A 121,896-nucleotide genomic window follows, 5' to 3' on the forward strand; every position below is an offset into this window, starting at 1 on the left:
GGAAACATAAAAAGGTGACACGATGGGCCAGCGCCATCGGGGAATAGTCTCAGAGGGGTGGTCACGTTAGCCTGCAGCTTCACAGAAACACAAGCAGCCCCGCGGCATCCTGACACCTAACAATGCGATGTATTAGGTAATGAACTTTTGTGGGTAAGACCCATTTCACCTGGTCCTAGACTATACGGGCTCTCATGGGATTCCAAGCTCTCGGGCCACATTGACTTCACTGCAGTTCAGGATCTGGCCCCATTTAGCCACCATGAGGTCCAACTAACTAGCTCCAAAGCACAGCAGCGGTCAGATTCCAAACTTCCCCTGCCCTCCCAGGGAAAAATACCCTGGGGTGCATTTAACCCGGACATGCATTTTCCTTTCATTCCATGTAGCCTCCATACCTTTTCCTGGGGCTGAGTAGTGCCAGGGCCCTGTGTTTTCCTTTTGGATGCTATTCCCAAGCAGAGTTCCCATGCTGCTGAGCACAGCCACACATACCAGTAAAACCAAAGGAAAAGGGAAGGGGTAACTCTAATCACAACCCAGAATCTAAACTTCTACCTAATCTTGGCTGTCCTTAGGGCCTCCCTGGAGGGGACCTCCCCCGTCCTGGGCCCTCGGTCCTTCTGCAACAGAGAAAAGAGGACACGCTGCCACCTCCTTATGCTCTTGGACTGCATATGCATTTGGGAATGGTAGAAAGATTCCCATTGGTGGGAGCCTGTGTGCAGACAAGGTACAAGCAGCTTCCAGCATTGTCACTGCAACCAGATGACCCAATGGCGGTGCCAGCACCTCATCTGCACCAACAGTACCCAGCTGACATACCTCAGAGTGACTTGGTGATACCTACGTGGCACTTTGCCCAGTGGCCCAAGCACAACAGTAAGAATTCCCCGGAGGAGCCCTCAAGGCCTAAGCACAGTCTTACCATCTGCCGTGCCATTACGGGTGGCACGGACGCTACAAGAGTCACGCGAGGTTTATAGGGTTAAAGACAGTAACGTTCTAGACGGGATGACACCCAGGGATCTCAGCACAGAACTTGGAATGAAGGGCAGCAAAATGACCGGCACACAGTGGCTTCGGCGCTCCTCGGCACACCAGCAGACTTCACCACGAGCGCTAGCCCCAACGTCCTAAGCCCTTAGCGAAGGTGGGGCAGATTGCAATACTTCAATTGCTTAATCCATGGTTTCCCAAACTGGGGGGGGCGTGAAGAAAGGCCATGGGGGGGGACACAACGCAACCCAGGAACCTCCCCCCACAACCCCATCATTTTTCCCACCCAAAGAAAAAGCTGGCCCTTGCTTCTGGCTCTCAGCCCCTGCCATTTCACAAGCGCAAACCAGTGCAGCCGCTGTGAAAAGCAGGCAGCTGGCAAAGGCCACATGGAGCTACCTGCCTCCTGCAACGGTGAGTGAGTGTGAGTTGGGGGGAGGAGGAGGATAGGGTTAGATGAGGGGCTGGTGGTGCCTGGCTTTTGGGGGTTGGCGGGGAGCCCACAGGCAGGTGGCTCACAGGCAGCTGGGGTGGCTGGCCCATGGCAAAGAGGTGGGGGGGGCCAGGGTGAGGGTTTCCTCAAAAAAAATTAAAAGGTGGGGGCATGATGCTGGAAAGTTTGGGAATCACCGGCTTAAATCGCTGCCTAGTTATATGGGTTACAACACAGCACCCTCTGCCCCCGTAACCAGGGAGCAAAACAGAAGACCAGGCTCTCCAGGACAGAGGGACACTTCTCCAGGTTATCCTGATCTCCTGAAAGCCCACACCCTATGCTCCCTGCCTGGGGGTTACCTGAGTCCTTGCTCATACGCAACCTCCTGCTGACCTGCTGCCTTTTACAGGGGCCGTAAACACAGGAAAATGTGGCTCGAGTGAGCACCGAGGCCAGCTGCTTCGTATTAGAAGGGCACTGATGTAACAGCAGCTGCAGCAGTCAGTGCAAGCGGTGACATGACAGGGCCTGTTCGGATTGCGACTTGAAAGGCAGGAGTTTCCATAAACAGGACCTGACAAAATCCTGTCCAGGTGGGCCCCTTCTTCCTCATCTCTGCTCCCGGCCTGCCAGGAACTCACACCTGCTAATCTCAGTGACCCACCCACAAGATCTCACTCCCATCAGCCCTGTAGGAGCCAGTCTAGCTACAACGGCATAAAGCCACAGTCTACCGCCTTGTTCGTTATCCGCCCAGTGCCCACAGCAGGAGCAAGACCCCCTCCTGGAAGTCGAAGGCAGGAAGATGCCCGGGATCTGAGAATACAGCTGTCATCTCCAGAGATGGAAACAGGGAAATTAAGTCTAACAGCCTCCACAGAGTGGCTCTCAAGTGGAGTTCCGCACATTACCACCAGCTGACCCAGGAGTCTCTTCTGTGACAGCAAGTGAAATGAGGCAGCACCATCATCCTACATAGCTCCAGCACTGCTGTGCCCCGTCAGAGCTCCCCCAGGCGATGCGTGGTAATCCTCTCCGGCAGTGCCCACAAACTGCCAGGTGCTTCCCAAGCCTGACACAGAGCTCACAACGTAACAAACAAGGCACTGGGTAAAGGAGCCCTGGGTAGAATTAATGAGATACCGTGGAGATCTTACCTGGGGAATTGTCCACCTTTTGGGCCTAATGCAAAGCCAATCACATCACTGCAAGGTCTCCCATTGAATTTCATGAGCTTGAGATCAGCAACTTAAAATCTCAATGATGGCAGCAAACCAAGGGGTTTTAAACAGAGGTGGGAAAAGTACCCAAAAAGTTACCTGAGTAAAATTCAAAAACAAGAAGTCCTGTGGCACCTTACAGATGAACAGAAATTTTGGAGCATGAGCTTTCATGGGCAAAGACCCGCTTCGTCAGATGTGTGAATGGGGATGAAGCGGGACTTTGCCCATTCAAACTTATGCTCCAAAATTTCTGTTCGTCTATAAGGTGCCACAGGACTTCTTGTTGTTTTTGAAGACACAGATTAACATGGCTACTTCTCTGATACTTGGGTAAAATTGCAGCTGCTTTCACTTCCACATAGTTGAGTACAATCAAGATGCAGCATGTGTATGTGTCTACAGTTTTACTCAAGGGCTGTGTCTACACTAAGACAAAACTTCAAAATGCCCATGCTAATGGCCATATCAAAGAATACTAACGAGGCACTGAACTGAATATTCAGCACCTCATTAGCATTAGTACACTTCTGGCAGCGGTGCTTCGAAAGTGACCCTTTCGAACACGCGTGGCTTGGCGTGGCTATACGGGAGTCCTTTTCAGAAGGACCCCACACATTTCAAAACCCTCTTATTCCTTTCGAAAAGGACCCCCGTGGAGCCACGCACGTTCGAAACACCACTGCCAGAAGGCTCCTAATGCTAATGAGGCACTGAATATTTAATTTAGTGCTTCATTAGCATTCTTCAATATGGCCATTTCGAAGTTTTGTCTTAGTGTGGACACAGGCAAGTAGTTTTCCAGAGGGACACTGGTGACTTGTACTTCAATACATCACACCTACCCAAACCAGGTGTACTTTTACTCAAGTAACTTTTTGGGTACTTTTTCCATCGCTGGTTTTCAAACCACACTTTTACAGTCGCAGAGGCGCGGCCCTGTTCATCTGTAACTTCACAAACAAGCACCTTAGAGACGAAAAAATTGATTGGGTCCTGAGCTTCTGCAAGACACAGGCTGCGCCTACCCTAGCTCCCTACTTCGAAGGGAGCCTGGTAGGTAGGGTGTCAGGAGATTATTAATGAAGTGCTGCACTGCATATGCAGCACTTCATTAAGCCAATTCTCCCCCGTGGCAACTTCCAAGCGTTAAACCCGCCAGTACTTTGAAGTCCCTTTGTGATTGGGCAGCAAAATGGCAAATGAAATTTAATGTGGGTAAGTGTAAGGTAATGCACATTGGAAAAAATAAGCCAAATTACACATACAACATGATGGGGTCAAATTTAGCTACGACAGATCAGGAAAGGGATCTTGGAGTTATAGTGGATAGTTCTCTGAAGACATCCACGCAGTGTGCAGCGGCAGTTAGTAAAGCAAATAGGATGTTAGGAATTATTAAAAAAGGGATAGATAATAAGACAAAAGATATCATACTTCCCCTATATAAAACTATGGTACACCCACATCTTGAGTACTGTGTGCAGATGTGGTCTCCTCACCTCAAAAAAGATATATTGGCATTAGAAAAGGTACAGAAAAGGGCGACTAAGATGATTACGGGTTTGGAACGCGTCCCATATGGGGAGAGGCTAGAGAGACTGGGACTTTTCAGTCTGGAAGAGGTGATTGAGGGGTGATATGATAGAGGTATATAAAATCATGAATGGTGTGGAGAAAGTGAACATAGAAAAATTATTTACCTTTTCCCATAAAAGAACTAGGGGACACCAAATGAAATTCATGGGTAGTAGGTTCAAAACTAATAAAAGGAAATTTTTCTTCACACAGCGCACAGTCAACCTGTGGAACTCCTTGCCGGAGGAGGCTGTGAAGGGCAGGACTCTATTAGGGTTTAAAAAAGAGCTCGATAAATTTTTGCAGGTTAGGTCCATAAATGGCTATTAGCTGGGGTAAAGTATGGTGCCCTAGCCTTCAGTACAAGGGCAGGAGATGGATGGCAGGAGATAAATCACTTGATCATTGTCTTCTGTTCTCCTTCTCTGGGGTACCTGGCATTGGCCACTGTCGGCAGACGGGATACTGGGCTGGATGGACCTTTGGTCTGACCCAGTATGGCCATTCTTATGTTCCTTAATAATCTCCTGACAGCCTACTTACCATGCTCCCTTGAAGGAGGGAGCTAGTGTAGACACAGCCACAGTGAAAGCTCAGGACCTCATACATTTGCTGGTCTCTAAGATGCCACAGGACTGCCTTTCTTACCATTAAAGCGAGGGGAGAAGAAAAAGGCGATGGTGTCAGGCACTGGTGCTTCCCACCAGCCCTTGGCTCGTAGGAGGGCCTGGCCTAGTCCCAGCTCTGGTGGGGTTAGAAAGAGTCATGTCAGGGCTTTGGAGCTTGTACGTATGTGCCCTGTGGATACCCGTATGCGTCTAACCGGGCCCGTGTCTACACAAGGTGCTCCTGCTATGGACACAGCTATGCTGCCAAGGCGATGCCTTACCCCAGAGTAAGAGAAACCTCCCCCCAGCAGTGAAACGAGCTGTACTAGGAAAAGGGGGACTTTGCGGGTCAAGTTTCGTTGGTCAGGGGTCAAATCCCATCTGAGCCCTGACCAAGGCTGGCTGAAGCCTGCAGAGCAGAGGCTAAGGGTAATACATGTGCGTCCATTCCCAGCACACTGAAGGAGCAGGATCAACCTGGGGGCCACAACCACGCCCCCTGCAACCCTGGCAAAGCAGAGCGTCCTGTGACAAGGAACAGAGAACCCTCATCTTTTGGACTGGGAGTTCTTTGGGGCAGAGATTGGCACTGCCAAGGGTGTGTGCACAATGACGGTTCCTGGCATTTCTGTTACAAGGGTGGAAGGGATAGCTCAGTGCTTTGAGCATTGGCCTGCTAAACCCCCCAGGGTTTAAGTTCAATCCCTGAGGGGGTGATTTAGGGATCTGGGGCAAATAAATTTAACAAAATGTCAGGGATGGGGATAGGCCCTGCTGTGAGTGCAGGGAACTGGACTCCATCACCTTTCTAGGTCCCTTCCAGCTCTATGAGACGTGTATGTCGCCGTATCACCAAAAAAGCCCCAGGTCCGAGCCTTATTGTGATGGGCACTGAACAAGCATAATACAGTGTGGGAGCCCTTCCTGCACTGCTATACTAACTGACTGTTGAAATCCAGCTGGGCTGTACTAGGAGCACAGGAAGCAGTAACCAGAGAACACGAAATGTTTACCCCACTGGCAGCATATTGCAGATCGAGGAGCAAATCTGCCCCCTTACCTCCATACTATCCCCCCCAAATCACAGGGGACAAGCCAAAATGCATCTCCTGCTGGAGCCCAGCTCCCCACACTACTGGGCTGGACTCTTAGAGGCAAGGAGAAAATCCACCCGGCTTCTTGTTCCAAGGCTGGGCCTTGCTGTAACCAGACACACAGACCCTCCCCACTGCACCTGGAGTCTGGGAGTGGACACTCCTGGCTCTCAGCTCCAGCGTCCGGAGGCAGCTTGAGCCTTTTCACTGCTGGCCTCCTGCATCGCAGCAGCTGCAACCCCTCTGCCCACCTCCAGCCCTTTCCACTGTCCTTGGCTCCTCCCCCACAATCCAGGGCCTCTCTTCTCCTTCTGGAACCTAAGGCCCTCCCTGTCCACCAGCCGCCAGCTCCCCGGCTATGGTCCACCCCCACCCCCACAGTAAAGGCTCCTCACCTGAGATCTAGAAGCCAAAGCAGCCCCCTCCCTCCATGTTGTGCAGCTGGGCACAGAGCTGCTGCAGTGACTGCAGGCCCAGCTCCCACTGTGCAGCTCCTCTGTGTGCACAAACACGTCAATCAGTCGCAGGAGCCGGGCCAAGCAGAGAGCAGCACAGGACTGAGCCTGCCCACACGCAGCCAGCCCAGCACTCCCATGAGTGGCAGTGGCAGCCTCCTGTGCCCGCCAGGGCAAGTGCCCAGCCTGCTCCACTACCCTTGGGAACGAACCTCTTCCCCCCCAAGCCGTGTCACCACTAATCAATGGATGGGGAAACTGAGGCACAGAGCAGGGAAGTGACTCAGTCCCACTCAGGCAAATACGCTGTGCTCGGGCCAGAAGTGGAACCAGGCATCCTGGCTTCCAGTACACCCAGTTTAATATCACAGACGCTTCCTCCACCCTCAGCTCCTGCAGGTTACCCCCTCCTGTCACTGTCCCATGGATGTACCCCAGACTCAGAGGGTTATCCCCTCTCTGCTCCTCTGTGTGTGCCCCACTCCCATGTATGCCCCCCCACCCGAGGGTCAGTCCCTCCACCACCACTCCCATACCTCCCTCTCCAGCCCCAGGGTCACGACCCCGCCCCCCGCTCCCACGTGTCCCCCTCCAGCCCCAGGGTCACACGTCCCCCCCACTCCCACGTGTCCCCCTCCAGCCCTACGGTCACAAACCCCTCCCGGCTCCCACGTGTCCCCCTCCAGCCCTAGGGTCACAAACCCCCCCCCGGCTCCCACGTGTCCCCCTCCAGCCCCAGGGTCACAACGCCCCCCCCCGCTCCCACGTGTCCCCCTCCAGCCCCAGGGTCACAACGCCCCCCCCCGCTCCCACGTGTCCCCCTCCAGCCCCAGGGTCACAACGCCCCCCCCCGCTCCCACGTGTCCCCCTCCAGCCCCAGGGTCACAACGCCCCCCCCCCGCTCCCACGTGTCCCCCTCCAGCCCCAGGGTCACAACGCCCCCCCCCCCCCGCTCCCACGTGTCCCCCTCCAGCCCCAGGGTCACAACGCCACCCCCCGCTCCCACGTGTCCCCCTCCAGCCCCAGGGTCACAACGCCCCCCCCCCCGCTCCCACGTGTCCCCCCTGTGTGGGCCCCCCCGGCCTTGTCCCCCTGCCGCTCACCGGCCCATTCCAGCGACACGTTCACCCGCCGACGAGCGCAGAGGCCCCCGCCTGCGCCTTTAAGAGCCCCATGGGCCGCCCCAGCGTCGGGGCCCGGGCTGGCTGGGCCGCAGCGAGCGGCGCTTCCGCTCGGCTCTGCGGGCAGCCCGGGAAGGGGCGGAGCGAGGCGGGACGAGTGCGGCTAGGGGCGGGGCTTACCTCCCCCGCCGGTGTGTGCAAGCAGGGGGCGGGGCTTACACGCTCACACACGGCCGCGCGCCCCGGGCTTTGGGCGCGCACACAGGTGGGTGTGCCGGTGCCAGATTTAGGGAGGCTTGCACAGTGTGCAATGATCACAGGGCTTACACACGCACCCCCAGCTGAGGGTGTCAGAGGCAGGGGGTACATATGCGGGGTACGTACATGCACACTCCCGCAACAGGCCCTAGACAGAGCAGCGAATACCTCCCTCCACATCCCAGTGCTGCCGAGTGTGCAGACACTGTAGGGCAGACACATTGCTGAGTGTGCCAGAGCCAGCAGGATTTGCACACCAACACCAAACACCTGCACCTGGCCTGCCAGGGGGAGAAGGCATCATAGCTATGCCAACCCAGGCCACGTCCCCCAGAGCATGGCAGTAGCAGAGGCCTTTAACCCCTCAGGACTTCCACACCCCTAGTGCGTGTGTACATCAGTCAGCCGGACAGGGGAGCATTGACATACACTGGACAAGTGTGACTGACACAGCCCACCCCAGAGAAGTTGCTCTGAACCCTCACCCAACTGGAAACAATAAACCAACTCAGCCACCCCGCTTGTCCCCACTTCTGTTCCACCACGCAACCCCCATTCTTACTGCTGAGGTCTCATATTCCCACCCCAGGAGGGAGAGAAGTAGCATTTCCCCATTTTACAAATCAAGTAAGTGAGAGGCTCCATGAGGTCACCTCAGGCGGGTTCCTAAGAGCAGCGCGTCTCATCCACGCGGTTAGATTGCCTTTCAGAACAAATACGCCAAATCTGCAGGCTTGGGGCTTCTGACAGATATTGCTGTCCTAACCACAGAATCGTACTTCGGGCCTCTCTGAAGCAACTGCGAGGCCCTCAGCGTGATTGAAATTGTTGAAATGATTTGTATTGGAAACCAGTGTATTCAGATACGAATGTGCGTGTTGTATTAATACCTGTCGTACTGTTCATGCAGTAAACGCTTTCGTAACCAGCATGCTGTCACCCAGAGCTCTCAAATAGCCAGTGTTTTAACCATAAGTATATTTAGTCACATTTGCCCTGAGTACAATATAGTGAAAGTCAATACAAAGAAATACAGCAAATGCAGTAGGTTTACAGTGTGCGGTACTACTGTTGTTAATAAATAAAGTACTCTGCATACATTTGTGTGTTTCTTAATACAGTCAACCCTCAATATAATGGACGAATGGGAGGTAAGATTCTCCATGGTGGAAACCATCTTATATAGAAGCCATTTCACATTTCTTATTTCTGCACATACACGAGAGCTTGAACTTTTCCACACCTGTTTGGGAACGGCAGGGAGGATGAGCTCTATGGAACGCGGTAATGAACTGTTTGGATCTGGGGCTCCTGCTCCCTGTCACCTGTTCCTCCTTGCTGATAACAGTTTTCTCTCTGAAGATGATTTATGTTTCTCTAACTAATTGCCTCTGGCACTGGGCTTGTTTGTGGAAGGGTATAAAATGCTAGAGTTAGCTGCATCAAGCAGCAGTGCTGGACCTGGTTTTACTAGTGTCCAGTCTGGTTCATCTGTTGCCTTATTGAATTCAATAAAGCTGTTTGTTAGCTGCCTAACCACAGAGAAGTCTTGTGCTTCAACACCGCTATTATCTGTAATATGCGAGGGTTTACCTGCCCACTCACCCTGCCAGGCTCCCCCAGCCCCAGCCCCAGCCCCAGCCCCACCCAAAAACCTGCCACTCACTGGAGGAGCTGCTGGTTCCTGCCGCGTTGCTGGAGCAGCCCCACCATGCAGCCGGAGCTGCCTCACCACATGCAGCTGAAAGCGCCCCACCGCGTGGCCAGAGCCACTTTGCTGCACGCAGCTGGAGGAGCCACTGCACAGCCTGGAGGAGCTGCCACTGGAGCCACCATGTACGTATGGTGGCTCCGGAGGAGGAGGTGGCGGCTCCTCCAGGCTGTGCTAGTGGTAAATCCTTTAACTTTTTTTTGCAGGGGGAGATGATTTTACAGACCCCAGATGACTTTGGGAACAATAGAGGGACTTCCGTTGTTCCCAAAAGTTTGCTAAATCAGGGTCAGTAAAATCATGGGTTTACTGTACAGTATCTAATCTTGTTTTTCTTTAGCATTATGCATTGGTAGGTATACCTCTCTATTATCTGCAATATTTGACTATCTGGCAACCTCCTGGTCCCGGGACTGCTGGACATGAAAGAGTGTACTGATGGGAACTGTCCTTTCAGAGTAAAGTCCGGCAGTTGATTGATGGATACTTGAAAACACCTGGCATCGATTGCCAGTGTATCCAGAGAGGGGAAGATCCAGTCCCTGCTTGTGAGCTCCCAAGTGCTTAGAACTCAGTTGAATAAATTGAACTTTGAGAAGGTAAGACTAATTCCTGAAGTAGTAACCTCAGCAATGACTAGCCTGCATCTCTCAGGGCATTGCTGATGGACTACACAGCAGAGTTTTCCTTTTACTGAGAGCTGAAGCTGACTATGTCAGTTACATCAGGGCGAGCAAACTTTTTATGTTGGGCCCCACTTTTCACCTCTGCAATTTGCAGGGCACCCTCCACCCCAATCTGTCTAACGTCACCCAAACCGATGGAAATTTTGGTTGTGTTCATTAAAAAAAATCTTTCGGCGCATGTGAGAAAATAAGTCTGTAGAACGTAAAACGTTATGAATCAGTTTATAAATGTGAATATGCAGACATAAAACAGTAACAGATTTCAACACTTAATGAGACAGAGAAGCCAAAGACCCAGCAGCCAATCATGCTGTGTGTCCCCCTTACAAAATTTCATGACCCACCCCCAGAGGACTGCCCCCCCCCACTTTGTGCACCCCTGAGTTAGATCCAGGTGTCTGATCTTTCCATGGTAGCCACCTGCCTTAGCTCTCGTTCCACGTTGAAGAGAGGATTGGCTAATTGTTAGAGCTGTGGGAGGGCTGTGTCTAATGACTGGAGCAGCTGCATGGAAGTCCTTCTTGGAAGGGATGGTTGCAGTTCTGCATTGTAGTTTGCCTGACTGAGGGAGCTATTGTTGGGGGATAAGTCAGGACATAAGAAGCTAGATTTTTGTAGTGTTAGGGCTGTGGAATGGGCCCTCCCCGTTTCCTGAAGGCTGCCAGATGGGTGTTCTCCACATTCTGGGTGCAGAAAGGAGACTGGGAATCTGCCCCTTACAAGCACACTTTTCCTAGCTAAGAAGTAGGCATTAGCAAAGAAACTCTACAGCAAACAAGCAGCGGAGCATGCTGGGAAAGCAGAGGTACCTGGTGCCCTTCAAATACAGTGTGTGGAGAGTAACTAGAAGTATGGGGGATAGAGGGAACAGTGAGAACAAGGAAATTACAGCTGGAAGAGATTTGCTCTTTTGACCTGTTAGGTGCGGCCCTGGGGATGGCTCTCGGATGTGCTGACTGTTGTGGGGTGTATGCTAGGAGGAATGGAGGTGGAAATCAGGAATTCCGGATTCCTTTCCTGGTTGTGGGAGTGGAGCGTGATCTGCTGATTAGAGTGGGGAAAACCTGAGATCCTGAGAAATGTTGCCCATACAATGAAGGCAACTTTTTGGTCTTGTTAACTTTTGCTCTGAATATCAAATCAAACAATGGGAACTTCACTGGAACCCCTTCCTCCTCCAGGCCTGGTGCTCCTGTGAGAACCTCCCTGTCTGCCTCCAGACTCACCTCTGATTGTCTAGCTATGGAGCGAGATCTTCCTTTAAGCCAGATATGAGCCATTCTTTTTCTCCAGAGAGACCTGCTTTCTAAGGGCTTGGTATGTCCTACTTTAGTCCAAGAATTCAAGGCTTGTGGACAGGGTTCCCTCTAATTTTTCCCATCCATTGGCAGAATAAATTTTACGTGGACTGAGGCATGTGTGGGATGCGCGCCTGTAATAGAAACACACCTTGTCGGCTGTGGGTGGCTGTGGGCGCTCTGCTAATGTGCCGGGTGGCACCTGAATCTCCCTGGACAGTGCCCCAGTGCTCAGTGTACAAGGAACACTGTTCGTGGCCCAAAGAGTTGGGCTCACTGAAACTGATTCAGTGTGGTGAATGGCCTGCTTTAGAGAGACAAGGACAAGGACTTAATCCCTTCTCTCTGCACCCCTGCCTGTGTTGTAGGTACAGGGGGCAGCTCCCTGGGCTGTCCTGATGCTTGGACAGTGCCTGAGTTATGCAAAGTGCTTTGCTGAATCTGCTGCTCTGATTAGACCTGCAGATTGTAATAGCCGTTGGTGACTTTGATGGAATCAGCAAGCTCTGCAGCTTGGGAGATGTCATTGAGCTGGAGGGTCTGGGAAGGGGGATCATCTCTGTGCCCCAGAGGTCTGATGTGCTGGGACTGGTTCAGGTTGGAGGTAAACCCTGTGAAAGCCCAGATTCTAGCTTCCCAGTGGAATTGAGCAGGTGTTTAGGCTGGGGGGCTCATATGGACTGGGTGGGAAGTGGAAATCATAGAATTCTAGGGCTGGAAGGGACCTCAGGAGGTCACCTAGTCCAGCAAATAGTCCCGGGTCCCTTCTCCTGGTTTTTGATCTTGGGTCTAGGCTGGGGACCCAATTTGCTCTAGGTCAAGCAGTCCTGTTCTACAGCTGGTGTGTAAGGGATGCAAGCTCACTCCCTCTATCCTCTGAGCTGTGCCCCCAGCAGTCTCAGAACATCTGTGTGGTCCTTGGAGCAGGAGGTCTTTGTACTATGTTCTCCTGAGCTGTTCCTCCCAGCTGTGAATGAAACCCAAAGATTAGTTCTGGATTTGAAATCTCAAGGTGTATGTCTCAGGCCTCTGCCCCGCCCCCAACACACACACACTGTGAAATGTTCCTACTTCATGTGATGCACAACCAAGAGAGAGCAGGAAAACATCCCAGCTTAAAGATGGCTTGTTCTGTGCTCCTAGCCAGGAAGTATAGCATGAGGCTGGGTCTTGTGACCCCCTGCTAACAGCTAAACCCTCCAGGACTCTTTCAGAGGGATCTGACTCAGGGGCACCCTGTATACCTTAAACCTTGATAACTGGTACAGGTTGAATGTCTCTGATCCGAAACGCTCTCATCTGGCAACATCTGTTATCCGGAATGATTTTAGTTAGCCAGAGAACCACTTATCAGGGGTGTGGTCAAGTTTTCTGTGGTGCCCTAAAGTTTGTTTACAGCCACCAGGCCTGGCTCTCAGTGTCCTGTGCTGTTATTTAGCTGTAATTTACGCCAAATGTCTTCTAAGAGCCCAGTAAGCAGTGGAAGTATTGGTAATGTGCTAGACAGTATTGACTTCCTTTGGTTCAGCCAATCCTCTCTTTCAGCACCAGTAAGGTCCCAAGGGTGCTGGACTAGAGCGGTTCAACCTGTAAAGATCTCTCTTGTCCTCCCATCCTAGTTTCTCTTCTTACTAGTGTGCATTAAAAATATCAGCATCTATCTGCCCTCCAAGGTTCCCTGTAACTGACACCATGCAAGGCATGATGATCATGAAGGGGGTTTTCCCAGGTGAGGATCATCCATTTCACTGCGGGTGTGCTGACTCCTGTGATTTCCCCAGATGCGGAAAACTCGACTGCATAATCTGTGGCAGTGGGGGACTATGGTCGTGTTTTCCCCTGGAGAAAACGACTGACACCATGCGTTACCTGCTGTCTTGCCACTTAATACTTTCTAATACATTTTAGGAGGCAGTTTGTATGTAATGTAAAGGTGCCTTGTGCACATTGCGGCTCTGGGAGCACACACAGTGACGGCTTTTGAGCTAGTGAGCCACACTGGTCTCTGGCGTTGCTCCATTAATATAGCTTTGGTGAAATCTGGGCTAAATTTGGCACATGCCTGCCTGGTGCATGTTTCTGTAGGAAGTGAAGGACCCAGGAAACTGGTTGGATATCCAGTTCAGAGTTGCATTATTTAGTGATGACAGCAGATGGTGCTCAAAACCATTTTAAAATCAGGCTTGATGTACTGATGCTTTCAACAGCTGCATCTTTAAAACAAAAAGCGGTAAGTAGCACTTTAAAGACTAGCAAAATAATTTCTTAGGTGAGCTTTCATGGGACAGACCCACTTCTTCAGACGATAGCCATCCCAGAACAGACTCGATATTTAAGGCACAGAGAACCAAAACCAGTAATCAAGGAGGACAAATCAGAAAGAAATGATCAAGGTGAGCAAATCAGAGAGTGGAGGGTTTTGTGGGGGGGAAGGTCAAGAATTAGATTAAGCCAAATATGCAGACAAGCCCCTATAGTGACTCAGAAAATTCCCATCCCAGTTCAAACCATGTGTTAATGTGCCAAATTTGAATATAAAAGACAGCTTGGCTGTTTCCCTTTGAATAGTGGTGTGAATTTTTTTTTTTCAGTAACACACGTACTCTTAAATCATTAACAGAATGGCCCATTCCATTAAAATGTTGACTAACTGATTTGTGGATCTGGAGTGTTTTGATGTCTGTTTTGTGCCCATTAACCCTTTGTCTAAGGGAGTTAGAAGTCTGTCCAATATACAAAGCATCTGGGCATTGTTGGCACATGATGGCATATATTATGTTAGTTGAGGAGCATGAGAAAGTGCCCGTGATTCTGTGAATAACCTGGTTAGGTCCAGTGATGGTATTTCCAGAGAAGATATGTGGACAAAGCTGGCAGCGGGCTTTGTTGCAGGGAAAGGTTCCAGGACTGCTATTCCTGGAGTACAGACTGTGGCTGTTCATGAGAATCCTCATAAGGTTGGGAGGTTGTCTGTAGGAGAGAACAGGCCTGTCACCCAGGGCCTTCTGGAGTGTGGCATCCTGATTAAGGATAGGTTGTACGTCTTTAATAATGCGTTGCAGTGGTTTGAGTTGGGGGCTGTAGGTGATGAACAGTGGTGTTCTGTCCTTGGCTTTTTTGGGCCAATCTTGGAGTAGCTGGTCTCTGGGTATTCGTCTGGCCCTGTCGATTTGTTTTTTTACTTCTCCTGGTGGGTAATTCAGGTTTATGAATATTTGGTAAAGTTCTTGTATGTTTTGGTCTCTGTCAATTGGATCAGAGCAAATGTGATTGTATCTAAGAGCTTGACTGTAAACAATGGATCTAGTCACATGTGCAGGATGGAAGCTAGACGGTGTAGATAAGTATAGCGATCAGTGGGTTTTCGGTACAGTGTGGTACTGATCAGGCCATCCTTGATTAGTACTGTAGTGTCCAGGAAATGTATCTCTTGTGTGGAGTAATTGAGGCATAAGTTGATGGTGAGGTGTAGATTGTTAAAGTCTCTGTGGAATTCTTCTAGAGTCTCTATACTGTGGGTCCAAATCATAAAGATGTCATCAATGTAGCTTAAGTAGAGGAGGGTAATAGGGGATGAGAGCTGAGGAATCTTTGTTGCACGTCAGCCATAAATATATTAGCATATTGTGGGGCCATGCGGGTGCCCATAGCAGTTCCACTAATCTAGAGGTATAAATTGTCCCCAAATCAGAAATAATTGTGTGTAAGAACAAAGTTACCACTATTCAAAGGAAAACAGCTGAGCTGTCTTTTATATTCAAATTCGGCACCTTAACATGTGGTTTGAACCAGGATGGGAATTTTCTAAGTCACTATAGGGGCTCGTCTGCATACTCGGCTTAATCTAATTCTTGACCTTCCCCCCGACCCCTCCACTCTCTGATTTGCTCACCTTGATCATTTTTTTCTGATTTGTCCTCCTTGATTACTGGTTTTGGTTCTCTGTGCCTTAAATATTGAGTCTGTTCTGGTCTGGCTATGGTCTGAAGAAGTGGGTCTGTCCCACGAAAGCTCAACTAATAAATTATTTTGCTAGTCTTTAAAGTGCTACTTGACTGCTTTTTGTTTTGATAGTATATAGACTAGCACGGCTCCCTCTCTGTTATTATTCAACATGCATCTTTAAAGTGCTACTTGACTGCTTTTTTGTCCTGCCTGGGTAGGTTTTTCAATACTGGGTTATGAGCTTGCTTGGTTTATTTAAGAGCCAGATTTAACGCCTTTCCCTAGGACTTGTGCATAGTTTAAGTTCATCACCAAATAAATAATTTTGTTAGTCTTTAAAGTGCTACATGACTGCTGTATTGTTTTGTTAGAATACAGACTAACACAGTGACCTGTCTTTTATACCTCAGCATGGTTCACTGTCCTGTGTAGTGCCACTTAGACCACTTACACAGAGAAAGTACAAGTCTCCTCTATAGCCTTAGCTGAGCACCAGCAGGCTTTCAGTGCTAACTGTAGAGGCTCATGCACTAAGCTGCAGAGGTCCCAGGTTCCAGTCGGCCTGGGGGTGGTTGTAGAGGCTTTCTCCATAGTGCCCTGTGAGGTGGAGAAACCACCCACCTAGGAATGAGGAGGCTCTTATCAGTCCCTTACCTCCCTGTGGAAGCTGCCAGCAAAGGGGACAACTCATGCCTGCTGTGATGGATAGGTTTCCATAAAGCAACATCAGAAGCTGGACTGAGATGCTCCAAACTTGCTTCATGTAGGTCACTGAAGGGCAGCAAGAAGAACTGTCAGATGCTACCAAGCTGAGTGATTGAAAATTAGGGTCTTGCATCCTGTCCAAACTCTTAACACATTTACTTTGCCGTTCTGTAACGCCTTCTCTAAGAGGGGTCTAATTTTCTTTCCATTCTTCAATTAAAAAACCCTCATGACACGCCATGTGTGGCAGGAAGTTATTATCCCCATCATATACATGGGAAAACCGAGGCACAGAAGCTAACGTGTCCACACTCTCGCAGTGATGGCTGAGCCTGGAAACTTGTGCGTCCCAATTCCGTAGTAACAGAGAAGTGCTAGACACTGCTTCTTCTAGGTATACGAGTACTTTGTATATTGAGGAGCATTATGCAACGGATGTAGGGCAACCATATCTCCCTGTCCCAAACACAGGACAGGGAGATATGAGGGCAGGGGCGGCTTCTCCTGACTCCACCAAGCCCTGGGGAGTCAGAAAGGGAGCCGCAGCCACTGGCCCTCCCTGGCAGCTCCAGGGAAGTGTCAGGGACGTGGCAGCCACCCATGCTCCCCCGTTTCCCTGGCCTGCGCAGCTGCTGGCAGAAAATGTCAGTAGGGGAGGGCCCAAATATGGGACAGTTAGTCCCTTTAAAAAAATAAGAAGGGATGCCTTTTTGGCATCCCACATACGGGATTGTCCCGCCTAATACAAGACAGATGGTCACTTTATACAGATGACTTACAAGTGCAACATGTGTTTAAAAAATTAAAGCACTACACTTTACCACCACAGCTTCTGTTATCAGCTGGCAGGCTTAATAGCATTTTCACAATGCCCCTTTTCTATTTTTATAAAGATAATATTTTCTTAAAAGTAAGGTCTAGTCTTGATTCAAGCGGCGTATAAAGCAGCGTGCAAGGGTACGATCTGACTTTGGTGAACAGTGGGGTAAATACAACGCTGCTGCTGTTTTCTGCTTATAGAGGGGCTCAGAAAAGGAGTGATAATCTGGCGCTTTTTGCTATCGTTCCGTCCCTGGAGGAAAAGACCTTGCTGACAGTCTCATTTTTTCTGCTGAGTCATTCTGCCTGCTCACGGCCTGTAGCCTTGAAAGCAAACCAAGTATTTCCCCCCGCTTGATTTCCAGCTGGGTGATCTCTTCCACTTCAGTGGTGTTTCTAAAGGCGTAAGGCAGGGCAGAATTTGTCTCTTTGTTCCATTTGCCTTTCTCTGTAACTCGAGTTTTGTGAGGTGGAGAAAGCTGCATCTGAGCTGCAAATGCTGTATGCTCACTTCCAGCCTGATGGAAACAAAGATGGCTAAATTCGAAATCCCTCTGTGGAAATATTGAGCATTAAGCTTCAGAACTGGTAGTAAGCAGTTTGTACGGTGTGAATCCCGGCCTGGCTTTGCCCTGCTTGGAGCACGTCCAGGCCCAACGCTTGCATTCCAACCACGGCTAATGCGGGTGGAGCGGCACTGGGGGTTGCGCAGCAGGGCAGGGGCCACCAACTCTTGGCATGGGTGCCAAGAGCGGCATGCGAAGCGATTGTCATTGGCACGCGAGGTGGGAACTCGGCCCCACTCCTCCTCCCCCATGCATCCTGAAGCCTGCTCAAAGCCAGTGGATTAACAAAAGACCAGCTAATGCCACCAACCACCATCTAAACGGTAAAGCTCTGCATCTTAAATTCATTAATAGGGCGACCATATCTCCCTGTCCCAAGTACGGTGGGGAGGGGCAGCTCCTCCCAGCTCCACCAAGCCCCAGGGAGCCAGGAAGAAGGCAGCAGCTGCCGGTGATCCCCAGGAGCCCCAGGGAAGCCGCAGCCCCCAGTGCTCCCCGAGCCCTGGGGAAGTGGCAGCTGCACACGTTTCCCCTGCTTCCTGGAGGCTCAGGGAAGTGACTCCTGCCAGCAGCTGAGCCTGCGCAGCTGCTGGCAGAACAGGTCAAGTGTGGGGGACGGCCCAGATACAGGACAATGAGACCCTTTTAAAAAATAAGTTGGGATGCCTTTTTGGCGTCCCAAATACAGGACTGTCCTGCTTAATACGGGACGGATGGTCACCTTTATTAATTAAGCAAGCAAGCTGTTGTAAGTAGGACTATTAGTGACTTTAAAAAGTATCAGTGACACCTTGACCATACATAGAGGTCAAAAGGTCAAATTTCAGCACTCCGCCTTGTAAAGGTTGCTGACCCCTGCCATAGGGGGAGATTTGCTGTGAAATGGTCAATGTGGCCAGGGGCTGGACTTTCAAAAAGTGCATGGTGCCAACGGATGGCCAGATTTCAAAGCACGATGTGCTGAACTCATCTGAAAATCTGGCCTTTACGTTGTCTTCGACAGTATATGCACCGGCACAATGGCATCCTTTTTAAATAAGCTTACATGGGGCTAATCTGCTATCCTCTGTGAAGGGCAGGGTTCTGACAGTGTCAGCAGCAGGTGCAAATGGGAGTATTTCAGAAACTTCTGTCTTGTCAAAATTGTTGCAAGGCTATTAACATTTCAGAGGTTTTGTGTCAGCTGCACACATTTTGGGGAGGAGGGATAGCTCAGTGGTTTGAGCATTAGCCTGCTAAACCCAGGGTTGTGAGCTCAGTCTTTGAGGGGGCCATTTAGGGATTGGGGCAAATAGATGCCAGGGATGGTGCTTGGTCCTGCCAAGAGAGCAGGGGACTAGATGATCTTCCAAGGTCCTTTCCAGCATCTGATTTGTAATTTAAACACCTCCAGCAAAGTTCCACCAGGTTAACTTAAGAAGAATTTAAAACTGATTTAAAATGGAGGGTGGATGTGTAATTCACACACCTGTTGGGTGTGGTTCATTGTTGCTGTTAGGTCTAGTCTGTGCTGGAAAGGGTTTGTACACCAACTGGGTAAGTAGAGGTGCAGAAGAAAAGGGGGTTACAGTGGATGAGAGGCCAGATATGGGTCAACAGTGTGCCCTTGTAGCCAAGAGGGCTAACAGTATATTGGGGTGTACAAGGAGGAGCACTGCCAGCAGATATAGAGATGTGATTATTTCCATCTGTTTGGTACTGGTGAAGCCACATCTGGAGTATTGCATACAGTTCTGGGCCTCTCAGTACAGAACAGATGTGGATAAATTGGAGAGAGTGTAGTGCAGTGCATCCAAAATGATTAGGGTCTGGAGCACATGACCTACCAGGAGAAACTTTGGGATTTGGATTTATTTATGTTGTAGTAGTAGTAGGCATCCTTCAGTCTGCATAGACTATGGATCGCGCCCTTTAAAGTTTCAATTGAGGACTTCATTTACAGCGTCTATTGTGACCATAAAGACCCACACGAGAGTGACAGTCCTTGCTGCATCTCTTGCAGATGTGGTGGGTGTCTGGCAAGTCCTTAGTGTGCTTTCTGTGCGCTCGCTTCTCCTCTGCTAGCTGTCTGATCCTCATCTCGCCCTTCTGAAGGCCCTTGTGTAACCCCTGCCTCCATCTGCTGCGGTCGTCTGCTAGTTCTTCCCAGTTGTCCAGCTCGATGTCTACCTCTCTGAGGTCTCTCTTGCAGACATCTTTGTAGTGCAACTGGGGGCGTCTGGGAGGTCTTTTGCCAGAGGCTAGCTCACCATACAGGATGTCTTTTGAAATCCTTCCATCATTCATCCTGTGGACGTGGCCAAGCCATCGTAGTCGACGCTGCCTGAGGAGGGTGTGCATGGTTGGGATTCCAGCTTGCTTGAGGACGGCGGTGTTGGTCACTCTGTCCTTCCATGATATTCCAAGGATGCGCCTGAGGCAGCGCAAGTGGAAGACGTTCAGCCTCTTTTCCTGGCGGGCATACAGGGTCCAAGTCTCGCTGCCATAAAGGAGGGTGCTGAGGATGCAGGCTCTGTAGACTTGCATTTTGGTGTGAGTGTACAGCTTGCTGTTATTCCACACTCTCTTGCTGAGTCTGGACAGAAGATTTATTAATGCCAGATGCCTGCCAGAAGGGCCGGGTTCAACTCTCGTGGGGTTTTCCTGTCAAGGATACAACCATCCGGCTCGAGCCCCCACCCAGTGGCCTGGGACCATTTCACCCCTGTGCTGGGTGCGTAAGGCGGTTCTCCCCCGCTTCGCAAGCACAGAGTCTGAGATAGAAATGGCTTGTTTAATGACCATAACCTACCCCAAGGTTACAGTGACAGATGCAGTATATCTAAGCAAAGAAGAGACAAAACCCCTTCACCCAGATACCATCCCCATATGCAGTAGAACCCAGTCTCTTGGTGGGGCTCTTGGCCCTTAACCCCACACACAGTTACAGGGTGTACTTTCTGTGGTGCAGTCCCAACCCCGCAGATACATCCCCAGCTCCTACCGGCCGCCCGCCGTCATCCACCACCGCTCCTACCGGCCGCCCACATCGCTCCCAAGCCCACTGCTTGGGATTGCCCTAAGGCAGAACCCTGTCATTTCAGCTCTGTGTGGCGTCAGCTGCCACTCTGTGATTTCAGCTCCTGGTATGTCTCATATGGGGTTTCACAAACACCCTACTATCCAGCTTTATCTTTCAACAGGTGGGGAGGATTAGTCAAATCAGGCTTATAGCTATATGGCCAAGGCATAGGCAGGACCCTTGGACTCAGCAAACTAGCTCAACCAATGCCCCTCACCTTCTCTCTTACAATGCTTTAAACCAGGGAGCCCTGTGTAATCAATGTCTTGTACAGCTATGGCGACTGCCCTGTCCCCTACAACAACCCAGAGCATTGGTGAGATCTCACAACTCCCGCATTAAGTGTCAGCTTAAATTGTGATTTTACAACTACATGTTTACAATAGACCAAATCTCATGGCTTACTTGCTACCCATTAGGCTTTGCCTGAAAAGGTATCACACATGCACACCTTTGCATCTCATGCAAATGATCTAACTGCTCCACAAGATAGGCTGTCCTCCACAGTTACTCAAGATGATCCAGTCATTCCACGAAGACATGAGAGGAACCATCCAATATGACGGCGCATTATCGGATGCTTTCAGAATCAGGAGTGGCATCAAACAAGGATGCGTGCTTGCTCCGATGTTGTTCGGGATCTTCTTCACACTCCTCCTGAAGCATGCCTTTGGATCTTCAACAGAGGGCATCTTGCTGCACACAAGATCTGACAGGAAACTGTTTAACCTTGCAAGGTTGAAAGCTAAGTCTAAGGTGCGAGAAGTCCTCATCAGAGACATGCTGTTCGCAGACGATGCTGCTGTAGTGTCTCACACAGAAGACCAGCTTCAAAAACTACTGGATAAGTTCTCCAAAGTATGCAAGGACTTTGGGCTTACCATCAGCCTAAAGAAGACGAACGTACTCGGTCAGGATGTTGCTGAATCCCCATCAATCAGCATTGACAACTATACGTTAGAGGTCGTCCATGAGTTCTTTTACCTCAGGTCCACCATCACTGACACCCTGTCGTTGGACACTGAGCTAAAAAGGAGGATCGGAAAAGTGGCCACAACTCTGTCCAGACTCAGCAAGAGAGTGTGGAATAACGACAAGCTGTACACTCACACCAAAATGCAAGTCTACAGAGCCTGCATCCTCAGCACCCTCTTTTATGGCAGCGAGACTTGGACCCTGTATGCCTGCCAGGAAAAGAGGCTGAACGTCTTCCACTTGCGCTGCCTCAGGCGCATCCTTGGAATATCATGGAAGGACAGAGTGACCAACACCGCTGTCCTCGAGCAAGCTGGAATCCCAACCGTGCACGCCCTCCTCAGGCAGCGTCGACTACGCTGGCTTGGCCACATCCACAGGATGAATGATGGAAGGATTTCAAAAGACATCCTGTATGGTGAGCTAGCCTCTGGCAAAAGACCTCCCAGACGCCCCCAGTTGCGCTACAAAGATGTCTGCAAGAGAGACCTCAGAGAGGTAGACATCAAGCTGGACAACTGGGAAGAACTAGCAGACGACCGCAGCAGATGGAGGCAGGGGTTACACAAAGGCCTTCAGAAGGGCGAGATGAACATCAGACAGCTAGCAGAGGAGAAGCGAGCACACAGAAAGCACAATAAGGACTTGCCAGACACCCACTACATCTGCAAGAGATGCAGCAAGGACTGTCACTCTCGTGTGGGTCTTCATAGTCACAATAGACACTGTAAATGAAGTCCTCAATTGAAACTTTAAAGGGTGCGATCCATAGTCTATGCAGACTGAAGGATGCCTACTACTGATCTCTGGGAGACACATTCCTCCCAGCCTCAGTATCACACCTGCCGCCCTTTGCATTCTCATGCAGGTGACCTCTGGGAGACACATTCCTCCCAGCCTTCAGCAGCATTGCGTTCCTTCTGCCACATTCCCTACATTTAGTTTGCAGAAGAGAAGAGCGATGGGCAATTTGATAGCAGCCTTCAACTTCCTGAAGGGTCGTTCAAATTTAGGTGGAGAGAGGCTATTCTCAGTAGTGGTGGATGACAGAAGAAGGAGCAATGGTCCAGGTTACAGCGAGGGAGGTCTAGGCTGGATATTAGGAAAAAACTCTTTCACTAGGAAAAACAACGGGAAGTCCTGTTCCACCTTATGGGCTCGTAGGTATACTGGAGCATGAGATTTCATGGGCAGGGACCCACTTCATCAGATGCATCTGACAAGGTGGGTCTTTGCCCATGAGGGTTTGTGCTCCAGTGGATCTGTTGGTCTATGGGGTGCCACAGAACTTCTCATTGTTTTTGCACATACAGACTAACACGGCTACCCCTTGGTTACTATTCCATTAGGAAGGTGGTGAAGCACTGGAATGTGTTACCTAGACAGGTGGCGGAATCTCCCTCCCTAGAGGTTTTTAAGTCCCAGCTTGACAAAACCCTGGCTGGGATGATTTAGTTGGGGTTGGTCCTGCTTTGGGCAGGGGGCTGGACTCAATGACCTCCTGAGGTCCCTTCCAGCCCACGGATTCGATGATTCTATGGAGTGTCTTATAATGGCAAAAGAGCTTGTTGGTGGCATAGTTTATAACGGTTTCTTCAACGAAATATATTTCAGCAGCAAAATTACTTTTGACAATCCAGAGCTCTCTCATTGGGCAACATCTGTAATCTGGCATGATTGTAGCCAGCCAGATGACCACTTGTAGTGGCTGTGGCCAAGTTTCCCACGGTCCCATAAAGTTTGTTTACAGCCATCAGTCCTGGCTGTCAGTTTCTGTGCTGTTACTTAGCTATAATTTCCCCCAGATGTCTTCTAAGAGTCCTATAAGCGGTGAAAGTGTTGGTAACGTGCTAGACAATATTAACTTCCTGTGGTTCAACAAATTCTCTCATGTGGCACCAGTCAGGTCCCGAGGATGCCAAATTAAGAGAGGTTCAACCTGTATAACCTTGTCCATGCTAGGGGTTCTGTCAGAATAGCTCTCAGTTAGAGGTGTACTTTGAGTTTTGGGCTGTGTGCACATGTTCTTGTTTGCGTTTTCCACCTAAACATATCCATGCTCGCAAAATGTTGAAATGAAGACCAAGCCTTGTTTTGGTTTCAACTGGGACTATTTTGGTTTAGCTAAGGTTAGTTAGCAACTGGCTTTAACTAAACCTAAGACTCACCCATCAACTCAAATAAGTATCCAGACAGGTTAAACTAGACTAATGCAAGTTTGCGTGTAAACAAGATACATACTGGGCAGTGTCAGCCTATGACACTTTTTTGTAATCATTTCTTAGCTTTTAAAAAGTGATTACATGGAGAGCTGCATTTAAATAGCCTTTCATCCTGAAGGGTCCCAAAGCATTTTATATACCGTTTTGTATCCATGGATCCCTTCACCTGCTCTATCCCCCACACTGAAATGGTCACTGGAAGGCTGTGAGAAGAAGGCCAGTCAGGGCATGGGTTAAACAGGGCCTGTTTTTCCAATCAGCCTCACCCTGGTTCACCTCCAGCCAGTGTCAGGCCTGGAGGAGCATAAAAGGAGGGAAGCCAGTCCAGTTTGGGGCTGACCAGCCAAGAGGTAGGAATTGGCTCTGAGGCAAGCAGGGCCCCAGCCAGAGCTGCCACCTCGTCAGCTGCTGGAGGGCGGAGCCTCAGAACTCTCCCGCAGGCATAAAGGGGAGCCCCCACCTCCCCAGGGAAACCTTCTCCTGCCGGAGGGAAAATGAGATTCTTGGGGCCACACCCCAAACTTATCCTTCAGCCTCTAGGGTGGGGGCTGAAGACCCCCAGCCTTGGGCCCTGCCACAAGGCCACCCTGCCATCGGTGGGAACCACTCACAGTCACCTCACAAATACACTGTGGCTACGTCTACACGTGCACCCAACTTCGAAATAGCTTATTTCGATGTTGCGACATCGAAATAGGCTATTTCGATGAATAACGTCTACACGTCCTCCAGGGCTGGCAACGTCGATGTTCAACTTCGGCGTTGCTCAGCCCAACATCGAAATAGGCACAGCGAGGGAACGTCTACACGCCAAAGTAGCACACATCGAAATAAGGGAGCCAGGCACAGCTGCAGACAGGGTCACGGGGCGGACTCAACAGCAAGTCGCTCCCTTAAAGGGCCCCTCCCAGACACACTTTCATTAAACAGTGCAAGATACACAGAGCCAACAACTAGTTGCAGACCCTGTATATGCAGCACGGACCCCCAGCTGCAGCAGCAGCAGCCAGAAGCCCTGGGCTAAGGGCTGCTGCCCACGGTGACCACAGAGCCCCACAAGGGCTGGAGAGAGAGCGTCTCTGAACCCCCCAGCTGATGGCCGCCATGGAGGACCCCGCTATTTCGATGTTGCGGGACGCGGATCGTCTACACGTCCCTACTTCGATGTTGAACGTCGAAGTAGGGCGCTATTCCCATCCCCTCATGGGGTTAGCGACTTCGACGTCTCGCCGCCTAACGTCGATTTCAACTTCGAAATAGCGCCCGACGCGTGTAGACGTGACGGGCGCTATTTCGAAGTTAGTGCCGCTACTTCGAAGTAGCGTGCACGTGTAGACGCAGCTTGTGTGTCCACCAGAGAGAGGATCAAGGCTTCCCAAATTAGCCATTGTGAAATTACAGACTAGCTAGCAGGGTCAAGTCTGAGACCCTGATGATTTAGGTTAAGATGAAGAGAATTATGCAGAAATCAATGGTAACTTTTCCTATGGTGCAAACTCTAATAAATCACTGTAATAAATCTTTGCCTTTCTGTAGAACCTGTAGCAAGATCTCAAAGCAGTTTCAAAACATTATTCTGCACATCTTCTCCATGATCACAGTGATCTGCCCTGCTTCATGGATGGGGAATTTGAGACGCACAACCAAACATCCTGATGAATGAGTTCCTCTAACTTCTAGAGTGAAGCATGGTGGCTTTTTAACAGCTCACAGCCAGGCCTGTTGAGGGGCAAAGGGGGCAGTTGCCCCCAGGCCGAACATTTAAAATGGGGCTTGGAGATTAAAACACCGCTGCAGCTCCTAAGGAGAGGGAAGGAATTTCTATCCGTGGCCCCTTGGGAGCTGGGCTCCTTTGCCAAAGGTCCCAGAGTGGCTGTCATCCCCACTGCACACTGCAATACTAGTTCCAGTTCCAGAAGAAAATAACGATGACAAAACCCTAAAAATCCCATATGTGGTTTAAAACTCAGGGGAAATTTAGGCAGACCAGACTTGCCCGAGTGGGAATTTGGTGAGAGCACCAGAGGTAACAGCCATAGATATAGAGAGAAAGCTGTGCTAATCTATATACTATCAAAACCAAAAAGCAGTAAAGTAGCACTCTAAAGACTAACAAAATAATTTATTAGGTGTGCTTTCGTGGGTCTGTCCCACAAAAGTTCACCTAATAAATTATTTTGTTAGTCTTTAAAGTGCTATGTGACTGCTTTTTGGTTTTGATAGCCATAGATATGGTTGCAGTACATGTTCTTCTTGGCCCTTCAGTGACAAGTGGTTCTGAACTTATTTTCATGTCTCATGAAAGACAGCACACTAAGCAGCGCAACATCCCTAATGGCACATAGTGGCAATGTCTCAGTGTCTGGGCAGAAGAAACTGTTCACAGAATGGAGGTGTTTCCTAGAAGTCTTCCACACAAGTCTTCCAGCCCTACTTATCTTTCAAGACCTGACCATCGCGGTAAGAATGATTTCTCTTCTGGTCCCAAGATACACTTTAGGAGAAGGAACAGAGAGAAAGCCGTGCTAGTCTATACACTATCAAAACAAAAAAGCAGTAAAGTAGCACTTAAAAGACTAACAAAATAATTTATTAGGTGAGCTTCCGTGGGACAGACCCACTTCTTCAGACCATAGCCATACCAGAACAGGCTCAATATTTAAGGCACAGAGAACCAAAAATAGTAATCAAGGTTGACAAATCAGAAAAAAAAATTACCATGGTGAGCAAATCAGAGAGTAGAGGGGCAGCGGGGGGAGTCAAGAATTAGTATAAGATTAATACTTGGCTTAATCTAATTCTTGCCCCCCCACCTGCCCTTCTACTCTCTGATTTGCTCACTTTGATAATTTTTTTTCTGATTTGTCAACCTTGATTACTATTTTTGGTTCTGTGTGCCTTAAATATTGAGTCTGTTCTGGTCTGGCTATAGTCTGAAGAAGTGGGTCTGTCCCACGAAAGCTCACCTAATAAATTATTTTGTTAGTCTTTTAAGTGCTACTTGACTGCTTTTTTGTTTTTTTAGGAGAAGGAATGCGATCTGCTCCTATCAAAGTGAATTGCCAAACTAGAGTTGACTTCACTATTTCATTTCCCTGAGTGAAGAGACTAATGCTGAGCAGGGGCAGATGGAGAGGGATGAAAACATTCGTAGTTATTCTAGTGGAAACTTCCCTTTCCCCATTTTTAAAGAGAAGAATGTTCTCCATCTTTGACATGCCAGAAGTCGTCTGGTCACTCATTCCTCTGAAAGTTGCCCAATTGTATTTCTGCTTTCCAGTGGCTGCAGAGCTGAGCTTTCTTGATTGGGACTCAATAAGACTTGCAGAGGGGTTCAGAAATACATGTTTATCCTCCCCTGCAAAAACATGTAGTAGAGTATCCTTAACCGCATTATGTGAACCTCCCAAGATCAAGAGGAGGAAAGACATAATCATACCTGCTGTGGGGTAAGAGAAAAGACGGATCTTTGGACCCTGGCCTTGTATTTCTTGACTGGTGGAAGCAGAACACCTTCCAGGTCTCCCTCCAGCCCTGACCTCTGCCAGTATCACCTCTGACGGGCCAAGATCCTAATCATACTATGCATTATTCTGACAACATTCTTTGTTCAGAACCTTTAACAGATGCCTAGATGAAGCAGGAATGAAGGCTTGAGATTTGGCTGGACAATAGACAGGGCATGACACAGAGAGCAAAACGAATAATTGTTTAAAACAAAAAGCAGTCAAGTAGCACTTTAAAGACTAGCTAAATAGTTTATTAGGTGAGCTTTCGTGGGACAGACCCACTTCTTCAGACCATAGCCAGACCAGAACAGACTCAATATTTAAGACACAGAGAACCAGAAACAGTAAGCAAGGAGAACAAATCAGAAAAAGATAATCAAGGTGAGCAAATCAGAGAGTGGAGGGGTGGGGGGGGAAGGTCATAATAATTGTTTGTGTAACTAGGCATAAAACGAGCAGAGACAGTATAACCTGGGGTATGAAAGCAGCAATTAGGACTTATCTTGAATTATAGACCCATAACGCACTGAACAGGGGCCTGGGAGTCTGCTCCCCAGTTGAGGAAGAAATAACAGTGCAGCCTCCTTGAATGTCAACCTAAGTTCAGGAAAAGATCTAACACAGGGGTGGCCAACATGTGGCTTGCGCGCCAGAATCTGGCTTGCAAAGCTTTTTCTTGTGGCAGTGGCACCATTTTACCCCCTTGAGCCACAGTGAGTGTGGGATGTAGTCACGCTGGGGCAGGGGTCAGCAACCTGCAGCTCCAGAGCCACATGCAGTCCTTTAAGGAGCTGGCTGCAGCTCTGAACACTGCTGTCACCGCTGACTCCTTTTGCGGCTCTCTGCCCTGCTGCGGCTGAAGTAACGGAACTAAAATCAATTGGTTTAATGGCCTGCAGGGAGATAGGAAGGGGCAGGTGGCTGGGGGAGGAACAGTGGGGGTTGGGAAGGGGCAGATGGCGGAGGCTGGGGGGTAGGAGGGGAGGATGGCTGGGAGGACTGGGGGGTTGGGAAGGGGCAGGTAAATGACATTGGGGTAGGAGGGGCAGGTGACTAGGGGAGGGGCTGTGGGGGGACAGGGTGGCAGACAGCTGAGGGTGGGGGTAGGAGGTGAGGGTTGGGGGGATGGGAAGGGGCAGGTAGCTGAGGTTGGGGGTAGGAAGTGAGGGCTGGGGGAGAGGTTGTGGGGGTAGGAGGGGGCAGGTGGCTCAGGGAGAAGCAGGTAGCTGAGGTTGGGGGTAGGAAGTGAGGGGTGGGGGTAGGAGGGGGCAGGTCGCTGGGGAGGGGCTGTGGGGGACAGGGAGGGGCAGGTAGCTGAGGTTGCTGGTAGGAAGTGAGGGCTGGGGGAGAGGTTGTGTGGGTAGGAGGGGGCAGGTGGCTCAGGGAGGGGCAGGTAGCTGAGGTTGGGGGTAGGAAGTGAGGGCTGGGGGAGAGGTTGTGGGGGTAGGAGGGGGCAGGTCGCTGGGGAGGGGCTGTGGGGGACAGGGAGGGGCAGGTAGCTGAGGTTGGGGGTAGGAAGTGAGGGCTGGGGGAGAGGTTGTGGGGGTAGGAGGGGGCAGGTGGCTCAGGGAGGAGCAGGTAGCTGAGGTTGGGGGTAGGAAGTGAGGGGTGGGGGTAGGAGGGGGCAGGTCGCTGGGGAGGGGCTGTGGGGGACAGGGAGGAGCAGGTAGCTGAGGTTGGGGGTAGGAAGTGAGGGGTGGGGGTAGGAGGGGGCAGGTCGCTGGGGAGGGGCTGTGGGGGACAGGGAGGAGCAGGTAGCTGAGGTTGGGGGTAGGAAGTGAGGGCTGGGGGAGAGGTTGTGTGGGTAGGAGGGGGCAGGTGGCTCAGGGAGGGGCAGGTAGCTGAGGTTGGGGGTAGGAAGTGAGGGCTGGGGGAGAGGTTGTGTGGGTAGGAGGGGGCAGGTGGCTCAGGGAGGGGCAGGTAGCTGAGGTTGGGGGTAGGAAGTGAGGGCTGGGGGAGAGGTTGTGGGGGTAGGAGGGGGCAGGTCGCTGGGGAGGGGCTGTGGGGGACAGGGAGGGGCAGGTAGCTGAGGTTGGGGGTAGGAAGTGAGGGCTGGGGGAGAGGTTGTGTGGGTAGGAGGGGGCAGGTGGCTCAGGGAGGGGCAGGTAGCTGAGGTTGGGGGTAGGAAGTGAGGGGTGGGGGTAGGAGGGGGCAGGTCGCTGGGGAGGGGCTGTGGGGGACAGGGAGGGGCAGGTAGCTGAGGTTGGGGGTAGGAAGTGAGGGCTGGGGGAGAGGTTGTGTGGGTAGGAGGGGGCAGGTGGCTCAGGGAGGGGCGGGTGGGAGCAGGTGGCAGAGGTTGACGGGTGGGCGGGGCTCTGGGGGGGCGGGGCGGCGAAGGCAGCTGTGGGGGCGGGGCACGTGCTAAGTCACTGGCCGCTCGCCCTCTGTTGGGTAACAAGGGGCGGGGTTGTTACCGAGGGCCGCCCCTCTGGCCCCGCCCCCCCAGCCCAGGCCCGTCCTCCAGGACGCGACGCTCCGCCCCCTCCCTTCTTGGGGCGCGCGTTCCCTCCGGAGCCGGCCGGCGCTGGCGGGCCTCGCGCATGCCCTTTGAGACAGGTGGGAGGGCTGGTGGCGACTTCGAGTTGGCGCATGCGCAGAGGGGAGGAGGCCGCTTAGTAGCGTGTACGGCCGCTGTCCGCCTGCGCGCGCGCGCGCGGGCTGCTGCTGCTGCTGCTCCTCCTGCTCCCTCTGGCGGCGCCCCAGGGCCCGGCCGCTCTCCCGGCGAAGGTTCCGGAGCCTGCGCTCGCGCCCGCGGCCCTCGTCTCCGCTCGGGCGCGCGCTCTCCTGTCACTCTCTCCCCCCTCCTCCCGGCTTCGTTGCGCGTCTCCAGCGAGCTCCCCCTGCAGCAGCCGCCGCGGCAGGTAAGCGCCCGGGACTCCCCACCCCAATGCAAACCCCGCCCGGGAGAGCGGGGGCACCTGCGGCCCTCGGGGCAGGGCACAGGTGCATGCGAGGGGGTCCGTGCAATGCATTGCAATGCAAAGGTTTTTGCAGGGAAGGGGGCATTGCATGCAATGCAGCGGCTTTGGGGCTGGGGGTGTGCGTGCGCGCGTGCAGTGCGAGGGTTTTGGATTGGGGGCAGGCAGGCAGGGAGCGTGCAGTGGACTGGCTTTGGGGGAGGACGGGGGCTACCATGCGCTTTCTGCATTACTTGCTTTGCATTCACTGTCGTGAAAAAGAGGGACCCTCCCTGTGCAGAATTCTATATTTTTAAATTTGAACAATACACCTGCCTTTCTACTTGCTGCATATGAGATTCGCGGTCCCTGCTGCCTCCGAAAAAAAAACCCCAGCGCCGCCTATTTTTTAAAAAAAAATATCTATTGCCTCTCTTTCTAGTGGTGGTGCTTTTCTGTTTTACCTGCTTCCTAATCTCTCCCTCCGGTATTCAGTGGAGACTTTGCAATGTAAAATGGGGTAGGGGTAGGGGTGTGTCTCGGCTGGAGCCTGAAGGGTGGGTTTTGTGGCATGAGGTTTTGTGTTAGTGTGTCGGTTGCTTGGGTGTTAAAACTCAGCTGCTCAGTTATTTGGGGATAAACGTGTGTAATGGCTTGGTTTTTTAAACTGAAGAGTGATTTTTTTTCTTCCCTTAAAAGCCAGTTTTTTATTTCATATAATTTGCATGGAATGGTAGAGATGCTTTATTCCCATCCTGCTGCAAGTAGCAACCATAATTGCTGATCTAGGGTTGCAGGTGCATTTTTATCCTTTCCCCTATCCCTTTACACTTTCTCTGCGTTTCTCCCCCCTTCGCCTTTCCCATTCCTGCTGCCAGCTTTGGTTTCCTGTTTGGGAGACTGCTTTTGATTGTGGGGGTGAAGGCAAATGATAGGTTGTCTGTGGGTACTGCAGTAGGTGTGGATCTGGCGAGAGAAAGGGTGGGCTTTTTTCCTTTTCACATCTGAGGTGCCATATTTTGCAGTTCATCATATTGTCAATATTACAGAAAAGATTCTGTCTAAAAATTACCTTTTAGTTCTTAAAATGACATTCTATGCATGGTCACTCCCATTTAATCATAAAATGACAGAAGGAAAGAGCTATTTGGGTCATGTAGTCTGAGTTATGCGGCTTTGTTACAATTATGTGTATTATGTGATCTGTACGTTTGTAATTCTGAAATCTTGGTGTTCTCTGGAGAATGGGGGAAAATATACCTTACCGTCCCCATGTATTTTAAGTATCTTGAGTCACCTTATGTGATGTAATAACGTTAGTGACAGCCATGCTTGGGAACACAATAAAGAAATCCCTTCTAGAGATTGTACTTCTTTCTGCTTTCTTCTGGAGACAGACACATTAGCCTCATTAGGGTTTTCTGCATAATTATTTTGTGTCTGTATAGGCGTTTTCTTTGGAGCTGTCTGAAATAAGTCTTGTAAAAATCTGAGTATGTTACATGGATCTGGTCACGCCCCTGCTCTGGCAGCACATATGGAGGTATAATACAATTCTCATTGATTGGATGAAGACTCTGGTATAGCCTGATAGTTAAGGTGGGTAAAAAAAAAAAAAAAAAAAAAAACCTTTTGTCTGCCAGGCTTTGCATTTTTAGCTTTTAGAAAGGGAATTTCTGTAGCATACTGAAATTGACGTGTCTCCTTTATTACCTATTTAACTTTAACTCTGCAAAATCCTTCTGATCGTTCAGAGTGCACAGAATTAACACTAGACAAGGGCATGATTACTCTTCATTTCCGGACATTGTGCCACACAAGGTGGTTTTCCTTCACCCACTGAGCATCCCCCTGTATTGAATTTTCTGCGCACAAACAGGAAAACCCTTGACTGAGAGAGGCACCAACATTATTGTTGTAGATATGTGTTTCACCTAGTCTGGAACCGGTAAGATGGTTCTGCTTTTAATGAGTTTGGTTGTGATTGTATTCAGCTTCCTAACACAGGGAGTGGGGGAGTGCCTGGGAGGGTTGAGGAGGGAAAAAGCATTTTTTCTAGATACATTAGTTGCATTAAAAATACACTGGTTCTATATTTCCTCTCTAGGAGGGCAGCTGCTGTTGTTCCAAAGGAGTTTTCTCCTTCCATTTTCTTGTAGTAACTCTGTGTGGGGCACAACTCCATTTGCAACCAAGATTCTTCATTCGTTATGAACTGGCTAGGAGCATATGCCATAAGATGGAGCTAAGCTGTCTTTACTCTAGCAATATTTATGGACCACACTTTCATAGGTGTTTTGACTTATCTACCTGTTTCCAGATCTGAACAAGTGGGTCTGCCCCATGAAAGCTCATGACTTAACAAATTATTTTGTTAGTCTTTGAAGTGCTACTTGATTGCTGTATGGTTTTAGGTTAGAGACCAACACGGCTACCTCTCTGTTACTGTGCAGTATGAGTTTGATCGTTAAATGACTGAATGAAAAACTCACTAAAGAGACTTACTTTGTTCCATTTAAAAGGACACTATCAGTTTGAAAAACGAAGCTCAGAATCTTAAGTCCATGTTACTTTTCACTACACAGTGGTACTCCTTGTAGTCATTCTCATGGTGTGTACTGAAAATGGACTTGTCAGTTTCGCTTCTGTTTATGGCCATCTTCATGTTTTTGAATTCTAAGTGTTGCAATAACCATGGGAGGAATGTTAAAAATTCATGGTAACACTTTGTAAAATCTTTACCTCTCCCCATCAAATCTGTATGTAGGGACAAATTTGAGTTGGCAGTTCAATTTTGTGTACGTTACATGGAGTTTTTCTAGATGAACTATGGGACAGATGGGAAGGTAATCCATGCTATTTACAGAAAGAAAGGTTGGGCTTTCATGCTTGTCCTTGGTGGATTAGTGATGCATGAAAGATGGTCTTTGGAAAGAAAGGTACATGTGAAGGTGGCTTTTGCAATTCCTCCTGTACAAGGGTCAATGATTTCTTGTTCCCTAGCTGCAGCATAGGTGGTTTTCACCCTTTTTGAACTGCCTTTGTCATCTTACTCTTAAATTAGTTTAACCTTCAGAGTTTAAATTTAGATGGGACACAATGTTTCTTTGTTGTGTGCTGAGTCCACAATAGGCTGTCCAGATATACAGTGACCATAGCTGACAAAAGTTCCACCTTTCTGTAAGGTATGAATTGTCACGTGGCCAGGCTCCTCAGTTCCCAAGAGGCTGGGGCTGTGTCTACACTAGCCAAAAACTTCGAAATGGCCATGCAAATGGCCATTTTGAAGTTTACTAATGAAGCGCTGAAATACATATTCAGCGCTTCATTAGCATGCGGGTGGCCGCGGCACTTCAAAGTTGACGTGGCTTGCTGCCATGCGGCTCATCCAGACGGGGCTCCTTTTCAAAAGGACCCTGCCTACTTTGAAGTCCCCTTATTCCCATCTGCTCATAGGAATAAGGGGACTTCGAAGTAGCTGGGGTCCTTTCGAAAAGGAGCCCTGTCTGTACGAGCCGTGTGGCGGCGAGCCACGTCAAGTTCGAAGTGCTGCGACCGCCCGCATGCTAATGAGGCGCTGAATATGTATCCCAGCACTTTATTAGTAAACTTCGAAATGGCTATTTGCATGGCCATTTCGAAGTTTTTGGCTAGTATAGACGTAGCCTGGGAGATTTAGAGTTCGTTCTCTTCAGTTAAGGAGTGAAGAGTGGCTTGCACACTGGATATAATATCTATACTAGGAGCAGGGTATCTGATACTAAAGGGCTGCTCCTTCTTTCAGACAAAGGCATAACAAAACTCTGGCTGGAAATTAAAGTTAGATTAGAAACCGTAAGGGCAGCTAATCCTTGGGATAGTTTGTGTTTTGAGGCCCTTTTTAAATCAGTACTGAATGTCATAAAAGAGAACAGTCCTATAGCACCTTAAAGACTAACAATGTTATTTACTGGGGATGAGCTTTCATGGGGAAGAGGCAATTTAGTTCAACCAACAGTTAGTGGGCTGTATGTGGGAATTTCTGGTTGTTAATCTACAGCCTTGACAATGAATGAAGTCAGACGCACCCTTAACATTAATAATACAGAAGCAGGCGTGGTCATTGTCCCCAGAGGATTTACAGCCCAAGACTTTTACCTGTGCTAGAAAAAAACAGAATCCTTAATTCTCAGTGGGTGTAGCACCACTCGCGGTAGCAGGCGTGAAGACTGTTGTGTCAACAGGGCTCTGATATTTATACCACGACATCCTCAAACCTCAATCAGAAGTGGATTAATGAGAGTGATAGGAAAATGATCCTTTCTTTACTGCTTCCATAGAAGTGGAAGGGACCTCAAGAGGTCATTAAGTCCAGCCCTAACAGGGCCTATCACCATCCTGGATGGATTTTTTTTTTTTTTTTTTTCCTAAATCAAACCTGCCCCATACTGTAGAAAGGCCCCTGTCAGGGATTGAGCTCACAACCCTGCATTTACAAGGCCAGTGCGCTAACCACTGAGCTATCCCTCCCGCTTACTACTGTCTTGGAGCAGTTCCCAGTTTCCTTAGCATGGGTGCTGCATAAATGTGCAATATTTGTCATTATCTTGTGGGATTCCCCTAGGAGCCCCAGTTACGGACCAGCCACACTGTTGTTCGTTGTTGTACCAACACAGAATAAAAAGAAGCGCTTACTCTCAAAGCAGTAGTTCTGGTAGCATCATCCCTTTTGGTCATAGACCAAGTTTTTGAGTTAGCAAAGATTAGTTTAAAAAGTGAAGCATGAAATAGCAATCTGGAGAGTAATGACACATGGGAAAAAATAACCCTCCTCTGAATTATTTTAATTTTATTTGCAGGAAATCTTTTGCAGTGGAGAGTTTAAGGATATATCAAAATGTAGTATGGGAAGCCCTCCAGTAATGCAGGGAAGCAAGAATATAGCCAGGTGAAATGCCGTGGGTAGTGATGAAATGTCCTGAACTTTTTGATTTTATGACCAACAGCAATCGCATTTTCTCTATGTTGAAATACATAATAGGGCTCTGGAATCTTGTGGCGGAGCTGCTGGGAATTTGTGTTCGATGCCTCTGTCGACCCAGCCCTGTTTCCATCCCTCCCCAGTTGTGCTGCTAATTTATAACTTATGGGGAGAGGATGAAAGAAGAGGCTTTTGAAGGCTGCCTGAGTCCTGTGCTTTCGTGAAAGCCATGTGTCTCCTGCAAATGCGTTTGGTCCATGTCCCTTTCAGGCTGACTCTTCCCATGGCTAGGACACGAGGTTGGTGGTGGAGAGGATGTTTGTTGCCTGCAATTGTGTTGTCGTGTAGTACCTGCGACTTGCCTTGACCCTCCTGGCTGAGGGCAGTTGGTTGCCGGGATGTGTGAGTGTGTGGCACTCAGCTCTGTGTTGGCTGGATATGCTTTCCTTGTGACTGGGCTTTGTAGATGTTTTCAAGAGGGTGTTCTCAGTCTCTTCTGCCTGCTGGTATGTTACTTGCACTAAATCCACATTATCATTACCCCCAAAGAGAGAACAGCCGGTCTCCTCGCTCAACCCAGGGTACTACCTCCGAGGCCCAAAGCAAAAGAGTTGTGTAGCACTTTAAAGACTAACAAAATTTACTAGGTGATGTGCTTTCATTCGGAGGCTCAGGTTAGTTTCTCTGTCTCCTTAGGTACCTTCTACCTTATTCCATCCCACCTTCTGGCAAATACGTATTGATCAGACCATACTGTTCCCTGTTTGAGTGTGTAAATGCAAGTTTGGCATTTCTACAGTGCTTATGTTCCCAAGCAATTCAACTTCAGCTATTTTTGGATGGGTGATACCCTGGCTTCCACTTCTGCTGTGGCTTTTGGGAAGGGGAAGTGGGTATGGAGCCTCTTGGCTTGTCATGAGGTTTGCTGTCGGGTTAGAAATGAATAAAATAGCTTGCTGCCCTGGAGGCTCCTGTAAGCTGATCCAGGGAACTAGCCTTGTTCCCACTGAGATGAGTTTGGAGCTGGCTTAGGTCAGCTGCTTCTGTCTCTCCTTCCTGCCCTTTGACACATCCCAGTCTTCACTTTGTGTTGACAAAACCAGTTTCACCCATCCTGTTTTTCCTGAGACTGTCCCTTATTTGAGCTGTCTTACGGGCACCCTGACTTATTTAAGCAAATGGGCTAATTGTCCCGTATTTTGTGGGATCCTGTTCTCTGGCACCGGGTGTCTCCTGCTGATAGGGTGCCCTTCCACTGGGTGGCTGCCCCATTCCCTGGCAACCCACAGAGGCAGCCCTCACTGCTGGTGAGCTCTGCCATGGGGAAGCCTCTTCTTTCCCTGGCTCCCCTCTGCTGGGAGGTTGTGGAGCTCCCATCCTCCACTCCCCCTCATCAGGAGGCTGCAGAGCCCCCATCTCAGCTGCCCTCATTGCTGAGGAGCCCTGACATGAACCAGCAGCCCCCCATCCCTGGAGGCCACTGTCCTGCATTTGCCATAAGGTCACCCTGGTCCTAGCTGTCTTGGAAGACTATCATAGTATTCTATGGCTCTTGGCAACCTTGTTTTGTGCTCTGGTTTAACTTGGTGACTTTCATGACTTCAGATGCATTTGGTACTTTGTAGTACCCTAGAGGAGAGCAAATTGCTAAGCTACAGTAATTAAATCCACCCTTAGAAGCCTGGCCTTCCTTGAGGATTGCTGTCTGCTGGTGCAATTAGAAGTGTCATTAGTGGAGTGGGGGAGGAGCTGCTATTTAAAACGTTGTTGAGCTGGGTTATGCGTTGCTGTCGTCACAGGCCTGGTTTGTACTTTCTTCTGAAAGCCTGTATTCGTTGACAGTAACGTTAGAGTAACACATCCTCAGGGGTCTTCCAGCGACACATAACTATGACTATGTTGCCTGATGGCATATAGTGTGCGTGTGTAAGTATGTGTTTGGCGTCCCTATTTGTTACTCTATTGAACGACTGCTAAGAAACACCCAGGGCCAAATATCAGAACAAAATCTCCTTTCATGTACTAATGGCTGAAAATTAGATCACCAGGAATGAGTGAAGTGATTAGAAAAATACGCTTGAGGCCCTTTCCCCTGTTCTTTCTCACCCCTCCCCTGTTTAAATACAATCTGGCGATTGTAGGTTCATCTCTCTCTTGGTCAGAATACATTTATTTGAACATTAGTTTCACAAACTGGTTCCTTGAGTGGGCTCGGCCACAACCCTCAGAGATGTTTGAAGAGCTGTTAGTTCTAGCTGTGACAAAAAACGGGTGCTGGTTTTTTCCCATTGGATCACTAGTGTAATGGGCTTTGCATGACTTCTGTGCTGGACTGTTTTTATCTAATGTATTGTAAGGGTAGGGAGTCCTTGGGGAAGGGCTGCTTGTTTTCATAAATTTGGCACAATACAGTAAACCCCCAAGGTACTCGCAGTGTCTTGGATTAACGCGACTGCCACCCCCGACAGCAGCGGTTTCCTGCTCCTGTCAGTGGTGACAGGAAGAGTCAGGCTGCTGCCCTTGATGGGAGCAATTTCGTGGTCCCGGGAGTGGCAGAGAGCTGTGAACCTGGCGACAGCCTGGCTTCTGGCTCCCTCCCTTTGCAGAGCTGAGAAACTGACCAGGGCAGCAGTCTCGGTCAGTTTCCTGGCTACAAGGAGTGGAGGGGAGAGAGGAGCCAGGCTCCAGCCTGTTCCCTGGCTGGAGCCACCACATTGATCAAGGCTGCTGCCCTGGTCAGCTCCCCAGCTCAGCAAGAGGAGAGAAGCTGAGAGCCAGGCTGCTGCTTGGTTCCAGGTCCCATAAGTGGCAGGGAGACGGGGACCAGGCTGCCCCCTGTTTCCCGGCTCCTGCAAGGCTGGTTCCTGTCTCCCTCTGCTCCCCCCACCTCACAACTTGTGCAAAAATTTGAGTTATGTGGGGGTTGCAGGAATGCAGCCCCCATGTAACTCGAGGGTTTACTGTATGTGTATGTACATGGCGGAGGGGGTGCCTAATGTTGTACCAGATCTCTAATTGCTATTTGTGATATAAAACATACAGACCTAAAGACCATCTGTGTTCCCATGGCTCTGTATGTGGCAGATTTATTTTTTTCACCTGATATAGCCACGTGTTGAAACGTGGACTAATGCAGAGTTTCCCAACCTTTACCCCTTTTTTTAAAAAAAAAAAACAAAGTACTCCCAGCCTTCTCTTATGTACCCCTAAGTGTGTGAGTACCACTGGTTAAGCAATATGGTCCTAAGGTAATCTGAGGTCTTGAAACAAGTGTCGCTCAACCTTTCTAGATGACTGTCCCCTTTCAGGAGTCAGATTTGTTTTGCCTCTCACCAAGCTACATCTCACTTAAAAACTACTTATAAAAATGTGCAAAAATATCACAGGAGACGACTACTGCGAACTTGATGACTCCCTACCTTTTTATTTCCAAATAAATGAATTGGAATAGAAATATCACTACTTCCATTTTCGTGTAAGGCACACGAAGCAATAGAAACAAGTCATTGTCTGAATGAACTTTTAGACTGTACTGACTTTATTAGTGTTTTTTATGTAGCCTGTTTGTAAAGCTAGCAGATATCTAGATGAGTTGATGCACCTCATGGTGTACCCCCAAGGGTACCCATACCCCTAGTCGAGAAGCACTGGGCTAGTGAAAGTATTAAAGCTCTGCAGGTGTATGACACGTTGCCATTCAAAAAGCTTGAGGCTCTTCCTCTCTCTTTAAACTGTTTTGCATTTAGTTTAGCGCAGTGGAAACACACTGGGCAAGGTAATCTTGTACAGTCAGTTTCACTTAGTGCTGTGCTGTAACATTAAGGCTGACATCCTGCAGGGGAATGTTTAAATCCCAACAACTTGGTGGTTCTGTTTTAATGACAATCCCCAAAGCATGAAAGTGTTGTTTAAGCTTGTAATTCACCTCTTCTGTCTTTCTCCACCCCAGCTTGGGTGGGCCGGATGTCTCGGAGATTTTGACCTCTCTACTGTAGACTGGAAGTTTGGAGCAGAGCCTACTGTCATTGCTGGGCAGAAGTTTCCTCACTGGGGCTTAGTTAAGCCTTTCTGAATCCTTCCAGTAGTTCCATCTGGCTTCTACATTCTCAAAGTATCATTCGGTACTCCACAGCTGAATTCCTAGGAGGAGAGCTGCTTTTCTTCTTTCAGCTCATCCAAGATTGCTCTCTGCCACAGTTCAACATTGGAAATAATTTGATTTGGGGGCGGAGCAAGTAGGGAGTGGAGAGAGAGTCACTTGGTTTCAACAGAGTCCCTGTCCATTTCCAAAGATGCTGCTGTTTTTCCAGCAAGTGTTGAGATGCTGCATCTCTTCCAGGAAAATATGACTGGGGTCCTTTTTTTTTTTTTTTTTTTCTTTTAAACGAAGACTTAATGTTGGAACTGAGCTATCTACAGAAGAGCGCCCCCCAGCTTCTTAAATGGAACTTTTCCACTTCTGTGGTGTGGGTAAAAGGGAATCTGAGAAACTGGCTTTAGGTGTCTCCTTCAAGATCCAGAGGTCAGTGGAAAACCAGACATAGAGCCCCAAATTTGCAACATGTACACATTTTTTATTGGCAACTGTACTTGTCAGTGTAGACTTTGGCCTGCCATAGTAGCATGCCACATGGCTCTGGTGGCCAGGGGAAATCAAGAGAAAGGGACAACTGCAGAAGTCACTCATCCTGGTTTGTTAGTCCTTCTAAAATGATGCAGAGATGGCTCCCTCCCGTCTGTTAAAAGCAAAGCCCAAGAGCAGAGTTGAGATGAAGAAATCTGTGGCATGGCAGAACATAGGAGTAACATGCCACTTGGGGAGTCGTTCCTAGAAGCACTGTTCTTCTTGGTCATACTCGTCAGCAGCCTTCTGGCCCTTCAGACTGGCTTGTTCCATGTGTGGAATATGTAGCCGGGAGAATCTACAAGACCAAGCTGCAATTCATTTCTGGTTCCTTAAACAATAACCAATGGCTGTGCTGCTCAAAGGCATGGTTTTTCAGCATGAATGCTCCTGTCCCTTGTAAACCCTCTTTCCTAATTATTGCAGGATATGCTACAGAGTATATCAGTGTTCCCTGGAAGCTGAGTGTATGGGCGGCCACCTAGGAGAGATTCAAATGCCACCCAGCTGCTCAGCAGAACAGCCACAGCGTGTGTTTCTACGGGTGGTGCACACCTGTGCATGCCTTGATGCACGTAACAAGTTATTCTGCACAAGGATGTAAAAAATTAGAGGAAACTCTGCTCTCTACCCTAAGAAGATACGTGTGAAGATGTGCGGAAACAGAGAACTATAGTGAGAGGCTAATGGGGAAGTTATTGGGCCCAGGTCAAAAAAAGTTCAACTCTGGTCTATAATAAGGACTGTTTAAGGTGGTGATGGAGATCACTCGTTTCCGAGTATGACCATCTTCCATGGGAACTGTGGGTCCTCGGGAAGGCTGGTAAGGCCAATCCTTGAACCGCAAGTTCCATTACGGTGAGGACAGATGTATCTAGGTATGACGAGGTGTTGATCATGACTGAAGGCTGGTCTCTCCTTCCTCTCGCACCTCTTGTCCTCCTTAGCTTGTTGGTGGGCAAGTTGGTTTCCCAGAACTGGAAGATACGTGTGTGGGACTTCTTTTCAAGTGAGGAGACTGATGCCCAGCCACTGCCATACTGTCCTTGACAGACAGAGGGTTTGAAACTAATGGCATGAACACCCCAATGAACTGGAAATCCTCTCTCTCAGCTGCAGCCTTCATCCACCTTCCCAGCCATTATGGAACAATGCACAACAGTTATGCCTCCATTGTGCAGTTATCCTCCATCTGCTTTGCCATCAAAGATTTTTCAGTCGCACTTTGTCCGGAACCTTGCTTGTGACTGTTCTACCATGGTAACCCTAAGGGAGTACATGACTCCAGGCAATGCTGCTGTCAAGGTCATTTGAAACACAGAAACCTCTCCACCACTACAAGCTGGTGGAGAGGTGTTTAGGGTAAGAATTTGCATATAACATGTTTCTTAGGCTACACCTACACTGACTATGGAAGACCAACCACTTAGGTTCGATCTTCTGGGACACCGTTTTACGTGTGTGTGAAATAGTGTGTTCCAGGGTCAATGATGACCCCAGACCTCCTCGCGAACTGTGAGGATTAAAGAAGGTCAACGGGAGGAGCGAGCCTATCGACCTTCAGCCGTGAAGACAGCTGCCGAAGTTGACGGCTGCAAAATCAATTTTTGGCACATAATTGGCATACCAAAAATGGCATAGCAGCTGTCGACCTTATGGGTAAGTGTAGACACAGCCTTCATGTGTTAGAATTAGCTGGCAGTTTTTTGTTTATTTTAACTTGGTAACTTTGATCTGTCTGTTTTCACTCACACCCACTTAAATCTTACTTAATAAAAACACTTTATCAAGTCCAGTATAAATAATTGTTACCTTGGAGGAGACAACCAATGTGCTTATCTCTTTCATTGATACAGGGTGCAAACATCTTTGAGCCTTTTCTGTGTAAAACTTTTACACAGAGTAAGACAGATATATTTGGGGGCTCTGTTCCTCGGAGTTGTCACAGGCCTTAGAGCTGAGCTGTTTCAGCATCCGTGTTATTTCCCCATCTCCCACCCATCCCCACAACCCTGGAGAGAGAAATACAAACTCTGTGTGTTGGCTCAGGGAGACCAGAGCTTCTGGCCTAGCAGAAAGCAGTATGGTGAGGAGCTCCAGAGGGCAGGAAGGAGGGCTTAATGGCTTGATCACCACATGGGCGACAACCCCAAGGGGACATCGGCGATCCAACCCGTCACATATCCTAAACCTGTTCCTGTTTCAGTTTATCTTTCTTGAACATGAGTGATCAGCACTGTGCAGTGTTCCAAGTGAGCTCTTACCAATGCCTTGTACAGCAGCATTAAGACTTCATGATCTCCATGACACATCCCAGAATCACATTTACCTTTTTCACAGCCACATCGTATTAGTGGCTCAGTCGTCTTGTATCACGCCACGCACCCAGGCCTTCCACTTTCTCTGTTACTTCCACCGATGAGTCCCCACCTTGTAGCAAAGTTCTTTAGATCGTAAGTACTTGATTTTACATTTGCTACTGTTAAACAACTACTACTACTACTGTTAAATTTCATTTCTGTCTCTCCTGTCTTCAAGGTTGTCCAGGTCTTTGTGTACAGTCATCTGATCTTCTTCTGTACTGATGGTCTCTCCCAACTTGTATCCTCAGCAGATTTCATTTGTGCTCTCCTACTTTTTGTGCTGTCATCATTGATAAAAATACCGAATAAGATTGGTCCCAAGAGCTGTCTGTGAGGAACTCGGTTAATAGCCTCTCTCCAGTCTGGTAATTTACCTTTCAGCACAATGTCTCCTCCCCTTTAGAAAATTCTTTTTGTACCTTACAGTGCTTGTACTGATCCCCATCTTCCCTAATTTAAATATCAATTTCCCGTGTGACATTATTTCCAAATTGTTGAAGTTCAGATTTATTAATCTGCTGTATTTTCCTTATCTAAAAAAATTGGTTATTTTCTCAAAGAAGGAAGTCAGGTTAGTCTGGCGTGATCTATCTTTGGTAACTCCATGTTGTATTTCACCTCCTTTCACAGAGGTAAATGGTAATCTTATAACATTTTTATACTAAAACTTTACATTCTAATGAGGTCAGATTACCAAATTTATAATTGTCCTGATCACTTTGACCCTTTCTTAAACACCAGTGGGTGACATTAGTTTTTCTCCAGTCAGATAGCTCAGTGGTTTGCGCATTGGCTTGCTAAATCTAGGGTTGCAAGTTCAATCCTTGAGGAGGCTGAGAGGTTTGGGGCAAATAAATGAGAGGGGGGAAACATACATGTTGGGAATGGTGCTTGGTCCTGCCAAGAGGACAAGGGACTGGAGTCAATGACCTCCCGAGGTCCCTTCCAGTTCTAGGAAATGTATATTACACATTTTCCTGCTGTGTTTGAAACTCAAACTGTGCTGTACTCCTTTGTGCAAATGGAGCTGGCAACATGCAGGAGAAACTGACTTTCCAGTTTTCATTATCCAATATGAGAAATGCAAAGAGCAAATCAATTGCATAAATAGCGACAAGGAAATTTAAGCTTTTAAAAATTATTTCAGCTTGAAAAATGGTGGCAGCTGTCATATAGGGTAGAGAAATATATTTTTTAAAGCATCTGGTGGACAGGATTCCTTTTAAATGATACTCTTTTTCCTAGCAAAGTGGAGATGTCTTTAACAAGTGCAAAACGCACTTCTATCCTGCATGCTCAGTACCTTTTTGGCTGAGATTTAAAAGTAGAGGTCTTGGCTATTTAGGGTCTTTCAATGAATTAATTTTACTTGTATTCTGGCTGCATTCCAGACTCACTCTCATTTCTCACTGGGATTCTTCTTTGCTTCCTGACCCAAATAGCTGTGTAGTGTTATGTCCTGTTAAACAGCTAATGTTATGTCCCCTGCATTTCAGTGGTAGTTACTGACCATCTGCAAAATGTGGTTCATATACTGATACTGTATATCATGTTGAGATCTGTTGGGATGAAGTTACATAAGTTGTTGGGTTTTTCATGCAGTATAGTTCAACTAAATATGCTGTTACATCAGACAAGGAGACTTTTTTTTAAAAAAGGTTAATTGAGTCTTGGTCTTCTGTACTTGAAAGAATGTAGGTCAGGTAGAACAATTTGGGTTTGTTAAACATTGAAGTTTTACGGAAGAAAAAACAGCCATACTGGGTCAGACCAAAGGTCCAGCTAGCCCAGTATATTGTTTTTTGACAGTGGTCAATGCAAGGTGCTTCAGGGAGAATGAACAGAATTGGTAAACATCAAAAACAACAAGAAGTCCTGCGGCACCTTATAGACTAACAGATATTTTGGAGCAAAAGCTTTCGTGGGCAAAGACCCGCTTCGTTTGATGCATGAAGCGGATATTTGCCCACGAAAGCTTTTGCTCCAAAATATCTGTTAGTCTATAAGGTGCCGCAGGACTTCTTGTTGTTTTTGGAGATACAGACTAACATGGCTACCTCTCTGATACTGGTAAACATCAAGGTATCCATCCCTTGTCATTAATTCCCAACCCTGACAAACCGAAGTTAGGGACATATCCTGCCCCTCCTGGTTAATAGCCTGTCTTCCATGAATTTTAGTTCTTTTTTTGAACCGTGTTAAAGTCTTGACCTTCACAATATCCCTGTGGCAGGGAGTTCCACAGATCCTGGGTGCAGTGAATCACTGACATATTTAGCCTTGTACTGGAAAAGCCTCCATGCTGATTTCTTTTGAAATGTTCCTGTGTGATAGTCCTTTCTGTAGTAAGGGTTTATGTAACTAGCCACACGTATTGCATGTTAGTAGCAGTGTGACGTGCACCAGGCTAGGTCACATGGGAAGAAGCCACCAAAGTAACTGAGGGCAGGCAAACCTGTTCCCTTTGGGCACTGTAGCTTTCTCTGTAACTTCAGGCAGGAGCCCAGCTCTTGCTTTCACCCCTGTTGTGGAGTGGGTCTCTCTACCTCTTTCCCATTTAGACAGTGAGGAAATAGGCGTTGGGAGACCCTCCGAAAGGCAGGCCGAAATGTTGAGGGCAGGAAGGTTGTGCAGTATTCTACGGCCACTGGAAAGGAGGCTGTTGGAGAGTGGAGTGGGACAGAATTACAGTACCCATGGGCAGCTGCCCTCCCCCGGAGGAGACAGTTAAAGCACCTTGAGAGGAGGTGAGTCAGGGACGGGAGCCTGAGATGCAGCGAAGGAAAGGGAGGAACGTGAAGGGGAGAGAACCTACCACTCACTGTAGCTCTGTCTTATTGTACTGAAGTGGGAGGGTCTGAGGTGCTGTGTGGTCTGTCTTATTTTCACGTGTAAAAATACATCCTTTCCCTTCCTATCCCCATTTGAATCCTTGCTAGTGCAACAGACAGTAAGAACATCCGTCAAGAGGCTTAGTCTCTTCGTGAGAGCGGAGTCTGACATTCCCAGCACTGAGCTGCTTTGGTAGCTCTGAGGAGTTTGGCCACCCCCACCAGAATAAGGGAATCTGGGACGCAAATGCAGCTGGACGCTTTTGGAATGCCGATCAGCAACTTGTGTGCAAGCAAAATTTGTGCTTGTTTGGCTGTGAGTTTGCTTATTCTTGGGTCCTGAACAGCAGAATGATCCTGGCCGGTGACTGCTTCTTGCAGTGAGTGTGTTCTTTGTGTGGGTGTGTTTTGGAAGCAAAATAGTGACAGGTGAAATATTTAATGTGAGATGGGTTTAAAAGTCACAGGTTCCTGTATCATGAAGACTCCTCATCATATGACCGTACGGCAGAGTTAAAGGAGGAACTTAGCTTAGAAATTGCTCTTCTGTGTGTGTCTTATTTTAACCATCACAAGTTACCGAAGATTAATTCAGCTCAAGTTACAGAAACTAATATTTCTATATATCTTAATTTATTTTGTGCACGATAGCCTTCTGTCTACATTGTTTTACTTCTCCCAATTTTTATACAGTATCTCCTTCACTGAAAAGATCTTGTTTACCTCAGTAGAACAGTAGACGGCCCTTTTGTCTTTTTAAAAGGACTTTTTTAAATATGTCAGAACAAATTACTTAATTGAGGCTCTATTGGAAACATATTTTTAAGAACTCCTTAATTTTTATTTTTCTCTGTGGAGAATGTTTCTACAGTGGTAGTAATGTTGGCTCATCTTTGTGAAAGTCTGAGGTCTATGGATGAGAAGTGTTATATCTGTGCTAAGTGTTGAATTTTATTTCCTTCTGGTTCCAGATAGTGTAATGGTATGACTTAAGGGAGTTGGTGCTGCTGTAGATTTTCATACTTTCACTATGAATTTCTTTTGTGGATTTAAGAGTCTCATCTTGGAATGGAACCACAAATATGGGTTTTGTGGTTTAATAATGAGACAACTGTAGTTCACGTGCTTATCTGCTTCAGAACTTATAAAGCACCTTTGTGTGGGGGTAATGGCTCATGCAAGCTCAGAGCTGGGATACACTCATGGCCAAATTCCATCTTGGGATGTTCATGGACAGTTCTCGTTTCATCCAAGGGCAAAATTTAATTCCAAGTAGTTTTTGTCTTTTAAAGAAGTGGCATTTTTAAAACATGATTTCACCCACCATCTGAATATCCCACTGAATTACTTTGCTCGTTAGCTAGTTGCTGTTATGAAAACCTGAACTTTAATAATCTTCTCAAATCATGCGTTACGTTAGAGCTCTTGGACGCTTTCCTCTTCGTATCCTCTTTCACTTTCATACTTCACTTACAAGAGAATCCTGCATGATGATCAAGTGACATGGATCACATGTACTTTTGAATAAAAGCGCTTCCCTGATGGTGTTGATGGAGCAGTTTGAAATAGGGCACTGTTGGGAAGTCCTCGTTAGCAAGTTAATACCATAGATAAAACGGCAGCCATACCATCTTATGGCTATTCAGTGGCTTGTGTGAAATGAGTTTGTCTCATTCCATTTGTGATTTGACAGGTGGCTTCATTGTGGAAACTGCTATCACAGTTGGTTACAAAAGATCTTTATATTGGTAGGCTCAGCAGACAAGCAAAGAACTGAACTCTCTCTCCATCCCTAGAACCAGTGTCGAGCATAAAAGTAGTTCTGTAGGACTTGAAAGAGTAACAAAATTACTTAGTAGGTGTTACGGGACAAACTCACATCTGCAGGTCTAGACATACAGAATTTGCAGATCTGAAGAAGTGGGTCTGTCCCACGAAAGCTCATCACCTAATAAATCAGTTTGTTAGCCTTTAAAGTGCTACAGGACTGTTTTTGTTTTGTGAACATGCAGACTAACATGGTGATGCTCTGTGCGTATTCGCCAGTGTAAGGCAGGTTGTCTGAGTGCAGTCACTGACTCGTACTCGTGCCATATCTGTTCTGAGGATAGAATCTGGCGTCTGTTTCTTTCACTAGCACTAAATTTATTCCTTGTTTCTTACCTTGGGATCAGGGTTCACTGTAAGCTGGGGGGGGTGTAGTTTTTGGTGTGGGGGACCAATCCAAAATTTTGCTAAGTGTCAAGGGCCACACTTCTCAATGGAGGGGTGTAGGGTCAGGGATCTGCCTTGATCCATCCAGGAGACTCGGAAACCAGCCAGTGGGAGCTGAGAAATTGTGCTGAGCTACCCTGCCCACGGCAAAAAATCTCTGCTACTATTGGCTGGGGGTGAGGGAGGCATGAAACTGGCCAATGGGAGCTGAGAGATTTTGCTGGGGGAGGCAGCTGAAGCTCCCTCCCCAGCATAGGAGTTGGCCACAGGCCAGATTAAAAGGCTTGGCGGGTTGGATTTGGCCTGCTGGCTGCATCTTGCCCACCCATACTGTAAGCTGAGTGCTTGGGGACCCCCCAGGAGAGATTCAGACGCTGCCCCGATGATTAGCAGAGCGCCCACAGCCACCCACTGTGGGCAGCGTGTTTCTTTTGGTGGTGCACATCTATGCATGCCTTGGTGCATGTGACAAAATTGATTCTGCCCATGGATGGCAAAAAATTAGTGTACATTGCTTGGGAGACAAAACTCCTTGGCTATGGGCATGGGCCAGGCCTTCTCTGACACTCAGCTAAACAGTCTGCATGTGTGCTGTAACAAGTTTTGGGGGGAGGGATATCTTGGTGGTTTGAGCATTGGCCTATTAAGCCCAGGGTTGTGAGTTCAATCCTGGAGGAGGCCATTTAGGGGTCTGGGGCAAATAGATTAAAAAAAAAAATCTGTCAGGGATAGTGCTTGGTCCTGCCAGAGGGCAGGGGACTGGACTCAATGTCCTCCCAAGGCCCCTTCCAGCTCTATCAGATGTGTATCTCCACATAGAGAGAGAGGAGCCCTTTCTGAAGCTTCAAAGAATGAATTTATTCCAGCCATTGCTGACTGATGCCATGAACATTCTGACCCTGTGCACAGCATGAATGGATCCTCCGTAACCTGAGATGTGGGCAAAACAGTATTTTAAGCTGGAAGTAAGGCTCTAAAGCAGGCTGCTCTTTCATACATACAGCATGCATGACAGCAGAGCTGGATTTAGTGCTTATGGAGATGAAAATCCTTACAGAGCTTGATTGGAGCATGATTAGTTATTTTCCATGGCTATGTGAGGAAGAAGCTCTCTGGAATTCAGAGGCTTGTTTCTTTCACCAACAGAAGTTGATCAAAGAAATTTCCTCAACCACCTTGTCTTGCATTTAAAATATTTGCATCCAAGCAATATCGGAAGTATGGCTAGAAGGGAAAAGCACAGGGAAGTTCTAAATTCACTCTGACCACGTTGGCTGTTGCTTTAGTATACACTTGCATACAAAGGAGGAGACAGAACCCTGGGGACACAATTTTCATTGTCCCATCTGCAGCTAATCTACCATGCTGAATGAAATGCATGTAAAACTTGTTTGTAGCTGAGAGCCTTATTTTGCAAATACAAAACTCATGGTCAGTTTTTGTTTGTTTGTGGGTTTTTGTTTTTGTTTTTGTTTTTGTTTTTGGCAAAGGAGAAGACAATTAAAATGGACAGCTTAAAACTCAAGAAATCAGTTTGATCGAAGACCTCATTTGGCAAGTTACTTTTCAAAATTAAGCTCAGTTTGGGACACTTGCTGGGTGAGCAGTCTAACCACTCACAGCAGGGGTTTGAAAGCGAGACTTCTGGAAATTAGAGCAGGAGCCTCTACAGTTTGAGTTAAGTGCCAGCTGCCTCTCAGCTAAAGCTAATCATTCTCTCTCTGTAAGTGCTCTAGGTGCCGCTACATGGGACAATGAACCACACCCTGTGTGGGTTACAACAGCACGTATGGCTTCAGACGTCTTCGTGTTCGTAATCTGTAACCTGTGTTTTTCCAACTCATTGACATTCCATGTACTTAGGCAGCCACATTGGAAGTCTTATTTCTTCTTTATACCTCCTGTGCTTTTTTTCTAACAAACTGATAAATATTTGACTGTTAATCGCCCAAGATTAGCCCTTGTGTATGCTCCACAACATTTGTCTATGGAACGCAGTTGTTGTGTGTGTAATATTAAGAATAACCTCCTTTTTTTTTTTAACCACTTTAGAATCATGGAATCCTAGGGCTGGAAGGGACCTCAGGAGGTCCTAGGCTGTGGCCACCCTTGGCCAGAATTTCAAAATGGCCATGCTAATGGCCAGATCAGAGGATACTAATGAGGTACTGAAATGAATACTCAGCACCTCATTAGTGTACTGCCAGCTCGGCTACATGGGGGTCCTTTACGAAAGGGCCCCACACATTTCAAAACCCCCTTATTCTTGTCAGCTGAGGGTAGCCACACCCATGGAGTCCAGCCTCCTGCCCAAACCAGGACCAACCAACTAAATCGTCCTGGCCAGGACTTTGTCAAGCCAGGACTTAAAAACCTCTAGGGATGGACAGTCCACCACGTCTCTGGGTAATGCATTCTAGTGCTTCACAGCTCTCCTGGTGAAATAGTTTTTCCTAATATCCAACGTACACCTCTCCCACTGTAACTTGGGACCATTGCTCCTTGTTCTGCCATCTGTCATTACTGAGAACAGCCCTCTCCATCCTCTTTAGAGCCCCCGCCTTCAGGAAGTTGAGGGCTGCTATCAAATCACATCACAGGCTCCTCTTCTGCAAACTAAATAAGCCCAGATCCCTCAACTTCTTCTCATAGGTCATGTGCTCCAGCCCCATAATAATTTTTGTTGCTCTCCGTTAGACACACTCCAGTGCATCCAGATCCTTTCTATACTGGGGAGGGCCCCAGAACTGGACGTGATGCTCCAGATGTGGCCTGACCAGGGCCAAATACATGGGAATAATCACTTCTTTAGATCTGGAAATGCTGGAAAGAATGTTGATGTAAACTGCCAAGTGTGATTTCAGTTCACTCAAATCACAAATCAATACTGGACAATTAAATGCTGCAGAAAAGGAACAGCTTCACATCCCAGGTACTTAATTTGAGTAAGATGCTGAGTCAATATTGGGGCTTTACTGCACTGTAAGTTTCTGGCTCAGGTGTATGTGAGGGGGGACTTACGATTGTCATTTAAACAAATGTGTTGCAACGGCAGGAAAAAAAGTTGTCTAAAAATTGTAGATACTGGAGATACTTACAATTTTTTTTGAAAAAGAGGTGCTTGATTAAAAAATGTTGAGAAGCACTGAGTTAGACTAAGCCTTTGTGGTGGATATAAGGCTGCTATACTACAGGTTGAACCTCTCTAATCCGGAACACTCATCTGGCAACCTCCATAATCTGGCATGATTTTAGTTAGTGGAACAACCACTTTTAATGGGTGTGGCTGAATTTCCATGTGTTCTCCGATTGTTCACAGCCACCAGTCCTGGTTCTGTGTTCTATGCTGTTTGGTTGTAATTTACTCCTAAAGGTCTTCTAAGAGCCCAGTAAGCAGTGGAAGTGTTGGCAGTGTGTTAAACACTATTGACTTCCCGTGGTCCAGCAGATTCTCTCATCTGTCATGGGTTAGGTTGTGAGGGCGCTGGACCAGAGGTTCAACCTGTATTCCATGAGGGCAAATTAGGTGTGAGGTGTTACTGTCTGCATTTCTACTCAGGCTATTTTTAGTGTGACGTACCTGTTGTGGATGACCCCGTTGTTGCATGTGATTAAAGTGCGTTCCTTAATGATGAGCCTGACATTTGCTTCTCTGTTGGGGCTGGGCTTCTGCTGGCTAGAAATGACGAACTTGTGCTAAAAGCTTAGCTCTAAGTGCTGCTCATTCTCTTAGTAGGCAGGCTCAGCTGCTGCTCTCAAAAAATGTCACCATTTGATGGTTTGTTTTCCTTCCATTAAAGCAGCCTTCAGATGTGAACATCTGTCCCCCTGAAGAGGATCAATAGGGAGTCAGCTGTAGTCAGTAACTTCTGATATTGAGGGCCAGTTAGAAACTTAAGCTCCTGGCGTATAGCGAGCCTATGTTGCTCAGGGGTATGGAAGAGTCATGCCCTTGTGCGATCAGTTATACTGGTGTTAACCGCCGACGTAGGCGATGCTGTGGCAACAGGAGGGCTTCTCCCATCAACATGCTACCACCTCTCAGGGAGCTGGAGTAGCTGCACCCATGGGAGAAGCTGTCTTGTTGGCATCTGTCATGTCTTTAGTAAGCACTTCAGCTAGACAAGCTCTTAACATGAAAATCCAGCCAAGTTTCCAACCTTGGATAGCATTTCCCTCCATCAGAGAAGCGGGTCTTTGCCCACGAAAGCTTATGCTCCAAAATATCTGTTCGTCTATAAGGTGCCACAAGACTTCCTGTTGCTCTCATTTCCCTTCATCACGTTAGGGATCTTGCTGCAAGAGCAGCCAATGCTAAATGTGAGGTGTCTGGGACCTTACCAGGTGCTAGAGGGGTGGTTCTGGTGGCTGTCTGTGGGACGGGTTTTGGAGTCAATAAGTCTGTTGAATGAGCACCTCACTAGTATGTGTTCAGTTCTGACAAGGTGGTCACTGGACGTGGTCCAGTGTTCATCCTAAAATTAATACCGTATTTCACAGCTCTTGAGAAACAGCCCTTCTGTCTTTCTTCCCAAAGGAGGAGCTTTGACCTTGAGGACCCTGCAACTATATGCTGAGTCCAATGATCTCCTGAGGTCTCTTCCGGCTCTTGGATTCTATGCTAATCTGAGCATATGAAATCTTCATGAGTCTGAGGCCTGGTTTGTATGTAGCACCTGGCAGCTTAAGGCAAGAAAGCTTTCAAATGCCTGTTCTGAGGTGAACCAGGCTGGCTTGTGCAGGTCATAAATTCCCTAAGAACCTTAGTATTGCTCCTTTGCATTTCGAGGTCTGTTCCTCCAACGCACTAGTGGCATTCTGGTTGGAAAATTGACATGGGTCCCCCGAGGAGACTTGCACCAGGGCTATGTGATCAGTGATACCCAGGCCACCCAATTCTGCACCTTGAGCATCTGGTCACTTGCAAAAGCTGCCTTTTGCAGAACTGTCTTACAGTGCTTCAGTCTGGATGGGAAGTAAGGTACAGAACCAGACAATTCCCCTCCTACCCACTCTTTGATACACGCGGACAATATCCTACTATGAAGACACAGCCAATCAGTTCAGTGCTCTCTCTACTCATTGAAGTAGTTGCTTTGTGCTCCCTGCTAAATAGGGAATGGAGAGCAGGGTACAGGCCTCACTGTTAACAGCAGTACCCAGCCCCATTACAGTAGACCCTTAACTTATGCAGGGATTGTGTTCTTGCAACTCCTGCGTAAGTCAAATTTCAGGCAACTTCATGGAGCCAGGAAAGTGACCAGGGCTGCTGCCCTGGTCAGTTTCCCCGCTGCTGTTTGTGGTGGCAGCTGACAGCAGCGGGGAAACCACTCCTGTTGGGGGTCCGGAGAGTCAGGCTTCTGCCCCGGACAAGCAGTTTCTCGCTCTTGTCGGGATGGCATCTCGGCTGCCACCCCGACAGGAGCCGGGAAACTGACCAGTGCAGGAGTGCTGGTCCGTTTCCCTGCTACTCGGTTGCATTAACCCGAGGTACGCACAACTCAAGTTGTGCACATCTCGGGGGTCTGCTGTACTAGTATTTATTTTTTTCTGCCCACAACAGCAGTGGCAGCGCTTCTGTTTCTGTCAGTTTAGAAAACCACTGCAGTGTTGGTGAGACTTGACAGGTTCTCTTTGAAACTGTAAGCACCAAAGATGGTGATTCAGCTCCTGCTGTCTCTGGTCGAGGGGAGTTTTCACACTCTTTGGCCTCCAGCTCTTTAGCTGTGTGCCCCTACCCATAAGAATTTGATGACAGGATGCCACAGGACTTCTCATTGTTTCTGATGCCAGGATTGTGTGACAGGAACCAAAGCAGATTGAACTATATTTTTAATTACAATATGTTGATCTCTTGTAACCCAGCTGGGAATTCGCACAATCTAACAAGCCAACCCAGGGTGGAATTTCGTACTTGCTCCAAGAAGTCAATTACATGGTTAAATTTTGACACCCCCCTCCGCCCCATCTACCTTGCACTTTCCACTCTGGATGGAATTTGAAAACATGCATAATTGTAGTTGTTCTTACATTGTGACTGTCAGGGTTAGGGAATCCTTAATATTTAATATCTTTAAACATTATTGCAGCTACATTAAATATTAAAGAGATTTTACATAGACTATTCAGCTCCTCTGTTTGCTTCATAAAGCAGACTGATCGTTTGTCAGCACAGTGAAAAGAAAAATAGTTCAAATCAAAGTAAATATTAAGCAAGCACTAGAATAATGGTTCCCAAACTTTTTCTTTTCCCCTTACCAGTAGAGGAATGTCTCCATGCCCTGTCAAACTTGGAGAAGAGTTACATGTGGGCTAGAGCCAGGGCTGGAGGCATAGCAGGAATGAGGTGGTGCTCCCTGCCTGTCCTCCATGGGGACTGGTCAGGTCCCAGCCTGACCCCCTTGGGGAGCATGCCCCACAGTTTAGGGACTGCTGCCTTGGAATTAGATAGGAAACCCCTGTTTTCCCATCCTGTGAACATATTTGAGAATTACCTTTTCCCCCCAATGCACGTAAGGACAAAACTTGGATCTTTCCAAAAGCTGAAAGGGTAGATGAGCCTAACCTCTTGCCCATAGCCTTGTGGTTAGACACTTGCCTGGGCTGTAGGAGCCAAAGGTTCTAGTCTCTAGTGTGTCTGAGAGCAGGAAATGGTGCCTTCATCACAGGCTATTGTCTGTTTCTGATTTTGAGCAGGAATTCTTATTCCAGACATGAAAGCTTTCTTGATTAAAGTTTAATTGAAACTGACTCATGCTGGCAAAAATGTCTTTTGTTTGCCAAATCAGCATGTTCCATCAGAAGAACACTTAATCGGGACATTCCTGGCCAGCCCTGGCAAGCACCTTGCATTTCAGTACAGGTTGAATTTCTCTAATCCAGAACACACTCATCTGGCAACATCCATAATCCGGCATGACTTTAGTTCGCTGGTTGACCACTTACCGTGGGTGTGGCCAAGTTTCCCATGTTCCCATGAAGTTTGAGTCCTGGGTCTCAGTGTTCTGTGCTATCATTTAGCTGTAATTTACCCCGAAATGGCTCCCAAGAGCTCATTTAGCAAGGGAGGTGTTGGTAATGCTGCTAGACAATATTGACCTCCTGTGGTCCAGCAAATTCTCCCATCCGGCATCGGTCAGGTCCCAAGGGTGCCAGATTAGAGAGGTTCAACCTGTAGCACCTTCCAGATGGGTGGGCTGCAGCTCCTTCCAACCAGCAGATGGAGCTCAGCGCTAAGACTTTTGTTCCTGTACTCTCATATAAAGGTTGACTCCTGTCCTCCTCCAGTGGTTTGTCCCTGGCAGATGGAGTGACCAGCATCTGGGCTGGTATAGACGACTTGGAAGCAAGAGAAAATTCTCCCTTTTATCCTAAAATGTCTCAAACTCTTCACATACTTTACCTGGAGTAGCTTTACCTGTCACACGTGCAGCCAGGTGTCTGAGGAGGCCAGATGCAGGCAGCGGTGCAGCATAACAGCAGTGAAAAGTGAACACAACTCCCTCTAGCCTAATCATACAGACTGATTGCGAGAGCGCTTTCAAGGGGCACTAAAAAGACACAGGTTGCATAGTCAGTGCTCTGAGCTTTTGCTGACCCCGGCTCCTTACCAAAGCTACACTGCTGAGAATTGAAGGCATTTGGGCTTCGGCTCAAAGCCACTGCAAACTCTCTCTCCCTCAGGAGCTAGCTCATATGTTTTAAGTCTCATTGCTTGGAGTCCACCACAGGTTGGCTTGTTGGCGGTTCTTAAAGCTTCTAGGTCAGGGATCGGTAACCCCCAGCATGGGTGCCAAGAGTGGCAAGCGAGCTGATTTTAATCAGCACGTGAAGCAGGAGCTCAGCCCTGCCCTCCCCTCTCATGCAGCTGGGAGCTTGCTTAATACCAGGCCACCTGTGGATTAACAAAAGACCAGCTAATGCTACCAACCACCACCAAAACGGTAAAGTTCTGCATCTTCATTTGTTTATGAATGAAGCTGTTGTAAGTAGGACTATTAAGTGACTTGAAATTAAAGTGCCGCTGGCACTCAAAGGTCAAATTTTGGCACTCCGCCTCAGAAAGATTGCTGACTCTTGCTCTAAACAATGTATCTGGAGGAGTTTTTGGCCATGCATAGCTGATGTTTGTACGGTTACCAAAAACAGTGAACAGCATTGGAGAGCTGGAGTGTGTGTGACCACATTGCCAAGGGTGTGTCCACAAGGCGTTTTGGACTGAGCAGGAGCGAGCCTCTCAGCCTGTCTTGACAGACTGGGGCTAGAAGTTGTGCTAAACCAGCTCTCCTGGTGAGATGAGCTTTATGGTGTGCTACTTCCTCAAGCATAGAGTACTTGCAGTTTGGTTTCTGACCGTTGGTGAGTACGTAAATGGGGCCATAACCACAAACAAGAAAACCTCTGGTCTTGCTAGCTTGCAAATATCCTGAGACCTGATGGGACACTCATTAGTGGTGACTGTTATTAGGCTACTTATCTTAGGGTGTCATAAGGAGGACATCCTTGATAATGACTCTACATGACAAATAAGGAAGAAAACAGCAGCCATCAGTGTGCGCTGGATAGATGCCTGTTTTTGTTTCTTTAGGCAAAATAATCCCTTAGAAAAGCTATTTCTTCCTCCTGCCTGTGTGATATGCAAGCTAAGATAAAATAGGCTTTTGCTGAAGCAGACTGCTGTCTTTTTGTTCTGAACGTCTGTAGTCATGAACATCCTGGAGGCAGGTTGGAAGGAGTTATTTTTTCACAATAACATTAATTTTATGATGTACATGAGCTGCCATAATGATAGGCGTGTTCAGGGTGAATTGGTAGCTGGAACTACACGTACTAATCCTAACCAATGATTTGCAGACTCTGACATTCATAGAATCAGATATTGGAGTGGAAGATGCTCTAGTTTTTTCCAGAGCCTGCTCCTGCCAACTCATGCTTAACTTTTTAGCATGTGAATGCTAGTCCCTTGGGAAACAATTGTTCTACTCGCATGTAAAGCACCTGCATAAGCATCTGCAGCTGTCTCGTCTGCCTGTGCCAGTTACTTATGTGGTCTCCCATCTGAACAGTGGTCTGAGCGATTTGATCCATTTCACTTCCGTGGTCCACGTTGGATTGTTCCTTAAGGATATCTGTGCATAAAGCAGGACTTTCAGGTTTGCGGTCACCAGAGGTGAAAATACATACTCTGATCTATATCAGGGGTGAGCAAAATGCGGAGCAGGTCCCACAAGGGGGGCATGAAGTATCATAAGGGGGGCTCCGCATGATTGGCTCCTGGGTCTCAGGCTCATCCATCTCATTAAAAATGTTGAAGAACGTTATGTTCTTTATATATATGTATTCACAGTTATATATCAATACATAAAGTTTTTCCGTTCTACAGACTTTATTTTGTTACATAGCCAAAAGGGTGCGGGGTTTGGTTTTTTTTCCTCATATTAATATAACTGAAATGTCCGTTGGTTTGGATTACCACAGACAGGTTGGAGGGGGCTCTGCTAATTGCAGGGACAAAAAGTGGAGCCTGGCATAAAAAATTTGCTCCATCCTGGTCTACGTCTTTGTATTTTGGGATGAAATTTCTTGTGGCACCAGGCAAGGCTTTTGCCTGTCACTTTTTAGCATGGGACTATTAGTTCTTGGAAAACAATAGCTGTGATGGAACAAATAGGACTTTGTCCTTTTAGAACTTCTAGATCTTGTGACAAACCCATTGCTAGCTCTTCTACTCAGCAAGTGCCCCCTTTCTTAAGGGGCCATCCTGCATTCAGAACCAAACACCACTGAGCTTAGCCATGTGGTTTTTTTTAACATAAATGCTACTTAACTTGAGCATCTATTAATGTCTCCAGACTTTGTGCCTTAAGGAAAATATCCACAAATAGATCCTAGTCCAGTCTCTGGCTGCAATTGAAATACTGGTATCTGGAACACAGTGTATCATCAAAATCCCACTGATACTAGACTTCTTCCAGAGTGGCCTGAAAGTGAGCTCTCTGAGAATTACCTGCTTTTGATGTGGAAAGTATCATGGCGATCACTAGTCAAAGCTGAAAGCAGTTTTTCAACTCAATAAAGTGCTTAGTTTTGAGGACTCTGAGTGTGATGGGTGTACAGGACCAGAACTCAGAAATTTACTTCTGACTTCATTACACATTGTGGCTGTGGCCTTGGCAGCATTCAGTAACAGACAGATGTGTTCATCCCCCTGCCCTTCTCCTCTGGTGCGCTAAAATGATTAACTGCATTGGGAAATCCCAAATGCCTTGCTCATGGTTGATGCCGAAATAAACCAGTGTGCAACAAAAACTGCAAAAGCGGTTTCTCGTCTCTTGGTGGTCACACCTCCGCATCAGCCACTGGAAGAGGGTCACGCCCTCCTTGACTGAATTGACCTTCTCAACTCTGGCCTTCCTCTTGATTGGTCCTCCTGTCTTTTCATGAGCCTGTGTAATTAGACCTGCTTCTGGAATCTCCACTACATGCATCTGGCAAAGTGGGTCTTTGCCCATGAAAGCGTATGATCAAAAAAAATCTTAGTCTGAAAGGTGCCACGAGAGTTCTCGTTGTTCTAGTCTATACAAGCAACCCTGCACTAAAACCTGTTAGCTTCCTCCAGCTTGTGAAAGCTGGATTGTACTAAGCAAGCAGTGTGGCAAAACATGCAGCAGTCATGAGTGACCCTAAATGAACAAGCCAAAAGCTGTGTGTGTACTTCCATCAAAGCTTTGTCTTCCCTCATTAAGGAAACTCTCTACGCATCGTCCTTGCGAAGGGTTGCTAAAGACTAATAATGAAGGAAAATGATTTAAAAATGAAGAAAAACAGCACGATGATGATATCTCTTTAAAGCTTTGTTGGTTTTCGTTTCCCATTTGGTTCTCTCCCCACTCCTTTGAAACCAGGGAGTGTTTTCCTGTATCTTCATACCTGTCCTAGTCTGTTGACAAGATAGATTACGAGGACTATCAAGATATCTGTTCACTGCATTTTAGACAGTGCCAACAATTAATGAAGCAGTCGTTCATGTTCACTTACTTGACAGTTCCTTGGAAAACACATTTCTGAAAAGATTACAAAGGAGATGAAAAGGAGGTTGCTTATGAATCTTGAACAGCTTTTCAGGCTGACTTGAACTGATGACACTGCCATTTCGATTAAAGTGAATAATTCACACAGAACCTGTTCCTTCGGAAATCCTGTTTTTTGATTGGTTTTCTGCAACTACGCCTACTCAGACCATTTTAATTTGCATTTTGCATAACAAAATTGGACCCATGTTGCATTCACTGATTAAAAACAGCATTAATAATCCACAGGTAGCTGTGAGAGACGGAGAGCATTCTTTGTCCGAGTCAGGGCTCGGACCTGAGGGCTTGCCTATACTACAGGGAAGATCGTTTGTTCAGAGCTGATCTTAGGGAGTGTGATTTCACGCACCTGATAGAGACTTTAAAAATCAAACTACTTGGGTTGGCAGTTGACCCCTGTATTCCTCTGTATCACGGAGTTAGGGAGGTCGATGACAGATTTCTCCTTTCGACCTTCCTCTGTGTGGACGGCCAGGTAAGTCGATTGCAAATAAGTTGATTTTAGCTATGCAACTGCATAGGTAGACTTGACCTCTGCAATTGACTTACCTGCCTAGTATAGACCAAACCACAGATTCTGGCCTGAGAAAGAGAGAGAATAGGGGAGAGATGCAGCCTGTTTCTGTAATCTGGAGGCTGTGGATTTGAGACGGCGAGAGATGCCTCTTGCTTCCGATTACCTGGAGGGGCTTTTGGAAAGTGGGCTTTCAAACACACTGAAACAGGCGTCAGATTCAGTTTAGGAGCACGGCGCTTTTGAGAAGAGAGTTATGGCTGTGGAGTTGTCGTGGGTGATGGTTCCAAATGGATCAATTTGGAATAGGCGGAGGCCGATGGGAACAGCTCTTTTGATCAGAAGGAGCTGGGGTAGATAAGGTCCTGGAGAGAAACTCCAGAAACAGCCAGTCTTAGGTACAGTTTTTTTATGCTGGGTTGTATTTTGAGCTAATAAAACAGGTGGATAGTCTCAGGGGGGTAGCCATGTTTGTCTGTAGCTTCACCAGAAATAAAAAGCCAACAGTCCTGTAGCACCTTAAATACTAACAATGTTATTTATTAGGTAATGAGCTTTCATGGGTAAGACCCACTTGTCAGATATGCCTGGGGTTACTGATGAAAAGGTGGGTTTGAACGCTAATATGGTGCCTGCGTGCTGTCCTGTGTAGGGTTGCTCACCCTCCAGGATTGCCTTAGAGCAGCAGTTCCCACCATTTTCCAGGCGAGAACCCATTTTGACAATTCAGGAAGACTTGGTGACCCAAGGGTGGAGGGGAGGGGAGAATTATACGGCAGGAGTCTATTAAGTCGCCTGCCTGGGGTGGCTACGAATTTCAAAGGTGGAGAAGCTGTCTTTGTAATGCATAATTGCTTCTCTATTGCTAGGATGTGGCATCTTTAAGGAGCTGCAAATGGCTTCTTTGAGAGCCAGGAGCAGCTCAGAGCTGCTAGTGACCCTTAACAAATCTAATCATGACCCATGTTTGGGGCCTGAACCATAGGTTGGTAATCCCTGCTTTACAGCCTCCAGGAACTGAAGATTAACCTTTTACTTGAGAACCTCCAGGAATTCCCTGAGCACAGTTGGCCACCATGCCTCAGGACAGGGTAGGTGCTCTGATTTTGCACAGCCATATGCACACTTGTCTAGTATGCCCATTGCTACACAACCACTTACGTTGGCAAAACGTGTCAGACGGGAAAGCAGGGGTTCATTTTTTGACAGCGAGCCTAATTAACCGTTAGAACAACCAAGGGTGGTGGTGGTGGATTCTCCATCACTGACAAGTTTTTGTGGCGAGATTGAGTGTTCTGACAGCACTGCTCTAGAAATTGCTTCTGGGAAGATCTGTGCTCTGGATTTATAGAGGAGGTCCAATTAGATGATCACAGTGGTCTCTTCTGGCCTGGGAAGCTACGAATTTGAGTGCTATAAAAGTTTTTCGACCACACTCCTTGCCAAAGGATCTGAGTGGCTTCCGGTCGCGTCAACATTCTCAATCTTTTCACTAGCGCAGATCCCCAATCACCCCCCACAAACAGTTCACAGATCCCCATCAAAGCCAGTTCTAGCCGCTATGTGCACTTTATTAAATGAAAAAGGAAACCACAGCATCGATTTTTTTTCAATTAATAACATTATTGGAAGGTGTTTCGTTTAAAAATTATGATTGTAACTTTGCAATTTATTTCCAACTTATTTTCTATGATCATTTTCATTTATCTTTTGTTGTTTTCATGGAGCCCGTGCAATACGCTTGTGGACTCTCAGGCGTCCACAGACCTCAGGTTGGGAACCGCTGCAGTAGTGCATTGTGCAACGTAACACACGCCTATCACATTTGTTCTCTCATCCTATGTGCAGCGCAGCATTCTGTTTTAGTGGGGGGGGGAGGGAGTGAGCAGTTGCTATCCATGTACCCATTACAGAAGGCAAGGCCAGAGATAGGCACCTTGCTCTCTCACCCTCTTGTCTCTAGATGTGGTCCTTCTAGTCCTGCCACTGAGATGCTAAGCAGGGTGGGAAAACTTGGCCTGCTGCTCCCCAGTCTGCCTCTGCGCTGTATGTATAAAGAACTGCCCTTAGTCTCTGGAGCCATCACTTACTACTGTTGTCAGCACAGCACTCTGGTATCAGTCATGTTTTCATGGATGGCTGTTTAATTCCGTATTTGTACATTATGTCTTCGTTTAGAATGGTTGCTCAATTGAGACGATCACAGTTCTTTGTGGCAGGTAAAATATAATCCTTGCTAAGTAGGGGTAAATTGCCTGTCAAGTGAAAGCTAGGATGATCTTGAGCAAGAAGATTTTAAGGATTAAAAAACTACCAGCTCCTTGCAACAATTCCCCAAGCCTGACATCCCTGGGGATAAAGGTTCCCATCTGTTGGATTATAACTATTCCTATTTGGTAATGCTTCTCCTGGATTAGAGAAGAAAGGGAAAAAGAGGACCAGGGGAGAAGAAAGGGAAAAAGACTACAATAGAGGCTGAACCTCTCTAATCCAGAACACTCTCTTGTCCAGCAACATCTGTAATCCGGAATGATGTTAGTGAGCTGGATGACCACTTATCATGGGCATGGCCAAATTTCTTGTGGTCCCATCAGGTTTGTTTACAGCCACCAGTAGTTGGCTCTCAGTGTCCTGTGCTATTGTTTAGCTGTAATTTATCCCTAAATATCTTGTAAGAGCCCAATGAGCAGTGAGTGTATGTCACATGCTAGACAATCTTGATTTACCATGGTCTGGCAAAGTCTGTCATCCAGCACTGGTCAGGTCCCGATGGTGCTGAACAAGAGAGGTTCAACCTGTAGTAGCATCAGTCAGTGCTATAGTAGTAAAATCTTAGAGTTCGTTGTAATCTCTCTTTTCTTATTCATCAAAGCAAAGTTGTTAAAGATGGGGAATATTATAGGGCATGTTGTCCAGTCCAGGATGAACTTGCCAACGGAGTATAAATCTGTATTTTCCACATGTGAATAACTGGATATGTGGTGATGGCAGATTATTTCCTATAGCTTGCTCTGTTATTCCAACATGCGTTAGTTCTCACTGGGTTAAGAAAAACATAATTTAGCACTGCCTTTGAGCTCTAAAGTTTTATCTGAGCTAATGCTTTGTCTCTGCCTCACTCAGGAAGGTGGGTTTATGGCTCACAAGTTTGTTCAGGGCTCTAGAGTCCCATTTATAACTAGTATGATCTGCCACAAGACCCACCATTGGGATATGCCAAGGGTGATACATTGGACCTGCCTGTTTGTTAAGTAGATATATGGAGCTGGAAGGGACCTTGAGAGGACATCAAGTCTAGTCCCCTGCACAGCCAAGCACCATCCCTTACAGTAAAGAGAGGGAGCCGTGCTAGTCTATATACTATCAAAACAAAAAGACAAAGAGTTAATGGACGCAAAACAGACATAAAAACACTCCAGATCCACAAACCGGTTAGTCAACATTTTAATGGAGTGGGCCGTTCTGTTAATGACTTAAGAGTTTGTGTGTTACTGAAGAAAAATTTTCACACCACTCTTGAAAGGGAGACAGCTGAATTGTCTTTTATATTCAAATTCGGCACATTAACACCTGGTTTGAACGGGGATGGGAATCTTCTGAGTCACTATAGGGGCTCGTTTGCATACTTGGCTTAATCTAATTCTTGACCCTCCCCCCCCACCCCCTCTACTCTGTGATTTGCTCACCTTGATCATTTTTTCTGATTTGTCCACCTTGATTACTGTTTTTGGTTCTCTGTGCCTTAAATATTGAGCCTGTTCTGGTCTGGCTATGGTCTGAAGAAGCCGGTCTGTCCCACGAAAGCTCACCTAATAAACTATTTTGTTAGTCTTTAAAGTGCTACTTGACTGCTTTGTTGTTTTCATCCCTTATAGTGGGGGGGGTGTGTGTGTGTGGTGTTTTTGGCAAATCTGTTTGCCCCTGCCCTCTGAACAGCCTCCTCAAGGATTGAATTTGGGGTTTCAATGAACCCTAAGGTTTCAGTGCTCATACCACTGAGCTATCCCTTCCCAGCTAGACAAGACTTGGTCTTGCAGTGCCAGGACGTGAACGAGGGTCTCCTGAATCACAGTGCTGTGTCCTAACAACTAGGCCATGCTGCCTGTGGATGTAGCTAGTGTTCAGTTTTATAATCACACCAGTCATTTGTCCAAAAGTTTCAGTCCATCATTTACGGTTTGTTGCCATTTTACAGCTATAGCTTTCCTAAAGCCCAAGTGTTTCCCTATAATCCCATCTTCAGGCCCTTGTAACATTCCAAAAATGTGCTGACATATTCCAGGCTGGATATGGGCCAGAGGGTAGTTTTTGGAAAAGTTTCAACAAAACAATTTGATCTGTTGGTCACAAATGGGGAGCGTGGAAGCAACATGTAACTACAGTAGTCCTGCGAGTTATGCAAGAGTTGCGTTCCCATGCACCCTTGCATCACTCGAATTTCGTGTAAGTCTGAGGGTGGCCTTTTTCCTGGTGGCACGCATGTTCTGCAGCCAGGGAAGCAGCAGAAGCACCTGGAGCTCCTTTGGAAAGGTAAGTCCTGGGGTTGGGGTGGGGGCAGTTGGGGAGGGCTTAAGCCTGGTGGTGGGTTGGGGCCATGAGAGCAGGGCAGGGAGGTTAAGCCTGTGGTGGGTTAGAGCTGCAGGGGGGAACAGGGGAGTGGAGTTAAGCCGGGCCTGCACAGCCCTGCAGGGGGTTGAGCTGGAGCTGTGCGCGGGGGTGGAGTTGAGCCGGGGCCAAGCAGTGTGTGTGTGTGTGTGTGTGTGTGTGTGTGTGTGTTGAGCTGGGGCTGCACAGGGGGTGTTTGAGCTAGAGCCATGCGTGCAGGGAGGGGTGAGCCAGGGCTTGGGGGAGCAGGATTTTGAGTGGCACTTAACTCGCGGTGCAACTCGAAACCACTCATTTCAAGGGATTACTGTGTTCTCATTTGAAAAGCTCTAGCGCCGATGTTTGAGGGTAGAAAAGTTGAAGGTTGGCAGGAAGATGTCTCATATTGAGAAGTGCCTTTGAACGTTTTTGTAGAACCTGGATTTGACTGGCAGAGTGGTGTTGAAAATGACATAATGAGCGTGCTCAATTTAAAAAAAAAGAAAAAGCAGTTCTATTACTTTAATAAATTTGGCTTAATTCCATAAGAAGGTGGGTGGCATTGTGTGTATGTGTGTGACTAATGTTGGCTTTATACTAAAATATTTCATTTTAGACAGCCTTCGGACTTCCTAAGGAACCTTCCACATGCAGTGTATTTTGGTTTCTATATATAGGTAATTATCTTCTCTCCTTAACTATAATATCTGAGTAGTCTCATAATCTTGAATGCAGTTATCCTCACATCCCCATTATACAGGTGGGGAAACTGAGGCACAGAGAGGCTGTGATGTGCATAAGGTCACACCTGGAGCCTGTATCAGAGCAGGAAATTGAGTCCTCATCTCTCCAGTCTTGGCCTCATGTGCTACCCGTTGGGCCATCCTCGCTGTCTGAGATTTTGCAGTTAAACCGAACATGGTTAGTGTGGAAATTTTTCCAGAATGTTGAGAACGTGCTGTCCAACGGACAAATAAAACGGTACCTACGTGTTGTGTTCTGCGTGGTGCATTTTCTTTTTTAATTTCCCTTGGTGATCTTGATAGTAAGTTAATGACAAAACACAGTAGAAACTCTGCAGTCCCTCTTGGTTTGCAGACACATCATCTTGCATTATAATCCCATGAGATCCCACAAATTAAGGAAGGTAAGGCCAGGTGCATAATTGAACGGAAGGCCCCCTAAGTATACAGCGAATATTAGCAGTGCTGATTCCGTAGATAGCACTCGGAACAATGCCCCAGCATAAAGCTGGGGTGCATTTTGCTGCTGATGGTGCCATCTCTCCAAGGACACACGCAGTCCAGTCTCTGGTGATGTCCTGCCGCTTTTCACAGGAGCGGCGACCTTAGAATCTTACCTCCTTAAAGTCATTCTACCACTTACAGTGGCTGTGTCTGAAACATCAGTAATGCCGGGTGCCTTTAAAGAATTGCTGCATTCAAGGGGCGCTGTATGAAGTTGTTGCTCTTCCTGCCACTTTGAGTTTTTAGTACCAAGTGCTTCTAGGGCTTTTTATTGGACAAGTCTGCAATGTATTACCGTAAACTGACCATTTAACGGACTAACTGGAGGAAGGTCTGTCTGTTCTTCCCACCAGTCCGTTAAATGCGCGAGTTTACTCACCCTCCCTGCAGGCTCTTCCAGCCACGGTCCCACCCAAACTTCTCCCCAAATACGACACCCCCCCAAAAAAAAACATCTCCAAAAAACCTCAAACCCCTGCCACTCACTGGCTCTAGTGGAGTTGCTGCTGGAGCCCACTGGCTGAAGGTGCCTGGTCACAGGCCCCTGCAGGGTGGCACCAGCCCATGGATGCCTGGCCCTGTGTGGCTGGAGCCGCCTGGCGGTGGGTCACCTGGCCTCCCCACAAGAGCCTCTTGGTCCTGCACAGCTGGAGCCGCTTGGCTCCTCATGGCAGGAGCTGCCAGGCTGCCTTCAGCTGGAGCTGCCTTGCCACGGGTGGCTGCAGGGGCTACCACGTGGCCTGGAGGAGCCATCACAGGACCATGTGGTAGCTCTGGCAAAGGAGGCAGCGGTGGCGGAGGCTCCTCCAGGCTGCACCAGGTAAGTCCCTTAATTTTTGGGTGCGGGGGAGTGAGAGGGACTTCTAAGATTTTACTGAGCCCTATTTAGCGGACTTCAGGAACGTCCATTGTTTCTGAAACCCACTAAATTTGGGTCTGTCAAACTGAGGTTTTACTGTGTTCAGTGCGACTAGGCCAGGCTGAGCCATGGAGTTACTATTCAAATACTTCTTTGTTCCTAGTTACAACAGGGCTGAGTTTCATCTGTATCGTAGTGGAAGAAAACTTCAGCATTCTCTGCATTGTCTGCAGCATCCTTTTAATAAGCAGCTCTCAGCACTCCACTGTGCTTAGACTGCTGATCTGTACCCACTGGCTTCACATATATCATACCTAGGTTGCCACGAACTGCAGTCACTTAAACAAAGGAAACTGAGGCGGGTTTGCTTCTATCCCTCCCAAAATCAAGCTGGTCTGATGGGCAGAGGAGAGTAGCTCCTTGTCCTAGGCCAGTGATCGGTTTCAAGGCTGATGTCGTGTAACCCATTTTTGTAACTGGGAAGGGGAGATTGTCTGAGGCTCTTGTACAGGAAGTTATTCGCATACCAGTTCTTAGCACCAGGATGTAGACGTCTCAGCTGCTTAACGTGACCTGTGCAAGGTTCTGAAATGTTATAACTAGCCTCTCTCTCAGAAATAGGAGTGTAAAATCCCATTTAATTGGTTAACTGGTTAAATGCTGGTTAAATGATTACCCAATTAAACAGTTGGGGGGAGGGGGCTAGGGAACCTGCTCCAGCCCAGGGGGGTTGGAGGACCCCATGCTCTGGACCATGGGCTGCTCTGTCCAGGCAGGCAAGGGACTGAGGCTGCTCTGGTCTGGCTGAAGAGTCCTTACCTGTGTGCCACCATGGGCGGGAGGCACTCCAGTGTGGCTGGAGCAGCTCCTGTCCGTAGTGGTACCATGGGGATGCTCCAGCTGGGCTGGAGCAGTCCCTGTCTGTGGTAGCTCTGAGTGAGCATGGGTGGGGCCACTCCAGCCTCGCCAGAGCAGCCCTCGTCCGTGGCAGGGCAGCCGCTCCTGACTCCCCAGCCCACCACAGATGGGGTTACTCCAGCCTGAGTGAAGTGCCCTCACCCTGGGCGGGGGCCTGCTCCTGCCAGTACTGGTTAACTGTAGCCAGTAAGTCTCATCCATTTAGAGTGAGGCTTACCAGTTAAACATGAACATTCCTACTCAGAAGTTTTGTCTCCTGCCACTTAAAGGGTCTGTGGTCACCAGCAGAAGTACTTGAGTTGGTTTTAAAACACAAACACTTCTCTGGCAAACCCCCACCCCTTCCACTCCATCCCCGTGTTAGTAATTATTTAGCGGCGCTTTGTCAGATCATTCCTAAAAATGCTTAAGCCGTTGCAGGTAACACCCAGCCATCCCTCACTCAGAACGATGAAACCTTGGCGCCACAGCTGTCCACCCTGTCTTCTCCCTGTTAGCTGCAACCTAAGAGCTCCTCCTTCCGTTGAGAGTCGGATCCTAATTATGAACTCTGCAGAGTTTTGCAGAACCCTGAAGTACTGTCAAGGGGTGGGGCAGGCTGTTTGTTTAGATAAAACGCTTGCGGGGCTGGAGCAGGATCTGTTGGAAATGGATAAGACCCTTAAGACTGTGCTTATCTGTTGCGCAGGGGATGCTGCCAAAAGTTTAAGCACTCAGAGACATCAGTACCCTAATTATTCATTGCTGGAGCTATTGGGTCAAGGTATGGCTGCTTTCACTTATTTTTGAAGAAACATGACTCTACAACTTTTATTTATGATTAAATTACTTGAGATGGAGACACTATTGGAAGGCCGTATTTTTGTGCTATTCTCTGTCAAAATCTGCGTAAGTGATAAGTGAGTAACTTCAGTGCCCCATTGGCTTAAGGAATCTGTATTGTTTATTACAGTTAAGGACTTTTTTCCAGTAAATTCCATTTAGTCGTTGAGGTTTTCACCTACTTTGAGGACAATGCTGGAATTTCCAGGTTAGGATGAGACGCATCTTGAACATGACGAGTTTGCTGTGTGTGCTTCTTGTCTCGAACTGGAGGAATGGAAGGTCATGGTTACGTTGCAGAAATTTGTAGGTGTGTGCATGCATGGACTACAGTCAGTGCTGCTTATCACTGATGAAGCAGAACAAGGGAAAATTGATACAGTAGAGGTGTATAAAGTGTATCTCTAATATCGTTCATTGCTTTTGTAACGACCTTCATGTTTTAAGCTTTGCTGGAAGAACGACAGCATGTCAGTGTCATCCAGAGTAGGGTGTTCTTCCCTATTTATTCATTGAATTGCTGTGTGTTTCTGTTGTTCCATGCGGTGGCCCCATGGATTTATTTTTCTCTGAGAGAGCACAGTGCTGACAAAGTCCTGGATTGAAAGCAGTGGATACTGGTTTCTGCAAATATGCACAGCTCAGGTGCCGTATAAGAGAGACTTGTGGAAGGTCAGGTTTCCCTGTGGCTGATTTCCATGGAACATTTCTCTGCAGAAAAGGCTGTTTTTTTGTGACTAAACCCACTGAACAGAAGAGCTGTGTTTGCTCTTGCTCCAGGTTTCTCCCTCACCTGCTCCCATTGTTCTGGGGCCAATAGCCAATGAAAGGAGGCTGTCTTTTTACCCCCTCCCATCTGTATGTTAGGATCACATTTCTTCTCTACTCTTCACAACCATGCCAGAGTCCTCCTCCTGCTTGCCCCTGTGAGAGAGCCTTCTTCTATCTCAATAGGTGGAAGAAAAATTCATTCTTTCAGTATTCCTGTTTCCTCAGAATTCAAAAAATTATGAGCCAGACCCCCAGAAAGCTAAAAGTATTTGTAAAAATTTATTTGAGGTTCTTGCCTTCTGGTGTTGGAGCCTTAAATTCAAATTAAGATTTTCATAGACTCATGGAACTGAAAGGAACCTTGAGAGGTCGTCAAGTCCAGTCCCCTGCATGCACAGCAGGATGTAGACCATCCTTTAGGTGTAGAGGGTTTTTTTTTAAAAAAAAATCTAACCCAAGGTTGACAAGTAATCACATGATTCCAGCAGCTGGAGCTTTAAAATAAAACAACCTAGTAATAAAAGTAACTCTGCTTTCTTCACTACTGAAAAGTCTCTCTCCTCTTCTCTCTAAAATGGACACAAAGGCAAATCAGATGGTCTTTAGAGTCTAATGTAACAGCCTTTCTAACCCCCTTCCCCCTCTCAGAGGTTTTCATGCTGCCCCATGGCCTGAACTGTCATGTGAGAGGACTGACTAGGAGGAGTTCCCCTCCCATTTGAGGTTGCATAACCCCTTTCCTCCTTACCTAGCAGGTAGCTAGGTCAGCCATTCATCCTTGTTTGTGGAGCCTTTGATAGACACGCAGACTCTGTTTAGTAATGAACATCCTAAACACCTGTAGAGGCAGCTGGAAGCCAGGTGTTGGCAGTTGCTATGTGACCAGCTGTCACAGGAAAAGGTTACTCTTGCTGAGTGTTCCCATGGAGACAGATCTTAAGAGCAATTCAATGCAATGAAGATCTCAGAGTTTGTGGGTGAGGGGCAAGAGGAAGCAGGACAGCTGGGGAGAAGTGCCACTTTTTTTTTTTTAAAACAAAGTTTGGATAGAGAGTTAAAAACAGAATTAAAAGGTGATATATAGATATAGGGCAGCTAATTCATGAACTTTTCATGTCAGGGCCAACAGCAGATGGAAATGAGTGAAATATAGGGGGATACACATCTTGTAGAGCTGGAAGGGACCTTGGGAGGTCATTGAGTCCAGTCTCCTGCCTGGACCAAGCACCATCCCTGATAGATTTTTTTTTTTTTTCTGAATTCTGTTTGCCCTAGGCCCCTTAATGGCCTCCTCAAGAATCAAACCCATAACCCTGGTTATGGCAAGCCAGTGCTCAAACCCCTGAGTTTTCCATCCCCCCCTGAAATGAGGTGGAGAGTCTCAGGTCATATGCCAGTAGGTGTTGGTCCTCAACAGAAATGTCTGTCACAATTGGTATTAGTTGTTCCTCTGGTTAACACAGAGATCACGGCCTGGAAGACGAGAGCCTTACTAGCAGAGTAGCAGATAGGAAGGGTGCGATGCATATCACCTTTGTTGTGCCTGTGTAGATGGAGGGCTCCAGCTGGCATCATTTACCACCAGAAAACTGGCGCAATTTAAAAAAAAAAAAGGACTCAATGGAAGCATTGAATTGTAAACCTCGTGTTCACCAACGATGAACTCCAGTTTGGTTTTGTGAACTGCATGGCAGCCTGGTAGTTATATTTTGTCACTTACCTGGTTGCCAGTCCTATAAAAAGCATCAAAATGCAGCCCACTGCAGGCAGGATATAATCAATATGATCCCCTGAGTTCCAGAAAGAGGTTGGCCGGCTGGCCAGATAATTAGAACTGTTTGCTTATTTTAGGTGGGCAGAAGTCCACTAAGGGTTTTAAATCCAGTGCACAAGGCAGGTTCTGATGCTTTTCTGTCTGCTTCAAACATATAATTCTTGTGGCTTTGCTCACTTCTTGTGAGTTTAGCGGGGCAAGCTCTTGAAGATTTCACTTGTTCAAAGCAGAAATCAAACTGCATAGACAGCTTTGTGGTGGGGAAAAAATGTTGGGTAAAAGGTCCTAATGACTGCATGTTGAGATCCTTCATTCAGTTCTAAAGGTCTCATTAACTTATTGCCCGCCAGCAAAACCATGTGAGCTCACTTCCTTCCTGCCTGTAACCAGAGCAACACCGCTGGTTTCAGCTCTCTCTCAGTTGGTTGTGGTAAAGGTGGGATTACAATAATAGCTGGTTATTAATCACTGTCCTTAGCTACTGTAATTACAGCCATCATGATGAAATCAACTTCTTTTATTGGAGAATTTTTAGCAGGCTCAAGTTTGTCATGCCCATATACCACAAATTAAATGCAATACTTGTTTTCCTTTGCACTTTATTCTTGACTGGAGTCACTCACAAACTGCTGCTCCAGGACATATATGGTTTTCCTCCTGCTTCCCCACCTCTAGATACCTTGGAGAGGGAGCTTGCTGGCACTGTTAAGGAATCCATGGACTTCTTTTGCAAAGAAAAAGATTTTTACCTTGGCTTACCTACATGTTTCCTTCTTGCAGGAAGGCCCACAAATACTTGGGATTTCCGGCTTCCCACTCCTATGCATAGACCATAGAATCATAGAACACTAGAACTGGAAGGGACCTTGAGAGGTCATCTAGTCCAGTCCAGTGCCCTTATGGCAGGAGCAGGCACTGTCTCTAGACCATCCCCGATAGGTGTCTGTCTAACCTGCTCTTAAATATCTCCAGTGATGGAGATTCTACAGGCTCCTTCAGTAACTTTTTCCAGCGTTTAACCACCATGACAGTTAGGAAGTTTTTCGTAATGTCCAACCTAAATCTTCCTTGCTGCAGTTTAAGCCCATTGCTCCTTGTGCTATCCTCAGAGGTTAAGGAGAACAATTTTTCTCCCTCTTCTTTGTAATCCTCTTTTAGGTGTTTGAAAACTAATATCACGTCCCCGCTCCATCTTCTCTTTTCTAAACTAAACAACCCCATTTCTTTCCGTCTTTCCTCATGTTCTCTAGACCTTTAATCATTCTTGTTGCTCTTCTCTGGACCTTCTCCAATTTCTCCACATCTCTCTTGGAATGTGGTGCCCAGAACTGGACACACTACTCCACTTGAGACCTAATGAGCACTGAGTAGAGTGGAAGAATGAGTTCTTGTGTGTTGTTCACAGCACTCCTGTTAAAGCTTTTTTTTTTTCTCTTGAGTCAACAGCATGACGCTGTTGCCATATTTAGCTTGTCATCTATGACTCCTAGACCCTTTTCTGCTGTACTTTTTGCTAGACAGTTGCTTCCCATTCTCTGTGAAACTGATTATTCCTTCCTAAGTGGAACATTTTACATTTGTCCTTATTAAACTTCATCCTACTTACCTTTGACCATTGCTCCAGATAATTTTGAATTATGACACTATCCTGCAAAGGACCCTGGAGGGTCCCTTCTTATGACCCTGCCAAAAGAATGGGTGGTGGTAATTATTTATTTGTACTGTGGGAGTATGTAAGATACATAGACTGGGACCCTCTGCTGCCTAAGTGCTCCACTTTGTTACCACCTTAAATCTTTCTCCTTTTTCATAATCACGTCAGCATGGCTCCAGCTGATTACGCCGAGAATGGCAGGCCGTTTATCCTATGCCGCACACATTTGTGAAGACAGTAGTCCTTCCAACACTGTCGTGTCTTGCTTTTTCTGGTGAACCTTGTGCAGACACAAATTTGGATCTAACTATGGCGAACAGTGCATCCGTGGTATAAAGTGGGTATCCACACATTTGCAGGCTTCTGCTTCTCGGTTCTCCCTTTGTGCATTAAAATCATTCAAGGTTTTGTTTTTTTTTCCACCCCCCCCACCCCACTTGGATTTGTGCTTATGAGTCTGGGCTCTCCTGGATCATTTAGGGACACCAATTACCTTTAATCTGAAAAAGCACTGTTCAGCTCACCAGAGCAGAAATAACTTAATACTAAGCCAGGTGAAGTGCTCCCTTCCTTTTGTTGTTGGCAGGTGTGTCAGCAGTGATTCAGGCCTTTGAGCTCTGAGAAGCGTGCGGGAGTTCTGGGTGGCGGTGGAGGGCATGTGCGTTTTTATTTTGTTTTTTAATTTTTGCCTCCGGACAGAATTCTTCAAATTGCATCACACAAAAAAAGGTAGGTGGGTTGAGGAAGCTTTTATTAAATATACAAAATGTGTGGAAAATTAAATGAAGAAAACCCTCTGCTACCTGTAGTGCTCTAGATCTAAGGATTTTAGTGTGCTTTTGCAAGCATATATGAACTGAGTCTCCCAACTGTTAGCAAAGGTGTCTGTTTCCTTAGTTATGCAGTACAGTAGGGTCTCAACATTCATGAGGGTTCTGCATTGAGAACCCTCGTGAATGTTGAATTTCGTGAATATGGCAGCCCCTGGCTGCCGGCGTTCCCTGCCCGGAGCCCCGGGGAAGCAGCTGCTCACGAATAATTTGCGAATCTCAGGTTCACAAATATTGAGGGCCCCCCCCACTGTATAGAATCTTCTTTTCTTTACTTCAAAAGAAATAGAAAAATTTAGGAAATAACCTTAAAGCTGCAAATTTAAGTCCTCAAAAGTTAGGAAATGCTGGAATCAAGTCTGCCTGTAAAACCTTGACATGGTCCTCTTGAGCTGGTACCTTGTGATGCCATTGTTAATTACACAAGTTGTACCTCCCTTGTCCGGCAGCCTTGGGACCTGCGTGGTCCTGAATGAGGGGATTTGCCAGAGGAGGGGAGATCAGGCCTCCTACCTGTCCTGTAGGGGGTGGGGTGGGACTGCCACCCTGTTGGCTGGGCTCTCCCACTGGCTGCTGCAGGTTCCCTGCCTCTAGGATGTCTGGGGGGCTCCACTCCCAATGGGCTCCCACTGCGTGGCTGCCAGGCTCCCCCATCCGGGTTCCCTACTGCTGTGAGGTCTGTCCCCCAGCCAGTTCCCTGCTGCAGGGCTGCTGGGCTCCCCAGCCCCAGCTGGGATCTGCACTGCTGTGAAGCTGCTGGTGCTGGCTCCCCAACACTGCCTGAGTTCTCCATAGTGGGGGTCCTTGACCCAACTCCCTGTCTCGAGGCTGCCTCTGGGGTTCCCCAGAACGTGTGGCCAATGGGGATCCTTACTATCCTCAGGGCTCCTCTGCAGCTGAGCAGCTGGAGTTCTCTTGTCCAGGTGTTCTGGTCCATCAAGATCTGCGGTCCTGCTGGACCAGAGAGTTTCAACTTCTATACTGGAGCACATGCTGTTTTTTCAGCACATCTCTGCCTCCTTCAGTGTCTGGGATGAACTGTGCTCAGCGATGGAATCCAGGCTGTGTGCTGAATAAATCTGTTGTCTCTAGTCTGCTTATCTTATTCACTGTAGAAATTAAAAGGTGTGTAATGCCGGAGGCAGAAGACTGGAAGAAGAGCCAGAATGTTCTTGTGGTTAAGTCATTTGAACTCAGTTCTGCCACGGACTTCATATCTATCAAGCAGCTGGCTGTGGATTTAGTCTGAATTAGACCAAGAGTCTCAGCATCCCAGACAAAGACTTGTGAAAATTGATAGACCAAACAATGAGGCAGGATGATCCTTTTCCTTTGAAATGATTTGCTGCTTGTGTAACTTCACTGGCGCATTGGGTATGAAGTTGCCTGTATCCTCAGTTTGCTGCCTGACCTAGGCTTGGTATTTTGCTTCCTTTGACTTGTGCAAGAATGACTAACCCTTCGCTTTGGTCACAGAAAATATACTCATCTACTAAGACAAGTTTCAGAGGGGCAGCTGTGTTAGTCTGTATCTGCAAAAACAAGAAGTCTTTTTGCAGTTTATAGATTAACAACAGATTAACAGATATTTTGGAGCATAAGCTTTCGTGGGCAAATATGAAGCAGGTCTTTGCCCATGAAAACTTATGCTCCAAAATATCTGTCTACAAGGTGCCACAGGACTTCTTGATGCACCTACTGAAAGGCTTCACGAAACCTTTTCAGCTTTCTCTCACCAGTGAATGTGTGGCTCTCTAATTGGGATTGCATTGCTTTGATCTCTGTGCCTATAGCTTGCTACAACTGTGGGCTCTTTTTTTAAAGAGCATTCCACTGCGATGTCAGCCATTTCAGAATCCTCGATGCCATCTTAATTGCTTTTTGCTTTTTTTCCTTCCTTGACGTGGACAAAATTTGCTTCTAGAGGAGCTAGATAAGGAATATTTTTGCATTGGCAGGAGGGGTGGTCTAGTGAAACCTTTCAGCTGTAATTTGTATCACTGCCTTCAGCAGGTACCCTGAGCTGTAAACTTTCTATAGCCACGGTAGCATGCTTTTTCAAGCCTTAGCTGGAAAAAGTGAATGCATTAGTGTGTTGCAGTAGGTTAATAGGCAGCTAGTTGTTATGGTCAGCTGATTTCCTTCCCGCCCTCCAAAAAAGAGAAGAAATTATGTTCCTGTTAAACTGAGGAATTACACCTCTGAGCAATAGGAGAGAGTACAATAATTTGAGTGTAGAGGACAGTGCATTGCACAAGGTTTTGTGTAATAGTGTTACATTTTTTCCCTCTTAGACAACCTTTGCAACAGGATGGCTGAGCAGCGTCAGGATCTCAATGTGATGGAAGACCATTCGGTGAGCCAAGCTAAGCAGATCCCATCAGGTGAGTCTTACCAGGTGGGGACAGTCATGGGAGATGGAAAGGACTTCTCCCCCAGCAGTTATTTTTTCCTCTAGTAGAATGCAGATGACTCTGTGGGGCGGGGGGAAGGGTCTGCTACAAGGATAGTGGGGTGAACTTATCCACAGAGCTGATACCTGAGAATGCACATGATTCAATGAAAGTCTAGTCCGAAGCCTAGGAAAACAGGACCATTTTGGGAATTAGGTGCTGAGACAGCATCATGCAATAAATGAGCTGCTTTGGATTCTGAGGGATGCACAGAGGTAAACATAACACAAACTACATTCAGATACTTTAGAGTTCAAGTGGAAGTTATGGGTACAGCCATGCACATATGCGGACAGTGGAGCAGATACTCATGGGGGTCTTTCCCCACCCTGCTGCCAGGTGGTGGGGGTGGGGGAGGGTGCTGGGACAGACAGCTGTATTGCCAACAGGGAAAGGATGCAAGAAGCTCCTCTCTTCCCTTCCCCCACACCCGGAGAGCACTGACCTGCAGAGCCTGGCTCCCTGCTGCCCCTAACCTCCACTGCCTGCTTTCCTGCTGCCTTCCCCTTCCCTGCACAGCCCTGCTGCTCCTTCCCTCCCCCCTCCAGATTTATTATGTGGATGAGGAGCTGAGCCTGGCGGATAGGACATGGATCCACATTTTTGTATCTGCACAGGGCTGTGGTTATAGGCTTGATGCAGGAATCGCTGGTTGAGATCTTATGCCGGAGGCCAGGCTTAAATGAGAATCATCTCCTTCTGCTTGTGTTCTCTTTCCCATTCTGAGCTAAATTTCAATAGAAGAAAAATGCTTGGCTGTAGAGCCTGTGAAATCTGTAAAAGGCAGTGGAATGTAGCTGCTCCAAGAGATTGGTAAAGGCTGCTTGGAATTTAGAACATAAGAACATAAGAATGGCCATACTGGGTCAGACCAAAGGTCCATCAAGCCCAGCATCCCATCTGCCGACGGTGGCCAATGCCAGGCGCCCCAGAGAAGGAGAACAGAAGACAAGTGATTTATCTCCTGCCATCCATCTCCTGCCCTTGTTATGAAGGCTAGGGCACCATACTTTATCCCTGGCTAATAGCCATTTATGGACCTGACCTGCAAAAATTTATCAAGCTCTTTTTTAAACCCTAATAGAGTCCTGGCCTTCACAGCCGCCTCGGGCAAGGAGTTCCACAGGTTGACTGTGCGCTGTGTGAAGAAAAATTTCCTTTTATTAGTTTTGAACCCACTACCCATCAATTTCATTTGGTGTCCCCTAGTTCTTGTATTATGGGAAAAGGTAAATAATTTTTCTATATTCACTTTCTCCACACCATTCATGATTTTATATACCTCTATCATATCGCCCCTCAATCGCCTCTTTTCCAAACTGAAAAGTCCCAGTCTCTCTAGCCTCTCCCCATATGGGACCCTTTCCAAGCCCCTAATCATCTTAGTCGCCCTTTTCTGAACCTTTTCTAATGCCAATATATCTTTTTTGAGGTGAGGAGACCACATCTGCACGCAGTACTCGAGATGTGGGCGTACCATAGTTTTATATAGGGGAAGTATGATATCTTTTGTCTTATTATCGATCCCTTTTTTAATAATTCCTAACATCCTATTTGCCTTACTAACTGCCGCTGCACACTGCGTGGATGTCTTCAGAGAACTATCCACTATAACTCCAAGATCCCTTTCCTGATCTGTCGTAGCTAAATTTGACCCCATCATGTAGTACGTGTAATTTGGGTTATTTTTTCCAACATGCATTACCTTACACTTACCCACATTAAATTTCATTTGCCATTTTGCTGCCCAATCACTCAGTTTGCTGAGATCTTTTTGTAGTTCTTCACAATCCCTTTTGGTTTTGACTGTCCTGAACAACTTGGTGTCATCTGCAAACTTTGCCACCTCACTGCTTACCTCATTTTCCAGATCATTGATGAACAAGTTGAACAGGATCGGTCCCAGGACTGAGCCCTGGGGAACACCACTAGTTACCCCCCTCCATTGTGAAAATTTACCATTTATTCCCACCCTTTGTTTTCTGTCTTTTAACCAATTCCCGATCCATGAAAGGACCTTTCCTCCTATCCCATGACCACCTAATTTACATAAAAGCCTTTGGTGTGGGACCGTGTCAAAGGCTTTCTGGAAATCTAGGTATATTATGTCCACTGGGTGCCCCTTGTCCGCATGTTTATTAACCCCTTCAAAGAATTCTAATAGATTAGACAGACACGACTTCCCTCTGCAGAAACCATGCTGACTTTTGCCCAACAATTCGTGCTCTTCTATGTGCCTTGCAATTTTACTCTTTACTAGTGTTTCTACTAATTTGCCTGGTACTGATGTTAAACTTATCGGTCTATAATTGCCAGGATCTCCTCTAGAGCCTTTTTTAAATATTGGTGTTATATTGGCCGTCTTCCAGTCATTTGGTACCAAAGTGGATTTAAAGGATAGTTTAAAAGGAGGTAAAACAGACTTTTCCAAGCCCCTTCCTTAAGGGAGCTCTAGGTGATTGATACTGGCTTTTTAAATGTAGATTAATGGATTGAGGCACACGATGGAGATTAACGTAATTTCCCTCCTCCTCCCTCTAGCACTCCAGACTCTCCCTGAAGCATAAGTTTTTTTTTTTGTTCATCCTTAAAAGGCTCATGTCCATGAATGCGTAGCTGAGCTACCTCCTGATGTGACAGTTGCTTCCATTAACCACCTTTATACATATCTACAAACTGTTTCCCTTTTTACAGATTGAGAACATTAAAAAGTCGCTAGGGCAAATCTCTCAAAGCTGTGTCTGCCCCATTTATGCGTTGTGGCAGCTGGCTCACCCTTGGGCTACTGGAAAGGTGTGGCAATCTCTGGATAATAACTTAAATGATGGCTCAGAGGCACTTGGGGAGAATGAGGTATGGAGATTTGATAATTCTCAGTGAGCTGTCAGGAATGCCAAGGGAACAGACTCAGCATGTCGGGGGGTCCGTTGCAGATAGAGGACGACGAGATGGTTAAGTTAAAACAAGAATTTCCCCTCCCTTTTACTGGGACCGCCCCCAATCCATCTGGTGAAGCGGGTCTTTGCCCAGGAAAGCTTATGCTCCAAAATATCTGTTAGTCTGTAAGGTGCCACCGGACTTCTTGTTGTTCTCAAGAATTTCCTTGCCCCTGAAAATGAGCTGTGACCTACTCTGGAAGTTTGAAATGACTTCCTTGGCTAATCTCATGGGCCCTGCCTTTGCCTTCCAGAGATCCCAGCTGCAGCCATGGTAACGTCCTAGTACAGAGGGAGTCTGAGATGCTGGGCCCCACTTTTGCCCTTTAGAGAAGCGGAGGAAGGGTTGTTCTGATTCTGCTTCTATTCCCTCCTCTCACCCAAAACATGATTCGTGTGTGTGTGTGTGTGTGTGTGTGTGAGAGAGAGAGAGAGAGAGAGAGAGAGAGAGTGTGTGAGTGAGTGAGTGAGTGTGTATTAGGAGTGTTGTGAGCAAGACACGAGAAGTCATTCTTCCACTCTACTCTGCACTGAATAAGCCTCAATTGGAGTATTGTGTCCTGTTCTGGGCCCCACATCTTAGGAAAGATGTAGAGAAATTGGAAGGGGTCCAGAGGAGAGCAACTAAAAGGATTAAAGGTTGAAAATATATAACCTTGAGAGAAGATTTAAAGATTTGGGTTTGTTTAGGTTGGAAAAAGAGAAGACTGAGAGGAGACATGGTAGCAGCTTTTAAGTACCTAAATGGGTGTTACCAGGAAGAGTGAGAAAAATTATTCTACTTAGCCTTTGAAAATAGGACAAGAAGCAGCGAGCTTAAATTGCTGGAAAGGAGGTTTAGGTTAGACATTAGGAAAAATTTCCTAACTGTCAGGATGGGTAAACACTGGAATAAATAGCTTAGGGTGGTTGTAGACTCTCCGTCATTGGAGATATTTAAGAGCAGGTTAGATAAATATCTAACACGGATTATCTAGATGGTGCTTGGTCCTGCCTTGAGAGTCGGGAACTGGACTTGATGACCTCTTGAGGTCCCTTCCAGTTCCTAGTATTCTAAGTTGCAGATCAGGAAAAGCTACCCCACTGTCTAGGAGGGCTTTAACTCAGCAGAAGAGTGAGTCTGGGGTCCCATTTTGGGCCAAGACTGGCCCTTGTTGAAGTTTTGGATATTTTTGTTCACTTAATTAGGCTTGGACGCAGTTGCACCCTCCTACTCACCTTTCCCTCCAGTCAAGACTGCGGTGGACACGTCATTTAGAGATGAGAACTTAGACTTTTCCCTTTTTGATCTGAGCTGCTCTGGTACGAGAACCATTTCATAGTGGCTTTTGTTGGGTTAAAGGACGTCATTCCCCATGTGTGTAAGAGATCAGCTAGAGCATTTATCAGCACTGTTTAATAATTCTTATCATCTTGTGAAGCGTGGAAGAGCAGTTTCCCCATTTTTTAGTGAGGGACGTTTCCCTTAATGCTCTATTTCAGGGGTTCTCAGATTCATTGTAGTGCAACCTCCTTCTGGCAACAAAAATTACTTCACCATCCCAGGAGCAGGACTGAAGCCTGAACCTGCCCAAACCCCACTGTCCCCAGCAGAGTGGGGGACAAAGCCTGAGCTCCTCCGCTCCAAGCAGGGAGTTTGCAACCTGATTCCTGCCTCCCAGCCTGGTTTGCTGTCTCCGTTCTTTGCTTTATCCATCCCAATCCTCCTGCTTTTCCCCCCACTACCTGACCCATGAAAGAGCTGAGCTTATCTCTTTCTCTTGTGCCCCTCCAAATCCTCCTGCCTGGCCTGTCTGCTTTTTCCTTGCACCCCATCAGCTCACTCATAGATGGATTCCCTCTATTTCCCCCTGGAAGTACTCGTTGCTTTCCTGGGACTGCGATTGTAATAATGCAGCAGGAACATTTGTGTGCATTCCGCATTCACTAGTCAGCTCAACCCCCCGGCTGCAAAGTATTCTCCGAAAGGAAGAAGCTGGGAAAGTCGGAGAAATAGGGAGGATTTCACCAGAAGAACTTCTCTCAGCCCATATTTTAGGCTGAAAATTTCAAGAAGTCTAGTCCGTCCCAGCTCCTCCCCACCTCCATTAACAACCCAGCTCAGGACCCGCGTAGTCACAGGGTCTGAGAGTTTTGTCATTACTCCATTAATGTGGAGCAGGATATTTCTGTCTTGGATCAGGCAAATAGATTCCTTCTCTTATGAGCAGAGCTTGTGGTGTGTTCCCAGGTCTCTTCTCCATTCCAGGCCCCACAGGGTAGGCCCTCTATTCATTTACATCAACAAATACTATAGTTCCAATTCTCATACTGAAGAGTCCAAGAGACTTTGCTTGTGTTAACTTGAATCATTGTTCATAAATCAGTTTATTAGTTTCTGATCCTTGAATTTGCTGGTGCTCCTTGTAAAGTGTCCCTGTACTCTTCTGCTCTAATGTTCTGATAATGCAGTCTCAGGACCAGGGTCCAGCATAATAATCCACAGGGAGCACTGAAGAATTCCTTGCAAGTGATTTCCCTCTTTGCATTGATTTGAAAACTTGAATAACAGAGGAAAATAAGCTCTCAGTTCAGCAGTTTGCTCTGAGAGTGCCTACCCTGCACTGGAATCATCAGTGTACACTACGGTGACTCACTCAGATTGATGTCGTCTGACATCTGTGGTCTCCAAGGAAAGATTTTTTTTTTTAATTGATTATATTTTCTTTTTCGTATCATGCTTTGTTTCTGGATGTGCTTTGCACGGATTCGTTGCTCAGCAGGTTTTTCCTTTTCTGTGCTGTCACTGAATCTGTAGCTGACGCTCTAACACTTTAGCCATGTCTACACGTGCACGCTACTTCGAAGTAGCGGCACTAACTTCGAAATAGCGCCTGTCACGGCTACACGTGCCAGGCGCTATTTCGAAGTTAACTTCGACGTTAGGCGGCGAGACGTCGAAGTCGCTAACCCCATGAGGGGATAGGAATAGCGCCCTACTTCGACGTTCAACGTCGAAGTAGGGACCGTGTAGTCGTTGCGCGTCCCACAACTTCGAAATAGCGGGGTCCGCCATGGCGACCATCAGCGGAGGGGTTGAGAGATGCTCTCTCTCCAGCCCCTGCGGGGCTCTATGGTCACCATGGGCAGCAGCCCTTAGCCCAGGGCTTCTGGCTGCTGCTGCGGCAGCTGGGGATGCATGCTGCAGGCACAGGGTCTGCAACCCGTTGTCAGCTCTGTGTATTTTGTGTTGTTTAGTGCAACTGTGTCTGGGAGGGGCCCTTTAAGGGAGCAGCTTGCTGTTGAGTCTGCCCTGTGACCCTGTCTGCAGCTGTGCCTGGCACCCTTATTTCGATGTGTGCTACTTTGGCATGTAGACGTTCCCTCGCAGCGCCTATTTCGATGTGGTGCCGCGCAACGTCGAAGTTGAACATCGACGTTGCCAGCCCTGGAGGACGTGTAGACGTTATTCATCGAAATAGCCTATTTTGATGTCGCTACATCGAAATAAGCTACTTCGATGTAGGCTTCACGTGTAGACGTAGCCTTTGTGAGCATCTTACAGTAATGGCCAGCTACAGCCACTCAGCTTTTTGAATAAAGAAATGGGGAGGGGTAAAGTTATCAGACATGTTCTGAATGCTCAATTTATGTTTTCCAGGCTATCCCCTTCAGATACCTGTTGATGATGGATCAGATGAGCCCATTTCCGAGGCCTCTGATGCGAAGAGCACTCCAACCACGGAAGGTGGGAGCTCTCTGTCGTATGGCTTTGAAATGTGCTTAGGGATGTGCCAGACCACTTTCTGAAAGGACTTCCTGAAGAGGCAGGGCTGTGTTGTGTGCCTGTGCTGCCAGATAAATGCTCTTCGTTAGTTTGATGCTCATGAAGGAGAATTGCCACACAAAACCCCTGGAGGATCAATTCTCACTGTGCGTCTATACAAAAAATGCATTTTGTCAACAGAAACCGTTGACAAGCTGTGTAGATGCTCTGGGGGGGCCTTTTTGTTGACAGGGGGGATCAAAAGATCTATCCGCTTTTATGAGTAGATGCTGTCTGTCGACAGAAGTTTTATCAGAACATCTCTTCTGACAGTAACTTCTGTAGACACGTGCTTCTAGTGTAGACGTAGTGGGAGTATCCTAGTTGCCTTTCCCCTGGGGGGAGACCTGTAGCCTGCCGGGCGGAGTTAGACTTACATCAAGCCAAGGAGCGTTCTCCATTTCCAACAGATTTTTACACAGAGCTGTCAAGAAGTGATGCTGTGTTCTAAGCTGTCAAGTGTCAGCTGTATATCTAGACATGCAAATCCAGGTCAGTTATAACCTGGGTTCTCAGAAATTTGGTTGCAATTTCAGCAACGAAGGGTCCTGTGGCACCTTATAGACTAACAGAAAAGTTTTGAGCATGAGCTTTCGTGAGCAAAGACTCACTTCATCAGATGCTCGTCATGGAAATCTGCACAGCCAGGTATAAATAAGCCAGAACAAGGCTGGGGATAACAAGGTTAGCTCGGTCCAGAAGGATGAGGCCTACTACCAGCAGTTGATCTGGAGGTGTGAACACCAAGGGAGGGGAAGCTGCTTTTGTATTTAGCCAGCCATGTGAATGTCTTGTTATCCCCAGCCTTGCTCTGGCTTGTTTATACCTGGCTCTGTAGATTTCCATGACCAGCATCTGATGAAGTGAGTCTTTGCTCACGAAAGCTCATGCTCAGAACTTTTCTGTTAGTCTATAAAGTGCCACAGGACCCTTCGTTGCTGTTAGAGATCCAGACTAACGTGGCTACCCCTCTGATACTTGGTTGCAATTTGTGTCTCCATTACTCCAAATGGGAGTTTGTTGCCTAAATATCCTTAAAAATCTGTCCCACAATCTTTTTAGTATCTTACAGACTTTTAAAGGCTCTTGCATCTGTGATAATGGGAAAGCCTGCAGAGATCTTTTGACTTGAGAACCTGTTTAGGGAGACTGCTTGTTTGAGTTAATAGATTATGGAACTGAGGGTGCATCCGAGCTAACCGGGAGAACAACCTGGTCAGGATTGATGTTCCGAAGTTCGATTTCACCCGCCTAGTGGGGACATGCAAAATCAAACTATCGGTTGACAGTCCTGCACTCTTCTTTCTCGCTAGGAGGAAGGGAGGTTGATGGGAGGACGGCCAGATAAGTCTATCATAGATACGCAGTTCCAGCTCCGGCAATAGGATAGCTGGAATTGCATATCTGCGATCGACTTTAAGGTATAGTGTAGACCTACCCTCAGGCATGAGACCTGGCTAATTCTGGTAACTCTATTAGTGGTTTTAGCAAACCAATTAACCTATTTTTATCTTAGTTACCTATCTGTAAAATGGGATAATATAGTTAAAAGGGGGCATAGATGTTTGGATGAGAGGTGCTGTACGAAGGAGCAAAGTATTATTCATTACTCAAGCTCCTGCATTAGACCTTGGCTGCAGTGGGATGTTCGTTTCGCAGGGATATTAACAATCCCATATGTCATGCTCCTGAAAGGCAAGGGGTTGCAGCAGAGAACCAAAGTATTACCCTTGGTACCCTTCATCCCAAGGGGTAGCTGTAACTCAAGGGTGGGTTTGCTTCTTTTGTACACCTACCTGGCTATACAACTTGGTATGTTGCCATAGTGAAAAGGTATTTCTTATGTGTCGAATAAGATACATCTTCCATACAACCTAATATGGCGGTTTACATATTGTCAAGTCGGGGGAGTGATGCATTATGTTGCCATATTTTTTACGGAGAACCTTATTTCAAATTCAAGATGTTTGTTTGTGGTTGCATTTTTATTCCTCTGCTTGTAATGCCTGGTTACCATGCATGCCCCGTCAGAAGCTTTGGAAGGAGAGGAAATACACATATCCAAGTTTTAGCTAAAAGAGGCCATTTTCTGAACTGCCATTTTACCTTTAAATGCTGTTGTCTACTGACCTGCAGAGCTGTACTTCACTGGAAATGAGATCTGCCAGCATTCCATTGCAATACCACTCTCATTCCCAGCCTGGGTGTTCAAGAGACTGACCTATACAATTTTAACAGGTCCAGGGCTGGGTACTGCTACCCTGTGCATCAGGACAGTGTTGTCATAAGGAGGAAAATCTCATTTAGTGGGGGAAAGAAAAGCATTTCTGCCTGCTGCTTGAAAACTTGCCAGAGGTTTGCTGTGTATGAAAGTCCCAGCAGGGATGAATTAATGGGCTTAGTCCAGCTGAGGGGGTTAATGAAAGATACACACACATTATAATACAACTTCCTGCCTGCAGGCTCTTGCTACCAGCTTAGCCCTGAGCATCACCTCTGTGCACACAGCACTGCTGAATGTGCAAATCAGGCACTTGCTGCCATTTTGCTCGCTGTATAGTTTAAAAAAGACAGCGCTGGTAGCCAGACCATATTATTTTGGATGGGTAAGTAATACACAGAGGCCAAGCAGCTTGTGTGCCAAAGGAGGTGACGTGCAATGTGCCTGACAGATGGGATCTCTGTGTCTGCATACGCCATGCTTGTGCTTTTGTTTACTGTGTCAAGTATAAACTTCGTCCTGCTCAGCTGATAGCAAGGAAACCTGGTGGTTGACCATTGAGGATTGTTTCCCTTCTGGGGTGCAACCTTTAATGCTGTCTTAATGCACTGACATGTGAAGGGCTTTGTTACAGTCCAGCTGCCTGAAAGCTGTTTTGTTTTTCAGATGCCACGGCGCCCTTAGTGGAGGAGAGAGTGCATGAAGATCGCATTGCAGCTCGACAGCAGGTGGAGATACCCGAAGGAACCACAGGTGAGGTTTCTACTGGGGAATGAGGGATGAGTTTCAAAGTGTGGATGGCAGGTTGTCAATTTCACAGGATAGGTAAATACCAGCTTAAACCTGCTTTAAACCAGGAAACTGGAAAAATAATTGCATCCATATCCAACAAGTTTAGCAAGCACAGAATGTATCTATAAACAAATAATATATGTATCTAGGGGCAAAACTAGAACGGGAAGGCACAAGATGAGCCAAACTAGCTAGAGACATAGAAGATAAGAAGAAAAACCTACAAATATATTACAGTAGAAGCTTTATTATCTGGCACCTCTGGGAACTGGGGATGCCAGATGATAACCTGTGCTGGATATGCAAGCTGGGACCAGCATCCGGCTGTGCTCTGCCCCTGCAGCCAGGCAGCGAGCATCTGGCCCTGCTCAAAGGGGCCCTGGCTGGGCAGTTGACCTGCTCTGCCAGCCCCGGCCAGACAGCTGAGCCCATGGTTGTTCAGATGCGCCAGTTATCTGGGTGCTGGAGTTTTACTGTAGAAGTAGGAGGAAGACCAATGGCAGGGCAGTGCCATTCATCAGTAAAGAGGAAAAAACAATATCAGAAAAAGTGGAAGTAGCAGAGGTCCACACGCAGGTTTGTTGCTATCACCTTTTCCTACTTGAAGATCCATACTGGCAGGGTAAGTCTCTTGTTCTCATCCTGGAGATCACCCGGATTTCTGACGATGATGTTTCAGCCTTTTCATCTCTCCTGGCTCAATAGCATCATCCTCTGTTGTCTAAGTGGGTGGTGCTTCACCTCCGGCATCTTTAGGGTTAGGTTCAGAGCTCTCCTCCCAGCTGCAAACCAAGTCATCTGTATCTTAATGCCTCATCCAGGGAAACTGTGGCAGCCGAGTGTTCTCCGGCCAGCAGCTGTTGGCAGAAAAGGTCAGCAGGTGGAGGGGGCCCAAATATGGGACAATTAGTCCCTTTAAAAAAAAAAAAAAAAAAAAGTAGAGATGCCTTTTTGACGTCCCAAGTATGGGACCATCCCACCAAATATGGGACAGATGGTCACTGAGACTATCACTCTGGACAGCATGAAGCTCTGTGTAGCAGCAGGGCCAAAAGTATTCAAGATGTTATTTGTTGCATATTTGTCCCCATAGATCCCTCTGTAGGTGCTTGTACACATCATACATGAGAGATTGGATTCTCTTACTGTGGTCCTTTGGACCATGCAAGGGCCGTGCATGGTAGACTGATAGGACTACAAAGGACCATGAGAGGTCGTCTAGGCCAGCAACTTGCATTTGTGACAGGACAGAGTTTTATCACGCCCATTCCTGACAGGTGTTTGTCTAACTTGCTCATAAAAAAAAAAAGTCAGTGTTGGAGATTCCACAGCTTTTGGGCAATTTATTCCAGTGCTTAGCCAGGCCGACCAAGATTTACTAATATCCAATCTAAACTGTCCTTGCTGCAGTTTAAGCCCATTGCTTCATGTCCTATCCGCAGGGGTTATAAAGAATAATTTTTCTCCCTATTTATTGCAACAACCTTTTCTGCGCATGAAGACAGTTATGTTCCCTCTGCCTTCTTTAGTCCAAACCAGCCTCATTTTTTCAATCTTCCCTCAAGGTTGGGTATTCTAAACCTTTATTCATTTTTCTTGTTCTCCTCTGGACTTCATCCAATTTGTCCACATCTTTCGTAAAATGTGCCACCCAGAACGGAGGACGGTGCTCCAGCTGAGGCTTAGTCAGCATGGAGCAGAGCGGAAGAATTATTTCTCCCGTCTTACTTACAACACACCTGCTACTGCATCCCTGAATTTTTGCGTTTTTTGCAACAGCGTTACACTGCTGACTCACCCTTAGCTTGTGATCCGTTTCTGAGGCTATGCAGGAACTGGGCAAACTACAGACTGTGGGCCTCTTCCAAGCTGCTGGACCCTTCTGTCTAGCCCCAGAGCTCCTGCCCAGGCAGGCTAAACCTTGACCCCTTCCTTTCTGTCCTCCCTGCCCCAGGGCAGCGTGCTCACTGCACCGCCAGCCCTGATGGATAGGAGCAGCTGGGTCCTGGGGGAGAGAGGGAGGGGGTGCTGCTCTGGGAGTGTGGGGCGGGGTGGGTTGGATAGTGGGCGGAGGAGTTCTAGGGAGCAGAGAGGGGTTGGATAGGGAGGTGGGTGATCCCAGGGGAGGGCAGAAGACAGTAAAGGAGCAGGGGCATATGGTAGGGGAACAGAGCCTTGCATGGTTGCCTGGAGAGACACTGTCTCCCCTACTGAGCCCTGTTGTGCGCTTGTGTGCGCGCACTCTCTCTCTCTCATGCACACACGCCCCCATGAAAGCGCATTAACAGTTTTATTATGAGGCAGTCTTTAAGGTGCGACAGGACTGCTTGTGGTTCTTGTGAAGCGACAGACTAACACAGCTCCCCCACCGAGACTATTTACCATGTAGACCAAAAAGCTTGCCAGCCCCTGGGCAAAGCTCTGCCTCCCTGAAGGGCCTCAAACCGCCTCTCACTTCCTGTCTGTTACCTGAGGTAGCGAGATGGCACTTTGCAGCGACTGCCCGCTGCTCCACGCCTCTCAGATGCTGGGTTAGTGTCCGAATGTGTCTGAGCTGGTTAGGACCGAACCCTTAGCTGTACGTAGCCTATTGGCAGTAACAGAGAAGTAGATACTTGTGCGGATGATAACGTCCCCCCTCAGGACTGAAAATGGCGCATAAATCATTGTGCGACTGTTGCAAGGCTGGTCTGTAATTCCCCGTGACCATTTCCTGCCACTGCCTTTGAAGCAGCCTCTGTGGTCCAAGATGCAGGCTTAGCTGAAGCACTGCTCTGACCTAGCCTGCCAGGCCCTGTGTTTAAATCAGCTGCAGTTAAAAGTTAGCCACCTTCATGTACAGCATAGCACTGTTGAGAGTGCATCCAGGCTGAGGGACAGGCTCGGTAAGGAATCAGATTTGTTTTTTGGGGCAGACGTTTAAATTTAACTCTTCTGTTTCACCCTCCCCATTAATTCTGTGTGAATTAGCTGAGGAAGCAGGTGTGGGAGCTACTCCGAACCTTGAGGACCAAGCTGCAGGAGATGGTGCTCAAGGTCAGTGGAATATTTGTCGGTGTAAAATAGTGAAGTCCAATTTTGACCCAACAGAGAAATATAAGTTGCCAGCAGTTTGCGACTTTCCTTCTGCAGGGCTACCCTTCGCTGCCAACATGCTAGTCCACTGTAATCTCCCTGCTGCTTCTGTCTCTAGCCAGGAATGGCCATGATACTTTTAAGCCCACCCCCCCCGCCGAGGTTTTTCATCTAGGGGTACACCACGACTTTTCATCCATTCTCTAGATGGTCACATGTTTCAAGTCTTTGCTCTCTGTCTGGAGCCGGAGATGGTTGAGGGTCCTCCAGGGTACAGAAAGAGGAATCAACATGCAAAGGGTGCTCAGGACGGTATGGCTCAGCCAGCAGGCGGGTCACGTCCTCCTTTGTCCTCAGCATGGGTAGTTTGTGGTAGCACTTGCGAGATGTGCCACTCCCTTATACCCCCCACTGCCAAAATATTAATTATCAGATAAAAATTAATGCCCCCTCCCACAGGCGCCAGTCACCTTGGTCATTTTTTCCAGTGTACGGTGAAATTCCTTTTAATCCAGCACGTCCAGGACTGGACAGGTGCCGGACTACCAAATTCTCCAGACTCTCAGACTCCATCAGCCCGCACTCCTGCAGCTTTTTCACTACCCCCACGTATCTCCAGCTTCACCACCCTCCGCACACCCTGGTTCAACTCCACCCCCCGATCCCCTGCAGCCCTAACCCACCCCAGTCTTAACCTCCCTGCCCCTTCCCATGGCTCCAGCCCAAGCCCCCGACTTATGCATATTTCAAGATACGCAACCCTTGCGTATCTCAGGACTACTATATGCTGGACCATCAAATTTTGCCAGATTATCTCCATGAATGGGGCTGTTTTTGCCAGATGTCAGACCATCAGGATTTCTGGACCAGTGGAGGCCGGATTAAAGGAATTTTACCTCACCTAAGTGTCACTCTCCTGTGGAATGAGAGGTGAGGGCTGATCTTGAACACTGGAGTGCCGACCCTGATGCAGTGATTTAGCTTACGTGGTAATTACCACGTACGTTCTTTTTTTACTGAAATTGTGACCCAGGTCATGCCCCCTGGAAGTCGGATGTGACTCTATCTCCAGGCTAACCTCGTTACGTACTTTGAAGTGCTGAGGATAGTCTCTTCTAGCCTCGTTATGCAGAACATACCAAAGGGAGCTGTGATGCTGTGCAGTGTGTGTATGGGTCGTGTTACTGGGCATCTGCTAAGAAATTATCCCTTTAATGAGTCAGGATGCTAGTCACAGGACTCAGGCTGACACAGGTGATTTTAGCTAGGCTTGATCTTAGCTGTAAAAGGCCAAGAAGCCTTTCAGGGTAGTATTTTCAAAAGCATCAGGTGTTGGTCTAACTCTGCATCCAAAGGGAGAAGGAGGGTGGGGCTCAGAATGCTTTTAAACATTTTACCCGAGACTAATGAAACAGCAAATGCAGAAAGCTGAACATGGTGTAGATCAGGGGAGCAAACTTTTTATAGCAGGCCCCACTTTTCATTCCTCCAATTAGCTGGGCCTCCCCACAACCTGCCCAATCTGGACAATATCATCCAGACTGATGGAAATTTTGGTTATGCTTATGTGAAAAAGACTTTTTGGCACGTGTAAGAAAAGAAGTCTGTAGAATGTCAAAACTTCCTTAATTGGTATCGAAATGTGAACACACAGACATGAAAAACAGTAACAGATGTCAACATATTTAATGAGATGGATGAGCCTGAAACCCAGCAGCTGATTGTGCTGTGACCCCTCCCTTATGAAATTCTGTTCCCCTCCCGTAGGGGCTCATCCCTCCATTTGTGCACCCCTGCTGTTTTCATGCTCCCACGTCTTATTCCAGTTACAGGATGCTCAGTTAATAAAGCTTGAGTAAATTCTATTTTGGAAGCTATTTCTCTTGGTGGCAGCATATATGTGAAAGGAATTTCTTTATCTGGTGTGTATCCTTTGTACTCTCTGCCTGCACAATTACACACAACTTGTGTAAGCTGAGAGAAGTACTTTCAAACTTAGTGTAGTTTAAGAAGTCACTATTTTTCTCTATCTTTTCAATTCAGGACAGAATTGACATCAGCTTCCAAGTAAATATGAGTTTGGTTGTTATTATCCTACTTTCTACAGAAGTTACCCCATAACTGTGTAACAGCGTCATCATGTGAGCCTCAGTGACTGGTGGTTCTTGTGTGTAAGCAGACCAAGCTTAGAACGTAGGTCAAGCTTAAAGTCTGTATCAGATGTGGTGGGAGAGCTGCATGGTAACTGCCCACCCTGTCCAGCTCTGTCCATTTCTCTGTTCTCACCAGATGTTTAACTAAAAGTTTTTCCTGTACTGAATACCATGGTTTCCATACAGTAAATTGTTACGTCTCTGAAAATGGGGAGTAACGCTTCAAAAGGGGCACATCTTTTTTTATGATACTTATTCCTGTGGGAGATTCAGGTGCTGCTCAGCTGATCAGCAGAGCACCCACAGCCACCCAGACTGGGCAGTGTGTGTTTCTACTGGTGGTGTACATCCACACTTGGCTTAGTGCACATAAAATTTATTCCACCTGTGGGTGAGAAGAAGTTAGCAGGAGTACTGTTCGTTGGTTTGGTTTGTGGAAGTTGAAAGCTTGCTCTTCAGCTTCAAGAGGCAAGAGTAGTGGAGCATTTCTCAAGTTAAATCTACAGATTTTTAACTTTATCATTTAAGATGTTACAGACTCTGTTGATCACGCCTTGCCCTTGGTCTGCCTTTAGGACTACAAATGCATTTTGCAAATGCAGCTAACAAAGGTTGTGGTGACATCTTTGCTTTTGTTATCCTTGTGGTATGTTCCATTCACCTGTAGAGCGCCTGAGTAAATGAGATCTGCTAGTTAGCGTACTAGTGTCTGTGTAATGCCCTTTGGTTATCAAGGCAGCTCTGGCTATGGCCTGATGCCAATTTTAATGCCAGCTGTCAATTGGTATCAGATTCAGATCTCTCTTGAATCATGAATTTTAGGACTCCACAATGATGACTTCACTTAAGCATTAGGTAGGTAGGCATCCTTCAATCCCGAGGGATCATGGGTTTGTGCCCCAGTGGGACTGATTCGAGCAGCATCTTCTGTGGCTGTGCAATCCAATCCGGGAGTGGCGGTCCTTTCCGCACTGTGAGCAGCACTAGGCAGATGTCGCTCCGGTATCACGGGCATGGATCTTCCTGAGGGCTCTCCTGTCTTCCGCTTCCTTCACCAAGGTAGTTTCATACATAGCAAGAGCTTCCTTCACTCCCTGTTTCCAGGCATGCCTGTCTGAGGCGAGCGAATGCCAGGCGTTCACACTGATAGAGAGAGCGCTGCGGTCACGCTTGCACGTGTCCTTGTAGCGCAATTTAGGTCGCCCTTTCGGCCTCTTTCCAGACGCCAGTTCACCGATGAGGAGGCCCTTCGGTATTCGGCCATCCGTCGTGCGTGAGACATGGCCCAGCCAGCGCATACGCCTCTGTTTGAGAAGGGTGACCATGGAGGCGGTGCCAGCCCTCTCAAGCACTGCGCTACTGGGGACCTTGTCCCGCCATGAGATACCGAGTATGTGCCTAAGGCAGCTCTTTTAGCATTGCACTGATGAAAGGCTAGTTCAGTTGTGATTTTTACATACTTATCCCAATTTTGAAAAATTCTCTTTGTTTTTTTTAAAGGACGCTCTCGATTTTTAGTACGGAAGTTTCCCTAACGTGGTCTTTCTGAGCTAGGAGACAGTCATGAAAAAGCTTAGTGGTTCGTAGTCTGAAGCTAAACAAATTCGCAGTAGAAATAAGTCATGTGTTTTTAATTAACCCCTGGAACAACTGACCTGACGGTGTGGTGGATGTTCTGTAACTCCGCGATGATCTCCTGACAATCAGATACCTTTCTAAAAGGTATGCTCTATCTCACCAGAATGTATGAGCTTGAGGCGTGAGATTCTCTGGCTTGTGTTTCGCCAGATGTCAGACTGGGGGTGTCTTGTTGTACAGTGCTATAACATTGCCCCTGCACGAGTACGACTATGCTTCTTATAGAGCTTTAACCAAGAGCTGCTTCCATTGACATGGTGAATCCACCTCCCCAGATAGCTGTGTCACCTGGAGAATTCCTCCCGTTCACCTTGTACTGGCTGCACAGGGGGTTAGGTAATTATAACTCCACCACTCAGCTGTAGCTTTTCCACACCCCGAACAAAGTTGCAATGCTAATGTAGCTACGGTTGGATGATTCAATAGGTCCGTAGCGTAGACGTGGGCAAGATTATCACAGGCGTTCCCTTCTGGCCTTAAGTCTTTGCCTCTGTGAATGTAAGTTCCACTTTTCTTAACATTTTACGGTAGCTGCTCCAAAGTGGGTGTGCAGTGTTATGGTGCTAATTGCTCCGCAGCGTGGGCGGAACATACAAACACAACTTGTTTGCAGTCAGAGCCAGGTGTTTCTGTTGTACCACTCATCCTCTCCACCTACGTCCTGTGCTCCGAGGACACATGTAACTGACATAGTATCCTTGAGCTGCGGTGTGGAGCTGTTGGTAGGGACGTAGCAGAAGAAGAAATAGTTTACAACAGTGGTTCCCAACCTTTTCACTGGTGCAGCCCCCGATTCACCCTCTCCAGATCTTTTGCAGACCCCCATCAAAGCCAGTTCTAGCCACTCTGTGTGCTTCGTTCCATGAAAAAAGAAACCACAGCATAGATTTTCAGCTGGCAAGAGATTTCATTTCAAAATAACAGTTGATTGTAACTTTGGAATTTATTTAAAACTTATTTTCTCGGGTCATTTTTATGCATCTTTTTTTTTCCGTGGCCCCCCCTGCAGTATTCTCACAGGCCCCCCAGGTTTGGAACGACTGGTCTAGAGAAGTGAAGACAGTGAGAATTCTTGGAGGCTGAGCTGTGTTACCCCAAACTGGGCTTATTTAGTTTTCACAGAACAGGAGCTGGGGGGGCGGAATTCAAGTGTATAGGGACCCTTAGGGAAGGGAGAAGAGCCATGCCTTTTCATTCGGGTCCATCCTGCGAGAACATGCTGTTACACAACACAAAAAAGCAGTCCAGTAGCACTTTAAAGACTAACAAAATAATTTATTAGGTGATGAGCTTTCGTGGGACAGACTTACTTCTTCAGATCATAGCCATACCAGAACAGACTCAGTATATAAAGCACAAGTATCGGAGTATCTGTATATAAAGCACAGAGGTCCAAAATTGTTTTCAAGGTTGACAAATCAGAAAAATTGTTATCAAGGTTGGCAAATCAGAAGAGCAGAGAGGCGGGGGAGTGGTGGGGAAGTTGAGTTAGATAAAAAAATAAGCAAGTAAAAGAATCCTTATAACGGGCCAGGTAATCACCTAATAAATTATTTTGTTAGTCTTTAAAGTGCTACTTGACTGCTTTTTTGTTTTGATAAAATACAGACTAACTCAGCTATCTCTCTGTCACTATTGTTACACAACACCTAACAGTCCTTAATTATTTTACATTTATGTCCCTCATAGAGCTGGAAGGGACCTCAAGAGGTCATCTGGTCCAGGCCTCTGTCCTCCTGGGAGCCCTGACAGATTTTTTTTAAAAGTCTCTTAAGCCAGACGCATAAATGGCCTCCTCAAGGATTGAGCTCACAACTCCTGGGTTTGTAAGGCCAGGGCTCAAACTACTAAGTTATCTTGAGCAAGTGAAAGTAACTAATGGTTCGTTTGGCATGTGATCAGTCTGTGATGTTCAGCAGCGTAAAAATTTTTGCAGCTTAGAAAATCATGCAGTCGTACAAGTGAAGGGAATGATACCCTGTGTTAGCCTTCAGGCCATGCACTGACGTGGTGGACATAACTGATGGCTTACCAGCATATTACAGAAGCAGGAGGGAGGCGTCTTCCTCTGAGACTTTCAGCATGGGAGGCAGGGTAACTTGACCAGGTGTGGCACATCCTGTGTTTGTTTTGGTACTTTACCTCTTCCCAGCAATGGAGCAGGCAGGCAGAGATGATGGATAATTCATAGTCATAGAATACTAAACTGGAAGGGAACTCGAGAGGTCACGGAGTCTAGTTCCTTGCCCTCATGGCAGGACCCAATGTGTATCATCAAAGTAAAGTGGAGTAGTGCTGATTTTAAGTGTATTTACAGGAACAAGCTTCCTTTTAAAGCAAAGAGAAACTGCAGAATTGAATTTGCTACTGCAAGTGGCAGTGTAGGACTTGATCATTTTTACTCCATGTAGAATGGTTATAAGAAGTCTGTTACGCCTTTATTGTGTTACAAGAATCACTTTCCAGTAAAATTCCTGTGCTAACTCTTTGCCACACTTGGTATCCTACCCTCCCTCTTCGCCCCCAGAGAAGCTAAGCTCCCCAAGGCTGTGGGACAGCGTGGAACCTGGAAGTCAAGAGTATGTGGCAAGTCAAATTCAGCCAGAAAAACTATCAGGTGAGGTTCTTTCGGAGATTGTCGCCCCTTGGTATGAAACACATGCTGGAGAACAGGTAGCAGAAATTCCTGCCAGAGCTGAGGCCACGATACGAGCGCCCCTGGACATGTACAAAGACTTCAGAACCTCTGACGAAAGCCAGGAACCTGCCTCCACAACTTTGTTTAACGAGCCCTGGTACTGTGGTAGTAAAGAGGATATTGGAGTGGGTCAAGTGTTGGCAGATGAAGCAGGTCACGGTGTGTCCACTGAAGAGTTTGCTGCATCAGCAGTTTCCCGGTTATCTCAGTGTGCTCCAGGAGCTGAAATGTTCCATCGCGAGAAACTGGCTGCTCTGTTTGAGAAGTGGCCCCCAGGTGTTGAGGATGCGGTGTATGATCCAGAGGACAGCTCTCATATAAAAGACAGGCCATTTCCTTTATACACCAGAGGGAAATTGAAAGAAGAGGCCCCTGGACAGGAAAAAGATGAAGACCGTGATATTGATGAAACTGTTCAGCAGCATTCACCGTCCTCATTAGGACCACAAGACTCCATGTTGGAAGCATGTGTCCCTCCAGCAGGGCCCGAGGAAGCTATGGATCTGGGTGCCTTTCCAGCAGAAGGCAGACCCAGAGAGAACCTGGCAGAAGCATCTCATGAGAGGCCTCTTCCTGAAAGTGAAGCGCATAAAGCAGAGCAGATTCTAGATGATGCTCAGCTCTGGGTGTCAGGGAAGGGGTATGAAGACATCACCAAGATTTTGCTCTCTGAAAGGATGTACCAAGTGGAAGTTGAAGCTAATGTAATTAGGGAGGGGGAGGTCTCAGGCTCTCTGTTAGAAGCAACTGATAGGTTAGAAGAGGACGTGGCAGATAGAAGTTTTCCCTTGCTGCAGGAGACAGGGGCAATGGTGCAGTCCATGGAGAAACAAGAGACGCCCAGAAAGAAACCTGCAGCTCGCATGTCAGAGAAACGAATCAGTCGGGTTCCTCATTTAAAAGGTGTGTGTCTCATTTTCCTGTCCCACGCTTGTTTCTTCAATGACTTGCTTCGGGCAAAGCTGCTAAAACCAGTACTGGCAACCCTGGAATCCTGCTGCTTGGCAGCTGTCCGTGGATGCTCGCTCTGAACAAATTCAGCGAGTGTGGCTGCTTTTCGCTTTTACTTTACTCCCCGCCTTTAATGTTTGGTTCATTTGCCTCACACTCAGGCTTCAGTTGCACGTGTCCTTGCACGGATACTGACATGTTCCCAGTTGTGCTGTTCTCCCTTTTCATTTCAGTGTCTTTGGGTTTCTCAAAGCAGTTGTGGAGGCTTTTCAATTTCATCCATCGCCCTAACTATGGATAAAAGGGCCGAGTTTGAGCCAAAGTTGTCCTGGGCATTAGTCCCGCTGGAGCAGTGTCACGACAGAGTAGATTGTGTAGTTTTACAGCTGTTGCTAAGAAGGCACAGAAGGTCCCCAACTCACTTTCTACGTTTTCTGAGAGCCAGCCTTTCATGTCAGCTCAATTAATGCTAAAGGAGGAGTACAGAGGGCAAGGCTGTGTCCTCAGTTTCCAAGCCCGGTCCTATGTGCAGGACAATTCCAGGGAGATGGCTGAGGTTTTGGTTTATGGTACAAATGACCTGTGTGAGGTGTAGCCTGACTGTTAGATGCTTAAGTGTGTCTGCTGAGAGACCTTGACCCTTTAACTGCTCAGCTAATAGCACTGCCATTGGGTGGCTTTAAATTTAGGTGGCCAAGTTCATGCAACAAAGTTAGCTTAACTAGCTAGAATAGGTGCCTGTTGGGGCCTAATTGCCTTTGCTAGTGTGACAGGCAATTTTTCCTCTGTATTCAGAACTATTTTTTCCTTTCAGCCCAAGGAAACCTCTCCCAAGACAAAATGCAGGTTTTTCTTTCAGTTGCTTTAATAAGCCATCCAAATGAGATCCCTTTAAAAATACATCTGCTGACTTTCAAGCCTCCTTAGCAAGCATGTTGTAGTAGGTAGGTATTAAGAACACAATACAAGTTCTTCAGGGCCAGACCAGGCATATATAGAGTTCTGAAGGAATCATTTGCTGCTGAAATGCAGGTGTGCATGTCTGCGCAGTTCCTACACATCCCATCTCATGGAGCTGAAAGGGACCTTGAGAGGTCACCAAGTCCAGTCCCCTGCCCTCTTGGCAGGGCCAAGCAACAGCCTTTTTTTCCCCCTTCTGTTTGCCCAGATCCCTAAATGGCCCCCTCAAGGATTGAGCTCATAACCCTGAGTTTAGCAGGCCCATGCTCAAAGCACTGAGCTATCCAGCCCCTTCTTTAGATGCCTGAATGTTGTTGTGGCACAACTAGCTATGTCAGCCTGAAAATTCAGCCCATAATCTGTCCTTCATTTGAGGGTTGTCAGGTGCTTCCAGGGGAGTTAAAGCCCCCAACAGATTTTTTTTAATTTTACTAGCGATCAGAGGAGCTTCATTCACTCCTCATGACACCAACCCATCATTAGTACCAGTAGGTTAGTGGATGGAGGTGCCTGTTATTCCTCTCTTTGAAACACAGTTGAGTCTGTTTTCCCGCATGTCACGATATGCTTAAAGGTTCCAGCTACTGATCTAGTAACAGGAACAGAAAAGGGGCTGGGTGTTTCCCTTTTCAGCCAGCAATACCATGAGTTTTTAATCTTCAACATATGCCACCACCTTCTTTGCTCAGGGCACTTTGGCTGTTTTATGGAAGGGAAAGACATTAGGTAAGCTATGGTGCTACTTGGGTTCACTGTGACTCTTGAGCTATGTTTGTAAATGCCTTTATAGAGTTTGTTGTCAGCCAGAATAAATTCCCAAAGTTTAGAGGATACATACGTCCTAGAACTGGAAGGGACCTTGAGAGGTCACAGAGTCCAGTCCCCTGTACTCACAGCAGAACCTATCATGATTCCTTTTTTTTTTTTTTTTTTTTTTTTTTTTTTTTTTTTAAAAATATAACCTGCCCCAGACCCTTGAAGGCCTCCTCAGGGACTGAACTCACAACCCTGAGTTTACAGCACCCATGTGCTAACCACTGAACTGTTTTACCTTTCACGTTAAGAAGGAATTTAGCTACTGATTGGGAGCGCAGTGAATTTAGGTATTGCCCTGTAGTTTAGTACAAACTTTTCTCTTTTAATACTTCTAATCTCTTGATTTGCAGAATTGCAGTGTCTGTTGTAGTTTGTAGGTTAATGGGGGATATAAAAAAACCTATATGTTCATTACTACTCTAGTTTAAATGGCTTTCATTTGGCTGTTAAAGTCTCAAGAGATATTACAGGTTCTGAAATGGAAGCCCAAGGAGTCATATCTGCCAGTAAGACAGAGATGAAGATTGCAAGTGGATGTGAAATAACATTGCTTTTTCAAGTAATACACTGAACTGTGACTTTGTAAACAAGATCAAGCAGCTCTGTTACATAACATCTTCATCACCTTTCCTTGGTAGATGAGAGGCATTCTTGAGTTTGTTTTCATATGTGATGCTTAAAACCTTATCTGCATTTGTTTTTAAGAGCAAAGGGACAGAGACAGATTTGAGAGAATAGAGCTGTCGGTACTAAACCTGAAAGACACCATTAAAAAACCACGTGTCCATTTTCTTGTCAAGGAAGGTCTGATATAACTTTTGCAGTGTGTTTTTGAGGAGCCCAGTGGCCATTCCAATGCATCTTCTCCTGTGCTGTGGCTAATCAGTGATGCAGCAAGAACACGTTTAATTGGAAGTAATTTGATAAGGACTGTTTTTATTAATAGAGTTAACTGAAATGAGAAGATAAGAGAACACTAATGCATGTTACAATAATTCAGGCATTATATGGTATTGGATATTTATTTAGCAGCCGCAAGAAACGGAAAGTTACTGTCTTTATTTGTGTTTCTTCAGCTCGTATTGACAGTAAAGACAAAGATGGAACTGGTACTGAAGAAAAAAAGCTTAAGGTAAGATGACAAATATGTGAAATATGATGTAAATCTTACATGTGTATTCTAGACTCCATCTACACCCAGCTGCTTTTGGCCAAAATCATTATTTGTTTGAGACCTTGCCATTAATTTCCAGTTTTATTTTCTCTTCATGTGTTTTGTGTTTTTTCTTCCCCCTCCTTTGGACAGCACAGCCATTTAAAATCATGAACCTTTGAAGAATCGACTCAGGAAAAAAATTGTGGCCTTTAAAATTAAACTGCAGGGCATGTTTTTTGGTTTTGTTTTGTTTTGTTTTTTAAGTCAATTGAAAGAGAACTTCAGGGTATGTGGCAGGAATCCAAAGTGTTTCACTTTCCAAAAACTTACTCTAAATATTTGAGTTTCAGTCCTGGCATCAGATCCATGGATCTGCAAGGGCAGTAAGCCTTTGTGAAATATACTTGTAGTTTTGGGGCTTTGGTTGGTGAGTGAGCAGTTCTGAGCTTACACAATTGCCATTTGCCAAAGAAAGAAAGAGCAAGTCTGAACATTTGTTCTGAGCAACAATTAAAAAATTGTCCAACTCCAGTAGAGTGCTGCGCTCTGAATTATGCACCCAGTCCAACTCCTGGGCAAGTACAGAAGAGTGATAATGTTATGCCAATATTAAAAAGGACAAACCAAGGTAACTAGAGGTCAACTAGCCTGATAGAAATCCCTGGAAGAATAATGGAGAAGCTGAGGCAGGATTAAATTAATAAAGAATTAAAAGATAGGAATATAATTAATGGCATGAAATGTGGTTTTATGGAAAATAAGTCTTTGCCAGGTGAACCTGGTGTTATTCTTTGAGGAGACAACAAATTTAGCCCTTAAAGATATTACATCTATGCTATTACACTTGACTTAATGCCTAAGGACACCCTGATTAGGAAGTTAGTGCTACAGAGTATCAAAGCACATGTTAAATGGATCACTAGCTAACTGAAATATCTCAAACATTAGTTGTCGGTGAGCAATCCTCCTCAAATGGGGTTGTTCTTAGGCTATGTCTGCATTAGGCAAAATAAATCAACTGCAGATACGCAATTCTAGCTATGGAAGATGTGTAGCTAGAATCAACATATCTGCACTTGGCCTACCTGGCTGTCCCTACTGAAGAAGGTCAATGGGAGAGTTTCTCCTGTCCACCTCCCTTACTCCTTACATCTTGTGAAGAGTACAGAGGTCGACTGTGACTCCTGAGAGGTCAATTTCACATGTCCGTACCAGAAATGAAGCAGGTTGATCTAACAGGCTAGTGTAGACATAGTCTTGGTAGGTGAGACAGATTTGGCAGAGTGATCAATAAGGATGACAGAGCAGTCCCTGGCATTCAGCGTAATGGACGGTTCGAAGAGGAGAGGCAAACCTCGCAGAGAATGGGTAGACAATATAGTAGATTGGTGCGGAGCTAGTCTACAGAAACTAAGCCACTCCGCACTGGGCAGGGAACGATGGAAGGAAATAATGAGAGAAGCATCTGACACCAGCGGGTGCTGAGCCCACGGTTGATGATGAATGATGATGATGATGATGCAGTCATACGTGGCAATCTGGTGGCTTAGGAAGCTGGGCCCGCTTAAAGAAAAAGTGTCTTAAGCAGCCAAGTACAAAGCCACACATCTAGATGCTGTGCTTACAGAATTGAGCGCGACTTGGGAAGAAGAGTTCCAAGGAACCATCGCAGGCAAGCGTCTCCGTATTAAAAGCCTGTAACAGAACAAGCTAACACAGTCCTTGGATGACTAAATGGGGCAAAAAGGAGAGGGAACAGGGAGCTGGTTTTGCATGTTATACAGGAGTGGTGAGACTCAGCTCCCTTTGAGATTTGCCCTGATGATGAAAATACTAGGATATTACTCTGTTTTGGTGTCCTCTTTTATGTACAAAAACTGCAGAGAATGCAGAAATTGATGGCGGGGAAATTGCTTTAGTGGGAGATATGTAGAGTTTAATCTGATTTTGTTTTTTAGCTTATCACAAGGAAGATTGAGTGGCTTGTTACAGTATATAAGTACTATTATGGGGAGAAAATAGTGGTTACCAGCAGGCTCTTCAACCTAGCAAAGTAAGGCACAGCAAGAACCAAGGGCTGGAAGCTTGAAGCAAGACAAAGTAAATTAGAAATAATAAACAAGCTAAATTGGAAATGTTTGGCAGTGAGGAGTGGTTGGAATTAAACACTGGAACAAAGCTGCATAGGGTAGTGTCTTCACGCCAAGGCTGGGTGCCTTCCTGGAAGTTATGCTTTAGCCCAACATGAGTGAAGGGGATCAGCAGAGATGTAAGTGGGTGTGATATGGTTTGGCCTGTGATGTACAGGAGGTCTGACGAGATGATTTAGTGGGCCCTTCCAGCCTTAAACTCTCTCTGATTTGTGGGAGCAATGGTGTACTTAATGCCCAGCACTTTAAAAAGCAAAACTTCAAGCAGAGCTGCAGTAAGACTGGCCTTTTCAAAGGCATCTAAGGGCGTGTGATATGCACATCTAACTTAGCCTCTGAGCCTTAAATACGCTGTCGATCACACTAACGTAGTGTTTTGGGCTTAAAAGCCTGGTGAATGAAGTCAAACACAGCTTCACTGATTACTGTAGGGTGCAGTTTTGTGGGGCATTGGCTTGACAGTCCACAAATCTCTCATGTTGGGGGAGCTACCAGGCTGCCAACAAATGGATTTAAGTCCATTTGTGCACCCACATGATGAGAGAGGTTTCCGTCTGGCAAGCTGGACACCCCAAGTGTTCAGACTCCTGTGTAGCTGTGCACATCTATGACTTCTGCCGTGGTCTACTGCCCATCCAGTTCCCAGCCCTGTGTGTTCGACTTAACCATCTGTCCCTTTCAGTTTGGTTTTTCTCATGCTGATTTATTTTTTGTTTTGTTTTGTTTACTTGTTTGAAGACATCCACACCTTCCTCTGCCACACCCCTGAAAGATAGATCCTCCATTTCCCCCCAGCGACCCTCCTCTGTTAGTACAACCCCTTTGAAAAACCCCTCCAGTCCTGCTGGGTCCTCAGCACCAGCATCCATTCCTAAACGAGTCTCTGCCATCACATCCCGACTTGCCAGTACAGGAGTGAAAGAAGCGAAGCCCAAGGTAAGGAAATGGGTGAAAAGGAAACCAAAGCTATCGTTAAAAGAAAACGATTTGCATGCGCGTTCCTGACCGATTCCTGGCGATGCTGAGTTAGATCAGCCCTTCTCTCCAGGCTGCTGTATACGCTGAGTATGTGGGCAGTGTGTCCTCCAAATTACTTACTGGCGGAGCAAATGGGACTGAAAATCCCTTCCAACCAAGACTATAAATAACTTCAATCAGGAATGGCTGGACAACCGTTCCAGTTTGTTTTGGGGGTGGCTGAAGTGCCTGGTATTTATTTAAAAAAAAAAAAAAAAAAGTAGCTTAACCAAGAAATTCGTTGCTATCCTGGGAGAGGGGGTTGTCGTTTAGAGAAGCTCTTGTGGAAATGTTATAATTTCAGTGTTGTTCAGAGCAGTCACTTTTCCGTCATCTGCTTGGAGGCTCCCTGGGTTTGCCCTCATTTGCACGCTGTTTTTAAAATCCTCTCTTGCTTTTGCAGAAGGGTTTTGTCATGTTTTAATGAGGCATTGAATTCTTTCATGCTGCAACAAAATTGTGTTGGTATTTATGGGTGGGTCAACATAGACTTGTGAGTGGGTGTTCCATGTTGCAAACTGATGCAGAAAAAACAGTACCTCCCTGAAAGGATTGTGAATTATAATGTATATTTTAAAAAACACCTTGGTTTCCATTCATATAACTTGTTAGAACCTGAAGGAAAGGGGAGAATAGAAATTGCCTACCTTGAATAATAGGATGAGCTTCTGTGCTGAAGGATTTGAAACTGATTGGTTCTGATCTCCAGCATGGAGACACACCTTGCTGCAGGGCTGGCTTACGTTTTTTAAAAAGCAAAATTTCACATTCACAGTTAGAAATAGTAACAAATGATATTTAAAAAAAATGCTTAGTGCTTTCCCTTCCTGGCATATAAACAAACAACAAAATACTCAAACTTTTTTTTTTTAGAGGTGTGATTTGAAATTGTTGCACTTTGACCAATAGCACTTCAGCTTTTTTTCCCCCCCCCACACTTTTAATGGAAGTTTTCATACCCAGTCATCCATCAGAAAGGGAGTAAATGGTTTTGAACCTGATTTAGGAAGCTACCCTGCATGATTAAATGGATTAATAAACAAGGATACGTCTACACAGCAAAGTTATTTAAGAAAGAATAGCTATTACTTTGAAATAACTAATCTAGTGTCAACATGATGCAAGTGCTATTTTGAAATAAATTCAAAATAGTGGTTTACTTATTTTGGAATTGGTAAACCTCATTTCATGAGGAATAGTGCCTATTTTGAAGCAAGTCCTAGTGCGTTCAATGGCTCTGTTTCAAAATGGGCTCTATGGCCATTTCTACACAGGCCACTTCCTTCAGAAGTGGCATGCTAATACACGGAGCGAAAGATGCTAATGAGGCACGGATGCAGATTCCCCATGGCTCATTAGCATAAAGTCACGTGATTTGGACTCTGGAAGACCGTTCTTCTGGACTCCAAAATGCCACGTAGAAGCGTGGCCCCAAAGGGGCTTCTGGAAGGAAGTCCTTCTTCCGGAGGCCCCTTCTTCCCAAAAGTTTTAGGGAAGAAGGGGCCTCCGGAAGAAGGACTTCCTTCCGGAATTCCCCCTGGGGACATGCTTCTACATGGCGTTTTGGAGTCCGGAAGAATGGTCTTCCAGAGTCCAAATCATGTGACTTTATGCTAATGAGCCATGAGAAATCGGCATCCATGCCTCATTAGCATCTTTTGCTCCGTGTATTAGCATGCCACTTCCTAAGGAAGTGGCTTGTGTAGAAACAGCCTATGTGTTTAGACCATGTATTTCGAAATTGCCAAGTGCTATTTCAAAGTGCATTTTTGTGTGTAGCAGCGTTATTTTGGAATAAGGATGCTATGTAGAAATACTCCACTAGACCAGAGCGGGAATGGGGAAAAGGGATATTTCATTCTGCTTTCATATTTTTAAGCACCATTACACCTGAACAGGGCTTTATGACTTGATCCAGTGAGGTTAATTTTTCATAAAAACTTCTTAGCATCCTAGGAGGGCTGTTGAGTGAACTTACACCACAATTTATCAGATATGGGGAAAGGAAGCTTTTGTTGTTGCTGAGAGAAGAGTTTTAGGAACTGGCAAAAGATGTGGACTTGCTTTTTGGTCAGACCTGCTAATTGGGAATGATAGCAAAGCATTTCATGGCACTGCATACCTTGCAGAAGGGAACTGCTTGCCTGGGAGGGTGGCATGGCTTCCCTTTCAGTGTAGGTACTCTGGGCTTCCAGTCACTGGGGCTGGTGCAGTTGGTACATCATCAGTGGGCCAGCATCCTAAGAAGCAAAGACACATATACAACTAAAATGTGGAGGTCTTACTGGAAGTGGCTCCTTGTACCCTCCTAACCTCCTGGCAGTGCCCTGGGTTGATGTTGGCAAGCACCAATGAGTACTCACGATTGTCTGAAGGCAGGTCTATGCTAGACCTGAAAGTCGATCTTAGATACGCAATTCCAGCTATGACAGTTGTGTTGCTGGCATCAACGTATCGAAGATCGATTTATTTGGCTGCCCTCATAGAAGGAGGTCAATGGGCGAAACTCTCCTGTCAACCTCCCTTATGCCTTGTGAGAAGGAAGAGTACCAGGGTTGACTGTTGCGCTGCGATGTTTCGATTTAGTGCATCCCCTCTAGGCATGCTAAATCGAACTCTGGAAGATCGACCCTGACTGGGTCGATATTCTGGTAAGTACAGTTGTGCCCTGAGTTGAACAGAAAGGAATGTCCCTTTGCTCGGCACTGGGCGGTCATTTCTCATAGGTCTGCAACCCATGTGGTAAAAGTTTGTTCCTTACTGTGCCACCAGGGTCCAGAGATGAAAAGCGGGATGAAGATGGCTGCTCCCAGGTCTGCAGCACAGACTCAGAAGAGCCCAGCCAACGCTACCCGGATCCCAGCCAAAACGCCCACGGCCCCCAAGACGCCTCCCAGTGCTGGTAGGAAGGAGTGCGAGCAGCATGCAGCCAAATCCCCAGTGGGTGTTCAGCCTGCTTGTAGGGGGCAGGGATCCTCTCTCTCTGGAACGCATTGGGGATCGCCCCTGCCTAAAACAGCATCGGGGTTCATGTGCAGGTTGACTTTTGAGCATAACATGTCACGAAGAACTCAGTGCCCTTTCCTCTACCGCAGAAGAAGAATCTTCCTCCCTGACCTGCTGTGCAAAGTCAGGAGCCCAGATGCATTGTGAGGCCGTGGGGGTGGGATATGGATGTGAGATGCAGAAGGATGAGCGTTCAGTGTACTGTGCTTTTTCTTCATGGGTATGAGGGCATGATTAGTGCGGCCGTCACGGAGCCTAAACAGACTAGATAATCTCCTTTGTCTGGGAGAAATGATCCATTGAAACTACCCTGTTGGGTGCTGCAGTGTCACCAAGACTCCGTAAGAGCTGGAGAAAGGAGGTGGGAAATCGGACCTGTCTGTCTGTCTGTCTGGGATGTTCATGTGGTGAAATCCCACGCTATCAGGAATGCTGATGGCCCAAGAGAGCTTGCATTGCCTGTGGTGTACTGGGAGAAGGAGCAGTAGGAAAACGGCGGGGGGCTGGATAAATATTGTATTTCATCTAGTTCTTGCTCAGTGTGGTTTTCTGCCTACCGAAGTGTCATTCATTGAGAAGCAGCTTCCTTTATACCACTACAGTGAGGTAGAGTGAGTCTTCCTATACTTGGGGAACCCTATAGAATAGTCCCCAGTGTTCATTCACTAGGGTTAAATAGATTCACACATGTGGGTGTGATAGCATTGACTTGTTTAACACCAACCACAGTTTTGTGCATATTGAGCTAAGAGTGGAACTTCACTACGACTGTCAGGGGTAGCCGTGTTCATTTGTATCCATAAGCACAACCAGGAGTCCTGTGGCACCTTTGAGACTATCAGATTTGTTTGGGCATAAGTTTTCGTGGACAAAAACCCACTTACATCCATTTTTGCCCTTGAAAGCTTAAACCCACATAAATCTGTTAGTCTCTAAGGTACCACAGGACTCCCTCTTTTTTCACTCATGAATAGTTTTGTGTAATAAGCCTGGTTGCATACTGATCTGTCTGCTTCCTTCATAAAAACCCTCTTAGTTTGGGATGACAGCTGCACCTCCTATATCCTCTGGTTAGATCCCTCTGGGAGTATAATTCATTGGTTACGCTCTGTTCTTATTTGGAAGATTTAGACTGCTGCATTTTTTTATTCCATCTAGTTTTCCTGTTAAATGATGGGTAGCTCTTTCAAAAGGCCACTCATTCATCCCTCGAAAGGAGCTGTATGTAGGAATAGAGGCATCTTTGTAAATCATTGTTAGGTAGGATACATTCCCCTAATACAATTATGGGGGAATTAGACCAACACAGCTGATGCTTTTTAGGGATTTTGCTCCAGAGGGTACAAATTACCTTTAAAATGGTGTATTCTGCTGAATATTTCTTCTCTTTATCCAGATGCTAGAAACTGGTAATAAAGTTTGATGCATAATTGATTTTACTTAAGGTCTTTAACTTTCTTCCAGCAGGCAGGAAGGAGCAGAAAAAGCCTCCAGCCACAGCAGCAAAATCTGAGAAAGGTAAAATTTACATCTTTTCCCCCATTTGAGCCTGGAAACAATTCAGGCTGCTCTGCTGTCTGAACTATTTTGGAAGTGCTTTTCAATTTCTCAGGGTTTTCCGTTTTCATATTTTTAATTTAAAAAATTGCATCTGAATGTTTTGGTTCCTAACTTGTCAGGCACTGAGAGGTTAATTTCACAGCCCCATGGAAGGCTAGGTTTTGAAGATCTATCTTCACAAAACCAGCTTAATTTTGTGTATTGGGAAGATGCTCTTATTTATGGCTAAATTTAAAATTGAAGAAATACAGGTACCTAGTGTTGTTCTACTCCTGTTGCATGGAGCAAATCAACATTAAAGTATTATTCTCCCTCAGTTCCCATACTGTTCCTGTGTGAGTGAGACTGTTTCCCACTTTCACTTTCTCAGTCTCTGTCTGGATTAGTTCAGGAGTTAAATGTAGGGATCAGTTTATCTGAATTTCCTGTAGATGTTGGCAGCATCATGCTGGGTATTGCTGAATAATGGGTATTAGGTTTTGAATGTGGTCAGCTCAAACTTACAGCTCCAAGGGAGGTCAGATGAACAACCAGGCTCTGACATTCACTGAGCAAGCTGCTTCCCTGTTCTGTGCCTCAGTGTCCCCACCTATAACATGTCCTCTCATCTGCCCCTTCTAAAATGCTTAGAGATCTTCTGATGGAAAGCTGTACTTCAGAGCTAGGTATTATTAACAAAGCATTTTTAAAGTGTCTTGAAATCCTTAGACGAAGGTGCCGTTCTATGTACCTTCTTCCCAACCTTTGATTCCCCACGCTACGCCTCTCCCAGGCTCTCAGACTCTAACATCTAGGATCCTTATTCGTTTGTCTCAGTTTGTTGGTGTTTGTCTATAGTGATTGGCCATAGTCATCCCTTATCTGGCAAGTAACAAGAGGGAGTTAACCGCCCTTGAGGGTGAATGTTGACTCCGTGAACATTCTGCATGTCCGATAGCAGGTGGGCGCACTTGGAGTGTTTTGATTGATTCAATAAACATTGGCATCACTTTGCAAAGAAACATGGCCTCCGATGCCTGGTTACGTGTATGTGTCTGAATTTCAGGTGAGCCAGCCAAGTCTGGAGACAGGAGTGGTTACAGCAGCCCAGGCTCACCCGGGACGCCCGGCAGCCGTTCCCGCACACCCTCCCTGCCAACTCCCCCGAACAGGGAGCCGAAGAAGGTGGCAGTGGTCCGCACGCCACCAAAATCGCCTGCCTCTGCCAAGAGCCGCCTGCAGACATCTACTGCCCCCATGCCTGATCTGAAGAACGTCAGGTCCAAGATTGGTTCCACTGAAAACCTGAAGCACCAGCCAGGAGGTGGAAAGGTAAATCTAAAATCTGCTTTCCTGGTGGATGTTGAAGAGAGGTTGCATGGAGTTGACTGAGAGTGGAGAGCTCTGCCTTGCTGTACCATAGAAGGGGAGCTTGCGACGAATCAAGTTGAAACAGCAGCTGTGGGTGACAGTAGCTTGCCTAAGTTCCAGCCACTATCTGGTTTTGGACCTCAGAGAGAGGATGGAAGGGTTAGGCTGAAATTGCTTTTGTGGCTCAGTAAGCCAAGGGAGGGGCTTGGGCTGCAAAGCCTGAGTTTTGAGTCATGGCGCAGCCTCGGAGAGCTGTCTGCACAGCATTGGCAAGAGCGCTGCTAACCAGACAGGGAGGTGTGATGCTGTGGGTTGAGTAGGTGCACCCATCAGCGCTTTTTCACTGAATACATTGTTCAAGCAATTTGTCCCGGAGCATCCAGGGTACCACCCGATCTGGGAAAGAGAGAGGTCACAAGCTCAGAATCGAGTCGTGTGTGACTTTCTCTCCGGTCAGGTGCGTGGTTAGTAAGGCTGGATAGACACCTACCAGGGATGGTGTAGAGGCTCTGGACAGTGCTTGGCCCTGCCGTGAGGGCAGGGAATGGGACTTGATGACCTCTCGAGGTCCCTTCCAGTTCTAGTGTCGTAGGATTCTATGGAAGAAATCTCCTGCTATCTTTTCTCATGCTGTATAATTCTTCAGGGACCAGGGAAAGTAAACTGCTATGGCAGAAATGGGTAATAGCTGTTTTTAAGTCTTGTTGACCCTTTCTGGAGCGGTCATTTTAATGGGGTTTGGCACTTTCCAGGGACCTGCTGAACTAGACATGCGGTGTACCAGCTGGAGGTTTGCTGGAGGTCTCTCCTGACTGTGTTCTCAGCATCCCCGTCTTCCATTACTCCAACCTCCCGCCTGACACAAAGGCCGTGTCTACACTAGCAAGTTCTTTTGGAAAATCAGGCCCTTTTTCAAAAGAACACGCTTAGTGTCCACCCACAGGATGTGCTCTTTTGATCCGAAATCAAAAGAACGCGGTGGTTCTTCCAGAAGGCCTCTTCCGCTCACGAATCAGGAAGAGCACCTCCTTTTGACAGCTTTTTTTCAGAAAAAAGCGTGTGTAGACGCTCCATGGGCCCTTTTTTCGAAAGAGCTGTCCTCACGATGCTGGATGCTTGGATTCCCCAGTCCATCCTTCGTGAAGAGCAGGGGCTGTGTGGACGTGCTCTATCTAAAAAGGTCTTCTGGGAGATCATCTTTCAAAAGATCACTGTCGTGTAGACATGGCCAAACTGTTTCATAAGCCTCAGACCCCAGGCCCAAATCTTGTCTCTTAACTTTTGTGCTTAGCGTCCTCCAAGCTCAGGAGGATCCGGGCACACACCACTGAGCAGAGTTGGGACTTGTGTCTGATGTGGTAAAGCAGCTTATGTTGGGACAGTGAAGGAGAGCAGTGAGTGGAAATGCCCATCCAGTGAAGAAGGTGATGGAAATACAAATAGTTAGATATAAGACTGTCTGGCTGCATGGCCCCTCCGAGGGAGGCCAACGTAGCCAGTTTAGCAGGCGAACCACACAACTATGGGCACTCTGTGGGCAGGTGGGGAAGGAGCCATACTAAGCCTGTCAAACTGGTTTGTTTAATAGCCTCTGGAGAACGGAAAACAAATGTTTACCCTGAGATAGACTAGTCTAGAAAAGAGTCAGCAAAGCAGCTGGTCTTGTTTGGAGGGGTCAGGAGACTTCTTGGTTTCACTAGAATGCCAGGCCCCCTACCTCTCATCAGCTTAGATTTCTTCTCATTCCACACAAGCCTGTTGGACTGGGCTCTCGATCCGTCCGTGGCTGATGATGGACTAATAACCTCTGTATGTCATATTAGCTTGTTTTCAGGGACCCCTCCTCCCTTCCAGGAGCTGAACACCAATTGGAGGAGGACACCGTTGGCCAGACAGTTTGCTCTTTGTATAGTATAACAGTACGTTCGATTACAAGAATCTGCTGTTTCTCTGAGGGATGGGTCACTATGTACCTTCTGTACTGTCCTCAGGCTCCTTGGGAGCCATTTTGTCTGACTGAGGAAATTTGCTTGGTAAACATGTAACGCTGACATTTATTTACGACCTCGGTATGTCGCCTGCCAGGCTTTTTGCGTTTTTTTTTAGTGTTTTTTTTTTTTAAATGAGCATTCTTTGCTGTAGCTGGCAACTGTCAATTAAGTTGTCACATTCTGCTTTTTTAGTACAGTGTATGAAGTGGCCTCTGGAGTCAGTGCTGGTTTGTTATGCCATCTAAAATTAGTCTTGCTTGAAGATACCTTTGATACCAGCTGGTTTTTGCAGCGTACTCAGGGCAGAGCTGATGCACCATACTAAAAAAAGTTCCAACCATGCAGGCCTGTGGAACTCCCTGCCAGAGGAGGTTGGAAAGACCAAGATTTTAACGGGGTTCAAAAAAGAAAGAGAAATTAATGGAGGTTCAGTCCATCAATGGCTATGAGCCAGGATGGGTAGAAATGGTGTCTGCAGCCTGTTTGTCAGAGGCTGAAAAAGGGTGGAGGGACACTTTGATATTACCTGTTCTGTTCACTCCCTCTGGGGCATCTGGCATTGGACTCTGCCGGCAGACAGGACTCTGGGCTAGGTGGACCTTTGATCTGACCTAGTCCGGTCATTCTTGTGTTTTGGCATGAGCAGTCTGTGTTAGGACATACAATAAACTGGGACTGGTGGTCTTTACAGTTGCAATAGTGTTGCAGTTTTCAAAGAGAAAAGACAACTTACTGTTAACTGATTTAAACCCTATGCTTGTTTTAACAAGCCATTTCCTCTTTGAAGTCACCTATCTAGTCATCCACCATCATCTTAACAAGTGAACTTCTGTGTCTTTTTTTTTTTTTTTTATTCAGTAAGAATGTTTCTGTGGGAGGGAAGAGGGCAGTGTTCCTTTTGGGGTCTTACTGCTACTAAGTATACTTAGCTCTTGTGATATCTTGAGTAGGAAAATCAGGCCCTTTTTCATAGCTAGTGTGTCAAGAACAAATTGAAGACATTTTGAGTTTGTTTTAAAAGGCAGTGCAAGCTGGTGGATGGTGCAGGGCTGGGTGTCAGAAGTGGTGTTGAATGACTGCTACATGTTCCAGGTATTTCCCTTCATCCCTTGATTTCAAGGGGATGTTAATGGATGACGGTCCAGGGCACTTGGAGGAAAGGCCGACAGCAAAAGGATAAGAGGGGAAAAAAATGTAAAGGGAGAGGCAGACACGTCTTACTGAATTGGCAATGTCTGATGTGTTGTGTATGATGTACTGTCTGTGCAGAGTCACTTAATGACTTGCTGCTGTTTTAAAAACCCATCCAAATGGATTTGCTTCCGGACTTGCAGAATGACTAATCATGCTGAGGCTCAAAAAAATTCCCACGGGGACTTCGTCAGCCCGCAGTTTGCACATTCCCGTCATCGGCCCTTTAAAAATGAAATGTAGAAAGGAGCACTGGGATGCAGCCTTAATGGTGGCAGCCGTGATAGTCTGCAGTAGTGCAGGAGCTGTGCTGGTGTGCACATCTCCTGCACGGCCGATGAGCATTTAATGCCGTCTGCCTGCCTGTGTGTTGGCTTGTCACTCCTGCGTCGACAGTGGAGTGAGCATTTCTCCTCCTCTTGTCGCATTTCCTGATGTTGCTGACTATATGGTGGTATAAGGTACCTTCATACCAGTATAACTGTGTGCACACTGGGGGCTGTGTTTATACAGCCATTTCTGTAAAAACTCATCTCCCTCATTAAAGTGGAGGAGGAGTTACGCGGAGAGGCTGAGGGATTTGGGCTTATTTAGTTTGCAGAAGAGAAGAGTGAGGGGCGATTTGATAGCAGCCCTCAACTTCCTGAAGGGGGCTCTCAAGAGGATGGAGAGAAGCTGGTCTGTGATGATGGCAGAACAAAGAGCCATGGTCTCAGGTTACAGTGAGGGGAGGTCGAGGTTGGATATTAGGAAGAACTATTTCACTATGAGGGGTGGTGAAGCACTGGAATAGGTTTCCAACAGAGGTGGTGGAATCTCCATCCCTAGAGATTTTTAAGCCCGAGCTTGACATAGTCATGGCTGGGATGGTTTAGTTGGGGTTGATTCTGCTTTAGGCAGGCAGCTGGACTTGATGACCTCCTGAGGTTCCTTCCAGCCCTAGTATTCTATGACTCTATGGAAGTGGTAATATAGACAATTAATTTGTCTGTAGACTGGGCTTCAGTTATGGGGGGGACAGGCCACACATTCTGAGAATAACAGTATGGAAGTCACCTGTATGTGTGTATGTGTATTTAGACACTGCGTGTAACTGTGAATACGAAATACAGAGCCAAAGAGGCAAATCCTTTTAGATTTAGCTTCATTCCTAACTGAGCAGTGCTGCCCATTTTATCCAGAATTTAAGACTTTCTGTAAAGTGCAAGGACGTGGGTCACCACTCATTCTGTCTCAGGTGTTGGAAACTCTCTGGAACAGCACACGGGGTTTGGTCCCTCCCCCAGCCAACCCTCAAGTGCCGTATTCCACATTTCCAAGCTGGCTGTTTCTGTCCCTTCTGTTCTCTGTCCGTCTGCTCTGAATAACAGCCCACTCGGCTATGCTGCAGCTTCACCGAGCAAGAGGTAGGGCAAGCTGCCAAATGTGGTTCTAAACTGCCCCATAGTTGCCTGCGTTTGGGTGGGGGTGGCGGGGAGGTTGCTTGAGCCTTGTTTGCTATCTAACCCCACCAGACAAGAGCTGAGGCTGTTACGCAGCCCCAGCCCAGTTTTTATTTTCCTCCTGTGGAATTCCACTTACTGCTTGGCACATTCAGAGTGAAACCTGCCAAAGGAAACATGGACAGCTGAGTAGGTTTTTCTTATAAACTGGGGCTACCTACGCTGGAGACCAGCAATTTTTAACTAGGATCTGCTCAGCTTCTGCTCACATCTGGCAGCCTCTGTAGAATCAGTAATTAGAGAACTTGAGTAGACAGAGCTACACTAAGCCAGTGCTCTCGGTACGGGGTGGCACTCGGCCACATGGGCTGTTTAACGCAGAGTTGATCTCTGCGGCGTGGTGCTGTTACTCATGCTCTTTTTCTGGCTGTCAAAGGTGCAGATAATTAATAAGAAGCTGGACCTTAGCAACGTTCAATCCAAGTGCGGCTCAAAGGATAATATCAAACACAGCCCGGGAGGCGGCAGTGTGAGTACTTGCACACCTTCATGCACTATAACAAAGCTTACTAATAGTGCCGTGATTAAATCCGCTAAACCGCCAGTGCTACTGTGTGACCGCACGGTCAGGTAGCCGTTGGTGAGGTGCAAGAAATTAACCCATTAACATGGAAGACAAGGTTAGATAAACGCTACCGAGTGCTGTACAAGCATTGCATGAATAGATTTAATTGAAAATCCCTCAAGAAACAGTTTTTCCATAAGAAAATACCTTGTGAGCCCCAGAGGTTTTTAGCCACCTGGTGTAAGCGCCTTATTGGCGGCGGAATGGAATGACGGTAACAGACAGAAGATGAGGCGGATGCTAATGCTCTGTTTGCCAGTCATTGTCACAGATAGCTTAGGATGTGCTGACCAGCTGAAGTCCCATTGTATTGTAAAACGCCACATGCAGTTGCTGCACCGTATAAAACACCTGAGACCCCCAGTCATTGGCCTAGAGCTGTATTTAAACTCAGGTAATGGATGATGCATGAATTCCCTGGTCCTTTAAAAGATCGGGCACCTCCTTGCTAATGACAGAGTCTCCACAATGCTTTATCCAGTGGCCTAGGAGGACTTATTGCAGAATATTGCTGGATTCTCTGATATACGCACTAGACTTCTCCAACTGAAGCTATTCACTTAAATGGGGGGACCCAGATAGTGACACTGGCAGCTTGGTAGGGACCTACCAGTATTCCCCATAAGTTAAGCACTTGGGTGGCTTCCTAAGAGAGATTCATGTGACACCCAGCTGATGGGCAGAGCGCCACCCATTGTGGGTAGCATGTATTTCTGTTGGGGGTGCACATGCCTTGGTGCACATGACAAAATTTATTCCACCCATGCCTGGAAAGAATTGGGGAACACTGGGTCCTCCCCAAAGCTACGTACAGTTTGTAAATGGGCCCTCAACTCAAAGATTTGACGTGAACTCCTATGGACCATGGAGGAAAAAACAAACGAATAAAACCTGGTTGTGGAATGAGTTCAGTAGCTATTAAATCTGTCGGCAATCAGTCGTGTCCTCACGTTGCAGTTGGAGGCAGGATGCTTTGGGCAGTGTTGTCTGTAAGTTAAATCTAGTGTCTGCCTCCACATTTGCTGAAAAGCTGGAGTAACTTAATGGACCTGTCTCTGAAGGCGCAGTTTGGCTTTGGAGGAATAAGGAGAGAAGGAGCTTCCCAGAGATGGGTGCCCAGACTGTTGTCTGTGACCAGCATAAAGGAGCTGTCCTACGCTCAGCAGCAGCCTGCAGCCTTTTCAAACCAATTGACTTCCTTTTGTTTTCCCCTGTCTGTGGTTCCCCTCCCTCCCCAGGGGCGCAGAAGGCTTGTCTTTTCAGTGTTCACAAATAAGCAAGCAATGCAATCACAATGTCAGAGCTTGACCCTGTTGCCTGTTTATTTGTTTAGCAACCAGAACTGGCCCATCAGAAGGCCTCGAAGCACGTGTCCTGTAAGCTGTAGGAAAAGAAGAGGGGGGTTGTGCTACCTCAGTATAGGTCCCCCTACAGTCTGATTTTTATCTGGGTACACAGTGCTGCTGTGTGTGGGGCTGTCCCTGCACTCTGCCACTGATTCATTCTAGGAGGAGCAAATAAATTCATGTTCCTTGCCAGAAAGAACTCAGATAAAATGGGAAATGAGCTGTTGCTATAGTAACTTCTTTTTTTTAAAGCCATTAGGCAATGACACTTTGGGGTGTCATCTGATAATTCGGTGAGACCTCCTTTTTCTGCTCCTCTGGAGCAATGCGTTACATGAGAGGTGGTCTGAGCATTGCCTGCAAGCCAGAAATGCCTGAGTTCTCGTCCAGGCTTTGTGTGTCTGTAGCCTCCTCTCAGTAATGGGGTTGGCTATTCTCTGCCTCCGGAAGGATTGCCGGAGTCAGTTGAGTGATGTGTGTGAAGGGGTTGGAGAGGAGGTTAGAAAGTGGCCATTTATTATTAGTAAACCACTTTGAAGAGGGAAGATGCTATAGACACCAGAGCTCAATTATGTTCATTCTGTCTTGTCTTTTGATTGGTTATGACTTAATTTCAGTGGAAGGAGTTGAAGAGTTCCTGCAATGACTGTGGTTCTTTGAGTCACCCTTTTTTCTTGCCATTTGTGCGGATTAAAAGAAGAATTTCCCTGTGTCCATCTCCATGCCCATCTCTGTCCTCTGTGCGGCCAAATCGCAGGGTTCACATTATTCCCGTTTTTCTCTCGCCCTTGCGTGTGGAATGTGAGCTCTGGTATCTGCTTGCAGAAACCACATCCAAACAAAGGAAGGGTTGTTACCACTGTGGTATTTCCATCAGATATCTGGCTTTAACTTTGAGGGATATAAGGATATTTTTCCCTCCTGTTTTCTGCTACTGGTTTTGTGTGCGTGTGCGTGTGCGTGTGCGTGTGCGTGTGCGTGTGCGTGTGCGTGTGCGTGTGCGTGTGTCCCCTCCCTCCCCCTGGTGTGCCTGGGTCTGCGAGACCCTTCAAGAACCTGTAATTGAATGTTTCAGTGTTTTCTAGTGTTTTCTTTCTTGTGACTACAAACCCAGACTTACTTCAACTGTCTGTGTTGTGTGTATTGCAACACTGCTGTCCTGTGTATCCAGTTTTCAAGGTTTCCAAAGGCTGTTACCCACATGCCCAAAATATAAAAATCCAGGCACTCAGTGTCATGCGATCCCAAATCTTGGAATGGGATGGTTTAAATGGCGTTATTTAAATTAAGTGATCAGATGTACAGAGTCAGACATGCTAATTTTTTTTAATGCACTGTGATTAATATTGCAGGGGATCTCAACCTTTTTCTTTTCAACCTGCCCCCCCCCGCACCCCACCAACCTCTGCCCAACATGCTATGAAAACTCCCTGGCCCAGCTGTGCTCCAGTAATGTTTTTTTTGCTTTGTGTGCATAGCAAACAAAGCAATTGTCTCAGGGGACCTCTGCAAAGTGACGTTGGCCAGATTTTGGCTTTCGCCCTATGTAGTGGGGGGCTTATGGCCCCGGATTCAGCCTAGTGGGGCTTTTGCTTTCTACCCTGAGCCTCAGCGAGCCTAATGCTGGCTCTGCTTGGTGGGAAATCTAAAATCTGCTCTTGTGTTCCCTTGAAATCTGCTGATGGCCCCCAAGGGGGCCCTGGACCTCTGGTTGAGAACCACTGTAATACTTTCCAATATTGTGGATTCATGTTTTAGAACAATCACTTTGTGACTTAGAGAAAAACTTGAATTCCATTAGAACATTTTTTTCGGAAACCCATATTTCAGTCACTTATTCTATGCACATTGACCATTTCTGTTCTTTCAGTTTTTGTGGACATAAACTTTAAGTTTTACATCAGAAAAGGTATTTATTTTTAAAAAATTTCTCTTTAGTATACCTTTTTTTTTTTTGGTTGATCTGTGTATGAAACTTAATTAAACATTCCACTTTTTTCCACTTTTTTCCTCTCACTTAAGCACTTTAAACTGCCTCTGTTTTCCCCTTCTTGTGGACAAATAATGATAAATTTGTGCATGCCAACATGTTGATTGTAGAGAGAGGCCTCTACGCACGGGCTTGAATGATTTCACGGGTTCTGGTAGCAAGCTCTTCTACCCTTGCGGGTGTCTTAATCTTATGGGGGTTTCAGCTACGTTTTACCCCAAATGGAAACTGTGTCCCTGTGTACCCGGTGACTTTATTTTCTCTGGTGATGCTGAAACTTGGGTGGTGTTTTCCTTTTTCTTTTTGGATATGAACAGGTGCAAATTGTTTACAAGCCTGTAGATCTGAGCCACGTGACCTCCAAATGTGGGTCCTTGGACAACATTCATCATAAACCAGGTACTGTCTGACTTCACAACTCCTGAGATTCTCAGGCACTTTCTCTGAAGAGCTTAGACCCTGAATGTTACACTTGCCAGGACAAGGGAGAGCAATAAAGAGCAGGGAGAGAGGGGTTGGGCTGAAGTATTAAAAATCAGTACAGGGATGGGTATCATAGTCACCCTAACACAAAGTCCTTAATATCTGGACTGTGAGTAAAATCGGGACATCTGGTCACCAAGGTTCCCTCTAATCCAGGGGTCAGCAACCCTCTGCACAGGTGCCAGGAGCAGCACGTGAGCCGATTCTCATTGGCATGTGAGGCAGGAGCTCAGCCCCGCCCCTCCTCCCGTGTGCAGCTGGGAGCTGGCTCAAAGCCTGTGGATTAACAAAAGACCAGCTCATGCTCCCAACTGCCACTGAAATGGTAAAGCTCTGCATCTTAAAGTATTTATTAATGAAGCTGTTGTAAGTTGGACTATTAGTGACTTTAAAAAGTATCACTGGCAGTCGGACTGTACATAGAGGTCCTAAGGTCAGTTTTGGCACTCCGCCTTGGAAGGTTGCTGACCCCGATCTAATCTTTTCCATCCATGTGTGGAATAACTTACGGGCACCGGTACATGTGCACCACCAGTAGAAGCGCAAAACCTAGCTGTGGGGACCCTGGGCATTGGAATATCTCCTGAGTGGCTGCAAAAGCACCCAGCTTACAGGGAATGCTGCTGGTCACCCTAGGTGAGAAGAGAGATCTGGCACGGCCAGTGTGGCTTGGAACACTGTGGGGCACCCTTTAAAAATTGTCCTGTTGAGCATCCCCCACCCACCAGCATGTTTCAGGGCCCAGATGTGCCAGGTGTTAGCGGACTAGAGGAGCTACTGGTGCGAAAACCCTGGGTTTCATTCTCTGGGAGCAATTAGCCCCACTCTGGTGTCTCTTCCAGGCGGTGGCCAAGTGGAGGTGAAATCGGAGAAACTGGACTTCAAAGAGAAGGTGCAGTCGAAAATTGGCTCATTAGACAACATCAGCCACGTCCCTGGAGGAGGAAATAAAAAGGTACGAAGCCGTACGGTGCAGTGTGTTCCCGCCATCCTCTGGCAGGTGGGCGTGCTGTAAGGACGGGTCAGGGTGAGTACGTGGGCACACACAGAGCCACGTCTGGGCGCAGCAGTGACTGCCAGCTTGATCTGTTCATACACATGGCCCCTTCTCTGCCCCACCCCCGATTGGGCAGCCTTCCCTGTTCGTTAGACTGCAACTGAACGCCGTCACAGCTGTCACACGCAGGAAGATTAGGGCTCCAATGCGAATACAAGGGTTCACTTTGAAGGACTTCAGCAAGGCTGGCACAAGTTCAGCAGGTGCACATGCTTCAAAGCTGCCTGCTCCGTTTGTCAGTCCAACTCAGGCATGTCTCCGAGTACCGGTTTTGGTTTCATGCCGGTGGCCTGGCCGGTCTGGCACCAGCATGTGTCTGCAGAGCTGCGGGATGAGCTCGGAAACGCACCACCCCCAGAGAAAGGTGCAACACAGTGATCGCTCCAGTGCTGTGCAGCTCCAGCCCACAGCGGTCGTTTTACCCCAGGAGACGTTCACAGCACGGTAGAGATTTGTCCCACACTTGGCCAGTGATTTTCTTCTCAGGGTGGTTGAGAGAAAAAGACGAGTTGTGCGTGGCCTAAAAGCAAGCGCGTCCCCCACTCGCCCCAACATTTGTGGCTGGGAAACATCTGCTGAAGAGACATTATTCCCCTGTGTGTTTTAACAGTCCTGCGCGCGCGCAGCGTTACCAATAACAAACTATAACTGATCACATGCACCTGCTGTGCTGAGCCCTGGGCTAGCAAATAACACAGTGTCTGGGGCATTTTGGATGGTCTTTTTCTTTAAGACCAATGGTAAATTCCTCATTATAACAAATGGCCATTGAGGATGCTTCATCACTCCCTGTTCATTTAGTGTGTAAAAAGCAAAGGCCTGTCTTTAAAGCCACCTTTGGCTGAAGATTTGGAGACTGGCGCTTGAAGGGCACCTGCGTCTGAAGTAACAAGAAGTCCTGTGGCACCATATAGACTAACAGATTTGCTGGGGTCAAAGCTTTTGTGGGCAAAGACCCGCTTGGTCTGGGCCAGGAATGCATCTGATGAAGCGGGTCTTTGCCCATGAAAACTTGTGCTCCAAAAAATCTGTTAGTCTATAAGGTGCCACCGGCCTTCTTGTTTTTGCGGATACAGCCTAACACAGACCCCCCCCCCGGTACTTGATAAGCATCTGAAATGAGACCCAGGACAGCGCAGTGGGGTGGAAGAATTAGGCTGAAATCATGCAGGGGGCTGGGGCAAGGGGGAGATTTTGCGGACGCATTAGATTTTGGGACAGTGTCACAAATTATCCGGGTTTGCCACAGGAGAAGTGAACTGGGGAAGGTCACTTTCTTGAACAATCACGCCACATTTATCCAAGACTTGGTTAGAGGGGGAGGTGCTCATCTGCTCTGTATCCCAGCACTGGGGGGTGGCGGGTGGGTTTGTAAATGTCCTGGGAAAACTCGCTCGCTGTCTGCATCTTCCAGCAAATGCACTGGCTTCCCAGAGGAATCTCTTGGCTTCCTTACCCCTCTCTTACTGCCGTTACACAGCTGGCTGTCCTGTGGGGCTCTGCTCCTTCATCTCTTCTTATCTCTGGGGACAGTCGCAGAGCCATACTTAGAAGCTTGGTGCCCTTTGAAGAGGGGCGTTAGTTGAATAACAGCACCCCAAAGCTGCAAATTGACAACACAGTAACGTGGCTTCTCTGTTCCCACCGGCTGCAGGATTTTGTTGGTTTGCTATGTTAGATGTACCCCAGAAAGCCAAAGAGGGTGTCACTGGGCACTATCCTGGTCAGGCAGAGCCTAAAGGCATCACCCATGACCAGGGGTCATTCTCATCCTTTAACACACAGCTGCTGTCTGCCTGTACCAATCCCAGCATGCAATGCGCTGTCTTAGTCCAGGTGGGAGTCGCTTGGGCCAGGATGGAGCACGATCTCTAGTCGTCTCAGGCTGCATCTTCATTAAAGACACAGCTGCGGTTGGTTACATTTTAGACAAATGAGGTATGGCCCTGACTGGCTCACCAGGGTGGTCTTTGGCCCTAGCCTTGGGTGCCCACTGCTTCCCGTGAGTGTTTCTCCCCTTAGTGGCAGGTAGGTGAGGAAATGGGAGCATAAACTCTGCTTTAATTTGTGCCCGGCAGTGAGAGGTGGGAAAATCTTCTAGGTCCTTCCCACGGGACTGACTCAGGGCAGTTATGTGATGACACGTATGCAGGTGGTCTAACTATTCTCCGCTGGATTTCTGAGAATGTCTCTCCACTGCCATCTGCGGTCTGCTTGCAGCACAGATAGGAACGCCCAAATGCTAGGTTTAACTTAAAAATAGCAATGGAGATGCATCAGCCCAGCCCCCGGCGTGGGCTGTGAGAGTACAGCTGGAGTTCTGGGGAGACAATCACCTTGCTGGGCCCACTCTTCCCTTTAGCTGAGGCAGCGCGAATAACACCAGCCTGAGCTGCAGTCACTTCCCTGGTTGCAGAGTAGACCACCTCTTAGCGCCTGCATGGGGTGTCAGGGCTGTTGCAGCCCTCTGACATCTCAGGGCCAAAAGCGTGTTAGTTTGTCTTAGACGCCCTTTCCTCCGGTCTGCTGGGACTTGATCAGTGCCCCCTGACATTGTCCTTCGAATGCAATCACCCGTAGTGGTGTTCGCTCCCCAGCAGCTGCACTCTGCTTAGCTGGGGTCTGGGTCACATGGACTGGCACAAAGGCAGCGGTGCGCAGGGAACGGGTAGTTAAAGCAGTAGTGAAAAGCCAGCTACATTCACCCTGTGCTGAGGAGCTACCCACCTCAGTGAGAGACGCCAGCCGTGAAAGGCTGTAATGGCAGGGAGATTTCATTTGCACAGGAGAGGGTTTGGCCGTGGGACATCCTTAGCATTGCAACCTTGACTGTGTAGAAGCAGCTTGGCCATGTAGGACCTGTCCCTGACGGCTCTGGCGTGTCTCTCCGCTCCTGTCTGCACCGCGTGGGAGGCGTGCAGCGTCCATAGGCATCACGCAGAATGGGATGATTCTTCACAGCTTATCCAGCAACGTAAAGCTTTGCTGTGGAGAGCAGGTCTCCCCGCCGCTGTTACAGCTGCGGCTGCGATCGCTTTTCCCCCTGTGGATCGTATCTCTGGGCATCTCCTTTCTCTGAGCCAGGAGGGATGCTCCCTCCTCCTCAGCTCGAAATTGCCTCGCACTGTCCTCCTCTCGCTCTCTCTACGGCTCCATGAATTTCTCCCTGCCTCCTTCGGTGGCTTTCGCAGCTCTGCTCTTTTGATGGAGGTTTCCAGTCATTTTCTTTGGTTGCTGATGCAGTTTTGCGCCCCACCGATTTCTCCACCTGTAGAGAGAGATGGGCAAGGAAGAGGAGAGCGGTGCCCCAAATGGTGTGTGTCAGAGCCCAAAGAGGGCAGGGTCTCAGTCCTTGCTCCTTGAGGCCTCCATCCCCGAGGAGAGCCTGCTCCCCGGCTTGCAGCCAGATGGTGATGCCAGTAAGTAGCTCCTCCTCAGCTTCTTGCTTAGAGCTTGTGTTCCACAGAGCGGGGTGTGGCTCCTGCAAGCCTGGGGCGCCATGGAGGAGCCCGGCTGCACATGCGCAGGAGGCTCAGCCACATGGCGAGGGACGGTGACAGTAACGTAACGTGCAGCCAGTGAGAGGAATAGCCCGTTGGGTGGGGACAGCTTCCCCTGCACAGCTCTGCCAGTGCATCACGGCCCCCTGCAGGTCCCTGCCTGCACGCTGCCGGCATGCATCCCGGGTTGCTCTGGTCCTTCCTGCTCCTGGGAGTTGTCCCCATTCACCTTAACCTGCAGCAGGCCCTGCTCCCAGCCCCTAGTCAAAGCCTCTCAAAGGGGTACTGGGGGCAGACAGAGGACCTCCCCCGAACTCCCTCTGCTGTCCTCTGAACGTAGTGAGTTAGAACAGGTCTGCAGCAAGGGGAAGCAGAAAACGTCAGCCATCTGTGGTCCCTGGTCCCATTATTGTTGCCTGGCACCGGGGACTCACTTTTTGCCCTGCGAGGCCTAGGTTTGAGAGTCGCTGCTTCACTGGGGTGAGGCCATCCTGAGATGCCTGCAGGTACCTCTCTAGGCCTCTAGCCGTCCGTCTGCGGGAGGCATTGAGCCGTTACTGGCCTCGGGGTTCCTTTGGATTTCTACTGCGTTCCCTGTCCCAGGGCTTGGGCTCCACTCACTGCTTCCTCCTAGCGGCAGCCCCCACCATGGCTGGTGGGGACGGGATGTTAACTCAGAAAAAGCCTCTCGTGTGGGCTGTACAGAACCTCCCCCTGCCCCAGCCTGCGCTTACCCTTTGCCTCCTCTTTGTGCAGATCGAGTCTCACAAGCTGACCTTCCGCGAGAACGCCAAAGCCAAGACTGACCACGGAGCCGAAATCGTCTACAAGTCCCCCACCGTCTCCGGAGACGCCTCCCCCCGTCGCCTTAGCAATGTCTCCTCCACCGGCAGCATCAACATGGTGGACTCCCCCCAGCTCGCTACACTAGCTGACGAAGTGTCTGCATCCCTGGCCAAGCAGGGCTTGTGATTGCCTGGCCATGGGCGGAGAGAAGAGAAGAAAAATAAATCTGGCCTTCTTCCTCGGTTCCTTTTACAATGCCTCCCCTCCCCTGTCCCCGCCCTCACCCCCACTCCCCCAAACGGGGAATGATTTAACCTGCATTTACTGTCCATTTGGCTCTGGCTCCAGGACTTCAAAGTCAGTAACAGCATTAGATAGAAACCTTCCCCTTCCCCTAGCCCAGGACAAAGGAACCTGAACACACCCACCCAACCCCACAGTCGGTTTCTGGAGAGGTTGGTGCTGCTTTAATTTAAATTCAAGGTACAAGCTTGGGGCCCATTTCCCGAGTGCCAGCTCAGCCAGACAGA

General features: G+C 47.3%; 2 protein-coding genes and 1 non-coding gene across 19 annotated transcripts in view; 2 read left to right on the plus strand and 1 right to left on the minus strand.

The window, feature by feature from the left end:
• Nucleotides 1-7,646, minus strand: part of SLC25A39 (solute carrier family 25 member 39) — a 19,725-nt gene extending 12,079 nt beyond the window's left edge. For 4 of the 5 annotated variants that reach the window (XM_074979195.1, XM_074979192.1, XM_074979194.1 and 1 more), the window contains exon 1: nt 7,494-7,646. The gene's annotated coding sequence lies outside the window, so the exon portion shown is untranslated. Of the gene's footprint in view, nt 1-6,330; nt 6,432-7,493 lie in introns of all 5 variants that reach the window. The other variant, XM_074979193.1, reaches the window with a different exon arrangement.
• A 5,499-nt stretch (nt 7,647-13,145) lies between these two features.
• Nucleotides 13,146-13,306, plus strand: LOC142002900 (U1 spliceosomal RNA). Its single transcript, XR_012642739.1, has one exon. It is a non-coding gene; the product is annotated as a U1 spliceosomal RNA (small nuclear RNA).
• Nucleotides 13,307-29,993: 16,687 nt separating this feature from the next.
• Nucleotides 29,994-121,609, plus strand: MAPT (microtubule associated protein tau). Of its 13 annotated transcripts, none has more exons than XR_012642690.1 (16): nt 29,994-30,127; nt 74,513-74,602; nt 81,248-81,334; nt 84,300-84,386; nt 87,396-87,461; nt 93,819-94,892; nt 97,793-97,848; nt 100,761-100,958; nt 103,812-103,941; nt 105,510-105,563; nt 106,651-106,916; nt 112,016-112,108; nt 115,858-115,939; nt 116,866-116,978; nt 120,324-120,499; nt 121,337-121,476. XR_012642690.1 is itself a non-coding variant. In XM_074978808.1 (16 exons), exons 2-16 carry the CDS (start codon nt 74,530-74,532, stop codon nt 121,384-121,386), a joined length of 2,574 nt encoding a protein of 857 aa, XP_074834909.1. In that variant the 5' UTR covers nt 29,994-30,127; nt 74,513-74,529; the 3' UTR covers nt 121,387-121,609. The 13 variants fall into 13 exon arrangements, 11 of the variants coding, with proteins under 11 accessions (XP_074834909.1, XP_074834906.1, XP_074834908.1 ...); XM_074978808.1 differs by having other exon boundaries at nt 120,355-120,499; nt 121,337-121,609; XR_012642691.1 differs by lacking the exons at nt 120,324-120,499; nt 121,337-121,476 and adding an exon at nt 115,421-115,459 and having other exon boundaries at nt 116,866-116,908.
• The last annotated feature ends 287 nt before the right edge of the window (nt 121,610-121,896 follow it).

Source organism: Carettochelys insculpta, chromosome 28 (assembly GCF_033958435.1).
Source record: "Carettochelys insculpta isolate YL-2023 chromosome 28, ASM3395843v1, whole genome shotgun sequence".
Taxonomy (NCBI): domain Eukaryota; kingdom Metazoa; phylum Chordata; order Testudines; family Carettochelyidae; genus Carettochelys; species Carettochelys insculpta.

What these genes read in the sequence shown, in the direction of transcription:
- MAPT (XM_074978805.1), top strand. Translation starts at nt 74,530, where the DNA reads ATGGCTGAGCAGCGTCAGGATCTCAATGTGATGGAAGACCATTCGGTG. An exon ending in GAGCACTCCAACCACGGAAG is followed by an intron (nt 81,335 to 84,299) that starts GTGGGAGCTCTC and finishes TTTGTTTTTCAG; the next exon opens with ATGCCACGGCGCCCTTAGTG. An exon ending in CTGAAGAAAAAAAGCTTAAG is followed by an intron (nt 97,849 to 100,760) that starts GTAAGATGACAA and finishes ACTTGTTTGAAG; the next exon opens with ACATCCACACCTTCCTCTGC.